This window comes from Amphiprion ocellaris, chromosome 4 (assembly GCF_022539595.1).
Source record: "Amphiprion ocellaris isolate individual 3 ecotype Okinawa chromosome 4, ASM2253959v1, whole genome shotgun sequence".
Lineage (NCBI taxonomy): Eukaryota > Metazoa > Chordata > Actinopteri > Pomacentridae > Amphiprion > Amphiprion ocellaris.
The window spans coordinates 6,007,440-6,150,474 of NC_072769.1; the positions used below are offsets into that span (position 1 = coordinate 6,007,440).

The 143,035-nt window shown below is 39.6% G+C and overlaps 5 protein-coding genes and 2 long non-coding RNA genes across 10 annotated transcripts; 3 read left to right on the top strand and 4 right to left on the bottom strand.

The window, feature by feature from the left end:
* The first annotated feature begins 1,479 nt into the window (after positions 1 to 1,479).
* Positions 1,480 to 4,409, top strand: LOC129348737 (uncharacterized). The gene is made up of 3 exons (XR_008601400.1): positions 1,480 to 1,773; positions 2,474 to 2,688; positions 2,790 to 4,409. It is a non-coding gene; the product is annotated as an uncharacterized LOC129348737 (long non-coding RNA).
* LOC118471121 (uncharacterized) lies at positions 4,174 to 7,379 on the bottom strand. Its single transcript, XR_008601398.1, has 4 exons — positions 7,019 to 7,379; positions 4,935 to 5,204; positions 4,360 to 4,656; positions 4,174 to 4,274 (listed from the first exon to the last, which is right to left on the bottom strand). It is a non-coding gene; the product is annotated as an uncharacterized LOC118471121 (long non-coding RNA).
* Positions 7,380 to 26,037: 18,658 nt separating this feature from the next.
* LOC111581960 (armadillo-like helical domain-containing protein 3) lies at positions 26,038 to 53,964 on the bottom strand. Of its 2 annotated transcripts, XM_023290387.3 has the most exons (26): positions 53,823 to 53,963; positions 52,445 to 52,554; positions 52,295 to 52,351; positions 51,597 to 51,743; positions 50,384 to 50,491; positions 50,172 to 50,264; positions 49,992 to 50,066; positions 49,799 to 49,885; positions 48,647 to 48,703; positions 48,472 to 48,515; positions 47,868 to 47,928; positions 47,727 to 47,773; positions 46,408 to 46,483; positions 45,716 to 45,809; positions 43,789 to 43,890; positions 43,505 to 43,563; positions 43,359 to 43,424; positions 42,536 to 42,605; positions 42,125 to 42,185; positions 41,939 to 42,027; positions 40,592 to 40,674; positions 40,121 to 40,247; positions 38,696 to 38,771; positions 35,140 to 35,218; positions 28,536 to 28,652; positions 26,038 to 27,233 (listed from the first exon to the last, which is right to left on the bottom strand). In XM_023290387.3, exons 2-26 carry the CDS (start codon positions 52,544 to 52,546, stop codon positions 27,141 to 27,143), a joined length of 2,070 nt encoding a protein of 689 aa, XP_023146155.2. In that variant the 5' UTR covers positions 52,547 to 52,554; positions 53,823 to 53,963; the 3' UTR covers positions 26,038 to 27,140. The 2 variants fall into 2 exon arrangements, with proteins under 2 accessions (XP_023146155.2, XP_054865753.1); XM_055009778.1 differs by lacking the exon at positions 42,125 to 42,185 and having other exon boundaries at positions 41,939 to 42,052; positions 53,823 to 53,964.
* A 7,125-nt stretch (positions 53,965 to 61,089) lies between these two features.
* ldb1b (LIM-domain binding 1b) lies at positions 61,090 to 77,002 on the bottom strand. Its single transcript, XM_023290384.3, has 11 exons — positions 76,887 to 77,002; positions 69,163 to 69,265; positions 68,105 to 68,149; positions 67,727 to 67,802; positions 67,533 to 67,635; positions 67,260 to 67,432; positions 66,669 to 66,791; positions 66,496 to 66,579; positions 64,636 to 64,759; positions 64,395 to 64,543; positions 61,090 to 63,262 (listed from the first exon to the last, which is right to left on the bottom strand). The coding sequence occupies exons 1-11, from the start codon at positions 76,918 to 76,920 to the stop codon at positions 63,032 to 63,034; spliced, it is 1,245 nt and encodes a 414-aa protein (XP_023146152.1). The 5' UTR covers positions 76,921 to 77,002; the 3' UTR covers positions 61,090 to 63,031.
* A 26,034-nt stretch (positions 77,003 to 103,036) lies between these two features.
* On the top strand, positions 103,037 to 115,985 carry LOC111581969 (peroxisome proliferator-activated receptor gamma coactivator 1-beta-like). 2 transcript variants are annotated; one of them, XM_023290400.3, is made up of 11 exons: positions 103,037 to 103,189; positions 106,230 to 106,334; positions 106,997 to 107,149; positions 108,019 to 109,654; positions 110,280 to 110,333; positions 110,986 to 111,766; positions 112,906 to 113,097; positions 113,207 to 113,270; positions 113,363 to 113,484; positions 113,577 to 113,728; positions 115,563 to 115,985. In XM_023290400.3, the coding sequence occupies exons 1-11, from the start codon at positions 103,094 to 103,096 to the stop codon at positions 115,661 to 115,663; spliced, it is 3,456 nt and encodes a 1,151-aa protein (XP_023146168.2). In that variant the 5' UTR covers positions 103,037 to 103,093; the 3' UTR covers positions 115,664 to 115,985. The 2 variants fall into 2 exon arrangements, with proteins under 2 accessions (XP_023146168.2, XP_023146169.2); XM_023290401.3 differs by having other exon boundaries at positions 113,210 to 113,270.
* A 4,038-nt stretch (positions 115,986 to 120,023) lies between these two features.
* Positions 120,024 to 130,686, top strand: ogal (O-GlcNAcase like). The gene is made up of 17 exons (XM_023290391.3): positions 120,024 to 120,335; positions 120,454 to 120,505; positions 121,783 to 121,880; positions 123,104 to 123,234; positions 123,520 to 123,691; positions 123,828 to 123,926; positions 124,728 to 124,867; positions 124,959 to 125,103; positions 126,379 to 126,477; positions 126,562 to 126,821; positions 126,897 to 127,071; positions 127,789 to 127,874; positions 129,278 to 129,370; positions 129,444 to 129,532; positions 129,613 to 129,733; positions 129,823 to 129,952; positions 130,325 to 130,686. Exons 1-17 carry the CDS (start codon positions 120,284 to 120,286, stop codon positions 130,459 to 130,461), a joined length of 2,079 nt encoding a protein of 692 aa, XP_023146159.2. The 5' UTR covers positions 120,024 to 120,283; the 3' UTR covers positions 130,462 to 130,686.
* A 43-nt stretch (positions 130,687 to 130,729) lies between these two features.
* On the bottom strand, positions 130,730 to 141,379 carry cant1b (calcium activated nucleotidase 1b). 2 transcript variants are annotated; one of them, XM_055009784.1, is made up of 5 exons: positions 141,233 to 141,379; positions 134,040 to 134,636; positions 133,817 to 133,957; positions 132,639 to 132,842; positions 130,730 to 131,797 (listed from the first exon to the last, which is right to left on the bottom strand). In XM_055009784.1, the coding sequence occupies exons 1-5, from the start codon at positions 141,327 to 141,329 to the stop codon at positions 131,427 to 131,429; spliced, it is 1,410 nt and encodes a 469-aa protein (XP_054865759.1). In that variant the 5' UTR covers positions 141,330 to 141,379; the 3' UTR covers positions 130,730 to 131,426. The 2 variants fall into 2 exon arrangements, with proteins under 2 accessions (XP_054865759.1, XP_023146161.1); XM_023290393.3 differs by lacking the exon at positions 141,233 to 141,379 and adding an exon at positions 137,507 to 137,651.
* Positions 141,380 to 143,035: the final 1,656 nt, after the last annotated feature.

A 143,035-nucleotide genomic window follows, 5' to 3' on the forward strand; every position in this document is an offset into this window, starting at 1 on the left:
CTTTCTCCGTCCAGCTCTCTCTGTATTCTTTGGTCCACCACCAAAGACAAAGTCTCGACCTCTTCATTCACCCACGGTACAGGTCTGGCTGTCACATTAAAATTATGAAGAACAGAGAGTTTCGTGAAGAGCAATGCACACCGTCGCTGTTTACAGTCATTTTTTAATGCAGGATTTTGTTTTCGTGCTGAAGTTGCTCTGTGTCGTCACTCCCTGTCCAATCAGTGGCCTGCACTATGTAAACGCCACATTATCGGCTCATCTCAGCTCGCTGGGAACCTCAGCCGAGAAGGTGCTGAAAATTAGTCCGTATGGAAACGCTCGCTAACAAAGATGAGACGAGCCGTACCGTGCCGAGTAGATGCTTGTGGAATCGCGGCTAAACAAAGACGAGCGGAGCCGTGCCGCGCCGAGTAGGTCCTAAAGGAAAAGCGCTCGACACTCCGAGCATCGCTGCAATTTGACAGGCTGGTAATCCACAAAGAACGTGATGTTCCAGAACTTCCCTCGGTATGCCAAACGCCCTGGTCCCTGTGTGTGCTCCTGTTGCACCCTGGTACCAGAAAACCGGCGGAGTACTTCCTCTAAATTTGCAGTCACTCTACGGTCAACATCTTGGTCGGAAAGTGCGGAAATAACTTCAACAACTTCAATAAATTCCTCTGCTTTACACGCTACATGCTCGCGGTCAGCAGGTCCTGCTTCCACATACTCTGCAAGGTCTAAAAGATCTCTCACCAACTCTCTAGAAAGTTCACAGCGACTCTCCCTCTACACAGCCACCATGTTTAGAAAGACTTCTACTTCCGGTTTCAAGGCAGACAAAAGCAGTGGATTAGACTAGATTCACGTTAGTCCCGCCCACGGACTTTGACGGGCGAGGTTGACAGATAAAATTAATTCATGATCCACTGCAACACAAGGACCATGAAATAATTAATTAAATCGTGAAATAATGAAATATGTTTTTTACTTAAAATAATTGTTATTTTAATAAATTAATGACATATTTAATAACACATTTATGTATTTAATTCCAATTTTAATTAATTAATGACATATTTAATTCCAATTTTAACTAATTAATGACATATTTAATTATTTAATGATATATTTATTTAATAACACATTTAAGTATTTAATTCCAATTTTAATTAATTAATGACATATTTAATTCCAATTTTAATTAATTAATGAAATATTTAATTCCAATTTTAATTAATTAATGACATATTTAATTAATTATTTAATGATGTATTTATTTATTTAATTTTGGCACTTTTAGTCCTCCATAGGTTCAATCAGCTGAAAAAGTTTGCAGAAATCTGTGTTTTCCTTCCTGATTCTACCTGAACAGAGGGAAGTGGAAGCAGTGGTTTTACTGCTGTAGAGCTTGTTGGTGGCGTTCAGGAAGCTCTGTGGAGGAGGGTGTTCAGCCTCAGTCTCACTTCCTGTCTGGTCGTCCATGATCTCCCACAGCGGTAACTCTCTGGCTTTCTGCTGGCTGCCAGAACTCAAAGAAAAGAACTCCACTTGTAGGTCAGGAGCTCTGAAATTTATTTTGGGATATTTTTTTTGTTGTCATCTGAAGAGCAGCTAGTTAAATGATGTCTGCTTGACTGACCGCTGACTGTAGCAGTCTTCCTCCAGCAGGTGGCGCAGTTGTACTGGAAACTGAACCAACCCTAACCAAACATCAGCTGTTCCTTCTGGAGCGTTAAAAGCAGCAACTCTACGTAAAGATGGACCAGCCCTCTGTGGTGTCACGAATAGGTTAGTTCTGAAAGTCACCCTGTGCTCTAAATCATTCTCTTTATTTTTTTTGAGTGGATGAAAACTTTAGTTGATGACTGATATGTTGCCTATTAATTAATTACTTTTAAATCACAATGACTTAATAGGTTAAATTTGTCTTGGAAATTGTCCAGCCAACTAGTAAACTCTGTTATATGCTTGGATTTTTGAGTTTTCTCTTCATTTTTTGGAATGTTCATTACAGGTTGTGTGTTTGAGCATATATTTTGTTGTCTGTAGATTCTGAGTCTTTTAGGTGATGGTAATTGTTGGAGCCATTTCAATCAGTAACCAGCAAGTGGCGCTGTGAATTAGTTACCTGTGTATTTAATGGCCACACTAATTGACACAGGTGTGGCGCAAAACAGGATGTAAATTGTTTTTGACCATGGCGTGGTGTGGCGTGGCATGAAAAACTGTTTATTGGAAAGACTTTGTTCTTTTTTACTTTTGATGAACTCCAGAAGGTAAATAAATTGATGAGTCCGTTCATAATTGTGAGTTTGGTCAGTGACTTTTTGAATATAGACTCTATTGGTGTTATTTTTGGACCACAACGGAGTAGCCACAAGCCACACGTTCTTAATGGAATCAAGTTTGCATCATCAGTAATCATAGGAACTTCAGTAAAAATCAACTGGACTTCTCGTGTGGTGTTTTTTTTTTTTTTTTTTTTTAGGTGTTTCCCCTTTAATTAGTGTTGACTAAACGACAGCTTCACGTCTCAACATAGAACAGACAAGACTCAGCAGTCCACCTGCATCTAAAGGATAAAGGACATTCCTTTGAGGACAGCAATGTCTACATTATGGACAGAGAGGACAGATGGTTTGAGAGGAGTGAAGGAAGCCCTCTATGTCAAACTGGAACAGTCATCTCTAAACAGAGGAGGGGGTTTGTGACACCACTTATCAAACACCTATAATGCTGTGATTAGATCTCTTTCCAGAAAGTTTCTCCATCGTTAACATCTTGAGTCTCTCCTGACTTGACAGATTCACATCCTTTGCTGTATAAAACTGGAAGCTCCACCACCATGATCGCTGTCATAGTCGGTGGATCGCCTGGTTTCACAACATCCATACCTGGAGACCGATGTCCTGGTTGTTAACGGGTCATTAGCCATGTGAGCTGGAGGAACTACAAACTCTGTAACTCACCATTAGTCAGTTGGAACTGAAGAAGAACCTTGGATGAAGGGGAAATGTCTTCAAGAACTGATAAGAGAAGTCCAGTTGATTGTTACTGAAGCTCCTACAATATATTTGTTGGTAAATCAGAAAGAATGAACCACAGTGAAACTAAAAGAATATGGAACATTAGTCTGATAAGGAGAAAATTAAAACCCTGTTTGGACTTAATCAGCTGTTAAACATCAGCTCATTTGATGCATCCATGCCATAATGCCACAATACTTTGCCTTAATATTTTAGAAAACCGAGCCTATTTTTGTAAGTTTATTGCACTTCGTCTCTGGTAGTTTCCAAACTTGATGCACTCATGAACTTCATCTCATATGAACTTTGAATTGTGTTTCCAATAATGAGGCAGAAGCTTCATCTTTGTTTTTTTCGTTATTTCTTCATGTAAGAAAACACTGCTTCATTTAAAGTGGGATATCTTCGGTGTCTCTATCAGGCAGCACCCTAGTGATTCTTCATGCTTCTAACCACCGTCACATGGTAGCCATCAGCATTTTGTCCTTCACCTTCTCCCTGAAGCAACACAGGAAGTGAGAAAAGACCTGAATCAGAATCAGCTGAATACAGCGTGTAGTTTAAGCTGCATTAGTTGAATTAAAACAACATCCAAGTTGTAGTACGTTAATTAAACTGGCTTGAAAACCTATTTTCCATCCTGACATCAGGATTTGAAACCTTACAAACTTGTCTGGTTGACTTCAAACAAATAAGAGACAGACTGAACTCTGAATAAAGATTCTAGTGTAAAATCTGACAGAGCTACAGCGTTCCAAACAAGGCTGGTTTAGTAGCTGTCTGGCCAACTTAGTAACTCCACCTTCATCATCACTAAATATCATCTTAATGTGGAAGAAAACTACCAACCTGATTCTGGCTGTCAGGAAAAGCATTTCCTTTAACATACTACACTACTGAGTTCTTCTCCGCTGAACCTGCAAAGACATAAAACTTCAGTTTAAACTGGAACATGGCAGTCAGTCAAACACATCTCTGATCTGAATACAGCAGCTGGTAGCACACAGACAGAAAACACAAGTTATAGAAAATAATATCCATATAATACAGAAAAATATAGAACACGATGTTTAAACCAACATCCAGAGGATGATGTCTGATGTTCTAAAGTCTACAGATGAATGCATTCAATGAACATATGTGGGATTCAATAAAAATTAGACCTGCCTCTTCTGTCTGTGGTTGGTGTGTTTTTCCTGAAACACTTCCAGATTGAAAAGGCAGCGAATGCAAGTGCAGCAGAGACTCCAATTATGATCCAAACTGTCAAACAAAACACTGAAGGTCAAGAAAAACTCAACAAACAACACGTTTCATTGTCAAAAATCAGAGTTAGAACTGATCTTACCATGACTATGGTTGTTCTCTGAGCTGCTGTTGGTGAAGTTCTCTCCACAGACCTTCGGAAGATGCACTGTAAAAGTCTCATTCTCTGCAGGGTTTCCAGCCACACATGCATATGAAGAGTTGAGGTCCTGTTTGGTCACAGTGAGAGCCAGAGATCCAGCAGAGCTGCTCTGGTTCACCACCTCCTCATCTTTGTACCACCACAGTGTGATCTCTGCAGCTTTGTCCACAGCACACAGCAGATAGCAGCTGTCAGAGCTCACACTCAGTGTTTGGACAGCAGGAGGCCCTACAGAGTCTGCAGAGAAAGGTTAGACTTTAGACAACAGATGTTTTGTACATAATTCTGCTCCACTCTGAGGAAAAGCCTTCAGGTAAATCTGAGGGTGTAGTTAACCCTCTACCACTAACTGTGGTGTTTTTAAAGAAGCCTCTTTGATGCTGAGTCTCCAGAACAAGGACTGCATCATGTGAACAAAGGCTGCTCCCTGTTGGGTTACAGCCCCAGAAACAACATTTACATGAACTAAATGATCCAACACAGTTTTCAGTGCTGGCAGTAGAACTGGAACTTACCGTAGACAGTCAGCTTGTACGTTACAGTCCCATCGCTGAAGGTGATACTCAGGTTCCCTGCATCAGTTTTCTCCAGATCATTTATAGTGAACCATCCAGTGGTGTTGGACCACAGATACTTGTTGTTTTTTTTTGAGTATGACTCACTGACATTATTCTGCACAAACATCACAGTTTCTTCATTGTGTTTAAGAGTTACAAAGCCTTTCCCACTATGGGGTGTTGTGATGTTCCCACCTACAGTACCATTCAGCTCCAATGATCCTGCCACTGTAAAACACAGAAGGACTCCAGTCAGCACAGACATGAATCCACCAACAGCTGCAGAGTTTAAAACCAGAATGACAATAAAGATGTGTTTTAAATGAAACAGATTCTTCAATGACCAGAGAGTTTGTGAGATAGTTTGGTTTGTTTATTCCCTGCTTTAGTTTGAAATCTTCTTTCCTTATGTGTCACTTTCCCTTTAGCTTGCCTTCTGTAGGTATGAGTCACCTGGATCTTATCTCCCCGATCACCTCTCAGTGTACAAGCAGATTTCCTCTCCACCATCACCATGGGCCTGTTTGTTCTCATTTTCATACCTCTTTGGGCCTCAGGTGTTTTTGTGTTACTATTTTATTTGATTCTGTTTTTGGATTTCTTTAGTCACCATTTGGGCTTTTAGCTTGTTTTCAGTGCTGCACTGCTCTTGAGTTGAAGGTCCTTCGATTTTACTTGAGTATTTCCATGTTCTCCACTCTATCCACTAGATTTATCTGACAGCATTTTAACACACTAACTGGTAGCATAACAGTTTTAAATACACCACATCGATTACAGCAGTGGTTTGGCTTCTTCCCAAAACAGTGTGCAGGTAGACTGACATTTCAGACGTCTGATTTCTCACATGGATTCATTTCAAACATTCAAATACAGACACTGAAACTGTAGTGGAATATAACTGTGAGAGAGTTTTTCTCCATGTTGAGAACAATGAAGGTCATGTAGGATAATCAAGTGTCTTTGTGCAGTTGCCTGAGGCTACTGACTGAAGAGTAAATAAACAGGATAACGGGCCACACATTAGGTCTTGTAAATGAAATATGTCTAAAAAAATGCAACCACACTAGTTTACACAGGAGTGTGCAACAACCCCACCCTTCTTTTTTTAGAAGTGAGTTAACGGGACACTTAGCTGCAGGAGGACATTGAACATTAAACTTCCTCAACATATTCTAACAGAAATATTTGGCACAGAACTACAGAAACAAATTAACTCTGCCTTTCTGCTCATGCTTTAACTTAATCTCTGTTCATTTTGTGTTTATTTGCTTTATTATCTGTCTTTATTTTTTGTTCCTTCATTATAATCCACTGATCTCTTGAATACAACCAGAACCACCCACTGGGTACAGAGTAATGAGGGTATTTTCATTTAAAAGATGTGGTTTAAACCATTCATAGTGTTTAGTAATTCAGTGGGTTTTATCTTAAAGATAAGCGATAAAATGTGATATTAACTGACAGCTGCTGAAATGTGAAATGAAATCAGACTGAGGTTTAGTAACAGAAGACAAACTACTACCAGGTTTAGATTCACTCTCACTCTGTGTCTTAGTTTTAAAGTTAAATTACTGCAGGACAACAAGAGAAAATGAACAGACTGTCTTTGACATGATATCAGATATAATCACACATGCTGGTGCACACTGATCTGCTGCTAATGAGCTCCTTCAGGATTCTAAAACTGGATCATCTGAACATTCACAAACCACCAGCTCATGTTTTAAAAGTATGGAAGCCCGTTTCCGCCACTTAAAAAAAAAAAGAAGTCACATGCTATCTCATAATTATGAGATCATAAGTCAGAATTATGAGATACAAAGTCATAATTATGACTTACTATCTCGTAATTATGACTTACTATCTCGTAATTTTGACTTTGTATCTCGCAATTATGACTTTGTATCTCATAATTATGACTTTCTATCTCATAATTATGAGATAGCATGTGACTTCTATTTTTTTTCAAGTGGCGGAAACTGGCTTCCATAAAAAAGGAACAAATATAAAAGTGCTCGGAAGAAAAAGTTATTACTCACGCCACGCGAACCAAAGCCAGAGTAGGAATCTAAACCAGTAGAGCATCATGTCAGCCATCTGTCTGCTCTCCTCTCTGTGGAACATGAATTATGGGATGGTATTTATAGAGACAGAGTCAGAGGGTGGGGCCTCCAGGTGTCTTTCCCCCTCCCTATTAGTTTTTTTTAATTTCACCGCTGCTAACTGTTTCATCATAGATTTACTCTCATGTGCACAGAAAACTATGAACAATGAAATTCTTACTTTGCTGATCCTTCTTAATCAAACATAGATAAGCAGACTTAGAGTGACAACAGCAGTGAACCAGTGATCATGACTCAGGGATTTTCCACTGTAGCTGCTCCTCTGTCCAGCCAAGATGCTGTGAAGATGGTCGCAGGCGTTGTTCAGGCATGACTGAACTGTGCTCTGTCTCAGCTACAGTCCCAGCAGTAGAACTGGTTCAACTGGTTAATAAAGAGAGGGGTTCATTAAAGAGAAATATTACTGTATGACTCAGGGAACTCTTGGGACTCTGTCTGCCTGATAAAGGCAAGTCAACCTAACCCACTGGGACTGAGCACTCCCTTGCAGAACTGGATCCTGGACTTTTTAACAGACAGGATCAGTACGTATGGGGAGGGAACAATAAGTCTGATACCATCTCACTGAGCACTGGTTCTCCACAGGGGTGTGTTCAAAGTCCCTTACTCTTCGCTCTGTTGACCCACGACTGTTGTGCAAAGTTTAGCACAAACCACATCATAAACTATGCGGATGACACAACGGTGCTGAATCTCATTCAAGGTGATGAAGAGGGTTTGGGGGTAGAGGTGAGGGTTTGGGGTGAGGGTTTGGGGTTGGGGTGAGGGCTTGGGGTTGGGGTGAGGGTTTGAGGTGAGGGGTTGGGCTTGGTGTGAGGGGTGAGGGTTTGGGGTGAGGGGTTAGGGTTGGAGTGAGGGTGAGGGGTTGGGGTTTGGGGTTGGGATGGGGGGTTGGGGTGGGGGGTTGGGGTTGGGGTGATGTTTTGGGGTGGGGGGTTGGGGTTTGGATGAGGGTTTGGGGTGAGGGGTTGGGTTGGGAGAGACTGCTGCCTCCCCCTGCAGGGGGAGCCAACAGTATGCACAGTCTCAGGGGCCACCTAGCTTCCTAAGACTGGAATATACTTTCCGCACGAACGAGCCGCACGGAAGTCAGCACGAGAGAACGTGTGTGCATTTATACTCTGTGCGGTGTCTGCTCCCAAACTGCAGGGGGCAGTGTATCTCAAACACACGTCTACCTGGTCTACTCTGGTACTAAACTAAAGAAGAAGTTTGCCATTGTTTACACCACTTACAACACGGCATTTTACTGAATAAAAACATTTTAGAAGTTAGTTTTAATTTCACACCATGAATTGTTCATAACCCAGTTACCACGGTGATCTCTGTGTGATGAATCGTATAAGTGCACGTATTTCTAGACTTAAGCTACGAGTAGGTCCTGGCCTTCTGCTGGCTCCGTCCGCATTGATTAGAAAAATGTGGAGGTGCGCGGAGCGGAAATTTTCTGCACGGAAAGGCTGCTCGAGGGGGCGTGGGTGTGAAAATGACGTAATTTTTCCGCACAGAGGCGCATGGACCTCGCGGATGCGGCAAGCATAACACAAGCTTTATAGTGTCCTTCCGTTAAAAAGGTCAAGAGATCATGGTCAGGGTGCCAAGAATTCTACTCTGCTGGGGGATGCCGGCTCAACAGAGTCATTTGCAAAAGTTGAAGGGGGAGGGGAATTTGTTCGGGGACAGGCCTAATGATCAGGACAGGGGGTTTGGGGTTAGGCAACAAGGGATCAGGATAGGGGGTGAGGGTAAGAGTGAAATATCAGGGCAGGGGGTTAGGGTTTTAAGGTCAGGGAGGTTAAGGTCAGAAATTAGAATCAGGGGGTGGGGGTAAGGGGTTAGGGTTAGGATCAAGAGGTCAGGAAGGTGAGCTAGGGTTAGAGGTCAAGGGGTCAGGGAAGGGGGTTAAGGTTACAATTGAAGGTCAGGGAAGGGGATAAGGGTTAAGGGTCACAGGTCAGGATAGGGGGTTTAGGGCTTAAGGTCTGAGGGTCAGAGTGGAAGGCCGGGGTTAGGGTTAGGGTCAAGGGCATTGAGGATCACCAAGGACCCCACTCACCCTGCCCATAGATTGTTTTCCTTCCTACCCTCAGGCAGGACGTACTGCAGCCTGAGATGTAAAACTGTCAGCTTCTGAAACAGTTTCTTTCCCATCACAATCCGTCTTTTAAACAGAGGACTGTAAATATCAGCATAGACACTCTACCGCCTTCACAAGTGCAATAACCTCTTATTTATTCTGTTTTGATTTATTTATCTTCATTCACCGCCCTACCACACCAGTATTTATTTATCAGTTATTTTTTAATTGTGTATGTTTTTTATTGTTGACCCTGCATCATCATTTCATTCTGTACTACATCTCTGATGTGATTTGTATAATGACAATAAAGAAATCTGAATCTGAAATCTAATGATTATGATTACAGTTTCATTTAGCAGACACTTTTATCCAAAGTGACAAGGTCGATGGGCAGGGCGGCACCAAAGACCTTACCTAAGTGTCAACTGTCCCCTAACCAGGAAAAATAATAACAATGATAAAAATAATAACTATCATATAAATAATGATAATAATAATATAAACCAAAATTTTAACCATCTATTTGCTGTGTCAAAGTTAGGGATGTTCATACTGAACTATGCAGAGTCAAAAGTCAGAAATCTCCTCTGGATCAAATATTGGAGTCTCCAGAAAAATATTGTCCAGAAAGTCTTCAGAGTTTGAAGTGAATCATGTTGATTGAGTCCAGAGGCTGTAAGAACAAACATGAGCAGAGATTTTTACTAACTACACAAAGCGTTAAGTTGTCTACTGGGTGATTGTATGAACTTTGTCTCAGCCAGCAGCAGCAACCTGCCAATATGGGATGAACTGAACCTGAAACCTTCAACAGGTTTTCTAAGGTATTAATGATTCTAGGTCTGCTTGTCAAACACCTCAGGACAGACATTTTGAGTTAACAAGCCCTGACAGACTCCACTTCAAATGAAAGAGGGAGAACAATGACAGCATTTTAACGGTCCTCAGGACGTAAACACTACATGTTGGAATCACTGGTCAAATCTGATGAAATAAAACATTTAAGAGGTTTTTTTCTCCTGACTACACCCTTGATTGTGTTTTATCTGCTCTCAGATGTACGTCACTTTAGATAAAAGCATCTGATAAATTAAACTAAAGAACTGTAGAATTGTTGAAGAAGTCAGTGACTTTGTCCCAAAATAAGGTTCAGAAAACATTTCACAGTGAATGCAGCACAGGTGGCTGAATGTTCTCGATGTTAGCTGTTTAAAAGCAGCTGTCTGGGGAAAAGATAAAAATCTAAATCGAGACTTCATATACACTTCCTATTCACATAAGCTTTTGTTATGTGATTAATGCCCCCTGGCAGCTCTGGGATTAGTCACATTTTCAACACACCCGCCACTGGAGTGATGATGGAAAGTTTGGGTCCTGGATCCTGAAGTTTGACGGGAGTGGATGTGGCACACAGAATTACCTTTCAGTAAAACCCCAGCAGCAGCTTCTGCCTTTATGTTGAACTATGTTGGAATAAGTTAGCAGGGCTAAAAGTTCAGGTTGGACACAGCAAGTTAACCGAATAGGATCCATCTTTAGCACATTATCACATTAAAGAAGAACCACTGAGTGGGCTCGGATTAGATGTCCCAATGCAGGTATGGATTTGGGCGTGTCTGTGTGCGATTACTGAGACCTGCAGCTTCCTCACACAAGCAGCAAAAGTCTGACAGATCTCCGTCACTTCTGTTTGAACAGTTAAATCCTATTTCAAGCAGTGCTGCTCTGTCTCCATTGTAGGGTCAAAAGAAGTTGCGCAACACACGATAGGATTTTTTTTTAACCCCCAGATGCCTAAGTAAACAGGGCGAGGCCGAGAACCTGAGGACTATATACTCTTTTGGCACTACTACCTGATTAACGGCACGTAACTCATCAGACTCAGGACTCCACTTTCTCATCAGAACCCCATTATCTAAAAAGAAAACAGGAGATATGCTGTCAGCAGCTAATGCAGAAGCAAAACACAGATTCTGAGCAGTTATCAACATGAAACGGTTCACATTCAGAGTTCTAAGTTGGTCATGGATGACTCAGACAAGTCCACAATTTCACCAAGTTTACAGGGAACAGATTTGGTTCAGAGAGACAGGTCCAGAACAACAGTGACCACGGGGTGAGGAAAAACGTAAATGGCCCCAACTTCTTTCTGCATACAGGTTGTTTATTCATACCAATACTACAGTTCACCAGTCAACTGGCATGATCCCGTATTTTTCGATGTTTGGACGGAAGCCACGGCTGGCGGTGGATTTGTTGTTGGGGGCCTAGAGTACAAAGGAGGATGATGTTGCAATGGGAGAGTGGGTACAGGAACATCAAAAGTCCCTGAGTTTGGCCTATGACATTGCAAAACAACTGTCAGAGGTGAGAAAAGCACAGATAGACCTGAAGAACCCAGGTCCATGTACTGGTCAAGGTTTGAGCAGGGTGGCTTGGTATATACTAGAAATCACTCTGTGAGAGGTCGTAATAAGATCCAGGATTTTTTTATGTTTTGATGTTGTGAACAAGCTCCACTGGTTCCCCTTTGATGAGGAGAGGAGCTGTTTTATGCTTACCACAAACTTCCAGTGGACATTTCCTTCATTGACAAATCCAATGACTCCATCGTAGTCATCAAATGTGACCTGACAAAATATGTAAGTGCAATAATTGTATTTTTTATGTAGTACACAGAAGCAAAAGAAAATTCCACATACACAGTAAACGTGATCTTTTTTCCTCTATGGGACCATATGTATTGACTAAAAACTACATTTCCAGTGTCACACCATGGCTGATAACACTAGGGCATGTGTACATCCACAATCAAAGAATTTAGTGTCCTATCTGAAGCCTACTGACACTCCCAACTACATTACTAAGTGTTAAAAATAAATGACTACAGTTATACTCACCTTTTTTAACAATTGCCTGGCCATCTGCTCTCTGGTGCCGTTTAAAATAACACCCATGATGTAGTGATCCATGTGGTACAGTCGGACAGCAGTGTCCTCAGAGATGAGTATGGCTCTAATGTAACATTCAATCACCTGATAGAAAAATTTTAGGGGGAACACAAACATACATACAAACATGTCAGGTAATATTACAGTTAAGTCATACCATGTCACTGTCACTGAACAAACATTTATAGAACATTTTACAACATTTTTTAGACTAATTTGTTTAAGTCATACTTCAGCCCTTGTGACCTGCTGGATAACTTGGACAATCTGGTACACAGACAGTTTTAAAAAGAAACTTGCCTCTCCAATGATGAGTTCATCAGGCCTTAAACTCTGAAATTCAATGTGCCGCAGGGTGAAATTTTGCTTCTCTTCTGCATGTCTGATAAGAACCACAACAACCTCTGCTGGTGTGCATGTCCAGAGGACATCAACCTACAAGAATATGAACAATAAACTCATGTCACATAATACAGCGTTGTAATCCTCTGGCTATACATTCTATTGTCCTCATACAGAAAACTGTCATTGAACAAAGCCACCTCATTTTGTATTCATTGATAATTCTTGCATTATTAAAATTTCAGTATTTTAACATGGACTCAATACCTATGTCCTGGGTCAAACAAACATTGGGTGTGAATAGATCTCACCCTAATGTTCATTAATGCTTCCCACAACAGCTCTGGTAAGTGACAAGTTAATTATGAATGATGCTTGAATGATAATGACTTAAAATTTTTTTTTTTTACATATTTTTTATGATAGTGATTTGCAAAAAAAAATGTAAAAATTGCCTCTGTGGCAGGCTTGGACTTTTTGCTTGTGACGTCATTGCTGCTATTCCCCTCATCAAGGTTTTGCAGAAGACTTTTGCCAGTCTTCAGTGTTGGCTTTGATTTTTTTTGACCTGGTACTGTAGTTGGAGCACTGTAAAATTTGGACCTGCCAGCTGGGGGCTTTGCTCCTTCTCTCTTTGCCCAACTCTCCTGATACTGAGTGATGTCTTTTGGGATGGTTTTAATAAGTAACTGCTCAGGGAATTTGTGGGCCATGATGTGTTCTCTGTATCTCCCCTGTAGAGAGCCATACATTTTTCTTACAAAGGTCTCTGGCCTCAGTCCTTTCTCCTTTTTTAGAATTGAATGTTTCACAATTCCAAACCATCTTTTCACATGGCAGTTTGTGTCCCTGGTTTTGCTTGGGCCAAAGTGTTCATCTTCCATGTCAGATGCGTACCTTTTTAAATTTCCCAACAGCAGACAACTCCAAAGAGGGAATATGCCCAGGTATTTTTCAAAAAGGACATCCACAGTAGCCGGACAGAAGTGTGGGTTTTCCTCACAATTTGGGGTCTCTTTTTCAAGTTCTGCCTGCACCTCCTCAAAGACCTGCTTGAATTCAGATGTGAATGGAGATCTACCAAGAATTGTGCGGGCATTTCTTCTGTCTTCACCATCTTCCTCCTGAACTAAAGGTGTGTCCTTTAGTTTTTCAGTGTCTTCCATGGTGAGGTTCTTTTCTTCTTTTATCAAGTCCTTCAGGGCCTTCAGATTATCAAGGACTTTATTTGTCTTGTGTTTTCCAGTCGACACAGTGCACAAGAGGCGGAAGATTTTGAGTGCTGTAGTCATTGAGGTACTGTTTTGCAGGCTGGCAAATGCAAATGTTGCAAAATTTTTCAAACCTTTGTCGGCAGTTTTTCTCCCAATTGACTGAGCAACTGCTTTGAGCACGTGTGCAGAGCATATGTGTAGCACTGTAAACATTCTGAGATCCCTCCATGTCTTCAGTTTAGAACAAATGTCAAAAGCCCTCTCCAGATAGCTGACAATGCTCTCCCTGTCGAACGACAGAAGAACACTTTGAACTAGTGCCCAGCTGTAATCTGTTTCAACTTGATGTACTCGTAGTTTTGTGTACTGCAACAGTGTTCGGAGGAACTGCATTAGCCAAAATGTGATTGGTGGTATGGAGTGTTCATTTGTCAGCATTTCACAGACTGGGAGTGGGGGTGCACTCTGACCACCTCCAGGAAGAGTAAGAGAGTAGTAAAGGAGTCTTTTGGTCTGACCAGGAACTTTGGAAGCAACACTACCTGTAGCATCTAAGTATAAGGTCAGTGGGGTCTTCTTTCTCAGGTGTTGCACAACTATGGTGGTATCATTTGATTATCCTGACCAAATATTGCTGTAGACAGTTCAGACCATATTTTTGAGGAATAGCCTGTATCTCTGCTTGCAGTGTTAGCACTCTTCATTGTTCTGGCCACTGCTTCCATTCCACCTGCCATTGCCCATAGGTCTTTCCTATGAGCTGTGCTTCCTTTTTTAACTCTTCCCATTGTTTTAAAATTGCACCTAACCCTGTGAAAGTAAAACAAGCAAAGCTGGAACTTTTCATCAAGATACAGTGAGTGGTCCAATATGTAAAGATGCAGTAAAACACATATGAATGTCATATCAAGAAATGTAACATACGGTAAAAGTACCAATACATTACTAAGAATTAAATTTTGTAAATCTAAAATATAATATTTAATGTTTTTCTTTGGCAATTTACATAATATTTCAACAATAGGCTAATGTTAGATTTATTTCTGGAATACATTTGTATTAAAAATTGTTTGGAGATTCGGTAACATTTCACTTTGGCAAGCACTGTCAAGATTTCAGACTCCAAAAGGTACACAAGCATAGCACAACTCCAGTAAAAACACAAAATATATAAAGATGAAACCGAACTGAAGGGGAAATTTCCAAGAAATCCAAATACAACCTTCTCCTTCATGGTGGTTATGCAGACTGAAGAGATGATCATCTCAGGTAGAGCTAAATTGAAAGTTCTTCCTGATTGGCTAGTGGCTTAGTCATTCTTTTGTATCCTTGTGTGATTGGTTTAAACAGTGTCCATGAGGCAGCAATGTGATCATCCACTAGCAACGATATGAAAATGAGCAGTAAATTAAAATTGCTTATGAAAAAAATGTTTCTATATCAAACCAAGAGTTGTAGTATGACTAGCAGCAGCCAATTGATGGCTCCAGTGATTTTGGTGACACTAAAGTGCATAAGAGTGAAGTTATTGAATTTTGTAACTAATAAAACAATAAGACAATAATAAAAATTCCTTAAAATTCAGATTTTTTTATTTAATATCAAACCAAGAGTTGTAGTATGACTAGCAGCAGCCAATTGATGGCTCCAGTGATTTTGGTGACACTACAGTGCATAATAGTGAAGTTATTGAATTTTATTACTAATAAAAATTCCTTAAAATTCATTTTTTAAAATTTAATGTCAAACCAAGTGTTGTAGTGTGATCAACAGGAGACAAATGATGGCTCCAGTGATTTTGGTGACACTACAGTACATAAGAGTAAAGTTATTGAATTTTATGACTAATAAAACAATAATATTTGAACTTTTGTGTGGACCAGGTGGTGCCTGTCAAAACAGTGAGGTGTTTTGCAAACAACAAACCATGGATTACTTCTGAGGTGAAGAAAGTCCTGCATATGAAGAAGAGGGTGTTTGGGAGCAAAAACGGTGAGGTGTTGAGAGATGTGCAGAAGGAGGTGAAGATCCTCAATAATGACCTGCAGCATTGGAGCACCTCAGGGTACGGTGCTGTCGCCCTTCCTCTTCACCCTCTATACTTCAGACTTTCGGTACAACTCAGATACATGCCACATGCAGAAGTTCTCTGATGACACTGCAATTGTGGCATGTATCGGGGGGGAGAAGAGGGTGAATATAGGCACCTGGTGAAAGACTTTGTGGGGTGGTGTCAGCGGAACAACCTTCAGCTGAACACCACTAAAACAAAGGAGGTGGTGCTGGACTTTCGCCGGGCATCACCCTCTCTGCAGCCCATCGGAATTAATGGATTTGCTGTTGAGATAGTTTCCACCTACAGGTACTTGGGGCTGCAGCTGGACAACAAACTGAGCTGGTCAGCAAACATGGACTCTGTGTACAAGAAGGGGCAGAGCAGAATGTACTTTCTTAGAAGGCTGTCGTCATTCAGGGTCTGTTCTAAGTTATTGTACATGTTCTATCAATCTATTGTGTCCAGTGTCCTCTTTTATGCTTTTGTGTGCTGGGGGGGCAGCGCTAAGAAGAAGGACATCCAGAGGCTGAACAGGCTAATACGTAAAGCTTGCTCTGTGGTTGGACTGAGTCTGGACCCTGTGGAGAAGGTGGTGGAGCAGAGGACACTCTCTAAAATCAGGGCCATCCTGTCCAATCAGAGCCACCCCCTGAACTCGGTCTTCTCCCTTCAGAGGAGCACCATGAGCTCCAGACTCCTGTCACTGAGGTGCTCCACTGAGAGACTGAAGAACTGTTTTGTCTCGCGTACCATCAGGCTGTATAATGCAGCCATTTCTGGAAGGAGCAGGAGAGGAGCGCTGGAGATGTCCTGAGCATTGTTTTGCTGTGTCATGATAACTTGCACATTTCAGTGTTGTATTAAATATTTATTTATTTATTGCATTTTTTAATGTGTACTCTATCATTTATCCTTGTTCTGTGTCTGTGTGGATGTGAGCAACAGACTGCTGTAATTTCCCTTGGGATTAATACAGTACCTTGACCTTGACCTTGATAAAATAATAAAAATTCCTTAAAATTCAGATTTTGTATTTAGTATCAAACCAAGAGTTGTAGTATGACCAGCAGGAGACAATTGATGGCTGCAGTAAATTTGGTGACACTACAGTGAATAAAAGTTAAGTAATTGAATATTTGTGTCTCTCTTCGCTGTTGCAGCGGTTTTGCTATTTGCAGACGGTCCCTGTTCACTCGCTGCACAGCCAGCTGCTCATAGACATCAATGTTATTTCTGCAGCTTGAAAGACAGCGACTTTTGATAAAACTGGCCTCATAACACATTGTCTACCTTACAACGATGGGAAAGAGGCATTGTTTATGTTATTGCAACGTATATCTCATGAGTTATTGATGGCGGAAGTCCGAATCTGTGAATATCTTGCCAACTTTACCTAACTAACTTGACCTAACTGGCATGAATCCGTGTTGGGCTGCGGACAGATGAGCAACAGAGGATGGGATGAAGTCTTGCTAAAGGTCCTCTCCGTGCGTCCTCGCTCTCCTCTTCCTCCAAACTCTCTCCTCCTCCTCCTCCTCCTCCTCCTCCTCCTCCTCCCCGCTCAGCAGCAGCGGTTTGTTCTGTGGCTTTAAGGGTCAGATGTAATGCTGCTGCTTGTAGTGCTGCTGCTGCTGCTAGTGCTGCTGCTGCTGCTTGTAGTGCTGCTGCTGCTGCTTGTAGTGCTGCTGCTGCTGCTGCTTGAAGTGCTGCTGCTGCTGCTTGTAGTGCTGCTGCTGCTGCTTGTAGTGCTGCTGCTGCTGCTTGTACTGCTTGTACTGCTTGTACTGCTGCTGCTGCTGCTGCTGGTGGTGGTTACTTTACTTTTTTGATTCGCCAAACATCCATAATGGCAAAAGAGTCTCCACTGTCAGCTGGAGCATCATCTGTTGGAGCTCAGGGAGGAAGAGCTGGAAGGAAACAGGAGAGAGAGCTGCAGATATCCGCTGATCTGCGCCACTGATGGATGATCTCTCCTTGGCCCCGGACTTTGAGGCTCTTTGATTGGAAGAACTAATACCTGCGGATCAATAGTCTGCCTGCTCCACGTCCTTGAGCTCCCTCACTCATATTTCAGAGACATCAAGCTCGTGATTAGAGCAACAAAAAAAATCATTTGAATTTTAAATCCATAAATAGGCACCATAAGCTGGATGGAGACGCAGGAGGCTCCCCCCAACTGGTTTATAGGATCAACTTCAAGCTTCCAGCAGCTTTGTTTCCGCATCAAAAATTTCTGTTTTTAAACCTGTTAGAAGGTTTTTATATTATCATTAATAGCTATGCTTAATAGCTATGGTATGAACTGTGTTACACTGTTACACATGATGTTTTTAGTACATAAGCTTACTGAAACCTGTACCTATTGTTTCAATGCATTTACCACCCCCACCGTATTTTACTGTATTTTTCCACACACACACAGACCACACCTCACATTCACACCCACTCGCATATCATTAACTTGTGAACCCAACTGTATAAATAAAGGACGGCAGGGACCACCTCTTTGTAGCTCACACGAGACGTGTTGTGTTGCACTGTGCGTGGGTTACCCTTGCTGCAAGTAAAAAGAAGCCACGTGTTGTTCATTACAGCGAGCGGTCCCTGGTTGGAGAGTCTTCCTCTCTAACAAAACCCTTCAACATGTGATACCTGAGAGCCTCTCTGGGACATCGTCAAGATTTAAAGGTTTCCGATGGAGATTTCATTCTTTTTTTGAGGACTTTTTAGGATCAGTGGCTTAAATCTGTTTCACTTACATCTGTTTGTGTTGGATGTTGTATTGTTTTGGACAGACTTTAATGTGTTACAGCATCACACTGCATTAATGTCACTGGTTTGCTGAATTGATTCATACACTGTATAAAAAATATAAATTAAAAAGAAATAAAAAAGAAAAAAAATTGAAAATGTGGCAGGAAGTGAGGCAGGAAAGTACTTTAAAAATGGTGGAATACTGTCATGTTCCAAAACCACAAATGTGGTGCAAATAACAGCAAATATTTACAAAAAAAAATTTGTAAAAAAAAAAAAAAAATCTGAAAAAAAAAATCTGAGAGCAAGGATGCCAGAAAAATAAACTAATGTTCAAAAACTATAGAAGAAAAAATAACAGTAAATATATACAAAATAATAATATATATTTTATTTTTACAAAACTCTGGCAGCAAATAATCAGTTGGTGGAATACTACAACGTTCAAAAATTGTAAAGCTGGAAAAAAATAACAGCAAATTATTTTGAGTGAACATATATATATATATATATATATATATATATATATATATATATATATATATATATATATATATATATATATATATATATATATATATATATATATATATATAAACAGTTTTGGTCGATTTTGTGTTTAAAGTCAACCTGTGACACAGTACTTTTTTCTTGTGATTATACTCAATGTGTTTTACTCAATAATATCTGTAATGTAACAAAACAGGAAAAATCTATAAAATAATCATTGACAATTATTTACAATTTTCTATAAAATGATGGCAAACATCTGTAAATGTATTTATTTATTTACTGCTCATTTACTGCTCATTTAAAAAATACCGATTTTTAATGCGGACATCAGTGTTTTAATTGTCGACATGTAGCCTATATTAATACTACTGTATTTTAACAAAATCAGAGAATTAGAATTTTACAGTATCGCAGTCAGGATGCCATATTGATCCCAGAGAGTCTCTGTCCTTGGATTCATTCTAAGAGCTTTTTTCTGGTGTAAATTAATCACAACTTCCTTTCTTCCTCATGTTCAAGAACCACAAGAGGAATTAATTTGGATACTGAAAGTATTCTCCATAAAGTTACAGCACGGTAAGGCTTTTCTTATGCAAAGCTACACTGTGCTTTAAGTAAAATAATATTACAGTCCAGTCCAGTTTATTGTCTATGTGGACACCCAGACACTTGTAGTAGTCCACAATATCCACCTGTGATCCTTGTATGGTGACCAGTTTTGGAGTCCTGTCTCCTGAAGTCCACCATCAACTCCTTCGTCTTCAAGATGTTGAGCTGCTGGTGGTTCAGTCCATGAACCTGTTCTTCTTCTTCTTCTTCTTATTCTTCTTCTTCTTCTTCTTCTTCTTATTATTATTATTATTATTATTATTATTATTATTATTATGTTTAAAATGTTCGTTCACATTTGCTAATTTACACCAACGTAGCTGAAAAACTAAAGCAATTCAGCGTATTTGATCTGATGGAGTTAGATTGTTTTCACTTTTATTGTTGATTACATCCCAAAAAACTGATGTCTGTGTATCAAAGTTGCATATCTAGACATTGTTTTAATATAATAATAATAATCCTGTTTTGTCTTGTAATAGATGTAGACACACTGATTAACCTTCTTCTTTTGTCTTTTACCCCCTTGACTGACTGCAGCTCAAGTATCAGTTTACTTACAACTCCGTTCAAACATGTAAAAGTATTTTTTGCTACACAATATGTAAGCTGTAAAACTGGAGTCATTTCATGACTGAAAATTGGACTAATTCAGTCATACATTCAAAACAGAATTCATTTCTGAAGAGAAATAATGACACAGAAAGTTCACTGGTTATTGATTATTTTCTATGAGCACCTACATCGTCCGTGTGCTCTGCTGCTGCCATGAGGCAAAATGCATTTTACATAATGAGTAAACAATCGGTCGAGTGTCCCATTTTCACCCCCAAACATCCTCTTCACATAGTTTAGAGCATCGGACCTGGTGCTTGAGACACACAGAATTAAAAGTACACTGAGCATTATTTCTTCTCTGTATTTTCAGTGACCTGTTTGAACAGACTGGACAAACTGGTCAGGAGGACCGGTTCTGTCCTGGACCGTTCCCTGGACTCCATAGAGGAGGTGGGTGAGAGGAGGATGTTGGCAAAGCTCACATCCATCATGGACAATCCCTCTCACCCACTGCATGACACTGTGGGGTCTTTAAGCAGCTCCCTCAGCAGCAGACTGAGACATCCACCCTGCAAGAAGGAACGCTATCGCAGGTCCTTCATTCCATCTGCTATAAGACTTTACAACATCAGCATCACTGGCTGATGTTAACATAAACTGGACTTACATCATCAGCATCATCTCGGACCATAATAAAATTTGCACAGCAATTTTTGCACCGCTGCATCTTACACTTGCAATAGTATTTTACAAGCCACTTTGTATTGTTATTGTCTACAGTGTAGTACAAATTGTTATTATTATTATTATTATTATTATTATTATTATTATTATTATTATTATTATTATTATTATTATTATTATTATTATACATGTTTGTTGCTGCTGTAACAAAGTAAATTTCCTCCGAATGGGAGCAATAATGAATTATCTTTTTTAAATTTGCTTTACACTGACTTGCTATTCCTGAATGTCCATATGTAATGAGCTTTGTGACATTTTTGAAATGTGATTTTATTTTTACTTAAAAGTTGATATTTTTCAGACTGCACTTCAATGCTCTAATGTAATGTCTCCTGTGTTCAGATATATATAGATATTTAGAGTCATGAACTAAAATGTACATACACTTGTAAAGACTGTGTTTATCATGGCAGTCTTGAGTTTCAAATGATTAACACAGCTCTTAATTTTCTATGATGGAATCACTGAAACACATGTATCTTCTTTCATCTCATATTTCCAGAAAGCCTGTAGTAAATTTATGAAAGTGTGTTTTTTGCGACAAAGATGCATGTATTTCAAACAATCCATCGTAGAAAATTAACAGAAAACTCAGGACTGCTATGACAAACATAAGTGACAAACTCAGATGCACCTATTTGTGTATTCAAAGCTGTTCTAATCACAGTTTTCTTTTGTCTATTTCAGTGTCTGTATTTGATTGTAGCAGTGGAGAGCGACAGGAAATATGGGGAACCAGTATAAATGAATGAGATGCAACACATTGTCTCCACTAGGGTTGTCACGATTTCAATTTTTTGAGCCACGATTATTGTGGAAGGAAATTTTGCGATTTTACGATTATTCACGATTATCGACATTATGAAAGAAAAAAAACAGTGTTTGTATTTAAATAAACTCTTTAATAATACTTAAACTTTTAAACATTTACTGTTCTTATAAAATAAAATAAAATAAATTGTTCCAACACGTCTTTGTAGTAAATAAAAGTGCAAATTGCATTACAAAACAGTCATTAACTTGAGGAACTTAAAGGCTTCTTTAGCTGCCATCATTAAAACAAAATAAAATTATAAGATTGGCATTAAAAACTGTGCTGTTTTCTCTATAATATTAATAATAATTAGGGATGTGCCGATCAGGTTTTTTGCTGCTGATCACCGATACCGATCATCCTTGAATGCCGATTACCGATATCAGTATCGGCTGCGACGGGCGGGGAACGGGAGCGCAGGAGGTAACCGGAGCTCCCGACCCGCCGGTTGTGAAAAATGTGACGAATATCTATTTATAATCGTGGTTATTGTAAAACCGGTTAACCTTGACAACCCGAGAGTCTCGGGTTGTCAAGGTTAACCGGTTTTACAATAATCGTGGTAAACCGGTAAAACCGGTAAAACCGGTTAACCTTGACAACCCGAGACTCTCGGGTTGTCAAGGTTAACCGGTTTTACAATAACCCGAGAGTCTCGGGTTGTCAAGGTTAACCGGTTTTACAATAACCACGATTATAAATAGATATTCGTCACATTTTTCACAACCACGATTATCCGTAGAAAAGCCTCGCGAGAGGTGCAATGCAAGAAGCGTGAGCTGCGCTGAGTGGAGAGTGGAGAGAGAGTGGCTCCTTGGCCTGTGCGCGCGCTCCTGTCTAATCGGCATCACTGCGCGCGCACACACACACAGACAGACACACACACACACACACACACACACACACACACACACACACACACACACACACACACACACACACACAGAGAGAGAGAGAGAGAGAGAGAATTATATGATCAGTTATGACAGATTCTTTACTAGAAGTGTCCCTAATATTGTGGCCGCTGTGCGCAATGAGGTTGCCAAGATGGGACTGTCCGCCGCACGCGCGGTAACTGTCGGTTCCGAAGTCAGCGGTCCGGCGGCCGGGCCACCCCGAGGACCCCCCGTGCCCCGAGTTTCCTCCCGGAGCCAAAACAACCGGCGGGTCGGGAGCTCCGGTTACCTCCTGCGCTCCCGTTCCCCGCCCGTCGCAGCCGGGCTGCTTTCCTGCGTCCGCAGGCGAGGGGAAGGCGGCGGGCCGCGGCGGGTGGGGAATGGGAGCGCAGGAGGGAACCGGATCTCCCGACCTGCCGGTTGTTTTGGCTCCGGAAGCCCGTGCCCTCCTCCGAAGATGCTGTCGGCCCGGTCCCCTCAGCAGGGAGTGTGGTCCGGGAAGCCCCGCTGCCCGCTGACAGTGGTAGTGGAGGAGACAGTAACCTCCAGGACAGGGAGGCTGTCTGTCTGCCTGGACCTCCTGTTAGACTCTAGAGTTTTCCTTGGGAAATGATCCGGGTGTTTTGATTAATTGTTGTAAAATTAGTGGTGAATTGTTTATATAAACGTTTTAGTAAAAATAAATAAGACTCCCATTTATCCTTTTTTCTGTAGTTATATCGTCTAAAATTGTGGAGGATATTTAAAGCTTAAAATGAAGTGTTTTTAGAATCTTTAAATGTATTCTTTTTATGTCTTTTTGTTGTGTTTGATTTACATAGTAAACACTACGTTATCAACCATACATTAAATTGCAACATTCCATAATACATAAAAGTCTCAAAGAGGCACTTCACGAGAACCAATAAATACATATTGAACATAAATAAGTAGTAATTATACATCATTTACAAGATTCCCAGACTGAATAGTTGCTGTAATGTGCCTGCCAGTTTTTGTAAGCATATTTTTGTCTAAATTAAGGCAGTATTTGCTCATTTTTTCCTACATCATATAAGCAGCAGCACTCATATATAAATAGAGCATTTAAATCCAATCCATGTGATCAGTATTGGTAATCGGCATTCAAGGATGATCGGTATCGGTGATCAGCAGCAAAAAACCTGATCGGCACATCCCTAATTATTATTAATATTATAGAGAAAACAGCACAGTTTTTAATGCCAATCTTATAATTTTATTTTGTTTTAATGATGGCAGCTAAAGAAGCCTTTAAGTTCCTCAAGTTAATGACTGTTTTGTAATGCAATTTGCACTTTTATTTACTACAAAGACGTGTTGGCACAATTTATTTTATTTTATAAGAACAGTAAATGTTTAAAAGTTTAAGTATTATTAAAGAGTTTATTTAAATACAAACACTGGGTTTTTTTCTTTCATAATGTCGATAATCGTGAATAATCGTAAAATCGCAATATTTCCTTCCACAATAATCGTGGCTCAAAAAATTGAAATCGTGACAACCCTCGTCTCCACCTGGGAAAACTTCTACTTTTCTACTTCTACTGATTTTTATTTTGTTTTATTTTATGGCTTGCAAGTATGAATCTCCCAAGCAGCAACTTCTGAGGCTAAAAAATTTAGCCAAAGCTGAAGTGCCACAAATTGCAGTTCCTAAAATGACCACTTGAGGCTGCCTCCAAAAGACAGACCCCATGTTAAAATGGACATGTTTACAGTAGAAATAAACATGTTTACAGCCTGGTAGATAAATGGTTTTGTTCTCTATAGCTAGTTTCCCTGTTAATGACAAGTATACAGGGGGTGATTTTTTTTTTTTTTTTAATCAACTGCAGTATCTATGAGGGACATAATGGAGGGTTTGTCCATTTATATACACTACCATACAATTTTGGACACACCTTTGCATTAAATGCTTTTAATTTATTTGTATTATTTTCTACATGTACATTCTACAGACAATGTACAAAATAATTAGATTAAAAACCATTTAATGAAAAGGTGTGTCCAAACTTTTGACTGGTAGTGGACAGTCCAGTCATTGTCTCAAATGGTAGTTCTACTTCCTTTAACTTTAAATAATAATAATAATAATAATAATAATAATGGCACATAGTCCTTTCTATTTGAACTTTCACTAAAAGGTATCAACATGTTCTTCAATGTTTTTCAATTTTAGGTGCAAGCGTAATGGAGCTTTTATGTTTTTGTAACAATTTTCCCTTTTTCCCGAAACTGCAGTTCACAAAGCAGTTTTACACAGCATCTTAGCATTTTTTAGTTCATTGTTTTGATTTCATGGCTCGTCCATCCCATCTGTAGGTGTGGATCTCTCAAGCAGCAACTTCTGAGGCTGAAAAATGAAGCCCAAGTGCAAAGAACTGCAATTCCTCCAATGACCACTTGAGGATGCCTCCAAAAAGAATTAATACTTATAGACCCCCATGTTAAAATGGCTAACTTCACAGCAGAAATTTACATGTTTACAGCCTGCTACAGACAACAATTTTGGTCTCTACATCTAATTTCCCTGTTTGTGACACCAATGTTGAAAGTGATTTTTTAAAATTTGTGTTGAGGAAATCTATGGGTGGCATCATGGAGGGTATATCCCTCTTCATATATAGTCCAAAGCGTTTCCTCAGTGCGAGCGCTACCTCTGTAAACGGTTTGGCTTTTAGAATTTAATGGCACAATAGTCCTTGCTATTTCAACTTCCATTCAAAAGAATTAACCTATTCTTTGAGATTTTTTTAGTTTTAGGTCCAAACATGAAGCAGAATTTAGTTTTTATGGCAACTTCACCTTCTTCATGAAACCTACAGCTCATGCAGCAGTTTTAAACAGCATCTTAGCGACTTCTAGTTCATCGCTTTGATTTCACGGTATGCAATTTTAGCAGAAGAGCTCTGATAAACACCACTGCATCTAACTGAATATTGGACTTAGCCATGAGGTGGAGAGACATATAGTTGTATATGAATGCTTACTGTGAGCTCATCTTTTACAGATGTCTTACCCAAACATGCTCCATCAAGGAGTCGAAATTTACTTTCTCTCAGTACATACTTGCTTGACAGGGAACATCGAGTAAAGAAATGATCTAAGGCAAACATATTATTAATGAAGACCATATTCATTGAATGTCAAGACATCAATTTTCAATTCTGCAGTGCATTAAGATAAGAAATCAAGCCTCATACTGACACTTAATGTATCAGACTCGCACTTGGTGTGCAGTGTCAGCAGAGGACAGACTGTGTGTTTGTGTGGAGGTTAAACTGATGAAGATGTTTGCTGAAAAGCTTTAAAAATGGTTTTAAGGTTGCAGAGTATACTTCCCTCAAGGCTGCATGAATAAATAGTCAGGAGAGGAAGCACTGTAAGAGTAGGAAACCAAGCTTTATTTAAAAAAGAAACATAAATATACCTACAGGAGTTAAAGATGAATGAAAGAAGACTCACTTCACTTCAAGAAATTGCATAATTCAGATTTGCTTTCAGTCCAAAAAATAACCAGTTCAAATGTTCTGAATGAGAAAAAGCAATGATGAGTTCAAAAGGTTGTATGCATGGATTGTTTTTTCACTAAACTGACTTTACATGTGCCAAAGACACACCAGCAATGATGACTTTTACATGACTCAACGTTTAACCACCACACAGTTTTCCTTCTAAAACTATCAGCTCACTTCAGTACATTCAGATTAGTTTGTTAAAATGACAGAGAAAGGATTTGTGCGACGTACAGTAGTGGCTGTTAGTACTGGCTCTCCAAAAACAACAATAAAAAGGTTTTCATCACTTCAAAGCTTCCTTGACTTGATTACTTAAACTGCTCTACCCCTTAGCAAACATGGAAATACAAAATACTTTTAGATTTGTTTTGAACATGTAGAGAAGTAATTTAACATTCACGCGACAAGCACTCAGCCGCAAAGAAAGAGTTAATGCTGTAATTCAAGAGGTTCACCAAACTCAGAGATGCTCAGCGTCACTGATACCATTGTTGTTAGGAAGGAGAAGCCTAAATCTTCTGCAATCATTAGTAGAGAGAAAAACCATATACTGTGATTAGTTGGACACCAGGAGGGTGAAATGGTTCACCTTGAATCAAAACTTTCATGTGTCAGTTAACAGTCCAGCCAATACTGCTGATTGCACACGAGGAATAGGTGCAATATGGGCACTTTCTTAAATTATCACACACACCAACGACCTCAAAGGATCAAAGTCTGGAGAGGTTTAAGGTATTTTTCCTTCATGTGCATCCAGCCTTTCAGTGCGTCTCTGTGGGAGAACCTTCCATCGTTCAGTTCACAGGAGACATGAAGAGTGGAGGGAATGAAGGGATCAAGATGATTTGTGGCAAGAACAATCGCGGATTGTACTGGTTGGTGTTTGAAAGTATGAGTACATGTCCACATGCACAAAATGAACTGTGTATGTCCATCTGAAGGGAGGCGGAGGCTGGTGTGGGTACGTCTCAGGAGATGGTGGAGAACTCTTTGAGCAGGACGTCCTGACTCAGCGTGTTCAGAGAGACATTCTTCCTCACATTCAGACTGATGGAGCGAACCTGGAGACACACAGATTTATTACTAGGCCGTGTGTTGATGTAAAAACATGCACTGAGAGATTAAATCCCATTCCCCATTCCTCACTGCACTGGGTTTACCGCATTAAAAACAGCGTCAAATCAATTTATGATTTGATGCTTCATTTAATTTATGTGTAGCTGAAGATGAATATAAAATCCTCTGACAGCAATTCTGCTGACTCTGCCACCTCTAAACAGAAACACATTTGCTAGAATTTGCAGGAGACTTGCAAGAAAATACAATTCCTTCCAGCAATTTTGTCAAGTTGAACTGTAAAACATTTTTCCTGCTAATTCGATTGACATGAGCTGTTCAGAGGCAGCTTACCAAAGCTGATCAACTGATTAAAGTAGATGGGAATATATTTGTATGTCAAACAGGTGACTAAAAAACATGACAAACAATTTGTGTGGATGTGCTGTAACATGTTGTTTTACATTTACAAGGAAACTAACCAAAATCGGCTGTTTTAACCTCTTGATGCTGCGTATCAGTTTGTTTTAGTAAAGATGTTACTATTAATTTTAAGCTCCTCAATGGCCTCTTTTACAGTTATGTTCCCAACCATTTAGTACCACATGCTCCAGTATGCACTTTAAGCATCTCTGTCTTTTGTCTGTTCCACGGGTTCGACTGAAAACTAAACTAGACAGGGTGTTTGTAGTCAGGACACCGAGACTCCAGAAAAATCTGCATGAGAAAATCAAGGCAGCAAAATAAGTAATTTCTTTTAAGTTGCTTTTACATACTTTTCTAAGTTTATTTGAGTCCTTTAAACAATTTTCCAATTAGCCCTATAACGTTTTTTTCACTCTATATGCCCTGTTATGTTTTCATTCACTGGTGAGGTGTGCAAGGACATAAAACTGGGTTTTAAGAAAATGATTTAAGTTAACAATTTATACTCTCCCTTTTCAGATTAAAGTTTTGGTTATACTCACTTTCAGGTGCTCACGAGAGGCTGTGGACACCGCAAATGCTTATTTGTTCTTCTTATTATACTACTTTCTGGTACACTTTGAGGATGACACATTCATGAACATTAGATCAGTCGCTATGTACTGCAGTGCATGTGCAGTTGTAGTGCAGTGGCTGCACGTCAGACAGTTAGAGGGTACGTATACGTCCACAAAGAGCCTCTCGTACACGGTCTGATGATGAAATTTACACTACTCGGACTCTAGACCCTCGATTACTAGCAAACATGCAAAGGCTAACACCCTAATAGGCTGACTGAATGTCCCCAACACTCACAACACTCTGCCCTCTCACTGGCTTACCAGCTCCTTGAAGAAAGCAGCCTCTTTGGGTTGTTCCGAGTATCTTTCAAACTGGTCCAGTCCATCCTGAAGTTTGAGGGTCAGTGTGTCATAGTTGGACCGTACCACCTCCAACACCTAAAAGGGGAACAAACAAAGGAAACAAAAGATTAACTGTCGCATAACTACTCAATACAAAGTGAACTCCATAATACAGAGTGGATATTGCATCAGTGAGCAGTCAAATGGTCACAGAGTCAAATATTAATTACCGTAGTGTTTAATAGTTCATTACAATGTCTTCATGAGGGATCATGCAGGATCGTGATACTGTGACATAGTTACTTCAAGCTGTGAACTGCTGATGAACTGTACCAAAGACGTGTTTTGTAATGTTATGAAAGAAGACATATGTGATCTGCAACTCAGTGTGTTTCTGTGCATTTTGTTTGCCATTTGCTTGTTTTGTCTCACAATTGTACACCATTAGTCAGGGCTCTGACAGCTGTGCCCAACCGCTGTTGAATTATTATGCTTTTAGAGCATTTGTTTTCTTGAAATGTCTAATAAAATTGAGGCAGTGCATCTATGTTCTAAACCTGTGATACTTTGACCTGCAGACTTTAAGAATAAGAACATTCATGCATTGAGAGGACTCATTCATTTAAGGTGAAGGTATGAATGCAATCAAGCTACATGTAAAAGAGTATGGTGAGCATTAGTGCATGTGCACTATGGCTAAATGTACACAGGACACAGCTGCCTGATGTAAAGTCCAGTTGAGATAAGAAGGTACCCTGAGATCAGAGGTAATTATGCAGAGATTCTCCACACTTCCACCCCTGCCAGTCCTCCTATCAGCTGTGAAACAGCCCCTCACCACATCACCATTTTCATTATTTTATTAATGCCCCTGAAACACTCCACAGAGCATGAAACATTCACAGCGAGACACACGAGCTGCACTTAGTCATGCTTCCCAGAGAAGCTCTATAAACATGCACACTCCTCTCAAACAAGTCTAGCCTTTATCCACAAAGACAAACAGATGTTGACTTGCATGTAGGTCTTATTGCATGTATGCGCACACACAACACATGCATAATTCTATTAGCTGCGGGAGTAAATCAACTGTACAGCTGAATCTACGTTTTTAAATTTATTAGCAGTTAAGAGCAGGAAAGCATTCTTCTTCCTTTTATTTTCTTCTAATAAATCCACAGCTCTGTTCGGGAAAAAAACTGGTGTGTTTATTTCAACCTCTGATGAAAAATTCATACCCATATCTCTCCCTCCCTCCCTCTCACAGCTCTCCACTTCTTTCCTCTGAAAATGTGGAGGCAGGTTTTAATAGTAACCTTATTATAAAACTGAAAAGATGAAATAGGAAATGGCAAGAATGTGGGAGCTATGACAAACTGTTTAAAGGTAAACCATTAAAATGAATGAAAAGTAAATGGTGAATCAAAGAAAAGCTTTTATCATATGATGTTTTATCAGAGGTGGAGATGATGAGTGTTCAGTTCACTGTTTTGCATCCGCGATTCAGCTGAGTAACTTTCTGCATCACTAAGTAGATATGATTGTGTGCTTGCCGCCGTCATTGTGTGGATTCAAAAGCAGCCTTGTGTACTGGTGTGTGTTAGTGCTGGTATTGCACTGCTGTACTGTACTTTGTATGACGGACACAGAGTACAGCAGTTCATTTCAATGCTGTGTGTTTCTGGAGGCCATCCATCTTCAGGTGTCCCTGCAGAGAGTGAAGAGGCTCCAGGCGAATGGAGTGCAGGTGACTGTTAGTGTGTGTGGAAGGACTACATGTCACAAGACAGGAATGGAAGTTTCTTTCACTTCGTTAAAAAACAAGTACATAGGAATAGAACCAAGCAGGAAAAAAAAAAGGGCCTAGTCTGGAGATGTCAGGGGTTCTTGCTTTCTTTATCTGTATTCTGCCTTTTGATACAGTTTTGAGTCCACAACTGTGGATCAGCTACTAAACGGCTGCTCTGGTTCATCAGTGAGACGCAAAAGGTTGTCTTTTTGCTGGTGGATTCAAGAAGAAAACTTCCACGGTTCTTATTGTCCATGACTATCGTATTTCAATTTCATTTTCACGTGCAATATAACTTTAGTACCTCAGAATCTTTGTCAGTATTACCTCTTACTTTTGACTAGTTTATATTTCTGTTTGTAGGAATGTAACATACTTATATCTTATTGTTTTTTGATAAGATATTGTATTTATTCTCTTGTTATGCAATTTATTTTGAGCAATATCTGACAGACATATTTCTTTTGGGATTAATAAAACTATTTTATCTTATCTACGCCACAAGACAAGTCTCGCCAATGTAATATCTTTTACCCAGATGTAAGGGTTCTTGGATGCCCCAGGTAAAGATTTTTTTTGTTATTTCATTAAGTTGTTTTTTTTTTAACTGTATTTACAATGCATGGAGTTTGGCAGATCGATGGATAAGCAAGGAACAGGAGAGAAGCACTGCAAAGGAAAAATTGGTTGCAATAAAGAAACACGATGTGAGCAATTAATGAAACTTTCAGCACGATTTTGGCTTCCCACAATTAAATGCACATGGTCAATACTGAAGTTTAAAATGTGTGGAGTGCAGTCACTCAGTCATTTTGTCTGATATTGTCCAGCCCGACTAATCATGCATCTTTACTTTTGTGCCTATTTGTTTTGCACTATTTTATCGAGACTGAGGGAAGCTGTGATTTGTTTAGCTGAGAATTTTTTCCTCTTATCACTCCACCAAAGAAGACGGCGGAGTTATGTGACGATCGGCATACGTTTGTCCTTCTGTCAATCTGTCTGTCTGTCTGTGTGCAACATTACTCAAAAACAGATTAACGGATTTGGATGAAATTTTCAGGGAAGGTCAGAAATGACATAAGGACCAAGTGATGAGATTTTGGCAATGATGCGGCTTACAGTCCGGATCCACGGATTTGTTAAAGATTTCTGTATCATTAGCGGCACGGCATCACTGTAACTATGACAACAAGTGAACACTATGTCAGCTGCCTGCTGACGATCACATGACTGCAATCCTACTAGAAATCTAACACTGCGGACTTATCCTTTGGAAATCATACAGTGACTGAGCAGCCTTGGAGTACTGGCACTCCAATTCGATTCCACTACCAACCGTAAACGAGGCCCCGCCCCCTGTAGTGATGTCATCACAGACTCACCCACTCATAAACGTAACAGGATGCTCTGAACTTTTCCTACACAACTGATCCCTCCTCTGTCCTCTCCTTGGTGGCTGACTGGACAGCTGATGGAGACTGATGCCTTGCCCAATGATGGAAATCTTCCTTCTTAGTTGCAATGCTACGAATAAAGAAAAGCGTAGCTTTTCTTGTTTACAATGTGACCAACATTTCTATAAAGCCTTAGCGTTTCAACTATACTGCATTTTGTCATTCATATCCATAAAAATGATTGCTGGTATGGGCTCCCTAATAATCACAACTGCATAGAAAAACCAATAAATATTTTCCCAAATCAAAATTACTATTGTCTGAAAGTAAGCTACTCACATTAGAGATCATGTTTTTGCTCTCAATTCAAGTCACTGAGTGCATTGAATATTTACTGAGGAGAGCCTCGCACACACAATGAGCTTACAGCATTCAAAACAATAACGGATGTTTATTAATCGCTTTCTATAATATTGTGCAGAGTATCCAACAGTGTTCAGTATAACCTCTGTGCAGAGAGAAGCGTCAGTTGGTGTCAGAAGGTTTGGACAGGACTTGGCCTCTTCAGTCTTTCACTGCAGCATGCTGTCAGTGTGAGCTTGTGCTGATGCTGCTCTGTGGTTTATTCACTCACAATGGTCAGTGTTTAACAACAGTATGTTTTAGACAGCGGGCACATTTGGGTTGTGATATGTTGTGGTATGGGGGTTTAAATCAATATCTCTACTACTAGGGTATCTTTCTGCAGCTGTATACTAAACATGTCAAAGTTTAACAAAAGTTCAATGCAATGAACAGTTCTGCATAGTTCGTCAGACAAAACGCATCGCACTAACCACAATAACTGATTTCATAAATGTTGGAGAAGTTACTACAATGCATAACAATCCACTACAGTCATGTTATTACCATATACAGTACACAGAGCAACAAAAGCGAGTACACTCCTGTGCAATCACTTGAGCGTCAAATGATTCAGAATTGCATCACCTCTGCACTATTTCTAAGATTACAAGTAGATAATTTTTTTTCACTACGAACAATCACAAACAAATGCGTCAAAAAAACTATTTTGAAATTTCATGCTCCAAAGTAGAAACTCAATGGAATAAAATGTAATAGACTTGTGGTTACTGAAATTAAATTTAGTCCACCAGTGACATGGCATGGATTCCGTTGCAAAATGACATGTTAACACCAGAACTTTGGCTCTCTAACTTGTCTCTATCTGCATGTCTAAATCATGGCATCACATAGAAAATAATTGCCAAGAGGAACTGAAGCATCTGACTGTGAGTACTCACGAAGATGGAAAAGGACAAAGAAAGATCTCACCAAAAATATGTGAAAATACCTACAGCAGAAATCAGGAAGTACAGAATGAAGTATAGTGCCATTAATTAGTGCTATAGTGGTCGTCCTCCTAGAGTGACAACACTGACAGTGTGGTAATTGCATAATCTAGCTCTAAAAAAAACGGATGGACAAGTGCTTCAAGGTGGCACCGGGGTTATCAATGGAAATCAGAGTTCCTGTGACAGCTCAGACAGTGTGAAGGACTGTGCATAACGTTAACCTCTATGGACGGTGTCCAAGAAAAACGAGCCCTTGGTTGCTCTTCAACACAAAACTGCTAGAGTAAACTTTGCTAAAGAACATTAAAAAAGCCTAAATAATACTAGAAGCACACTATTTAGAAAGAGATAATGTAGCTGAGGTCCAACATGTTTGCCGTGAGCCTGGCCTGGACTACCACAGTGAGTGCATAGTCCTGACAGTGAAGTACAGAGGAGGAGTGTGATATATGGAGCTGCATCAGAGCCAAAGGTGCTGGGGAGATGACATTTACAGATGGCACTACGAATTCCTGTGGATACACCAAAAAAATACGCTGACAAGATGACTTCCAGTCTCCATAAGCGTGGCAGAAAGGAATATTCCAGCATGATTATGATCAAAAGCACATTGCCAGAACAGAAACACAAAAACTATGATGTAGCCAAGTATGTCACCTGACTTGAACCCAATAGAATAGCATTGGCTTATTTTATATAAATATTTTACTACATATAAAGCAGCACAACTCCTTCAGGAAAGAGCAGCCGGAAAAAAGCTTTCTCTGAACAATGTCAGAATACATGCCAAAACAAATAGTGCAAGATTGCTGAGGAGAATTGATTCTGCAGTCAATAATAAAGGTGGACGTACAAAGGATTTGAAAAATTAGATTTTAATATCTAATGATATGCACTAACTTGCACTGAGTTCTTCCTGAGGGGCCTGTATTCTTAATTTAGTGAATCTAAACTGTTTGGCATTTACACGATACTGCACAGGGCTGTGCTCACTTCTGTTAGTTTGCTGAAAGCATTTCGAAGCAGTTTTCAGTACAGTTGCGCAACCTTGGCATTATCACTACATTTTCGGACAATTATCAGTTTATAGCAGCTTGAAGGACGCAGCTGGAAAGAATCAATTCTCAAAAAGTTAATTTATCTAATTACAAGGATGTTAATGCTGCATGTACAAAATGATATAAAAGCACTGGCAGTTCATTGACACCAAAGTTAACTTCTGCTGTTCTTCTCTGTTGTGAATAAATCTAGCAGATAAAAGCATAGAGGTATTTGGGGAGTATAATGACTAAATCCATCACTCTCTTACCAGCTTCTGAAAAACAGGGTTTTCCCATCCTCACAGATTTGACATAAATGATACAGTCGTAAATGGAGCTCATATCAGTTCAGCCTCCCATGAGTCCAGCCTCACTTTTTCCCTATAATGATGAAGAAATGACTCCGTTTCAAAAGTTGTCTGCTTTTTTTATGACTCAGTTCAGACTCTGTTTATGTGCTTTCACACCAGTTTGACTGTCATTAATTCTCCAAAAGAAGCTGCAGACAGCAGATAAACTGCAGAATTTACTGTAGTTTAAATATATACACAAATATCTAAAATGAGAGCAAGTCAAGCTTACCTTTTGGAGTAATGTCTCCCTCAAAAGTACAGTAAGAAGTTTAAGAGAAATGTATAAATGTTGCTGGCATTTCAGGGTCCCCAAAATGTGGGTAACTATATAGCTTATATTTTTTATGAACAGGGTCATCCCAGCAGCTATGAATTTTTGTGACAACGAACATCTGCGTAACTCATTTTTCCTACTTAGCTGTAACTACTTCTTGATGAATAGGCATTCTTTCAAAATAAAATAAAGCAAACCGCTTCTCCAACACTGCAGAGTTTTCCACTGTTTCCTAAAAAATTAAAACGATTTACTTTTGAAATGACAAAAGTGGTGTTTCAGTTCAGCCCAAATGGCCTCATGATGTTGCTGAAGTTTGCTTTTATTTACACGCAACTTTTAGTCGGAGTGCAAAAAGAGGTGAAGGGTGTTTACCTGCTCTTCTGACAGCTGGGAGATGTGGTTCACAGCAGCGTACGACTCAATCTTGGGGTTGAAGTGGTTGATAATGGCCCTGAAAGACAAAAACACAAGCACTTCTGAAATGACACAGAGGATATTTTTCTCAGATTCCAAGTGTACATTTCTAGTGTGCGTGCACCTGAGCAATACAGATGTGATGGTAACACATCTGACTCCAAAACTATCAGCAGTCAATTACTGTTGTAACAGTCTTGGTTTTCCGAAGACATGCTACAGGATTTTCGAACTTGGCTGCTGGGTGTTAGTCCCACTCAGCCATACAGTGGGTACGGAAAGTATTCAGACCCCTTTAAATTTTTCACTCTTTGTTTCATTGCAGCCATTTGCTAAAATCAAAAAAGTTCATTTTATTTCTCATTAATGTACACTCAGCGCCCTATCTTGACAGAAAAAAACAGAAATGTAGAAATTTTTGCAAATTTATTAAAAAAGAAAAAATGAAATATCACACAGTCAGAAGTATTCAGACCCTTTGCTCAGTATTGAGTAGAAGCACCCTTTTGAGCTAGTACAGCCATGAGTCTTCTTGGGAATGATGCAACAAGTTTTTCACACATGGATTTGGGGATCCTCTGCCATTCTTCCTTGCAGATCCTCTCCAGTTCTGTCAGGTTGGATGGTGAACGTTGGTGGACAGCCATTTTCAGATCTCTCCAGAGATGCTCAATTGGGTTTAGGTCAGGGCTCTGGCTGGACCAGTCAAGAATGGTCAGAGTTGTTCCGAAGCCACTCCTTTGTTATTTTAGCTGTGTGCTTAGGGTCATTGTCTTGTTGGAAGGTGAACCTTCGGCCCAGTCTGAGGTCCAGAGCACTCTGGAAGAGGTTTTCTTCCAGGATATCTCTGTACTTGACCGCATTCATCTTTCCTTCAATTGCAACCAGTCGTCCTGTCCCTGCAGCTGAAAAACACCCCCATAGCATGATGCTGCCACCACCATGTTTCACTGTTGGGATGGTATTGGGCAGGTGATGAGCAGTGCCTGGTTTTCTCCACACATACCGCTTAGAATTAATGCCAAAAAGTTCAATCTTGGTCTCATCAGACCAGAGAATCTTATTTCTCATAGTCTGGGAGTCCTTCATGTGTTTTTTGGCAAACTCTATGTGGGCTTTCATATGTCTTGCACTGAGGAGAGGCTTCCGTCGGGCCACTCTGCCATAAAGGCCCGACTGGTGGAGGGCTGCAGTGATAGTTGACTTTGTGGAACTTTCTCCCATCTCCCTGCTGCATCTCTGGAGCTCAGCCACGGTGATCTTTGGGTTCCTCTTTACCTCTCTCACCAAGGCTCTTCTCCCACGATTGCTCAGTTTGGCTGCACGGCCAGATCTAGGAAGAGTTCTGGTCGTCCCAAACTTCTTCCATTTAAGGATTATGGAGGCCACTGTGCTCTTAGGAACCTTGAGTGCTGCAGAAATTCTTTTGTAACCTTGGCCAGATCTGTGCCTTGCCACAATTCTGTCTCTGAGCTCCTTGGGCAGTTCCTTCGACCTCATGATTCTCATTTGCTCTGACATGCACTGTGAGCTGTAAGGTCTTATATAGACAGGTGTGTGCCTTTCCTAATCAAGTCCAATCAGTTTAATTAAACACAGCTGGACTCCAATGAAGAAGTAGAACCATCTCAAGGAGGATCAGAAGAAATGGACCGCAGGTGAGTTAAATATGAGTGTCACAGTAAAGGGTCTGAATACTTATGACCGTGTGATATTTCAGTTTTTCTTTTTTAATAAATTTGCAAAAATTTCTACATTTCTGTTTTTTTCTGTCAAGATAGGGTGCTGAGTGTACATTGATGAGAAATAAAATTAACTTTTTTGATTTTAGCAAATGGCTGCAATGAAACAAAGTGAAAAATTTAAAGGGGTCTGAATACTTTCCATACCCACTGTAAGTGCATCAGCAAGGTCCAGTATAAGCATGTTAGGTGACTTGGTTTTTATACGCTATATCAGGAGCATATAGAGGTACAAAAGAAAAACATATTCATTGTTCAAGCATTGTTCAACTTTAAGTTGTCATATTTTCCACAAGAAAATGGAGCTACGAAAAGTGGATAAATCTTAAACTAAATTTTTGGTTTTGTCTGTCTGGGGAAAACTAAACTTCAGTCATCCAATGTTAGTCATCCCTGGTATTACAGAGAAGAGAAGATATTTTGGGTCTCTAACTTTCACTAATATTGTCCTGTAACTATCAGACTATATTCTGGTAACTAAAATTATGATTTGATCGACACTGCAGTGCGGTACAAGACATTAATTATAAGCTGCAATCAAACAAATATGTCAAACCCATTCCACTGTCTAACAATAGATGCAGAAAAATATGTAAATGAGAGTTAGATGGCTTTATGAGAATGTGGTCTAAAATATCTTACTGTGCATTCAGCATGAAGAATTTGACTGATTGGAATGAAGGGTACTGGCCCAAGCCAAATAAAACACTGCCAGCCCGTAACTACCAGAAGACAGGAGATTGCATCCATCCTGCCACACAGTTTAATGTGTGCATCACATTGGGCTCATGTCTTGTGAAAACTTATAATTTGACGATATTCAAGGTGTAGAGGTTACAGAGAAAAGTTCTGGACAATACTAGTTACAGACATCCCGTTAACACCAAAACTCATCACTGGTCAATTCCATCTCAGTGCCTCGTTCATATTGTGTGAGCTCACAGGGGAGTTTCACATGTAAATTCAGAGGCAGTCTTTTCCAGCATTAGCATTAATTTTCTAGGAAATAAACTGCTTCATAGCTCAAATATAAGTTGATGTAATAAGCACAGCTGAGAGATTAAATGGCTTATTTTGTACTGGCTTAGAGTGCGTCATCTATCAAACAGATTATGGTGACAAAAATGCAGAGAATTCTCGGTAGTGTCAATTCTGCTGTGATTTACGTGTGGGGAGTCAGTCTATAGAGAGACAAACTGATGGGAGTAAAATGGAACTGGTCCCTTTATTATAGTTCATTACAACACAGCCTCTCTGGGTTCTTTATACTTCTCTGCCTTCATTCATTTATTCATCTATTCTTTCCATTATTGCGCTGTTCATATTCTTACTCCCCACCTTCCTTTCAACCCTGGTGGCTGAGTATTTATACAGCGTGGTGGGTGAATCCTCCTGTTAGAATTGTTGCCCTCAGGGGCTTCCATTCCAGGGTGACCCCTCAGAGGATCATCTCTTCACAGAAGATAGAGGGTTAAAGAGAGATTACAGGGGGAAATGATGGAGAAGAGCATGTGTGTTGGGTTAGAGTGAAGGACATAACAGCTTTAAATCTATCAAATAGAGGGACCCAGGGGATGTAAAAATAATTTTTAAAAAAAAAAAAAAAAAAAAAAAAGGTCATGACGGTGTTTTACAAATTACAGTTCCAAAGGCTTCATTCACTTTATTTCGACCTTTCTCCAACACGTTCTTGTTGCAATTCCCTTCAATCCACTCTTTTTTAATTCTAAAGATACAGCATTAGTGTGTTAAGAGTGTGTGCATGTTATTACCGAACATTGACAAGGGCATGTGTGACTTTACTGGCTGCCTCCTTCCACTGGCCTGTGTTGGTTGAGACTCTCAAAACTGGAGGGGAGAGAATGACAGAAACAGACAGAATTAGATGTACCTATAGAGGCACAGCAGCCAGTAATTATGTGCCTTGGCAAACAAGCTGACAATTATTTTATCCATTAATAATGTGGTGTGTTAAACTGCAGAAAATAGTGAAAAGCCACTGTTACTCAGGCCACAGCATGATAATTTACATGATTTCTGCCAAAAACAACGTAAAGAGAACAGTGACAGTGAATTAAAACATGAGGTTACAGGCTACACAACAAAACCAATAAGCTGAAAGTAACTACACAACTCTGCAGAGCAGAGGGCCATTGCAGATTTTGGATGATAAGTGTCTCTGGTTAGCAACCCCATTCACTGTACATATAGCTATTTGAAACGAAGTAATGGTGCATATATTGATTGTAACTGCTTCAAACAGCCGCTTTGTATGAGAATTTATGGAAACCACTTGAACTTTGCTCCAATTTGGTCCTAAGACCTCAATTCACTGCAATTTGAAAGAACACGTGACTAGACCAGTAAATTACAAAACCATTTACACAGATTTGACAGCACAGGGGCAGCATTCAACAAAATGCAACCAATTACAGAAATGCTGAAAATAGCACAGGAAACAACAGACACATTACCAGCAGGGGCACTAGAAACCAAAGGACATGGCTGGGACACACTTGGAGTCTTCTCCAATACCCACCATATCATATTACATTGTACCTATATCAGTATATATGTATATAGTAGTGTATCAAAAACAAATTCTGAAAAATGCCAGGTTTTGCAGTATACAAGCCAACATGCTTTTCTGGCAATTCAAACCAACAGTCTCCTGCACAGCTGCATCACATATGTCATGGTGTCGTGCACGAGTATAAACAAGCTCGAGTCACTGAGAGCGCACAGACAGATGACAGGTCATTCAGCATAACAGACTAACGAATTTATGAGCAAGATGGTCAGAATTTATGGCGCAATATTGTGACCAAGTAGTATGCCCCAGCTGTATACATACTGTTGCATGCAGTATGTACTTTGCACGGGAAGTTCCAAGACATATAAAAAGGACAAATAAAAAAGTAGGAGGAATGGAGCCATTTTGCTGCAATAATCTGTGGCAAATGAAGCAGTGGTTAAAAAAAAATCTAATGGCAAATTTACAACTTACCTTACTCACAGTTCAGACCACTGACTGATTGACTGTATTTGCAGCTTTTTTTAAAATGCTGCACCTGTCCTATCAATTCAGTAAATCATCTTCGTAACTTGCTTGTATTTTATTTATTCACGTGTTTTCTCAAGTTGCACTACATTGAGCTCTCAGGGTCACCATACTACAACAGTGTTTCCTAACATACCCATGCAGTAGAGGTTGTCGAAGACCTGGTGCATTCGTACGATTTCATAGTACAATTCATCGTAACTGTTGGATGTGGGCAGGAACGTGTCGCCGTATGTTATGAACATGTTGAACAGGTTCACTACCTGGAGAAGGAGACACACATTGGGATGAACTGACCAGTGTGACCCAACAGGAGAAAAACATATCAAAATAGGTATTCTGAAGGGAAATAAAACTTATACTTCATCCGTTTCTGCATACGTGGACTGTTTGGCTGTTTTAATCCCCTGAGACAAGCTAATAGAACAACTCTTGAGTGTGATTCCAAACACTCATACAGCTGGGCGACAAGCACCACTGCTGCTAGAGCATCTGTCTCTCCTGTTACCACAAGATCATACAGTATGTCTTTAGAACTAATTTCATTGTAGATTGTGTTCTGTCAAGCTCCCGTCTCAACATCTGTCACTATGTGTGTGTTTCTCACCAGTAAGGCCAGGTGAAAGATGTTGTGCTTGGCCAGCAGTGTGGTCTCATTTGACAGCAGGAACTTCAGCAGGTTGATGAGAGCTATGTAGAGAGAGACGTGTTTGTATTAATGAAATACTCTGGAGTGTTGATAATCGCCTACCAATAGAGGTATATGGCAGCAGTCTGCTTTCCTCAGTCTGCATCTTTATTAAGGCAGATAATGGAAACACAGGAGGGGGCGAACCTTTCAACACCAAATCATGCCTGTTCACAAGCTTTTACTGAGGAAAATAAAACCCATAAGATGAGCCAAAACGTGCACACACAAAGAAAGCTTTTAACAACTTCCACCACAACTTGGCGCAGCAAAATGTTGAAAGAAGATAAACACAATTGTTGCTTTAATTTGGGTAATTTTTTCTCTCCAGTCTTATTTCATGGTGTGCTATTATCACCACCAGGAGGAGAGGTTGGTGTTATTCAGGGAATTAAGCTGATTATTGGTCTGATTAGAGGAATCTGTATTCTAATGAGACACAGTGCAATGAGGCCATTAGAGGCTGAAATGTTACCCCGTACTGTGTTGACCAGGCTGAAAACAAGGCCACCAGGATGCATTGTGCTTTCTTTAGAGACTCATTAGCCAGTCTCAATGATGCAATACATTTCCAAAACAACGGGCCCAATGACTTCAGGAGGAAATTGGCTTTGTTTAGCAGTAACAAGTAATTTAGTTCTGAGGAGATGTCCACTAAATCTAAAATTCCATAGATGTAAATTATGACCATTTGTGTTAAATCTGACACTAAATTTGGAAAATCAAGTTCTAAGTACGTTCTGTTACTAAACTTCCAAAAAAATATTTATTTAATGTGGTGTATTTGCAAAGTCCTCATAGATCCATCAAAAACTGTTAAAAAACAGCATTATCCCTCAATTTCATACTTTTTAAGTAGGACATGTTTGAAAATGAAATTGCCAACTTAGTAGTAAAATAAAATAACATGATTATATGGAAGACACACAAAAAATAGGGAAATTTGCTACTAAAAAGCATTCATCACCAAGATCTGAGAGGCTGTACTTTGAGCTAAATGGTACTGTCAGCAAGGTAGCATGCAAAGTCAAGGATCAACGTGAAAAAATGCTATCAAACACAGAAGCTGCTGAGATGTAAATTACGGGAGATTTGCAAAGTTTGTTGCAGAACAGTAGGGAGCTTTTGTAGTAACTTGTACTGCGAGGTCCACAAATTACTCACATACATACTTTAAAAATTAAAAATCACTCGCCAGGGAAGTAATATTAACATCAACTCACACCAGGAATAAATAACACTATGGAGAAAGTGAGGTACCTTTACCTGACCAAAGCTCTCTCCAGGTGTAGTGTAATCTGATTCTGCATTTCTTCTGGTAACAGAGAAGTTTGTGGATGATCTGTACGCAACGCCTGCACAGGAAATCACCACATAAACCTGGTTAACACAGGTGAATAGAGGATGAGTCACAATAATGTGTGTGTAAGGTCTAAGTTAATGTGTTCTCACAAGTATAAATCCATGGGGAAATCCTTCATCATATGAGTGACAATAAACTCCACCATCAGATCTACACAAAGGGTTACAGAGGAGAGAAAAAAAATTATTAACCTTTAATTTCAAATATTAAATTGGTCGGAACAACACCTATAATGTGGACAGAGAAATGTAGCAAGAAGAATACAACAGTTTTCTAGTTAGTAAATGTTACTAAACTGTAAAAAAAAAGCAAATGAAGAATAACAGTGTAGATGCAAACAAAAAAAAAATCAATTCTGAATTTATTCACAAATGCTGACCATTGATTTTTGTGATTCTGTTACATAATAACTTTGTGTTGATAAATATGAATCAATGGAACATTACGGCTCAAACTTAATGTCAACCATCACATTTAACAGGTTTAAATATTCTTCATACCTAGAACAGCACACACAAGCGGCCGTGAAGGGATGTTCTTGTCCACTGCTTTTTTCCTGTGCCTCATAGGCTGGAAAAAAAATACAGAATTAAAATACTTATTTCTTAAAAACACACACACCGATAGACACACACACACACACACACATATATATATATATATATATATATATATATATGTGTGTGTGTGTGTATGTGTGTGTATGTGTGTGTGTGTGTACACACACATACTTGCAATAACATGCAGTAACACTAAAATATATATGTTGGCATTTACTGATATGTTGGGAAAATATTGTATACTTGTATTGCTGTCCCTATGACTACACCAACACAAATACATTTTCAGTTTAAAAACAAAAATAATCAAAGGAAGAGCAGCAATGGTGAAAGTAAGAGACTTTCTCTGATTTTCCCTGAAAACCAGAGAACTCCTTGACTGCACAACTCCTGCTAGCATAAACCCCAAGAGAAGTACTGCCTGTAATTTGTTATCCATGTTGAATTAAGTACTGGTAGTCAAGGTTGATGTCTTTGTTTTCTTTGGTAAAACAGTGTGATGAATCCACTAACAAAACTTACTGACAAAGACAAAGCAAATGAGTGTCTGCGTTTTTCCACAACTGTCCATTTCTGCCCATCCAGACTCCAACGCAAACGCAAAATAATATTCTTGGAAATGTCGTCTGCAGCATATTATAGGGGACACTTGGCATAAACGGAGCAGAAAGTGCTAGTGTAAATGTAGCCGAAACAGACTGAAATGTAGCCTCTTAATTAGCTCTTTTCCCCTGCTCACTATGACTCACAAATGTGAACTCACCATTCTGTGGAGATTGACTCTGAAGTTCATATTGTCATCATGAAGAAAGGCATCAGCATACTGGTCCTATCACACAGAAGGGGGTTAAAAACAGAGTTGGAAAATGCGGATGGATGTAAATGTTGCGACACTGTTGTGGCTCCTACCTCGGCTATGCAGGTGAGAATAATCAGGCACAGTCTGGCACTGTTGAGTCGGTGCTCATCTGTAACCATACAACTAACACTTAAAAAGGTAGAAAGACTGCAAAATGTTATAAAATGTGAAAGCAACACAATGACAGAAGAAATTTGCCACTGGTGTCTGGAACAAGTGTCTACTGTAGGAGCACTTCTGGACACAGATGGAGGATAAAATGAACAACAGAATGAAAAACTGTAGGAAGGCAGAGTGACAAAGAAAAGCAGAGGACATGAGGTTTTGTGTTTACCTTTAGTATCCTGCATTACAATGGAGGCATACTTGAGGAAGGTGATGAGAAGGTTGCTGGTCTGCAGGTTGGGATCCAGGGGAAGTTCTGGGTTGTTCATCACTAGACAAAAAATTTACAAATAACACTTTAAATAAACATAATTGCTGTGCTTACAGTGATAAAACTAGTATTGTGTGATTTCTACGAAAAAACAAGACAGAGGAGTCACAATTATTCAAACTCTGCATCCAATATTGAGTCAGATGGTCCTTAGATAGTGACTTCCCAAAGCCCTGAACTAAAGTTTACCATCTAGAAGCAGGAATAACAAGAGCTGTCTTTGTTTGGGCGGATGCAGGGCTCATTCAGGCAATAACAAAATGTGATGTTTTTGTCCCATTACTGTAGCTAATGTATATCGCTGTGTTGTCTAGACAAGCATCTTCACCCCTTTAAAAATTTCTGCTCTCTGAAACATTCAGCCTGTTTCATAGATAAATAATGAGCAGGTCATTTCTATCTCACTCACACAGTTAGAAACATATCACATGAGGGGCTGTACTCTGAAAGGAAATATATATTCCTAACATGTGATTTCAAGCACATATGTGGAACCATTTCTGGTCTGAGTATAGCACCTCATGACATGGCATAGTGCACGTTGCATGTGAAACATTCATCTGTATTTGAAGCTGGAGGTAAATATTTTATATAGAAATGGCTCTTAGGTTTGAAGATAAGGAGGACAAAGGTAGCCAGATAGAAACATGCACCTTTTAACAGTTACAGCATGTGTGCATGCTAAATGGGCTGCCTTGTTTGTGCTAGCAACAACATACGGCTTCCACAAAACTGAAAATGACAGCCATCCACTCACTTCCAAAGAGAGATTAGGAGGTATCTGGTATGGTGTCATCGTCTGATTACTTAGATTCAATGAACTCACATGAGAAGTGTTATTTGCTGTATATGAGTAACTTGCACTGCTGGTGTAGGTGCATTTGTGCATTTGTGCATCTGTAGGAGAATTTGGTCGGCATGTTTTTAAAAATGCATAAAACAGTTCAGATTAAATGGAAGCAACGAGGTGGAGACCCTTAAAGCCAAAAAGCATTGCTCCATTTTCAGCTCCTTCAGGTGCTTTGAGAAGATCAACATTTCCAGAATAGTACGAATCTGTGTCAACCTGAGGTAGTGTAAAATAAACGTAAACAAAAAACCTGCAACTTAAACTCACCTTCCCTGTGAACTTTGGTGTCATCAGAGGTGAGAAAACATAATAACTGATTATTGAATTAAGTACTTAAGGCTATAAGAGGCAGATTCTGTAGCACCACTACACGTTGCTTAAACTACTAGTGCCTAGAGTTAAATGCCATCTAGTGGTGAGGTTACACAACTGAATTCCTTTCCCAAACTTCTCCCTTTCTAAGCCACTTCAACAAAAAGCCACCATTTGGGTTGACTTTTCTGGGCTACTGTAGAAACAAACAACAGCTGGTTAAGTTCCTTGGAGGACTCATTCTACATTAAGGAAAACTCAGTGATCTGTAGACGTTACTATACATGTACACTGACGAAGACGTCACTGTGAATACTACATTCTATTTCTGTTGATAGAGCTCTGTAAATCCTACAGTACATATTGAACCTTTCAAAAAAGACTGTAAATAAATACTCAAGTCAATACATAACATTGATTTCTTAAAAAAAAAACACAAAGAAGGCAGAGTTTCATTGTTAAACCCAGTTTAACCCTGTTGGGATCTGAAATCTCATTTGATCGCTGTTTTCTCATTTCTGTCTTTATCAAAATGTTGTTTCAAACAGTGACATCAAAGCAGTAAGAGGTAGACTTTCTGTCACAAATCAATGAATAATGTCAAGGACACCGTGTATGTTTTCTATCTTTGACTTAATAAAACATGAAAAGTGCACGGCTTACTGTCGAGGGAGGGTGGCGTTGTGCCAAGTGGTGTTGTAGGTGTGGTTGGAGTGGGGGTGGTGGGTGTGACTGGGATGTCGATCTCAGGGTGGCTCTGGTGAATGATCACAAACACATACAAAAGTTATTAATGGTGTACACTGTCCTGTAGCGAAAAAAGTAACAATGTAGCTTAGGAAGTAGATACAACTCGAATGGTAATTCAAATAAGAGACGTTTTGTGAGAAAGAGATGGCCCTGAAGTCCTGAGTTATGGCTGCCATCATAACTTCATTGGACCCATCCTCATCTCATAAGAGTTAGTCATGATAACTCAAACACAGACTAGGAAATTCCTGATAAGGATTTCAAAAAGTGCAAACATAGTGGATTGTATTACTAGAGATTTTTAAAAGTGAAAAAAAAGTAGTAAAAGCAGCACTTACGTACAGGATCTAAAGGTAAACAATGCATGTAACAGTTAGAAAAGAGCGTTTTAACAATTTTCTTCAAGTTTTGTCAATCATTACTGGATGTCAAATCATATCAGTGACACCACGATGAGCAGAACATTATAAAGATTATAAAATGTTGTGTACACAAAACTTACGGAAAAAGTAAGGGAGAAATTACCTTCCACTACACCTATAACAAACTTTTCAAAAACATCCAAAAAATGCAAGCATATGCACATGAAGAGTTATGTTTCTTACTTGTGCTAATACAGTGATGAAGTTGCGGTTAAGGTGCACAGCCTCGTACAGTGCCAGCAGAATCGCCTCATTTGTCCTTGAAGTGACAGAGAAGATGGTTTAAGTACGCACACTAGCTTTTGAAATAAAATCTCCACACCTTCGCATAATGTTGAACTGAGACGCCAGGAAAAAGTGGAAGGGGAATGCGGTGATTCAAGTTTTTACCGCTGGCTTCATGTGTCAGCAGGTCACTTTTTTAATTTTCTGTCATTAACTACCACACAATGTGTGTACAAAGTAATGCATGAAATCTCTTTACATCATTTTTTTATGTTGATAAATGAGTTAATCTAACAATGTGAAACAAAAGTAAGAACTGCTTACAGATAGAAATAATTGGCTGCATTTTTTTATACTGTCAATTTTTTCAGTCATTTATTTTAAAAAAAAAGGACGACAGCAGCAACAATCAGTTCTTGAGTGCAAATGTTAGGAGAGTCTTTTTTCTGTGTCTACGTTGTAACTTTGAAAAGCGTGTATTTATTTTATGCTGCTGACTCAGAGCCATTGTGTGTAAATGTCATCCTCAACACAAGATGAAGTCATGTCTTCAGCCAATCAAAACCGTATTCTCAAAGTTAGTTTTGTTTTTTGAAAAAAATAAGTCGGAATTTACGGTAAAGCGGCTGAACTGAAGCCACTCTGAGTAGAAGTATACGACAGCCAGTTAGGAGTTTCCCCAAACAGCATGTAAAGGCCTCTGACAGCATGAAGAAAAAGATTCTTATGATCTTATGTGACAAAAATCCCATTTTTTGTATACAACTCTAACCATCAAATAACTGGTCAGAATTTAGTGAAAGATGAATGCAGCCAATTACATGCAAGTCCTTCAAGGAAACCTGATCCAGAGTGACACTGCAGAGACTTGAGCAGCACAGTTAAAGCCCAGATTTAAACCCCACTTTGGTATCAGGAGTTTTTGAGTGCAGATCGATGGGCAAAAATACTGATTTTATCCATCTAAATTTAAATCTCCAACACAATAAGTTGCAAAAACAGAAGGGGTATGGGGTCTTGATGAATTTACTGGATTAAATGCTAAAACAATGCTAGCAGATGTCTGAAATTTTACCAGGAAAATCACGTGTTACTGATTCAACAAAGTTCTGACAGATGAATTCAAAGATACTTAATACTTGATGAAATGTGCTGTGATAAGGCAGGTATTTTTTGAGCTATACTCCATAATCTCATACTGTTTTGGTATACTACCGCCACATATGTCCATTTAAAGTTTAAAAGGGAGCTGTAAGCTGAATTGACTTTGAACTTACTGCACAGAGAGCTTCTCATCAACATCTGCAATAAACATGCTTCCAACCTGTGAACAGGAGAAAAATCTATCAGCAAACTATAATCATGACGAAACAATTTCTACTACTGCAAAAAAATATGAAATCATCACAGGATCTTACCATACTAGTGAGGGTAGAAAAGAATCCACCCTGGTTCTCCTCCTCTTTGTCTTTGTATTGCCTTAAAGATACAACAATAAGCAGAGATAAAGGTGAGACGGACAGAAAGCAGGAGGCAATGAGAAAGTGGAGAGAACGACAAATACATTTAAGACAGGTAAAACACACACAGCAAAAGCAGACATGTTTTCACTCAAACACAGCACTTGTAACCTAACACACGTTTACCTAACATCGCTTCCCTCTTCCTGCAATTTATTATCTACGGAGCACTCCGTTTGTGCACAGAAACAATGGAGCATATAGAGCCATCATCAATCACTTTGATGTGTTCGTCTATGTACGTAGACAGACAAGACCTCCTTCACAAACAGCATTTTAATTTCAAACCTTGCCTCATCCAAAAAACATTACAGACCACCGAAAAAAAAAACTGTCAGATATAAATACCTGAAAGTATAAAGGGCCTCTTTGTTTAGGGGAATAGAAATAGAACATTTGCGGGAGACATCAAACTAAATTGATGATGCCAGCAGCCCCAGCACACCAAGCACTGCATCATTAAAAACACTTTTTTTGACACATGGAAATTTAAAGATCTCACCTGTTATATTCTGTCAGAGCTTGGTGGACAACCATACCCATTCCCTGGGAGAAAACAACATGCAGTGTTTCAAGAAAAACCTGTGATAATCTGTTTGATGTGAAGACCGCCTACATAAGACGGGCTACTCATTATTCTACAGCTAAGAAGATACAGCAAGCAACAACATACTTACATCGAGTGTTGGCTCATCATCCACAATGGAGAGTTTCACAATGTATGGATTCACAGACTAAAAACAGAAAGTCAGTGAAACAAGAGGACACACACATATCAAAGTTAATACTTCATTAGCAGCTAAAAGACAATTCCTTGCTTGTATCTGCATATCTCAGTATATACAGTCACTTCAGATCGCAACTGTTCAGGCGAAAGGGCCTCTTGCAGAAAAAATTCAGTAATACAACTAAAAATACACCATCCTTTTTGTTCATAAATGGAAAGTTATCCTGCAGGATAAACACAAGGACATTACATTTGTGTCAAGCAGTCCTGTTGATACACAAAATAACCCAAGCCAAAGTTTTTATGAACATCCATTGAAAAACAGAAATGTCCACATGTTGATTCAGCTGATGAAACCTCCCTGATGATGTTATCTTGGATGTGCTTTATTTTCCCCTTTTCTGGCAGCAATTTGACTCACTGAAGATTAGCAACATTACCTTTGTGGAAACAGTGTTATCAAAACAGGCAAATTCAGTTTTTAAGATGTGTCCTTATAGTGTACCTTTTGAGGAGCATTTCATCAAAAAAAAAAAAAAAACTCCCACACTGAGGAGCTTTGTTTCTATGACAACAATATCTTAGCAATAAATCACCATTCTAACCGTGGTCATAAGATTTGATAAGATATGATTGGTTGGGAGCGACAATTACAACATCAGGCCCATTCTGAAAAGTTCAGATTCTCAACTAGAAGATGCGGAGCACTCTGAAAATACGCTCTCCTCTTTGGAAACAACTGAAAAAAGAAGCTGACACAATGCTGTATGGACACTCAGCTTTACTCACACGTATTACTCCTTTGCCTTCGATGTGGTGTAACAGACGACACACCAGTACTGTAAGCTATTGTAACACGAATTTCAGGAACTGCTACTCCAGACGCAACAACAGCACATGTATCAGTTTCTGAGTCATGGCAAAAAAGAAAAACAGAGGAAAGGAGGGCTAAGGATTGTTTTTGGAAATTAATGTCTAATCAATGACTCTTAAGCAGGTTTTATACCAGAGTATATTTTTGAGTCCTTGCTCTTCAAAAGACTTCATAAGAAGAGAAACCAAAAGCAGTCACCAGTCAGCTTGTGTACAGTGTAATACACACCTCATATTTTCTATAGTTGACTAGAAGGGCCAGAAGCACCACAGCATCATAACCATGCTGCCCTCTGCTGGATACATCTGACAGAATCTGAGCAGTGGAGAAAGGAAGAGAAGGTTTTACCAAAATGGGTGGAGAGAGAGATTTAAAATACAACCAAAATTCCAGAGTTACACTCTCTAGGCTAAACACTTACCTGCAGAATAGCTTCAAAGATGCTGTTGATCATCACATATTCCAGTATAGTGTTTTGGCTAATATTGTCTGTGACCTGTAAATACATTTTTTCACATATGTGACACTGAGCTTTATTTTAACTACACAACAAGCATTCCTTTAAGCGTGCAACATTATATTTCCACATGCTCTGTCTCACCGTAACCAAACATAGCAACAGTTTGAGGCAAAGACTCTTAAGACTCTCTGAGCTGTCTCCACAAAGAAGGCCGTCCAGTCTCTCCATCAGATCCTGTAGGAGACATGGACACAAGAGACAGTGTGAATGAATTATAAACACGGCATCTTTTCCTTTCTCGCTTTAGTATGAAACTATCTCACTCAATTCTTCTCCTTTAGAGTCCCACACACCTTCATCCTTTGCTCAGCCTTGTCAAACCCCATGAGCATGTTGATGATGTCGAAGCCAGACGCTGACTTGTTCTTCTGGTGAACCCCTCGGAAAAGTGCACAGAGGGTCTGGGAAGAAAGACGGGGAGCACAGAGGTTGCTGGACAATAAGGAATACTTCCTGAATCCTACAAGCTAGCAGTAGTATGGTAGTAATGGTGGGCATGGGGATATTAAAATGTTATTGTTACTGTTGCTGCATGAAAGAGTAAAGCAGTTTGTTGTCTTTCCTTGTTATGTAATTCATCATCATACACTGTCCTCCTCTCACCTCCATGCACTTAACATGGTGTACTGTACAGCATAGAGACATTTACAGACATATGTCACAGTCTTGTCTCTGTAGTTTCCGTTGCACATCACCTCTTTTTCTTTTCTGTAATCTCACATTGGCTTTTCATAATTTGTCTCACACTTTTGTCACATATAAACAAAAGGATAAAACAGAAGAAGGGAAGTCAAGATGATCATCAACATACTTAAAATAATCTAATTTATATATTTTTACCTAACCTGTACTTGACCAAGAAGTCCCCTTAAAATTAAAATCTCTTTTTAAAAGGAGACCCGGTCAAGAAAGCGAACCATTATGAAGCTACAAGGTATTATAAAAGCAGGCATGACAAACAATTGACATGGGACTAAAGTACAGCACATAAAAGAACCCAGGCTTCAAGATATATACAGAAAAAAACAACTCAGGAATACCAATTGTACCTTTCAGCTATATATCTTTTGATCAGAGATTTGAACTCTCCCAATGAGACTCAATCATTAAAGCTGTAGTGCATTCTGAAGGTTAATCCAAGACCAGGGTGGAAAATAGGAGATGGCCATTCTACCAAGTTCACAGCAAATGTTGGGCAAATTGTATGGCAGTCATTTAGATAATTGAAAATTATAACAGCTCTTGGTAAGTGATAGGAAATGTTATAAGAAAGAAGGGACTTAATCCAGTACTGCGTTGTAAAAAAAAAAAAAAAGATACTACTGATGTTGTCTCTTTAGGCTTGATTAAGGCCAAGAAATCAGACAAAACACAGAATCAATAAAACAAAGAGCTAAGAGTAGAGGTTTTTAGAGCCTAAAACACTATACTATGCATGTGTGATGATCACATGTACGATGTAACATGCAGCTGAAAATCCAGATGATCATCCTAAGATGTAGTTACCTGCAATGCATTGACCACTTTGATCTGGTGCTCCTCTCCCAGAGCCTGAACGCAGTGATGGAACAAAGAGTTGATGTTGTCTTGGATGCGCTGGACCTCCTCCCCATCTACACTCTCCAACTTTGACTCCAAGTACTCGAGGTTTACCTGAAACAAACGAGGACGGACCAAAGTGGAATAACAGGACAGGAAAAGATCATTTTGAGCTGCAAAATGTAGAAGTATATCAATACGCATAAGACTAGAGTATGATTAAAAGACCAAAGTCATGAAAAGTTCACTTGACAATTTCATCATACCCTCCTGTTAAAAAGGTAGCAGCTTAACCAATTAGAAATGCTGTGAAGCAGAGCAGCTGCACAATCACTGCAAATTATACCACATGACAATTTCCAGGCTTCTATGCGGAGGGTTATCTGAGCAATGTTTGGACTATATCTGATTTATGCAAATCAGTACTTCCTCTTTATCTCCGCTAACTGTGTGACACCTACAACCACAAATAAATGCTGAATGGTTACGTATAAACTACTAATAAATACCATATATCTCTGGTTTATAGCAATTCCATGTTTTCATGCTGCCTTTACAAAGACAGTGTTATTCTTTAAGTCTACCTTTGCTGCAGTTTCTGTGACACCCCCAGAGTGCCATGACAGATTTCCTGTTATGCAGAGCACATGTTAACTTTACTGTACCTTCATAAGAAACAGTTCATCCCAGAAGCGAGGGTTGTTTTTGGCTGGGTCTTCTTTCTGTATCACAGCAGAAACAACGCTGTTAACACTTCAACATAAGTTTACTGGTCTAAACTTGCACCACTGACATTCTTTAAATGTGATACTCACTGCAAAAATCTCATCATACATCAGAACCACCTTCTCTTTCAAGGGTTTTTTAGAGGATGACGTTCTCCTCAGCAGCCCTGCCTTCTTCTCAACCTGAGACATGACTAAGTCTGGGGAGAAAAACACAGTGAGTGAGAAGTACGTATAGAAAGTAAAAACAAGAGGAAAAAAGTTCCAAGATTTCTTTCAATTTGGTAACGCTAATGAAATTCTGTATTGTTCAATGACATCCAAAGAAAACACCAAAACCAAGAAAAGTTGGGCTGCGGTGGTATGCAACTCAATTGTTCACTGCTCCAGAATGGTTTATGTGGCTAGATGAGCCACAGTGTTTAACTTTATCTTAGTGAAGGCATGTTTTAAATTGTTTTACATTATTTTATTATTTATTTATATCTATATATATCCTATAATTTTTGTATTTAATGCGTTTCGTTGGCAAGTTCTTTTATTTTCACCAAACCAGGCGCAGAGCCTTTGGAGGAAAGTGACAGTAAACACAAAGTATGCTTACACTCAATACATCAACTTACTGACAACTACAGTCTCTCTAGCTAATATTTCAGTCTAAAACCTACTGCCGTCAACATGTACACACTTGTCATACCAGTTCTTTTTTCTTCCCTTTTTTTTTTTTTTTTTTACAAAAAGAACAAACTCCCTTTACTGCATTACCAAACTATACAGCCAGTTGACCAAAACAGTTTGTTTTAATGACTACTTTACAAACTTACTCTGCTCAACCGTACATTAAAGCTCAAAACTAACATTAACAACTTCATACTTGGCTGACCAAGTGAAAAATGTAAAAGATATTGTAGTAATTTACACATCAGCAAGGGTTTAAGTTAGGTTAGCAGAGAAACCTATTACAAATAATGAATGTTTGAATAAACTTGGTAGTACGTCTGCATGTGAGCTGTTGTGCCAGGCTAGCTTTAAACAAAAAATCAACTGATAATTGTTTAAATTGATAGACTTTATCATGAGAGGTAGTCTAAATCCAACTGGGTGTAAACTGGAATGGGTTACAAGCTAGTTAGCTAATATTAGCTACCTCACCCATCGCTACCCAACCTGGTTCAAGAAGTAAACGACAAACAGCAACATTGTCATGTTAACCACCAAGCACTGTTGTCCAGTGGACACTCTAAGATCACTTAGTCTACTATCAGTCAGGTCACCAAAACGTTTATCCACCAAAATGTTCAAAAATGTTATTCGCAGCTAAAGCTAACGCTGCCTAGCTAACCTGTCAAACATGGATGCTGGCGTGAACGCTGAAGTAGCGTTAGCCATCTAGCTAATGTCTGTCTGCGATTATTGGCCGCATTACCGTTTTATATAGTTTAATTAAGTGAGTGTCATGTGTTCTTACCTCAATTAAAGTGTTAAAAGTCGAAAGTGTGGCTCATGAATCCTTGTGGTGACAACAGAATCTGCTAGCATACTGAGAGCCGCCTGCTGGCTGCTGCTCTGCAGGGTCTCAGCGCCCGACAGGTTCGGCATGCTTATTTCTCATAGACTGTATATATACAGTCTGTTATTTCCATGATGGTCACTGGGCTTAATTCGGTCTAATAGGACTGCAGCGATCAAAGATTTTTCCATCGATGAATCCGATGACTATTACCAATTAATTGATTTATCTGAACGATTAATTTTCATGCAAAAAAAGCAATTTGACTACTTTTTTAGGTCGATTTTATTTTAAGAAACAGAGTACCATTGTATAGTAACACATGTAAACAAATGTCTATATATTAAATTGTAAAACTGGCAACTTCAACATGATAAGTATCACCTTTGCTGTTTTTGTTTGTTTGTTTGTTTGTTAGCTCGTTTCTTTCATTCTTTCTTTCTTTCTTTCTTTCTTAAATGCAACATGGACACAGTGGATATTTTACAACCACAAGGCTGCTAAAGCAACATATTTTCCCTTATTGTGTAATCATTTCCTGGCTTTGGTAATAGTTTCAAATTCTATGAAAAGTTACAGAATTCGCAGTACACGACATTGTGGTTATAAAATCAAAGTTTTTTTGCAGCACAGAGCAGCAGCTTGGTGAACATTTAGCCTTAATGAGTCACATTTCAGTCAGCATTTTATGATAATTTAATAGTCTGACAGCAGAAACAGACAATGTGTAAATGAGAACAGCTTTATTGAGGACTGGGCTGTATTAAAGTACAGTATATCCGAGCAGAGCGAAGAGGAGAGAAGCAAACACACGTCAAAGCCTGTCCTCTCTCTCTTTAGGTGGTGTGATATAGAAACTTGCAAAGTTTAACTTTTTGTTCTGTGACAACTTGAAGTGCCGCCATACTTTTGGAGCCTTGGAAGTTTTTTACACTGATCTGAGTTGGACTCTGCTGACACTGCAGACGGCTAAAATTGCAGCCAGCTATTGACCTGAGCTAAAAACCATTTACATCATGATGCAACAAGAAGTAAAACTAAAGAAGCACAGTTGTTATAAGTGGGAGAAAAAAGCATGCGTTGGCATTTTATTATACGGACTGATCACAGCAACTCTAAGGTCTAACTGAAAGAAATTGGCATTTGTGGGACTGTGTTGTGCATGATGGTAATATTCACAATTAATTAATTCTTAATGCAGTGTTGAACTTCCCCTTATACAGATAATAAACTGAAAGAAAAGATCAGATTTCACACATGTACTCATGACAAATCATAAACTGGTGCCTATATGTCTGTCATAGCAATTTAAACTAAAATCAAAAAAGACAGTGGAACCAATGTGAACTTTAATGCAAAACCATGCATATGTTAGTCATTTAAAAATACAATCGTTACCAAAAAATAAATAAAAAAATCCACAGCACAGAAAGTAGGATTTTGCAACTAAATGTAAAGCAGACAGACAGTCTCAGGAGACATAGAGTAACATGCATGAATATCTGCTCATCTAAGGGAAGCACAATGACAGTAAATACATTAGCAGACTTTCAGTGTGCAGATTACTTTAAAAGGTGTCTAAGAAGATTCTATGTATGTTTACACTATGTTCCTCTCTCTGCTGAGATATAAGCCTTGAGTGATTAGGCAGTGTGTCTGTCATCAGTGGAAAGTCTCACCATTTGAGGATTTTTTTGTTTAGACTAGTCTAACACAGCTGTAGGCCTTAGAGGTCCAACAGAGCTGTGCACCTTGTACTCCCATTGACACTGGTGACTGAAGACTGGCTGATTCAATCTGATATGAAGGAGATGGTGTGTCCTTTTTTTGTAGCTGTTGCAGTGATTAGTTCCAAAAAGCAGCAGGGTAGAAGTGGGTTTACTAAATGTGCCCAGAATGAGAGCAGCTGCAAACATGGAAGATTTTTGTCTCTGTGATCTGTGGCCACTTGTAGCTAATATGAAGTACTTAGCCATGTTGGACGTTGAAGATAGCCAAGATATTTACCTCCTTACATATGTGCCAATAAATTTCCTTATTTCATTTTCAGTACATTAAAATATCAGAGCATAATTTTATCTCTGATTTTCATGTTTTTTGCTCTAATTACAGTGTATTAGTAGCTTTTTCAGGAGCAGTTTTATGTCATATTTATGTGGCTGCATCTTGAGCAACTGCATTTAGGAAATTAGACCAGACAGCCAGACAAAAAAATAATGAACTGCCTTCTATCTCTTACAGCTTGAGGATTCTTTTGGTCTACATTTGTGAATTAGAATAAGTGCCTAGCTGTACATTTTTTTATAAACAAGTTGCCCAGTGATTTTGGCTCCACTTCAAAGCAACAGTTGATGCTTCCGTGTTTTGACCTCATGAGCTTCTCGGTAAATTAACTTTCGCCATCAAGGGAGCAATATTTCTGGTAAAGACTGCACGGAGCACCTCGATTTCCAGAATAAATGAGACAAGCTCTGCTTTTACTGTGTCATTAGACAGAGAGGGAGATGAGGCAGGAGAGAGGAAGAAAATCAAAACATAATGAGAAAGTAGAGAAGAATAGCAGTTGAGGAGTGTGAGAGAAATTACCTCACACACAGAAAAAGCCTGAAGTTACACAATAGCTATCTTTTTAAACTTTTGCGTACACACTTATGACAGCTTAAAACTTACATTATATTTTGTAGTTTGAAAAAAGCAACTTATGATGCTACTGTACAGATATCAGTGTTTCAGCAGCTTGATAGTTCTGTTTTTGTACAATGTAATACATCAGCAGACAAAATGACCTTTGAAAGGCAGCCTTCCCCTGGATTTTATGCCGGTTTAACTCAGTCTTGTTTAGTTTATTATTAGTTTATTTAATAACAGCCACACAGCATACAAGCTTTAGTAAAACATTAGCTATATATCTCATTTACATCCGCAGACAGGAAGATGTTGAGAACAATTCAGTGCCTGTTAAGGAAAGAGCCAAGTTGAAACTCATCCTCTTTTTCTCTCTGTTTCTGGGTCTCATGTTTTTTGTCAAGCTGAGATCTGCTTCGACCCGCAGAGACTCTCGAGGTCTCAGCTGGTAGAAGCTTAACTAAGAGACCTTATAGCTCCGCAGGCACCATGTGAAACAGAGTGGAATAAAAACCAGAAGAAAAAGTGTGAGAGTTGGCAGGTGGGATGGATGTGCGAAGGAGGTGTGGAAGACAAGTGAGGCACCACAGAGTCACAGCGTCTGCTCCTGACCTAACTTTTGTAAATAGAAGAGGTGAACAAACCTATATCTAAAATACTCTTACTACTGTAGGTTTGCTTTTGTGCTTTTCTGGTTGTTATAAACACAAATCATTGACTATAATCTTCAAATGTTCTGTACTTACATTGCTCCTTTGTATCTTAGTGCTACTTACTGGGTTCTACATCTTGCCCATAAGGACACTTCATGCAGAAAGGACTGAACTGCCAATTAGTGGACAACCTCCTCTAAAACACGAAAAAGTGATTAAATGAATTTATTGTGATCATTTAATTCAGTGAAAGATAAAAATTCTAATTTACTGTTTTCGATAAACCCTTCAAGTTGCAAATATTATTTTGCTAGTTCACATAATAATGTTGGTAATTGCATCAACCTAATATTGTTTGTAATTTAAACTCAAATTTCTGTGTTGTTTAATTTAAAGTTAAATTCAAGTTATAGCAACTAAATAAAATTGACTTGGTAAATTAATTTTGTTCAACATGACTTCAGGATTTCAAGTTCCTTCCCTTATCTACTAAACATGCCTGGATAATTTGAGAGCCTGTACAGCCTGAACAAATGTGATACAAAGGACATTTCAAGGCAAGTGTATTGTGGAAGAAATTCCTCTAAAGCAGTGAATTTGGGAATGTTTTCAATTGTGATATTACCAACACTGGACTCCTGTAAAGAGATAAGACTGCACCTGCTAATTAATTTCTTAAAAGCTACTACACGGGCAAAAATACAAAAAAAAGTCAAGTAAACAGTGGAAAAATTGGAGCCAGTTCTTTTTTAAAGTGTATGTCATCTTAAAAATGCTTTCTCATAATTAGGCTAATTAAGTACACAAATATTCATTTTAAATGGTGTGGTAATCTAGTTAGAAGAATTTAATTCTCATGAGTAATCAACTCAAAGGCTTGTGTTAATCTTCCCAGTCATTAAAGAAGTGGTAATTAAGTATACATTTGATTGAAGTGGAAAGATAATTTCCCCCAATTCATTGTAGTTTGTTGGTTGGACATAGCTTCAGTAGAAGTTGTATTAACCCAAAAAAGATTGATGAAAACTGTGGGGAGGCAATTTTTTTTTTTTTTTTTTTTTTTTTTTTGTTGAGCCTAAACATTATTTTCTATGCCACTTGAATATATATTTTAACAACTTTCGTTAATTGGGGTTTCATTTCCTCAGGCATAATATACCTTTTTGTTCATCAAATTTTCAGAATAGACAGGAAAATACATAAATTTATGTCCAATAAGGTAACTCAGACTCGTTTTCTCTTTACGTACACAGGCTAATTATGATTACTGTTGCATCTACTCACCCCTAAAAGATCTGTTTTGAGCCAGGAAGAACCCTAAACCCTACATATAATTTAGTGGAGGTCCTCTAAAGATGTGACAGATCTGACCATAAAACACCCCAGTGACCAAATTTTTGGTTGAACTCTCAAGTCATTACATCGGGAAGTTCATCATAATCGAATTTTAAAAGCAGAAAACGAAGACCTGCAGAATACTAGGAGAATGTCAGAGTCAGTCCCACAAGTAAAGCCAACACTTCTGGTCGTTTGGCATCAGAAGCCTGCTAGTTCTCTGTTCTCACTGTCAGTTTCATTCTAGCTGTGTTAAAGAACTGATGTAAACATGGGTCGACGGGTGAAAGCAAGAAGTCACACAGTTGGACAGAATCTGAACAGGCTTTCGGACAAGATTTAAGGAGCACCTGAACATCCAGCAGCACATCTTGAAGTCTGTCTGACAGCTCAGCGTCACACTGACAGCTTAGAAGAGCCGCACAGCAGAGGAATGAGGAGGTTGTTTCAAAGGAAAAGAAGAAGAGTGATGTGCTGCTAATCATTCGGAAAAGAATGGAAAGACAAGTTCCTCTCTCATGCTGGTCATCTGTGACTGTATATACACATATGTAGAAACGTTATGAGGGGAAACCACACTGATTTTACATATTTAATTCAGGCATCAAGAGGAGTACTACCAAAGTCCTTATCGTATGTCTTGCTACCCAGCAGCCTTCTTGGTAATGCCTCTGGGCAGTTACTTATGACAAACAAGACCAGGTCCCTATCTAAGTGAATAGGAAAAGAGACATAACTGCAATTTCAGTGTTCACTGGGACATGAAAACTCTAGAAACATCGGTTAAATCTGATTAAAACTGCTAAAGAGTTTGTTGACTTTGGCACAAAATAAGGATTTAAATATGTATTCCCTCACAGACTATACTTCTACAAGGGATACACATGGTTTTATGCTAATGTCAGTGCAATAAAGCGATTGTCCAGATGTTCCCTGGTTTGACTGTTACCAAACATCGGACTGGTTTCTTGGGGGAAAGAACAGTTTATATGTGTCATGCAAATGCCATCTTTGGCGAGTTCTCCTATAGATTTCTATTCAGGGCTCTTTAAACAAGGTAATGGCGTCTCCAGTACTACTCAACTGTGAAAACAGTGGTTCAAGGAATGAGGAGGAATGATCACAGCAAACTAAACCTATTGCGACGCTCAAATTAACACTTGAAATGGTGAACTTACCCTTTTATGTCTACTGAGATGAACTAATAACCATTGGTGATATAATCAGGGTTAACCCGGCCCTTGCTTGGGGGGCAGAGGAGTCTGATAAAACTGAATTATGACATATGTAGGACAGTGTTTTCGGACAATGACTCCTACCAGCAGCTCAAAGATTTTCTTTTTCAATCTAAACGGGACACCTATTTAAATAATCATGTGTGTAATTAGATTTAAAAGGTAAAGAAAACATTTGTGCATGTACAAATATTTTTTAAAGTCTCTCTTTGGGCATTGAATAAACCTCTAAAAATGGATCTCTTTGTATCAAAGTTGCATATTTAGAAACTTTTTTTTCCACAAACATTGTCTATTCCTGCCTTACAATGGCTTAGATGTAACATTACACCATTCTCCAGACTGTGTAGATCTATGAGGTTTCTGCCTTTTTCTCCTCACTCAGTGCAGCTAGAGCACTGGATCAGCTCAAAACCTCTGCTATACCACTGTAAAACTACTCTGTGGTACACAGTTGGAATATTGGAGTAATTCTGTGGGCTGCACAGTAGCTCAGTGGTTAGCCCTGTCGCTTCACAGCTGGAAGGCCTGGGGTCTTTCTGTGTGGAGTTTGCATGTTCTCCCTGTGTATGTGTGGGTTTCCACCAGTTTCTTCAGCTTCCTCCCACAGTCCCAAAGCACACTGAGGTTAATTGGTGATTCTAAATTGTCTGTAGGTGTGAATATGAGCGTGCTTGTTTGACTCGCTGTGTAGACCTGTGATAGACCGGTGACCCGTCCAGGTGTCTCCTGCCTTCACCTAAATCAGCTGAGATAGACTCCAGCTCCCACGTGACCCTAATGAGGATTAAGCGGTGTACAGATGATGGACGGATGGAGTAATTCTGTTATACTTTTTTGACACAGAAGCTGGTTGTGAAGAAGAATAATGATACAGAAAGTCCCACCCTGCAAGATGATACGATTGGTTCCTTAGATATGTCTTAATCAGTGCGTTTGAAAGCGTCATCAGTAAATTACTGTTTCAGGGAGAGAAATGCTCAGCTATACTGACTCCTTTTTTTTTACTAATGACATGTATTCCAGTATGTAAAAAACATGTGGACATGTTAAACTCAAAAACTTGAGGGTCACTAGAGGCCTTTAACGCCAAGAGTACGAACATTTACTCTATTTAAAGTCAGTTATAATGCCTTCAAATAGTTATACATTTATGTTTTCAGAAAGGATATTCATTATTTTCCTTCCGTTCACACTGAACCCGAACAGTGTCTCATTCTCCAGCTTACTCTTGCAAGGAAATCTCCTGTTACTGCTACCAGTAATGCGTCAGAAAATTACATTTCACGGTTCAAATGTTCAAAGTAACCAAAACCCAGAAACATCATTCTTCAAGTGAGCTGTAATATTCACAAAATGACCAGCTAGACAGAATCCTTTAAAGTGAAAATGTATCATTTTATTGGTACCATACATTAATTATCAAGGGCAGAAACTAACCAAATCAAAAAATATATATCAAACAATGATTTTTCTACAGGGTTTGGAGAAGGTACAAGTCACCATTCAAACTCAATCGTAACTGCTGCTGGAATCAACTGAAACAAAATGGAAATGTACAAATACAATAACAGAAACTCGGCTGTTTTTAAGTAGACTTTACATAGTCAGCGTTGCTACGAAATACACAAACTGAACATAATGTTAAGCTGGTTTAAAAAGATGTGTGTATGATTGACGGTTATGAATGTGACCATACAAATAAAGACAATGTGGACAGAACACAAATATTCTTTTAAAAAAGATTTGTTTTTGGCCAGTGACAACACATGAAAAAGTCACTGGAAAACTAAATGTCGGTGAACATATTTACTCGACATGAAGCTGAAAGACGTAAAACTGTGATGAATGTTAAAATCATCTCCTGTATGAATGAAATAGACGAGTGAAAACTCCAAAATAAATTAAAAACACAAACTGAAAAAGTAAAATCATCTCTCCATGGTGCCATTGTACCCCCAGGGGTTTTTGTAATTTAATTTACACAAGTTTTAAAAAAGAGGAAGGAGGAAAGAGAGCAGGTAGGAAGGTAGAGGGGACAGGTTCATGGGTGTTTTTTCTCCTTTTTCCTATTTTTGTTTCTTTACATTAGATCGGGATGGCTTTAGGTAAATCTAAGTAAGAATACATTTTATTACAGTCAGACAGAACTTTGCTACTACCTTAAATATACAAGCACAAATACACAAAAATTCAAATCTCCAAAAAAGGAACAGAAAGACAAAATAAAAACATCCACGCTAAATTATTTCTCTTTTATAAACATAAAAGATAAAAACAATATATTTTAGAGGGGGGAGGGATAAAAGTCCTGTGTTGCTCCTTGGTCTGTAGCTTTTCAGTATTGGTAGAAAATAAAAAAGTAACAATTGAAATGAAGGCGTTTAATACAAATTAAAAAACATTCTAGGGAAATATATACTGTATAAAAACTCTTAAAATGTGTAACTGTGTATATGTGCATGTGTGTGTTGTAAATGCTCTCTGTTTGAAAGACTGCATTCAGTCTAATCAGAGATGGCTCGGGCACTAGGGGACTCAAAATCCTTCAATCATTGTGTTTATTTGCGTGTGTGTTTGTGTGTGATGTTTCCCTAGTGCCACATTTCAGCTCTCCTACTAGTGTGTTAATTTCAATGGTTTTGTGGACTGATTCTAAATTCTGGTCCGTCTGCTTCAGCAAAGCCACAATTTAGCTCACGCTGCCTCTTTTCTCTCCTCACACACTCGCGCACACACATATACTCTATTAACAAACATCACGGGCGACTTGCGCATTGACAGAGCGGACCAGGATCCAGAGAGCCACATTTAGAGGATGGGTGGACGAGTCGTCCCTAAGCAACTCGCCACCATCTTGAAGCCCCGCTGCCACCATTCCCTCCACCCCACCCGTTCCTACATGTGAACTTCAGTGTGGATAGTTTAGTGTGCACAGTTCTCCCACAGGGGTTAAATCCCTGCTTCTGCTCGGCCACATCTACCCAGCCGACAGCTAAACAGAAAATTTGCAAGAGCAGATGGGACTTTTTGTGCATGAAATGAGGAAAAAGGGAGACAGTGGTGGGACACAGCGCCTAAATGTTGGGAAGTCACAGCAGTAATTTAAAAAAAAAAAAAAACTTCCTCTGGCTCAGTGAAACAGTCCGAGAAGGACAGACCGAGCTCCCTCAGGCTACCTGTGAGTGAATCTGAGCACTACAGTGGTGTTTGGTTCGGAGAGCAGATGATGGACTGTTGCAGTCATGGCTACTGGGGTGGGGTGGGGGCTGAGGAGTGACAGAGAGGGGTTTGTGTTGAGGTTGCGGGGCTCTGGGCTCTACTGTGATGCCTGTGAGGTGGGGTTGTCGCTCTTGCTCTCCTGGCTGGAGGGAGCCTTGTTGTTCCAGGGCGAGTTGGAGCCCAGTGCTGGAGAGTTGTTGAAGCTGTCCTCATCGTCGATGCCGTTGGCTGCGTCGAACTGCGTGTTCTCCAGCCGTGTGATCAGACGCTCGTCCTCGTCGCCGAACTCCCCTCCCATCAGTGTGGGCTCTCCCACCACCATCACATCCTGCAGAGCCACAGAACAGCAGCAACCTTTAGAGCAGATCGCTTCCTTAGACCACGTGTATTTAGTTTGTTTTTACCAAGCATTGCACTCAATACTGATGAGATGTTTTACCATCGTTTCCTTCATTGCCGCTTTTAGTTAAATTCGTCATAAGCCATTTAAAAAGCACCTTTGTCTTTTTTAATGTCAGTTTTGCAAGCAGACGGACCAACCAACTGTTCATAATTAAAATTAATTTATCCCTCAATCCCTTTCCCTACCTTGATTACAGTTAAATAATCTCCATTAACCGACTTTTAAAAACTGGCTGCACCAGCGACTATTAATACGCACAGCATCAGTTATCAACTTTAGTTTTTTTGCTTTAACATTGTTTTGTTTCACTGTGTCCTGCTTTGCTTGCTTTTGTGGTGTGAACTTCTCTCAGTGAATCAATGCAGCAGTCAGGGCTTTAAGCAAATTAACTCTCTGTTTTTGCTCCTTCCTTTCCAAAAATGTGGCTGTGAATTGGAAGGGTTCATGAAACTAAGAAATTAATTGCCAGAAAAGGAAGGTAGGTAAGTGAGCTATAGGCGACAAGCAAAACAGATAATGGCTGTGTTGCATATTTTGACCTGTTTTACAAAAACAAGAACATCAGATGTAATTGTTGTCGAATCTGAATCCTCACACTAACTTGAAAAGTCTAAATTGGGGGAAAATGCATTGTATACTTACCCAGAAATTGTAGTCTGCTAATTGCTTTTAGGTCCAAGCACAACATTCAATGCCATAAAGAATATCCAATAGGCCTACCTTCCAAACTTTTCAGTGTTCATTGCTCTAAAAACGATATATGCTGCATAACAGGCCTTCTGTTATCAAATGATTGCAACGATGCTTAAAAGACAAAAATACAAAATATTCCTTATTGCTGAATTCACATATATTCAGGCATATTCTTGTCACACGACAGGACATTTATCACAGATATTTTATCCACAGAAAATTTATTTAATTTTATTTTCAAATTAAAAACTGTTCCCACATAATGATGCAGAACTTTAAACCTTGAGCACTTTATCTATGAGCCAGTTGCCAGTTGAAGGTGTAGCAGCAGAGTACTGACACTAGATGGCGCTGACGTACTCACCGGAACTTGGCTGGACAGAGGGAAGCCACTTCCAGGGCTCTTCTTTTTGTTGTTGTTGTTATTATTAGTTCCACCTCCTCCGCTGATGGTGCTGCCACCTGACATCTTGCGCTTCCGCCGCTTGTTGGGGGCCTGTCTTGAGGGCTCAGCTGCACAGAACAGATAAAGACAGTGAGTTACACATACGGTTGGAGTGTGTTTATGTTGCTGTGTCTATATCTGTGCAAGCTGTTCAACCTACCGGGTGGTGCCACCATCCTCTGCCATTTCTGGAAGAGGCAGGTCTTGAGGCAGTCTCTGGGGCTGAGGCTGTATGTCTTGTGTCTGGACATCAGCTCCTGCATGGGCTCCAGAATCACACACAGCTGGAGGAAGAAATAGAGAAATGCAACATGTATTCAAGATCAATAAAGATGCTCAAGCTAATTGACAAGCAGTACTATCTGCCAGTTATCAGCAAAAATAGCATCTCTGGTTAAATTTGAATCTCTCATGTTTAAGCAATGTGATTATAGTACATGAAGCTAACAGGGCTGTCACTGATCAGCCAGAGTACAGGGGCTTAATTGCACCAACATATTCATCTGTAGAAGTTTATGTTCCAGTTAATCTCCCTATTAACTTGAGGTGAAGCAGCTGACATTGCTTGAATTGTGCAGGACCTCAGATGAAGACAGACAGGCATTACTTTTGAACTGCTAGTATTTAACTGGGCTTGTGTTATGGCTGTACCAGAAAGTTTAAAACATAATTGTCCTGCTGGGTAACTGAACCAGCCGGTTGTTACAGTAGGTTTCACACAGCGATGCAAAACTGGCTCACTGTGACCAATCAGTCATTAAGGCAGAGGATGAAGACCAGTTCATATTTTTGGGAGAAAAGGTACAATAACTGTTGAATGAAATTACCATTAACAGGACACAGCTGCAAGATAATGACAAATACAATATCACTTTTGAAGTCTTACATGTGCCAAATTGAATAAGTCCACCCGACTGGCAGTTCCATCTAATCCTATGTATGCTGGTTGAGCATGAGATACAAGCAATATGGGGACCTACAAATCAAAAAGCTGCTCCACATAACCACTCGTGGTCAAAAGTGTACTGATAAAGTTGCAAAAGAAGTCCATATTTGGGTGAACCTGGACCACAATCTATGCACACGTTTTTTAAAGCAGATCAGCTCACACACATTTCAAAACTCTCAAAAGGTACAATATTGAGGTGTGCTAAACATTTGACAGCAGAAATGCTCTGAACACAGCTTCTACTCACAACTTAACTACATCTATTAACACATAACTAAATAGAGGCTTAAGAGGGCATCTGTTGTGGCGGATGACAAATAATTAGATCTTTAAATGCTAAATAGAAAACAACTTAAAAATTCAAAGTCAGGCACAGCTATACATCGACAACCTTCATGGTATAAAGTACATTTTTTCCTACTAAATTCAGATTTTTCTGCCATGAAGACAAAAGCTCTGTTTCCAGATGATTGTTACGCAAATCTGAACTGAATGTTTAAAAAATTGAACATGTGAATTTAGCTTTTTTTCATGGAGTGAATAAACTAAGCTGCATAGCGTTGTTCGAAGGTGATGGTACAGGCTACGTATAGCTGTAATATACAAAGCAGAAGGGCTGAAAACAAAATTTGTTTTTTGCCAACTGCTAAAAAAACTTAAGAGAAGAAGCAAACAAACTATAAGAGAAGTCTGTGTGATCTATATCCAATCTGAAATGTAGACAAGTCTTCAGAAATAGTTTTCAATAAGGCAAGCTGTAATTGTACTGTCATGTTAGCTGGAACTGGCTATGTTGCACAAAAGAAGCAACAGCTAATCAGTTATGTGAGATAAACGTTCGCTACTTCAGAACTTCAGGAAAATGTGTTTTCCTCCCCCACTATGTGTTTTAACTCTTTTTCTAAAAAATAAAATACCACCTCAAGCGAGCATACAAACCGTTTTGCAAAACTGGGTACGTTTCTCACCTTTTATCATTTCCATTTACTTTTCCTACTGTGACACTTCAAAATGCACATATAAATATGGAAAAATCACAGACAAAAGAAAAACATTCCATGCTTCACTTACTCGGAGGTAGTTAAGGGTGGAGTTTGAGAGGCCACATCTTGTTATGTTTTTGGACAGCTGGTCCAGCATCTGTGGGTCCTGGGCCTGTGACATTCATAGAACACAGGTTAATAAACTAACAATTACACACAGCATGCACCATGTGGATTCTTACTCCCTCTGTATCCACTCACATGCATGGCCAGTATACTGCGGGGGATGAGTTCACGATGTTGTCTGATGCTGAAGTGCCACGTCTTTATCCTCATCATGTCATCAAACATGAACTCCAGGTACAAGCGGCCTTCTACACACACCTACAGAAGTTCAGAGAACAGAGGTCAGCATACAAAAACTGAAGGATAACATTTCTGCAGAGTTGGGTACATGTTGCACAGGCAAAAGTTATGGATTAGTTACAAGATTCCGTACAAGGAAGGATATTGGGAAAAACTGACACTTTTCTTAGCCCAGTGACTTCAAAAATGCTATCTGTCTAAATAGGTGTATATAGAGACACATCTATACTGTGTGAGAATGCATATAAGCAGAGAGATGAGGATGAGTGTATGTATTTATTTTATTTTTTTCCTTTGTAAGTTGTGACTCCCTGACCTTGCTGTTTGTGTTATGTATGTTTAACCATGTTTGCAGTTTAAAAAAAAAAGAAAAAGAAAGGAAAAAAATAATTCCTTACATTGTATAAACTTTTTAAATCTTACTGCACACAGCTTGCTTCAAATGTTCTACTTTGTTGTGGTTGTTCAACCCCGACACATACACACCTGTGTGAACATGGGCTTTCCATTCTGAGTGACCATGGTGCACTGATCACAGTCGAGGGACACAAAGTTATTGTGGAAGGACTCCTTAGGATGTTTCAGCACATAGTAGAGTTCAGTGGCACCGCCCTCAAATATACTCCGGAAGTACCTTGGAATTAACGTCCGTCCAATTGCTGAAAAGAAAACATGCGAGGCATTAAGACAGGAAGACGTTAGAAGTGGTGGTATGTGAATGAACACATTACTAATTAGTCTAGTGACTATTTTTCTAACTGTAACGTTTGGGTCCATCCTCCAGACAAAAAGTAATGGTCAACATGGCATCGTCTTCAAAGAACTCTGTAGTAAATGCATCCCACCACAGGTTGTCACACTCCTATATGGTTGAGAGAGGAAAATAGTCAGTTACCAGCCATATTTCTGGATTCTTTTCGTGTCTGTGTACATGGCTGTATGTGCATACAAACCTCTGTCCAGTTCTGTAGCCGTTTGTTGAGCTCAAATATTCTGTAGTCTGTCTGGTTGCCATATGGTGTGTGCCGCCTGGACGACCACAGAAATATACAAAGAAAATAAAAGGAAAAAGGAGGGCAGTGGTCAAGAAAAGCTGGCTTTCAGTAATATCAAAGACATAAGTAAACATCAAATAAAACACCCTGGGCACAGTAAGGTTAACACTTTTGTGGCTTCTGTACTTTTAGAGCTATTTAACAACCTGGTTTAGTCATTCCACAGACTAAATGCAAAATCTCTATTTAACTGAGATAAGAACAATTTCTCACGGCCTTATCTATACTGCTGTTTTCACACAAGCTAGAAGATAATGGGAAATAATGCAGTCTTACCCTATTCCTGGCTCCAGGTATGTGGGAGGGTACATTGGAGTGGGACTGGAGAAACAAGAGACAGAGAGATTATTACATTCAGCTGTGGTGATAATACGCCTTCCCTCCAGGAGCTAGTCAGTCTTTACAACCCTGGGACACGAGCCAAACAAGGCACAAATTGGATGATACAAGCAGACAGTAAATAACAACACCTCTCAGATACATAAACACTTTCACCAACTGCAGCTGATTCACTTATTGCAGAAAGACAAGTGGTGAAGCAGAGAACACATTTCTGCAGAGTATAACCTCTAACCTTACTGAGATGCACAAGGCAAATCAATTTTAGCAATAAACATTAGCCTCATAGATTAGGGCAACAGTTTTCAATTTAGTCACTCTGGCTCCGCAAGTATTTCCTGAGAAATCGAATTGTGTTAATAGTGGCAGAATACGCTTACACTGAACCACATTATGAGGGCAACTGGATCAAATTTTCACCAAATGACAGATTGACAGCTGCCCTTCATGCATCCAGTGATGTTCCCAGAAAAAAAAGCTTTACCTGCATGTGTGGTAATATTGTATACTGTAAGCTACACTTTCTGATTCTGACAAGTGGCATTAGATGAAAGTGAAGCATGCTGGTGCAGAATCACTCAAGAAAGCACAGGTCAGTTGGCTACGCAAACATAACACTACTATGACTGTACTTGAATATTACCCCAGGTGTCTAAACTGCATAGCAGTTCTGAAAACCAATATTAACCAAATTATTCAGTTTAAACTGATAAATTTGAAAAAAGAAATGGGTAGTACAGCTTCTAAAACCTAACGTGCGCCTGTACATCTTGATTATTTGTTCAAGAACTACCAGTCACATGCTTTGCAATTCAAATTACTAGCATAATATTACTGGTCAACCTGCCCGCTGACTTATCAGTGGATGTTTCAGACTAACATATTCTTGCAGAAACTAATCTCATGATATTTAGGTTAGTTTTCCAAGGGTATATAAACAATGCAGGTATAAAAGTACAAACACCTGTAGAATGTCCCATCAAGAAAAAACTTACCCCACGTCTCTGTCCAGCATGGTGCCGGGGTGGAAAGGGGGAAAAGTGCTACCGTTAGGGGGCTCCTTGGGGGAGTACAGCTTGAATGACTTGGAGGAACAGCCTGGAAGAAAATTGAGAACAAATATTAGACAGAAAATAAACACAATGTTTGCCTTTTTTTAAAAACAGGCTTAAATGATGTGTACAAGTGCTTTCAGATTACACCAGAAGAAAATACAGACTGATATGAGAGGTAAACTGTAATACAAAATAACAAAACGTGAAATTTGTATAATTTTGAATCAAATGCAATATGAATCCAAAAAAATGATTACTGACACAGAAAGCATGTCAACACATCCTAAAAAGCAGCTAAAGCAGGATTGTAATTTTTTTTTCAAAATATAGGTTCTAAGTGCAAGAACTGAAACAATGGTGCTTGACATGAGCAGTACGGTCAGGTCTGAGCTGGCTGCACTCATGTATGGGCATGAAGATGGTGTAAGACAACATGTAGAGGAAGGAACTGCCTGCTAAACTTAAACAGAAACTGTTGCCCTCCCTCTACTCTATATAAAATAACTATCAAATATCAAACACCAACAAACCAGTATAGATTGCAGAGACAGACACAAAAACAAATTGACAACTCTCTTTCACACACAGCTCCAGTCACTGTCCTACTCTAAATGCCCAGCTCTCCTATAAAGGCCATCCAGGCGTGCTGGCCTCCCGGTCACGACCCCTGCTGTCACCATGGTGAAGCCCCTCCTCCTTAATGTGTCTCTGTCTTGTCTCTGCATATTAAACATATCTGTGACACTGTCTGCATATGAGGGAAAGACATAAATCTACAAACACAGACAGGCTTGTAATAAAGCAATGGTTTTAGGAAGATGAATTTGTGGTTTGAGAACACTGCAGCAGGCCTGACCAATTAATGAAAAATATCATCGAAGTCACAATAAGGCCAAGAGCAATAACCCAACAGTGCAATATTCAAATTACAGGACCTGCAAGTTTTTTTGATAAAATCTAAGATGTGTCTCAAAATATCAATCTAGAAGTCGCACTGTGGTGCTACGAAGATGCCCAGGCCTACAAATGTTGTTTTCAAAACATGCTTGTTTGGTGCAGACTGTGGCAAACATCACATCATAATTTTTACCAGTGGAAAATTAAAAAACAAAAAAAAAAAAGCATTCACACTAAAATCATTACTCATATAATAGGGTCAAAATACACACAATCTGGTTGTTTTTGCAGAGCATTCAGCCCTTAAATCTACAGTAAACATTAAAACAATTACAAATTACTTCTATATTGCTGTCAATAACACAGCATACAGATGTCAACAGAGACACTGTTATAGGATGGGCCACAGTGATGCACATCAGGTTGTTCTTCTTAAAGTCACTCATATACGATCATAGCGATCTAAAAATCAATCTTCTATTCAATAACAGCAGCTTATCTTTATTTAATTGGTTCCTACTGTGTGTATAAAAGTATTGACACAGCCTACAACTGCTCCTACAGATCTAAAGATAAATATATAATAATAAAATACCACCAAAGTTTTCCATGAGGAGGAGCACACACATATGACTTTCATCTTCTCAATGGGAAAAAAAGCTATAAAGCATCCATCCATTTGAAACCCTGCCTTCACTTTGAGCATAAACAAGTTGTTTACTGTTTGAGCCAACAACACTATGCTATGGGCTGGATGCACCACCAGACCATTGATAAATAAATAAATAATCGATGGTGATGTATCCATTAGTTGTTGAGAGCTCCATTAGCTTCTCTCCTCTCCTGTTAGCGGTTAATGACAGGCAGTCACAATCACATCAGCTGAACTCCACTTCCTCCATTGGGAATCATGTTCCTCTCTCTTACAGGCAGACACCGCTCACAATATACATATACACACATTAAACATGCACATATCCCCTTGGCTTCAGTAATGGACAGTCAACCTTAAGAGTAAATCTTCTCCTAAAGTGACCTGGATTCCCCAAAACACTGTTGTTTGATTTAAGTTTATTATCAGACAACAAAAAACATCCAGCATTACACAGTCTCCTCTAAACAAGAATAACCTGTCGTAGTTGTGGATTTCTGCCACTCCAGACTGCCACCATGATTGCTAGTAGGGGAAAGTATCCAGCGAGAATATAAGCGATAGCTTGGTTACACTGTGGCAAGGGATAGATAGCCTTCAACCCGAACAAACTGGTGTTTTTAAGCCACGCTTAAATGTCCTTTCGACATCTGTGTTCATTTCTTTAACGGTAAAAGCACACTGACGTGGAGTTGTCTGGTTACAAAGGCAATTAGAAAGGCAGCAAGCGCTTAAGGCTAGCTGTTAGCCGTTAGCTAGGCTAAAATCACAGATGATTTCGGGACGCGAGTCCTCTTTAAAACAAAACGCCAAACAGTGATCATTTCAAACATGCGGAGTGTTGATTTAAACACGAACTATACACGATAAACAGTCTCGACATATTCAACCACCGAGACTATGTACAACACTGCCTCGTAGGCCTGTAGGGCAAGCTAGCGTTAGCTAGCCCGCAAACAGTTGGTAACCAGCTAGCTGGTTTTAGCCTTCGTGCTAACGCCTGAGCGTTAAATCCCCTTTCAGCGAGAAAGCATCGAAAAAGGACGAGAAATCACAGCTGCGGCTGTTCGTAAAGCACATTTAATCGCCACAGCGACTAGACATTACAGTCTAAGTGTGTGTTTGGGAAAAGCCACCCTTTACCTGCAAAGAAGTCCAATCAGAAAATTGATGTTTACAGATCCGTGATGATAGACCGTGTGTACGCTCCGTGCGTAAAAACGGATAGGCCCGCTGGACGGCGGTTGGCTGGACGCAACGTACCCACACAATACGTCCCTTTGAATAGGATCAATAAAAAATCTCCTCAAACCGCGAGACTGAGACGGAATATGGCCTAAATTGCGGAAGTCGGTCGGTTATGTTTTGTCCCGCATGAGGCCTTGTCAGTGGGCTGAAGCCTGCTGTGGGTTTACATACGGACCCCGATGAGCCCTTTGTTCACGGGAGGACATGAACAATAGCTGTAGGCCCTCCTCCTCCTCCTCCTCCTCCTCCTCCTCCTCCTCTCCCTCTGCAATGCATTTGCTCCTCTCTCCTCTGCCCAGCACCGTCAGCCGCCCTCTCCCCCCTCTCTCATCCTCCTCCTCCCCCCACTAATGCACAACTGCATATAAAGGTTGTCTGGTAAGCATTTTTCCCTTCCTCCCTCCTGCATCCTCCATCCCCTTCCTTGCAACTGACACAAATGAGAATTAGCCTGATGCAGCCAAGTGGAAATGTGTGTGGAAACAAAGATCATGCTGACTGCAAAGTGGTTTTCATGTTCACCTAATTAGTGCACATCAGCTTGCTGTAAACAACTGAACTGAGACGGTGACAGCCAAGACCCCGGTCACATGCAGTGAGCCCAAACAGCGGTGATGATGATGGTGGTGAAACAGCCGATGCAGGAAAGTGTAGATTAAGAGCTTATAAACTTTCACAAAAAAATAACAGACCAGGTCACCTACAGTTAATTGTGTCTTTGACTTTGCTCACTAAACTCTCTCTAAGATGGACCAGTAAATCCACTAACATTTGGGAGTCTCTCGCTCTTCCTCTTCTCCGAGTCTACACACACACACAAATACACAGGAAGCGCTAAGCCAAGAGGAGAATCCCACAGGCCTCTAAATCTGCTTAAATCGCCTCAAATTATAATCAGATATTTAGATCACAGCCAGCGAGATCTCACCCATATGGCCAAAGTTGGGATATAAAAAGAACAAGCGGTATTAGGTGGGCAGTTTGTCTTTTATTTATGCAAGTCTATGTTATGTTATATCTAATTTGACTTCCAGAATATATTTGATCCCTAAAGGACAGAAATGACTGACAGATGATCCCATATTGTGGTGAAACAATCGTTTCCCTTCGACCACTGAAGGACTTTTCCCCCCCTGCTGAACACTTTAGGACGCTCCAGGCACCAGCGTGAATGTGGCGCTGATTTATACACAACTCGTGCACAGTGGGAGTGAAAACACAATGTTTTATAAATGATTTATTCAGAAATTAAGCTGCTGTTGTGAGTCGCTCTCTGGAAGCAGCAGGCTTTCACAGAGGTTGTTGCACAACTAAACAGTGGCGCTGACAGGCAACGCTGCATTATTATGACATTCAGCATCACTGTTTGGTTTAAGTGACCCTTTGCTAAATGGTGTATACTTTTGTATACAGAAATCTTATTAGTATTTTAAACATGGATATAAAATCCACAGTGACTGCAGAGAATCATGACCTTGAACAACTTTTCATAATGTTTTTTATAGATGTGGACGTGTTGGATAAAGTTGAATTAGGATTTTGCTCAAGGTGCATTTCGAGCATTAATTCCAGAAGTTGTCGCAGCTGAAGAATTTTAATGTTTTAATCTCAAAAAAAAATTATCTTAGTTATTCAGAAATAGCAGAGCTACACACTGTCTTTGATATGGACGACAGCTTGTGAATAACTGGTTACTTTTGAAAAAATGTTAATTTACAAACATTATGAAGCACAAATAAACAAGTTTAAACCATATAATTTGATGAATTTTTGTTATTTTTCCACTGTTATCTAAGTATATATATATATATATATATATATATATATATATATGTGTGTGTGTGTGTGTGTGTGTGTGTGTGTGTGTGTGTGTGTGTGTATTAGGGCCGGGCGTTAACGCGTTAATTTCGCTTACTTGACTACTGCGAAAATAACGCGTTAAAATTACTAACGCAATTAATTGCACCCTTCTCAGTTCCCTCATTTCTGGCACACTGGTAACTCTGATGAACACTCCAGCCCAGTAGGTGGCGGTAATGAACCTAAAGTCTGTTTGTAGCCATGAAGAAGAAGCACAGGAAGCACTGAGTGAAGTCAGGCACTGGTGAACAGTGAAGGACTAGATTGAGCTTGTTGGGCAGAAGGTTTTCTTTTAAAAATTTTCCCGATGGCAGCTTGGATAAAAGCCTGGTTGTGTGCAAATTGTACAACAAAGAGTTTTCTGATCACTGCGTCACTTCAAGCCGATGGTATCACCTCAATGTAAAACATGTTGCTGTTAGCACCAGAGCTAACGTTAGCTACGAGTCATGCTAACGGTGTAGCCATCCCATAATAGACCACTTTTCTAGACAGTGCTTGAGTTTACAGAAAGTCTTAAAATGTTGAATAAAATCGCTATAATTGCACTTAGATTTGCAGTAATCTGTGAATGTAGCAGACATGAAAAATGCAGATAAATAGAAATGAAACATTTTTGTGGTTTAAGTTTTTACTCCGTCGAGGCTCTGCCTCCTTGGAGGAGGAATAACCTAAACAACAAAAATATCTCTTTTAATAACTTAATTATAAACTTTTTGTTATAAAAAAATGACATAAATAAAAACTGATATTCCTATAAAAAAGAACCATCAAAATTACACCATTTATCAGACCCAGAAAAGATGAAAACAGAATGAATCTCTGGATTTTCAACTTTCTGAAGCTCCTTGAACTACTTATGCTGATTTTATGTGCTATACAGTGGAAAAAACAACTAAATTCAGGCTTTAAGTCATTAAAATCACTTTTCTGTATGTCCCATTTTCCTTTTTTTAAATACATTTTAAATTATAAACACGTACATGTCTATTCAATGATTCAACTGTCAACCACAATATATTTGAATAGAAAAACTTCACTTATTGTGTCAAATATTGCTATTTGACAAAACTGCAATTAATTGCGATTAATTAATTACAACGCCTGTAATTAATTAGATAAAATTTTTTCAGCGCATCCCACCACTAATATATATATATATATATATATATATATATATATATATATATATATATATATATATATATATATATATATATATATATATATATACATATATATATATCCGTATCAAAAATCCCGTATTGATGGGGCTCTAATATAAGATGCAGTGAATCCAACATGTAATGTCACATATGAGGATGCAGGTTTTGAGGATATTCTTCATCACATGAGTGCACAAATTACAGTTTTTGTTGCTTACATGTTAATTATATATGCTTGTTTTAAAGAAATGACCAAAAAACAAAGAAAATGTTACAATGAAATATTTTTATATACATAATTCTAACTTTTTTAAAGGAACAGATCAATAATGGAAATATATTATCAAAATCAAGAAAACAACAATAATGATTAACTTATTAATTAGAGTAGAGTTTTATCTGTATTGAAGATAATACCAACAAAGTTACCAACGTATTTTGTAATGAAACCTTACTCTATTTTTTAATAATATTTTGACATTCTCAGAGAGTGAAGCCTGGTGTAAAGATATTTAATTGCATATTTATTTTTTTCCTTCTTTGCCCACTTTGCTTTTTTTCCCTCTGCCTTTCAATTTATTTATCTGAAAAAGGACAATGTGCATTATTCAACATTCAAATAAATGCAAATGCACTCGAGTTATCCAAAATGCTCATTTTCGTCAGCAGTCCTTTTCCCTGATGCTGTTAGGGAGACAAAATATCACATTCTTGTGAGATATTTTGAGATATTCTCTGTCTGGATCTGTAAACTCTGAGCATAACTCTTCTATTTGCCAAATGAAGACAGCAGCTCGAACGTCTTGGCAGACTCTCATGTATGAAATCTGGAGTATGGTGAAGTGCAATGTCTCCCAGAGCCAGACATGTAGAGAGGATAAGCTGCTCTGAGGCCTGTCTCTCACCCAACCAGCAACAAAGATGCTCAGGCTGAGTTTATGTACATTGGTTTGACCATGGTAAGCCTGTGACACGAGCACTTCACAGCTCACGAGGCTCCTGTCAGTCCTTTGGCAGCATCTTTGTGTGTCTAGTACCAGGGGGAGGTGTAGTCACCAGTAGCTTAGAGTGTCTGTTGCGGGTGACTTATGTGGATTTGCCTATCTCACATTCACTGGCCCCTGTCACCATGGCAACACGAGCAGTCAATGCTGACACAACCGGAGAGAGGCTAAGAAACATCCATGGAAATGGACACACAAGGGTTAATCCTGTGTGTGTGTGTTTGTGTGTGTGTCTCCAAAGCTCACCCATTGAAATGGTACATGATGGGGTTAATCCCCCGTGAGTGTGTGTGTGTGTGTGTGTGTGTGTGTGTGTGGTGGGGTGACGGAGAGGAGGTGGGGGTGGGAGGTGTGTCAGGATAAGGCTTGAAGGGCTTACACACACCGTCTCTTTTGCTTTCAGGCATAGGGCAGGCCTTATCTTCCACCAGCACCCCAACCAGCCACGCACACAGACACACACACACACACGCTGCTGCCTAACCTTCACTTCCCTAGTTAGCCTCGTTTTCCAACCTGCAGTTACACATTCACACCTAAAGCCACAAATCCATGTATAATAAGTGATCATGCAGTGCCTGACGAAGCTCCTAATGTGCACAGTGTGGTGTTTTTTTGCTAAGCTCACACCTAAACCCACAAGTGCAACCTGTTTAAGTCAACAAAAGAGGAGGAACTTCTACAGGATTTATCCAGACATTAACAGGAACCGGTGATACATTAAAAGAATAGCAGTTCTTATTTAAAGGTTTTGCTTTTTGCTTGACCTCAAGAGATTTTTGCTGCTGAATCAGCTATGAGACAAAAAAAGGGAAAAGGTCAACAAGAGACACTTACCTCCTTCAGATTCTAGCTGTTCTGACATCGCCATTTTGTCACCTACAAATGCACTTTCACAGCTATATACACTGATCTGACTCAAAAAAACTGGGTCTCTGTTTTCATGCCTCTCCCCCTTCTCTGATATCTCCCATGTCCAGACTGTCAGGCTCAGGGGCACGAGGAGGGGGAAGAAGGATGCCTACAGTGTGTGTCTGTGTGCGCGTGTATGTGCATGGCAGTGGGTGTGTATGTGTGCGTGCAAATGTGTGTAGTGTGCCACTTCCACTTACTAGTCAACAGGAAACTGAACGGCACATGCATCTGCCAGAGTTGTGATAACAACCGTCCCCGTCGCCCTCCCTGCAGCCCGGCCTTCAACACTGATCTGAGGACAGTCTGGTGCTGCTTTGACTGCAGGAAAAGCTCCAACGGAATTGATCCCAGCTCAAAGATGAGTGCTAACTTCATAATGAGTGACATCAGTTATGTGTTTTTTCCCCCGAACAGGAAAACAAACATAACTACTCCCTTTCTCACACAGGAGATTGCATTCACTGTATTTATTTCCCCCAAGTGTAAATGAAACTATTCCATGGCTTTTTACCACTTCATAGTATCAAATTAATATTTTAAATACATCAGTGGCACAGATTGTCCTGTTTCCTCACATGGCAGCCACTGCATGTCTCCAGGGCTCTTTTCTCTGGTCACTGCCTGCCAGATTTTACACATTTGGCAGCTCGGCCTTCTTTACGCTATTACTGGATCAGATGGGGAGGTACAGAGATCTCGCTGTCTGATTCAGCTCTGATAAAAGATCCAAAAGACAAGCTGACATTTTTTTGGAGGAGTGAGTTCTAATAGAGTAAAGCTACTGACCAACTTCAACTCAAAAGTGGACCGTGAGTCAGAGGAAGCATTCATTAAACTGCAGCACAGTTATACTTATTCACTGATTTATGTTGTACATACAGATCACTTAAATATAACTGAAATATGATGCACTGTCAGCCTCCAACAATATACGTAGCAATTAAAATGATTTTCACCTCAGCCAACAACAACATAAAACTGCGACTTACACATTAATTAATGGCACCATGAGAGGAGGTAACTTTGTCTGTCAGACATTTTTGCCACAATGTTTATACTGTGGTATTGCAATTCACAATTCAATTCAATATACTTTATTCGGCATAAATATTAAAGTTTTTTATATTGTATGTTTATTTTTAATTATTTTCTTTCTCTGATTCTCTGTTATTGCTCTTTTCAGGGATGCACTGTCTTTACTAATGTTTTATTGACTTCTTTTAATATTTTATCTAATGTTTACTGTATTCTAATGTTTTGTAAATCACCTCATAACTCCAGCTCTTTGAAATGTGCTGAAGGAGTTTTATTATTATTCCTCCTTTTAATTTATTTATTTATTGTTATTACTATTATAGTAAGAACATAATATAATGATAATAATTAATAACGTAAATATTATAAGGATATTTTTAGAGTATTATTATTATTGTAATCAAAATGATAAAAAAACACAATTTATTAAGAGGAATAAGAATTAAATAAAAGGATAAAAAGAACAAGAAAATGTCAAAAAGAAGAAAAAAGTAAATGTGTTTTGTGTTATCTGTCTGCCATAAGTATAATATGTCAAGATAATTGCCATGTCAGTGATCTTTTAATTACGTGTCATTCAGTTCATGACATGTAGTCGCATAGTACACGGCTACCTGTGCTGCATGTCCATCAATTAATGTATTTCTGCATTTCAGTCAGCAGACAGAGTGTGTTTTTATGTTCAACTCTTGGGTTAATAGTGCCTGAAAGCTTAGTCTTTTTGGGGGGATTTAAGATATAACCAAAATGTGTGGGTTTTTTTTATGCCAGTAATCAGTTCGATAGAGCCTAAGTTTGTCTTGCATGCATTTTTGGGTCTTTTTGTTTGGATGTTTAATATGGATCTGTAACATGCTGCATGCAGCTATCAGTTTTAGACTGACTGGACATCAGATTTCACTTCTACAGAACGGTTGATTTTTGTAATTGGTATGTCTGTTTTGTCAGTGTTCCACTAGTTACACAAAATACTCTGCATGTTATGTGTGTCAGGGCATTCACTGCCATCCAGAATCACCTGTCACACTGTGGGTGGTTTCCTGAGATCTGGGTTACTTTTGAAAGATTATAATTTTAGATGTCATTGACATAGTAGATTATCTTGTCTCTGGCTGTTTTAGGCCATTATTATCATTGCTGAAAACCAATGAGTGGACTGTTTATATTCCATAAGATAAGATAAAGTTCTTTATTTCTCCCCACGCCAGGGGAAATTTACATTGTTACAGCAGCTTATGTAACAGTAGACGTAGTGATAAGAATAAAATAATAATAGAACAATAGTAATAATATTTACAATATATACAAGGGTGAGAGATGAGGATAAAGTGGCTTAACAGAAAAAATAAAAATAAAGTTTAAAAGTGCAAAGATGTGCAGTGCAAGAATGTCAGTGCAAATTTTATGGTTTGGTGTGGTAATGATATGAGTCCAGTTTATGTTAACATCAGCCAGTGATGCTGATTTTGTAAAGTCTTATAGCAGATGGAATGAAGGACCTGCGATAGCGTTCCTTCTTGCAGGGTGGATGTCTCAGTCTGCTGCTGAAGGAGCTGCTTAAAGACCCCACAGTGTCATGCAGTGGGTGAGAGGGATTGTCCATGATGGATGTGAGCTTTGACAACATCCTCCTCTCACCCACCTCCTCTATGGAGTCCAGGGAACAGTCCAGGACAGAACCAGCCTCCTGACCAGTCTGTTCAGTCTCTTTCTGTCCCTTTCAGTGCTCCCCAGCAGACCACTGCATAGAAAATAGCAGACGCTACCACAGAGTCGTAGAATGTCCTGAGCAGAGTCCTGCACACTCCAAAGGACCTCAGTCTCCTCAGCAGGTGGAGACGACTTTGGTCCTTCTTGTACAGAACCTCTGTATTGTGTGACCAGTCCAGTTTATTATTGAGGTGAACACCCAGGTATTTGTATGTGTCCACCATGTCAATGTCCAAACCCTGGATGTTCACCGGTTCAGTCTGGGGTGTCCTCCTCCTGCTGAAGTCCACGATCATCTCCTTCGTCTTACTGGCGTTGAGCTGCAGATGGTTTCGCTCACACCAGTCAACAAAGTCAGAGATGACCATCCTGTACTCCCGCTCGTCCCCTTCAGATACACACCTGACAATGGCTGTATCATCGGAGAACTTCTGGAGGTGACAGCTCCCAGAGTTGTAGTGGAAGTCCGATGTGTACAGGGTGAAGAGAAAGGGGGAGAGCACTGTCCCCTGTGGGGCCCCCATGCTGCTGACTACCACATCAGACACACAGTCCTGAAGCCTCACGTACTGTGGTCTGTTGGTGAGGTAGTCGATGGTCCAAGCAGCCAGGTGACAGTCTACTCCCGCTCCTTCAAGCTTCACCCTAAGCAGAGAAGGCTGGATGGTGTTGAAAGCACTGGAGAAGTCAAAGAACATGACCCTCACAGTGCTGCTGGGTTTCTCCAGATGAGTCAGTGATCTGTGCAGCAGGTAGACCACTGCATCATCCACTCCAATGTTCGGTTGGTAGGCGAACTGCAGTGGATCCAGATACTGGCTCACCTGGGGACGGAGGTTCTTGAGGATAATGACCCCTCATTGAGGTGTTTATGCGTATGTTTAGATAAAAACAATAAGTGGGCAGCAACGCATGTTTCCTGGATATCATAAAATACAACATAACAATAATAATAATAATTTTAAAAGTAATGATGAGTAAATGAATAAATAAATGGGCAAATGCACAAAAGAGGACCCAAACACATTATGGTAGTAACTTAAGAGAAATTTGGAACTAAATAAATAACTTTTTTGGCAGAATTTGCCAGACTGATGACCTCATCTAAATTTTAACAGATTTGCTCTATATACCACTATAGACACTAAACAGTCTGTCGTTAATACACTCCATGTTATCAGAGCTCATCTTTTACCTAAATTTAAACTGAAAGTCTGAAAATGCCAGAAATATGAAAACCTACATTCACTGATTATGTTGTTAGAAAATCTGTTTTGGCTGATAATTTTCTATTTTTGTATATCTTATTTTTTTTACTGCCTAAACTTCTAAGACTTGAAATGAGATCAACTGTGATGTAAGCCATTTCAATAAAGAATTTTTGATTCTGACGCTGATTTATAATTATCATGATATTACATTAACAAAAAGATTAAGATAAACTCATTACAAGGCATGTTTGGGTTGTATTGCATGACAATGTCCACAGGTAATCTTAATCTGCTAGCTTTCTTTATCACAGCAAGCATAGCTCTTCTAGCTTCTTTTACTTGTTTTATAGTTTTGCTTTAATTAAATTTTATATAAAGGAACATTGCAGTTTAAAGTTATGTTTAAAAGTCTTGTGTGTAGGATTTAGTGCCATCTAGCAGTAAGGTTGCAGATTAAAATCAACTGCAAACCTTCTAAAGTTTTGGGACTGTATTGATTCCGCACAAAACCTGTTGCAGTCACAAGCTGTGTTTGTGTTATGTTGGTTTTACCGTAAGGACCCTTTAAGCAACCTTTCAATCAATCAGCATTCAACGCAAGTATCATCGAGTTGTCAGGCACTGTTGTCTTGTTAAAGGATTATACACAAGTGCATCACGATACCCTCTGTGTTAGTTAAATTCCAGTAGTCATTAACTCTGCATACATGGAGAGCTCAGGAAACGATACCGATGTGGAAACACAAATCCAACTTCACCTCTCGCTTCCACTAGGAGTGGAAGAAAGGCGACCACAAAAAATACAAAAGCTCTTCTCTAAAACCAGTGTTTGTTTTGTCTGTTCTGGGCTACAGTAGAACATAGACTGCATATAAAAGATGGATGTCGCCTCTGGGTCTGAAATGTGAAGCCAATGCAGATGTGACATAAATCTGCAAGCTGCATAATGGCCAGCAGGAGGGAACTCCATTTTTTTGAACAGAAGTCTATCAGAAAATTACCCTACTTCTCACTTTATTTATTACCTCAGTAAACACTTTCCTCACAAGTTTTTTGGTCTCTGTTGCTTGTTTCAGATCTTCGTCAACACAGCATGATGTTAATTTTGTAAATTATGGTTCCATTTCGAGTAAAATAAACAATGAAACATGATGTTTTTGAGAATGTGGCTACCTCGTAATTTACAAATCATTATCTATACGTAGCTGTACATTGCTTTGGATAAAAGTGCTTGTGAAATGAAATTGTAATTGTAATTATCATATGGGTCTGCTACTCAGACCCATATGATAATTGTGGCTTTAAAACAGGATTCTACAAACCAATAGTCAGTGTCCTGATTACCACATCTATCTTTTACATACAGTCTATACTGTAGAAACACAGCAGTCATATACATATATCTGTAGATATAAAGGGGTCATTCTTAGCTAATAAAAACACAGCTGGTATTATTTTCAGGTAATTGTACACTAATAAACGCATAATTATGAATATTTTATTATACCACTACAAATAGATTGCTCTAAATCACACACAAACTGGGCCTTTAATTATTCAAAGTTGGAGATGACAGGACATTTTTTAAAAGTAAGTAAATAGCTTATTTTCCTTTGAGTTTATTTACTACAGTAGCCAAAAAGCAGCAATTTCCATGAGTTTTTAATCAATAACAATTTTTTAAACTTCACATGTGTATATTAATATTGTGATTGTATTGATATATTTATACACGTTATGATATATAATTATGACTGTATCCCTTATTATATAATCAAAACAGTTAAAATGTAGCGCAACATTCCCAGAGGCCTATTGTGATGCATTACACCTACATTTAAATACACTTTAAGTGCATTTTTACTGCCTTAATCAGACGACTGGACTTTTGACATTGCTGGATCATCATTTTCCAGCACTGCTTAACTGTCAGGCAGGACATTTGTCACTGAGCCAGCTCGTACACCAGAGCAAATTGAAGCACTGCAACTTTACATGACAGCAGTAATCAAAGCTGTTTCACAAATTCTGCATCTCAAGTAGAACTGTATGCAAATAATGCTGGTTTTCTTCTGCACATATCCGTCACCCTCCATCTGCTTTACAGTCATTATATGCATCATCACAGACTCTAAACTGACCTACAATCTGAGGTTGTCCTTTGATAGCAGCGCCCTCTTGTGGCCATGCCGGGTCGGTGTGTTTGTTTTCATCCTGCCCTACAGTGTTCTCTCACTCACTGGGTGAATTCCCCACTCAGGATTTTCTCTGGCAGGCGAACACAGACACACTGCAACAAGGGAAGTTCAGCGGCAAGTGCGTCACATGTTGTAACAGGCCAATGGGTGAAGGGATTAAATTAGAAAAAGGCTCCTCTCTGAGCCATTTTGACATTAATATGCATCTACATGATCAGTGTTTTATAATAAGTGTTTAAATAAAATAGTGTTGCAAATTAATGATCAGGACTGTTATACATCATCTCCAGCATCACAGTCTCACACACACACACACACACACACACACACACACACACACACACACACACACACACACACATACACACACAGGTATTTTGCAGATAGCTCAGATTTAAGAGAGAGTGTGTGTGTAGTGTGTGTGTGTGTGTGTGTGTGTGTGTGTGTGTGTGTGTGTGTGTGTGTGTGTGTGTGTGTGTGTGTGTGTGTGTGTGGCTGGTGTCAGCTGACAGCTGTGTGAGCGGAGATGACAGTGCCCTGATGCTGCGTTCTCTGTTCTCTGGGAGCCATTTTGTCTGTCTCTGATCTCAGAGTCAGGTCTGCCCCCCCCCCCCCCCCCCACACCACCACCACCACCACCACCACCACCACTCACCCACCCTCCACCACCACCACTGCCGCCGCCTCCCCCCTTACCTCCCCCTCAGCCAATCACGTCACCGCTCAGCCTTGCAGAAAACATAGAAACACAGTCTGATCTCTCTCTCTCTCTCTCTCGTTCACTCTCTGTCTCACCCACTCTGCCTCCCCCTTCCCACTCCTCCCCTACACTGCTCATCTCCCACTTCTCTTGGCTCTTCTTCTTCTGCTCTCTGCCTCTCTCCATCATCTCTCCTGCTTTCTCTTCCTTCCTCCTTCCTCCTCTTCTGCTTCTTCTTCTTCTTCTTCCTGCCTTAATCCACATCTTTCCTCTCAGTGTCTGCCTCACCCTCCTCACCCGCCTCCTCCCTCCTCTTCAGGCTCCTCTCCTGTTGTGCAACCCGTTTTTAAACAGTTCAGCCTTTGTGCGTTTTTGTCTGTTGCCATTTCAGCCAGGGCTGCAGTCTTTACTCATTTTCCTCCAATCAGGGACACCATGTGACTCTCTGCATGAGAGGGCACAGTCCCTTCCCCCTTCTCTCCTCCCTCTCTTTCTCCCCTCTCCCTCCCTCCTCGCCTCCCTCATCTAGCCAGTCAGCCATCCAGGCAACATACGCTAGCAATCAGGGGAAGTCAAAGAGAAAGAGGGAGTGAAGGGGAGGAGAGGAGGGGGGAGGATGAAGAGCAGAGCGAGATGGTGTGCAGAGGGCAGATCGGGGGGCTGGGGGGAGATATGATAGAGGTGAGGAGACAGTGGGTGAGGAAACGGAGGGGAGGTTATAATGTATGGTCTGGAGGGGTCAACACAGAACTGGCTGCAAAAGCACAAAACATATGTAGCCTCATAAAGCTGACTGTACTGTAACTTCTTTTTGTGAAGTCATTCCCATACACCCACGGTTTATGTCATCCACATGTCGGGGCACATGGTGTGTGTGTGTGTGTGTGTGTGTGTGTGTGTGTGTGTGTGTGTGTGTGTGTGTGTGTGTGTGTGTGTGTGTGTGTGTGTGTGTGTGTGTGTGTGTGTGTGTGTGTGTGTGTGTGTGTGTGTGTGTGTGTGTGTGTGTGTGTGTGTGTGTGTGTGTGTGTGTGTGTGTGTGTGTGTGTGTGTGTGTGGGTGTGTGTGTGCGTGCGTCCACACAAACACACACTCATGTACAAACTCGGAGCCCACACAAGAAGGGGGAGGATCCTTCTGTGTTGAACACGACTGTGGAATGTAAACAACAGAGAACAAGAAGAGAACGACTTTTTAGATGGATTCTATAGCTTTGTATCTTAGTTCATCTTCTATCATAGTCAACCTGCACAGCCTCACTGACTTATTTTAAATGCATTAAAACAGTAGAAGGGGAGGCAGTAAGAGCGCAAATTAACCAGCATCACTCTAGGGTCAAGCTGTGGGTTCATCCGAAGTTGACATGAATGAATGGAAGTGATTGTTCCAAATTTGGAGGCAGTGTTTACATTGGTTTTCAGTTACCTCATGTTGTATATAGACGTGCATATGTGCGTAAGTAGAGGTGAAGTTTCATTAATAGCATGCGTTCCTTAAGGGCCCCCCAGACTTGCATGAAAAACAGAAGTTTAAATCTCACTTGTGGTGTGTTGAAGGTTCTAGTTTTGCTCAATCTGTGTGACATCAAGGAAGCCAGTGGTTGAAATCTAAAGATGTTCAAATAAGACGAGGAAAGCAGCTCTATATCGATAACGTTTTTCTTTAAACCGCAAAGAAATCTGTTGGAAAAAACAAGACGAAGAAGAATACAAAAAGCAGAGAAACTATGGCAGCAAAGAAAGGGGAACACCAGAGGGAACAACATGAGAGCAAAAGTGGAGCGCTCAAGAGTGCAGTCATACGTCTTTTCGGAAATTTCCATGACCACGTTGATTAAGTATGCAATCTGACCGCAAGATAGCTAAGGCCCGGTTCTAAACAAACGCTCCCGCCTCTGCTGCACAGGCTTGTTTAACGGCTGAGGTGGCAGCGTTTGCCTTTGTAGGACGGAGCACTGCAGAGATTGAAAACACTCGCACACACAGATACACATTAAAAAGTGTGTGTGCAGTTACACTGAACACAGATGAACCACGTTTCCCCAGTGCCATTGTGAGCTCCAGACGAATTGTTATCTGATGTGTCTGGAGAGCCGCCGATGCCTGGTTTGATCGCAGCACCAACATCTTGCGGCTTTCTAGACCCTTCATCCTCAATCACGCATCATCTGTTCCTCTGTCCGCGCAGGCGAGCCAGGATGAGCTGGCATTGTCTCTCCATTTGCCCCTCCTAAACTTTTCCGCCTTTAAAAAAATCTGTCAGCTAAAGAGTTTCCAAACCGCAAAACATGGAACCAGTTAGTGTTCCATCTTTTTAATGATCCAAGTGGAGGCTGGCACCAGAGAAATATGATCCAGGATGAGTGGTGGGCTAAATTTCTCTATCCACATCTCCGGCTGTTTGAGGGTTGACCACTGTGGCCGCTGTGGCCTGGTAGGCAGGAGAGAGAAGAGGAGGCCACGTCAGGGTTATGCAGCACCCTTCATGCACTCACACAACTCTATCACACTTTCTTCCTCCTCTCCTGCTGCTGAATATTACACAACAGTGGATTCAGAGTACATCTATCATGATTATGAATACATTTCCAGCTATAGGATTATATTTCATGTCCTACACATCCTATCAGGGGTGCTACATAAATCGCTGTAACACTTAATAATACATTGCCTGAGGCTCCGCAGCACAGGGTTTATTTCTAGCCCTTTATTCCTCTTGTTCTTTCCACCTCCATCTGATTAAAGCCAATAAAATGTGAAGAATTATCTGTTTGCTGTCGGGCGCTTCAACATCTAAAAACCACAACCGTTTGAGAAGCGTGGGGAGTTCCTCAGAAGTCACACACCTCTCAATGTGGTGGTCTATAATATGACGGATATTACTCCCTCCAGGTCGTTCTCTGTGGCTCAGCTCCCAGAAGCCCTGTGGCTGTTCCTCAACTTTAACCAATTTTATTAAAAACGGCGACAAGCAACAGTCAGACTGTGGAGTTGTTATCGTGGCATGAAATGAAATTAGGCTACATGGGTTTGATACTTCGTTCCCCTCTAAAGACAAAGAGTGGAAGTAGATGTGGTAGAAAACGGCAGCAAATGGACAAATGGGTGTGCACTCACTGACCTCCTTCCCTCCTTCCACAAGAGAAATTATAGGTCAAAAGAAGACTCTAACAAGGCCATTATGTATCTGTTTGGGCATCAAGTCATGCTTGAAAAACAAGAGTTGCATCTTTGGGATGCCAAATCTTGTGCACCACTTATAGTCACACAAATGTAGCAATGCTGCATTTCCAGTGGTATCAGGTAAAAGAAACTGTTCCTGCACCTTGAATGACTGCATCTGATTCATCAGCCTTTTCATGTGTCACTAAACGATATACTCCTGAGTGAGTGGTGAAACATAAAACCTTCATTAATAACTCTTGTGTGGGAAGAGCCGTGGGATCAATCATGCAAGCCTTTGATCCGTGCCAATGATCTTTGCCCTTTAAATGTCATGTTTCATCCTTCTTTTTTGATGTTCTTGACAGGGCAACCAGCTTTTCTGCAGGACTGTCTACTGTGGATAAGTGAGTGCAACATCTGCGCCGCCCTTAAAAGAAGTCTGTTGTTAACCCGAGCTGTCAGTCAGAAACCATCAGCATCTGCAGCAGCAGAAGCAACAAGAACAACAACTGGTGGAGGAAGCGAGAAGTTGCATCAGTGGTGCCATAGCAACAACTTCATGCCCAGATGTGTACACTGCCAGCAACAATCTGTGTTCAATCTTCAAACTAAACAGCAAACAGTAAAAAGCTGAGGATAAAAGTGAGACTGAAGCCAGACTACATGTTGATCCCTTTATTCTAGTATTTTCTCTGCTCTCCATCCTGTCTGTCATCACAGAGGGCAACCTCCCATGAGCCTTTGCAAACAGAGCTCCAGGGCCCCAGGGCACCTCTTACCCCCATCCCTCTGCCCCACTCACGCCATGGCAGTGGCTGCAACCAAAACACAACAACAACAACAACAACAACAACAATGACTAGTAAAAGTCAGCGGCTGGCAGCAACAACAACAGCAGCAGCAGAAGAGGCAGCAGCAGCGGCAGCCAGGTTGTCGTTAACAGCAACCATCACCACGGCAGCTACTTACCGGGACACGCGCAGCCGCCCACGGACATCTTCTCACATGTCTGGAGTGAATCCGATCAGAATGATGGTGGTTGGTGTCTCTGTTATCCCCGCTCTCCCTTCCTCTCTCCTCTTTCTCACCAGTCACTGCTGCCGCCACTGAGGCTGCTCACATGAGCGTCTGTTATCCCCACGGTTCACACACACACACACACACACACACACACACACACACAGAAACACACACACAGAAACACACACACCAGGGAGGGAGGGAGGACGAGTGACGAAGAGGGAGGAAAAAAGAGAAAGAGGGTAAAGAAGAGGTTAAAAAAAAGAGTAGACACACACACACACACACACACACACAAAGGGATCAGATTCTCTCAGTTGTAGCTGCTGTACACTGTGAATCACACTGTGTGTCAGAGTGAGTGTGTGTGTTGGAGTGAGGAAGAAATTCTGCTCTGCCCTCACCCTCATCAGCCCTGCAAATTACAGCTCAGGTGGGAGGAGAGAGGGAGAAAGAGAGGAAGAGAAAGGGAGGGAACAAGAGGCTGAGTGCTCGAGAGAGAGAGTGTGTATATGTGTGTGTGTGTGTGTGTGTGTGTGTGAGTGTGTTAGACGGAGGGAGGGTGAGGGAGGGAGAGTAGACTGTCAAAGTGACCTGAGAGGCAGATTTGAGAGAATAACAACCATGTGATGTGGGTCCTTTTTTTCCCCTTTAAATATGTAGAGGCTGTTTTTTTTCCTGTTGCTGCTGCTACAATCACACACACACACTGACACACACACACAAACACTCGAGCAGACACACACGTGCAAAAGTGCAAGCATGAAGCTTTAAATGATCTACACACAATCTTGGCTGTACTACACCGTTGCATGCGTGCTGCAGCCGTCTGAGTGGCTTGTTACCATCCAGTGAAGGTCTGCTACATGGCAGTGAGGGTAGAGGGGGGAGGGAATGAGGTGGGGGGGCAATTGACGTGCCTCCTCACCCTCTCCCTCACCCGTTCACTCTCTTGCTCCGTTAGTCTTCCTGTCTGCAGTATGTCACACAGTGTTGCTCTCTCGCTTCACTCATCTTCCTGTCTACTGGGCCATTTATCTCCCTCTGCCCTCCCACCTCCTCCCCCTCTCCCTCTCTCTTTCTTCCTTATTACTCTTTCTTCCGTTCTACCTTTCCCTCCCACTGTGTCCATCTCGCTCTGATCTTTCCTCCATCACTATGTCATTTGTCCTTCCCTGTAAGATGCTGGAGTGGGTGACACCTAAAGGATGCACCTGGTGTCATTCAGTAGTTTTGAAATTGCAAACAAATCCCATTAAAAGGTGCCAAGACTGACAATGAATTGATCTTATTAACAAGTATTGTGGTGTTATTCCTCTGTGCCAAGGAGCTCCATTCTTGTCCAAAAACTATTGAAACACATCACTGAGCCTTACAGTTGCACTGGGAGACACGATCAATCCTGCACTGTCCTGCTGCTGTAAATAATCAATAAAAGGTGTATTATAATCCACAGCTGAAAATAGTCAATGGTGAATTTTATTCTGCTTTTGTTGAAAGCACAGAGAGAGTCCAGGAGTTTTACAAAATTATTTAGTCTTTTTTAAAAGTTAAAGTATATATTAGTGACCCACTTTTAGAGATCTAAACAAGTGGGTTTTGTGGCTGAGCAACACAGACAGGGTTGGATATGGTCTTTTCATGGTATTTTAAAAAATCTTTTAAGCTTTGAACATGGCTGTAGAAACAGCAAAGAAATCACAGTATGAATCTGAGGCATCATAACACCATTTAAGAAATGGCTCAGTATTCTGAAGAATTCTTTACTGAAAGTTAGTATCTAGTTCGCTTATCTTAAGAGGCCCCAATATGTTATTGCACCTGGGTAGGAAGTAGTTACAGCCTGTAAATGTCATTTTTAATCTGTTTTGTGTGTAAATTAGATCAACAGGATGTAATTTCTTAATTAGTTGCATGCAGGTGGTTTTTATTACTTTTGGACAGAGCTAGCGTACTAGTTTACCCTAAGCTAAGCTAAGCTGACTGTCTGCTTCATATTTACTGAACTAAGTGTATTTTTCAAACTGTCAAACTATCCTGCTGTTCAAAATTACATAGATTTTTCAGACTTTCCCCATAATTATTGCTATTTTGTGTGAAAATATCTGACTCACTTGTAGATGTTGTTATGCTTTGTTTCTACATAGTTTTTGTTGGTGTCCATAATTCTGTATGGACACCAAGTTTATTCAGAATATGCTCCTTGGAGTTAAATGCAAGATATGATGAGATGGAATATGCACACAGAGCACGACTGCAACAAAACAGGACCAGTGATGCATGGTAGGAAATATGTTGGAGGTTGTTCTGCCAAGTGTGGAGCCAGTTTTGTAAAATGTTTAGTTACAAGACATAAGCCACTACAGTGTGTGTACACTCTGTACTTCACACAGCCAGCAGTTGTTAAACTGGTTAGACATGTTTGTTTTTTACAGTTTCACTGTTAACATAGTCAAGCAAATAAGTAACTTGGTAGCCTGTTGACTAATTCGGCACACAGTGCATACAGTTTAATTTATGTTGTGCCAATTCACAATATGTGGCAACTGTGGGGAGAAGAAACTCTCCTTTGCCTTGAAGAACCTACGGCAGAACCAGGATCAGAGAGTCATCTGCCTCTACTGGTTTGGGTGAGGGGAAAAAGGGAGAGAGAACAGGATAGCAGATAAAAAACAGACAAACCAGAAAACATAGTCAAGCAAATGAATAAACTGCTAGCCGGGTGACTAATTAGTCTTTCCAGCTTTCTGGTACACAAGGTGGTTCTTCCAAAATTCAGTGCAAAATTTTGAATTTTTTAACGTACTTGAGGCAATTTTAATTCAGCTCAGTTATTTTTATGTATTGCAAACTCACAACATGTGTCATCTCGTACTTGGCAAAGGTAGGAAGAAAAAACTCCCTTTTTTAGGGAAAAACCTCCAGCAAAACCAGGCTTAGGGAGGACAGCCGTCTGTCTCGACTGGTTCAGGCTAAAATAAAGGGGAGATAACAAGATAGAGCAGATAGAAAACAGACAAAGTGGAAAATTCCAGACCAGAAAAACACAGAAAGGGGAGCTTTGCAAACTTATCGATAATCACAGAGGTTCTCATATAAATTAACAGATTCTGGTTGATTCGTACACATACATTGTGAAAACGAGGAACTGACATACTATTTTCTACTTCACTGTGGGGACTCCATTAAAAACATGCACAGTAGATCAGTATATATATACAGCCAGTCAAAAGCTTGGACACACCTTCTCATTTAATGGTTTTTCTTTATTTTCATGACTATTTACATTGTAGATTCTCACTGAAGGCATCGAAACTATGAATGAGCACATATGGAATTATGTAGTAAACAAAAAAGTGTGAAATAAGTCAAAACATGTTTTGTATTTTAGATTCTTCAAAATAGTCACCGTTTGCTTTGATTATTGCTTTGCACACTCTTGACATTCTCTGGATGAGCTTCCTGAGGTAGTCACCTGAAATGGTTTTCCAACAGTCTTGAAGGAGTTCCCAGAGATGCTGATCACTTGTTGGTCCTTTTGCCTTCACTCTGCAGTCCATCTCATCCCAAACATCTGGATTGGGTTTAGGTCAGGTGACTGTGGAGGCCAGGTCATCTGACACAGCACTCCATTAGCCTGGAGGTGTGTTTGGGGTCATTGCCCTGTTGAAAAATAAATGATGGTCCAACTAAATGCAAACCTGATGGGATGTCATGTTGCTGCAGGGTGCTGTGGTAGTCATGCTGGTTCAGTGTGCCTTCAGTTTTTAATGAATCCCCAACAGTGTCACCAGCAAAACACTCCCATACCATCACACCGCCTCCTCCATGCTTCACAGTGGGAACCATGCATGTAGAGATCATCTGTTCACCTTTTCTGCGTCGCACAAAGACACAGTGGGTGGAACCAAAGATCTCAAATTTGGACTCACTAGACCAATGCCCAGATGTCCACTGGTCTACTGTCCATTCCTTGTGTTTCTTGGCCCAAACAAATCTCTTCTGCTTGTTGCTTTTCCTTAGTAGTGGTTTCTTAGCAGATATTGGACCATAAAGGCCCGATTGGTTCAGTCTCCTCTGAACAGTTGATGTAGAGATGTGTCTGCTACTAGAACTCTGTGGCATTTATCTGGGCTCTAATCTGAGTTGCTGTTAACTTGCAATTTCTGAGGCTGGTGACTTGGATGAACTTACCTTCAGCAGCAGAGGAGACTCTTGGTCATTCCTTTCCTGGGGAGGTCCTCATGTGAGTCAGTTTCATCGTAGCACTTGATGGTTTTTGCGACTGTACTTGGGGATACATTCAAAGTTTTTGCAATTTTCCAGACTGACTGACACTCAGTTTTTCAAGTAATGATGGACTGTCGTTTCTCTTTACTTAGCTGATTGCTTCTTGCCATAATATGGATTCTAACAGTTGTCAAACAGGGCTGTCAACTGTGTAACAACCTGACTTCTGCACAACACAACTGATGGTCCCAAACCCATTAAGAAGGCAAGAAATTCTACAAAATAACCTTGACAAGGCACACCTGTGAAGTGAAAAACATTTCAGGAGACTACCTCATGAAGCTCACTGAGAGAAGGCCAAGGGTTTGCAAAGCTGTCATCAAAGCCAAGAGAGGCTACTTTGAGGAATCTAAAATATAAAAAAATATAAAAATATAATAATAATAATAATAATAATAATAATAATAATAATAATAATAATAATAATAATAATAATAATAATAATAATAATAATAATAATAATAATAATAATATAAAAAATATTTAGAGTTATTTCACAGTTGTTTTCTACACAATTCCATATATCTTGCTTCATCGTTTTGATGTATTTAGTATGTATCTACAATGTAGAAAGTAGTAAAAATTAAGAAAAAACTTTGAATGAAAAGGTGTGTCCAAACTTTTTACTGGTAGTGTACTCATTCAGCACATGCACCCTGCTGCTGAGTATGTGTACTACTGTCCTTGGACATATATTTGCACCCGGAGGAGCCTCTCTTGGACCCTGGTGTATTCATAGACATAATATACCACTGACCTTATGCAAAGATGTAGTGAAGCAATCACAGAAGAGAAAATCTCTCATATATCATAAGGGGTCAGAAGTCAAAAAAGTTGGGAGCCACTTCTTTAACCATCACATATACCAACTCTTAAGCTTTACAAAAGTTGTGACCCCTACTGAGTTCACAGCTCCCACTAAAACAGTGTACACCTCCAGGCTAAATACATTACACCTATCAGACAGAAAGGCACGTCTATACACATATACAAGCAGCCTGTGCTGTTTCCCTCCAAAATGACATGACAGAGTTTTGTCTCATCAGGTTCTCCCTTTACATGCTAACAGGAACACAAGTCTGCATAGATCACCTCCCACACATATTTCTGCTTCCTTTTTTTAAGACACTTGCTCTTTTGTCCCCCTCCCTCCTTCTCTCTCTTCCTCACCCTCTGTCTCATTAGGCAGTATCTCATTTTGAGGAGGAGAGTGTTAAGCCAATCAGAGAGGGGAAGAAAGAGCAGTGGAAGGAGGGAGACGAGGGAGAGGCGAGGGAGACGGCGAGGTTGCAGGAGGAAGAGGGCAGAGATGGAGTGAGTGAGAGGTGGAGGGAGACGAAGGAAAAGAGAGGGCGATGGATGGAGGGAGGGAGGGAGGGAGGGAGGAACAGAGGGAGGGAGGGAGGAAGAATAAATAGCTCTGGCGCACTCGTCCCCCATTACCCCGGGAGGGCACTGTCGCCATGGCAATGTGGCAGAAAAAGGATAGCACAAGCATGATGAGATTCTACACACACACACTTTTATAAATGAAAACTGTGATTCACACATCTATCGGCCCACATTAACGGTATCACGGAGCCAATTCTGACAAGTTCATACTTTCAGATGGATGCGTGCACAAAGCAAACTGTCTTACACCTCGCCATAATTATTTATATACAAGCGCACACACACACACACACACACACACACACACACACACACACACACACACACACACACACACACACACACACACACACACACACACACACACACACACACACACACACACACACACACACACACACACACACACACACCTTAGCAGCTTGCCAGTTAGCAGATAGTCAAAGCCCACATAACGCAGACAAATAACAGAGACAAAGAAGGCAGTGAAGGGAGATTAAAGTATAAAAGGCAGACAGTAAACACAAAACAAGAAGGTGAAGAAAAGGCGTTGGAGAAGAAAATAACAAAGCAGAACAGGAGAGCAATTTTTGGATCTAATCAAGTATCACAGTTGCCTGCTGTGTTGCCCTACAATAGGCTTTGTTGGATTATGATGAACGTTTCTCCCAAATCTTTCAACTGTTCTTTCTTCTGCTTTCCTTGAGTCTTGCAAGTATTTATCTATAAGACACCTTTCAAAAGCATGCATTAATTGATTACTTTGGCAACAATCTGTAAATACAACACTGACGAATCGTCGCCTTTTAAAGCTGTTACAGCAAATGTGTTGCCAGTGTATGCATCAAGAAGACACAGAGCACCACTAGCTTTCATTTGAAACAGTTTACTGTCCACCTGATGAATGTTAGTGCAATATTCACTCTCGTTTTTTTCTCTTGTGTGGTCTTGCATAACTCTTGAGGGACATATTTGACTCTAAATCTCATAAATGTTCTGATTACATCTGTTGCTAACATTATTATTTGGTGCGCGACAGGTAGCGTTCAGGTGGAGGAATGTCATCACTTTAGCAACACCTACAGAGCAAGACTGCGTAAATTGTTAATTGATGGTATGTTATAGTTTATTACAGTGTTTGTTTTTCAAAAGACAAGAGCCACATTAGTTAATCTCAGTAATAAATGAGTTCTCTATGAAATATAGGTGTAGTAAAAGTTGTATGACAATTAAGTTAACAGACGTCCATAATGTGTGATTCTCTCATGTATTTCCATTTTCAAAATGCATTATTATGAGTTGTTGTCATGTCCATGTTTTTGTTTGTTGGCAATCTTAAACAGGAATGGAACTATCATATTTGGAACAATTTAAGATAAAAACTAAATTTCAGTTTCATTTTAGTTCAATATTTTCATTGAAAAGCGAAAAGTTATCAAAAATTCTAAATATTAATAACAGAAAGCATCTGTTTTTTCACAACAGATACACAATTAAGTAGAAGCAAATGTCCCTTTTTTCTATTATACGTATACTATAAATAGCAGAAACATTTCCTTTTTTTGTTAGTTTGTTTTTTACTGTGGAGACACTGTTAATTTATATTTTATTAATATGTAATTTATTTTTGCTAATAATGGGGAAAAGTCAAGGTAATGAACTGCAGGTAATTTTTCTGTTATTGTAGTGATTTATATCTTAGGGCAACCTTTGCATAATTTGACAAACAGATCAGATAAATGGTTTCCAATCTGGAAGATTTTTGTTGTCCTTTGCTGACCTTTGGCCTGTTGGTGAAGCCCAAGTGACCCCCGACCTGACCAGAGTGGACATTACATTGTGCAGATACCAAAACAAAATGCACCATCCCTGTCATAAAGCATGGTGGTGGCAGCATCATGATCTGGCCATGCCTCTTGGCAGCAGGTCCTTGAGGGGAAAATCTGAAAACAACCTGATGCAATCTAAAAGGGAAATGTGACTTGGGACAAGATTTAGTTTTCAAGCAAGACAATAACTCAAAGCACAGAGTCAAAGCTCAACTAAATACTAACTTAACGGATGTGAATTCTTATGCAATCACTTATTTGAAGTTGCATATTTTAAATTAATTGACACTACTATGGTAAAAAAAAAAAAAGCCAAATTAAATGTGGAAAAGCAATAAAAGGGGAAAAATGCCAAAGGGGGATGAATACTTTCTAAGGGCACTTTAAATTCTTTGCTGAGCTTCTATTATATCTCTGTAACCTCTGTGACCTTAACCAACAATACGATGTGCTTTGGCTCCTGGCAGCTTTAACAGTATCAGTTTGTCCAAAGCAGCAGAGACAATGTTCAGTTCCCAGGTCATTAATGTTGAAGTGTTTTGACAACACACCAATGATGCCTGTTACAAACAAGCCTTTTACAGCACTTTAATTATGCAAGATCCAGCAAATTAACAACTGTGGAAGCACCGCTGAAAACCTTTCCTCCGCACAGTCAAACAAATCACCTAAAGTCAGTAGACTGAGGTTAAAAATGGCTTTAGCACCACACTCCCGCTTTTGTTGCAGCACAGTTATCTGGAAAAGTTGTTTGGAAGGCAAATGTGGTTAATTAGCTTAAGAAATCTTGTGTGCATCCAGCCTGAGGGCAAAGCAGGGAATGAAAGAGCCAGGCCTGATGTAAGGCAGAATCTGCATCCTGTTTCTCTCAGCTACATTATTGATGTAGGTTTCTGTTACCATGCAGTGTGTGTTTGTGTGCATCCGTGCACGACAGCATGTACACCTGTAAGTCACTACCTCTTGCTGGATAGTCTCTAACCTCTGCTGTTCTCTACAAAGGGAGGAATTATAGGGTGGTCTCCTCCAGCTTGTCACTTTCTCTCCTCCCATTCCCACCTCTCCGCCTGCTCTCTTGTTCTTCCTTCGCCTCCTCCTGTATTCATGTAAGTCTCCTTCCTCCACCTCCTCCTCCTCTTTCTCCCTCTCTCCCAGGCCTTCATTTCTCACAAACAGATGTTCTCTGAACCACGTGGGAGGGCATTCCTCCCCTCTGCTATGAAAGCAAAAGAAAGAGAAGACTTACTTGGAGTAAAGAAAAAAAATCAAACGAGGACGAAGGCAACACAACTCCCTCACTCAGCAGTCTCAAAGTAATGCCTGTGTGTCCTGCTTTTCCCCAGCGGAGAAGGTGTCAAGTTAAAGATCAGAGTGCTTTTGCCTTTTTATAACACACTGCTCCCAGCGTTACACAATATTTGAAAGGTCACTGAAGTGCACACACGCGCGCAAGAAAATATTGCATGACTGAGCAGCCAAGATGACTGGAAGTCATAAAGAAAAACACTCACAAGCACACACTGACAAAGCCAGGAAAGTGTGATTGAGACCGAGAGAGGAAAGCATATACCCGACTCCCTGGACCTCATGGGTTCTTTAAAAATTCAAACGTGCCAAAAGAGCACTGTGGGAGTCCTGCTGCAGGTCAAGAGTGAGGAAGGCATGAGACGCACGGGAGAGAGAGTGAGGAGACATGAAAGAAAAGCAGGAGAGAGGATTTTCTCTTGTTTTCCCACCACCCTTCAAAGAATGAGAGTAAAGTCTGGCACTCTGCAGAGCTTGAAAGGAGTGGAGTGAGCAAATTTTATGTTTCCTGTGAAAAAACAGTGGAACAAAGAGGCTATGGATGGGAGAGTGGGTTAAATTGGTGTTTGTGCGTGTGGGGCCGTGTACTGACAGGATGGCTGGGCGCTGGATGCTGCAGTAAGGTGACCCACTTACACAGAACTCCCCCTCCTGAACACACACTTACACATGGCTCCTCACCCGCTGCAGACTGGAGGATGCTTTGGCCCCATTTCAGGCCGTAATGCGTTTCAAGAGTTGTGGAAGATGAGACGGGAGGTGGTTTGTGTGTGGCGGCGCTGAAAAAGGATGAAGCAGCAGAAGCCACAAGACTACAGGAGACAATAAAGAGGAAGATGTGATGCACGGTAGGCAAGATGTGGCCACCATATATATGGAAATCAGTCCTAAACAAACAGAGAACATGTAGCACCTTGTTATAACGTCTGTCTGTGAACACATTTCCTCCCTACTAAACGAGTGCACCATTGACTTGACCGTGACATTCAGCAGAAAGGTCAGCTCCTTGCTGGCATGCGCAAGATAACAGGCCAGACACATCCATAGTCCACCACAGGAAAAAAAACAAAGCAAGATAATACAAGATAACAGAAATAGAATTGTGATCAACCTGCACTCATTACGCATCCATTTCATTCACTGTCTGAATATCTGATTGGCGTTAGGTGGCCGGCATGAAGCAATCAGCTCACGGGGAATTAACTCATTCATAACTTTAGAAGGCTAATGGAAGAGGAGAGAGAGGAGAACTTTATGGGAGGTGAGCAATGTTACCATCTAGTGGAGAAAAGAAACAACAGCAGGCATGTCTATATTAGACAAAAATGTGATAAAAAAGCATGAAAGGTGCTAACTGAAAGCTTATTTGCACAGTCAGTATCTTAACATCATGCATGTAGAGGATTAAATAAAAATTTAAATCATGACGCTATTTGGATTTTTCATCTAGAAGGAGAAAATATCTATATCTATGCAATGTGTGCATTGTGTGCTGCTCTTTTTATTCAGACTGTTTTTCTATTTGCTGCTGTTACGCCGTAAATTTCCCCGCTGTGGGATCAATAAAGGTGTAATCTATCTATCTATTAGTGATAAGGATTTCTGCATGGATGATCTGATTTGTGCACAAGATCTGTCACATAAACTCTAACTTTCTCTTCTGGCCTTTTCAAAAACTTACAGTATAGTTTCAGATACAAGACAGTAATAACTCACATTTTCTTTTTTTTCCCCAAGTGTTGGACAGTCACACCTTCAGTTTTAGCTTGTTGTTCAACAATGTTGGTTAAGGTCAGTTTTTAAAAATTACTTGTAGATTAAACAATTGCTGTCCAGTAAAAGATAGCTCATTACATTATAGCATTACCTATAACTTGTTTAAAAAAAACAAAGAAGAACCCCATTTCCAGTGTAATTCCTTGCATCCTTGCACAAGGTGGTTATATTGCCCAGAGGGAGTTTTTCTTACAACTGCTTTTGAATTTATTGACTCTCCCTCTTGGCATACCATTTTCTACAGACCATAATTTGCAAATATGCAAGCCAATAACAGGAATGACAGATGCATTATCCCTTCTTCATCTTTTGGTTATCAGTTATGTTTGCTGGTGTGTAAATGGAGCTGAAGCCTTTGTATAGCATCTCCAAAGCTTTATTCTCTTTCAAATGTTTCTCCTCCATTGATATTTAAAAATAGTAGTTTAAAAAAAAAAAAAAAAACTCAAGACATGAATGTTTTCTATAGCTTTTGGCTTTTTGGATGGCCCTAATATTTCATATTTCACTTTTTTTTCCTTCTTCTTCTTTTTAAGAAATTGATCTTCCAGGTTGCTATCCTGTTTGCCTGATTTTGTATTTTATTTAATTCTGTTTTGTTTTGCTTTACAATTCGATTTGACTAGTTTTATCCACTCATGTTCTCATGTTGTCTGAATGATAACATGTAAAGCGCTTCTGTCAACTCACATTATTTTAAATATGCTTTATAAATACATTTGATTCAATTTGATTTGATTTGATTTGATTTACAAGTTAACAGAATTAGAAGGGTTGGGCTGAGTTCCTACAACATGTTCCTTTTTTTTTTTTTTTTTTTTTACAATTTAATTGCGATGAAAAGAAGTTGAATTATCTAAGGCACATTAAAGTAAATAGAAACTAAGAGAAGCAGAGAGGTGCCAAACGACAGCAAACAGGGCAGAGACACACATAACAGTATCACTCACAGCTGCTCTATGAAAAAAGTAACTAACAAGTTACTTTGTAACACGTTATATGAGGTCCTCTGTGACTCTGCTGGGGCTTTGACAGAAAGACTGTATAACAGAATATCTGTGTTGTGTTACAAACAGAAATGCTCTGAGTGACATTATGGAAAATGTAAGATGCTGGTTTTTTAAGCTTCCTTCATTAAAAATGAGAATTTCTCTTTTGCTCATTTTGTTATTACAGAGCAAAGTTAATACAACACAATGGCTACATGCTGTGTCTCTTCCAACTACGTACCCTCTGCAGCAACAACGACATGCGATGACATAGATAACCAGAAAATTTCAAATAGAACAAACACCTCCAATCAGAGCCTGAAAGGTCTTCATTCAAGCATTTAAAGCCTATCATCCATCCATTATCTATACTCTGCTTAATCCTCATTCGGGTCTTGTGTGTGTGTGTGTGTGTGTGTGGGGGGGGGGGGGGGGGGGGGGGGGTACAAACCGGCGACAGGGATAACCACTGAGACACTGTGCAGCCCTCATTTAAAGTCTCATTGAAATACAGAATCACTTTTACAAGAACATCCTGGTCAAGACAGGAAGTAGCACAATATAAAAGGCTGCAGACACACATACACCTAACTATTTAAGTTACATTTACATAAAGATTTAAAATACAATAATGTTTCAAATCCCAAAAATATATGTCACAATTCATCAGTGTCTATGAACAAACAGGGAAATGGGAGTCAATCAAAATGACCAGTTGTCAGAACTCCAGCAGACCAGAGGGAAGAAGTATCACATACAGGTGAAGTTATTTAAATGATTGTTTTATATTTCAATTCACACAACTAGAGGTTTTAAAGGCTGCTTACCTGGTTGAAATGCACGTTTAGACATAACAAACATGATGCCAGTCCGAACAAGAAAACCCTCCAACTCCTGCAACATGAATTTACTGGTTAGTGAAACAACTTTGGCACCAATGCACAATTAGAAACATGGTGGTATAATGACTACTACAGTGGGAGATGAGAGGAAAACACGTGGCTGCTGCACTGAATATGTAAATGTAATCAACCACAGCTGAAAACACCCAATTGGACAGTTGTGTTTATTACTCAGGCATTTAATAACAATTCGTCATACAGCTGAAGCAAAAACGTTTCTGATTGCCATCACTCCAGAGGCCGAGTCACGCTGGGTCTCGACAAAAGAGGAACTTGTGTGAACATGAGCAACAAATGCATTCAAATATATTCACTCAAATGCAGTTATCTACAGTACAAAAGCTTTCTGAGGCGTGAACGTATTTAAATTTATGTGAACACAGGGCCGGAATAACTGCACCTCAGTAGGTGCCATTTCAAGTGAAATGAGTTGTTGTTCAGCCGAATCATGTCAAGGTGGGGGCAGCTGTACACAAGATAATAAGCAAATCAACACATCAATACTACACCGTCTGAACATGCAGATAATCTCTATTTATCCTGGTGAAAGGGCAGGAACCAGGAGGCAGATATATTCAATAATGACACCACTTTAAGGTATGATTATATTAATGCAGCTTATTATTATTATTATTATTATTGTGTCTATGGTGCTGGCGATGTTCAACACTTACACTGATATTTTCATGACACTCTCAGCAATTATAATAGAAGAGATAATGAAGCACTCCAAGATAATTCCCACTTACACCATTAGCGCTCTCTCCATCAAAGCCTCGCACCATAAAGGGAAAAAAAAAACGATACAAGCAAATCGTTAATTTTATAATGTGAGGCAGCCTGAAACACCATCTGACTGTTTTTGCTTTAATAATGCTGAAATGTTACTTTCTAAATTGCTGCAGTTAATTTCTATGAGGGGTTAACTGAGTATCAGCCTGTTTGTAATTATTGATATCATTATTTTTTAAACTGATTTACTATAAAATAAGTTTGGAATCTGATGCAGCTACCTCTCTCTGTTAGTTACCAATGAATGCATTATGAATTAAAGCCTCCAAACACCGACAGATAAACGTTGCAAAGTTGTCTTTTTTTATGGAAAATTTAACTAAACAAAGAAATTGCAGTGAAGTTTGTGTCATTCTAAATTTTGACAACAAGCCTTTCATTTTTACTGCAAATGTTGAATCTGTCATGGAAATATTCCGGAATATCAAGCCCTTATAGAAAAGCATTCACCTACTTTTAAGTTTTACCTTTTAGTTACTTTTCAATAATGAAATATTTCTTTTAGGGTTTTTTGGAAAATAATTGACAAAAAAGGCTCTTTCATGTCAAAGTGAAAACAGATTTCTGGTTGGTTCTAGAATTAAATGGAGATCATCAGAGTGCAGTGAATGTGTCTCAAGTGAATGTAGTATAAAGTCACCTGTATCTGGGGAATCAGAATCAGAAATATAATAGTCAGTCAGTAACCATGGATATTCCTACACTAAGAGGACAGAAGAACACTCCTATCAAGGGAAGAAGGAGGATTATAGCACCCATGTAGATCTGCATTGAGCAGGTCGTCCTCAAGAACTGAGTAACTGTGCAAGAAAGACACTAGTGACAGAGGCCACCAAGACAACTATGACTCCACTGATGGAGAATCTCAATTAATGGCACAATGAGAAACCTGGAGAGAACCCACGCATGCACAGGGAGAACATACAAACTCCTTGCAGAAAGATCCCAGGAAGGCCGAGACACAAATCGGGGATCTTCTAGCTGCAAGGCGAAAGTGCTAAGCACCAAGCCAGTGTGCAGCCCGAAAAATAAAATTAATAAAGCCTTGAAATATTTCACTTTGCATGCAATATGTGTAGAATATATAAAAATGTCCCTTTCTTGTGTAAGTGGTGGAAAATATGAAACTTTTTGAGCTGCACAGGAAGGTTTTGTTGACTGAATTTGTGTCGTTTGGACGCTAGGTGTCGCTTTAGAGAAACATAAAAACAGCAGGAGACATTTAATGAGTCTAGAATATATTAAAATTTCATTTTTGTGGAATAAGTGATGAATATTATTAAGCTTTTTTCAGGATGTTTTAATTTTTTTAGAGGTGAAGTAAGTTTAGTTGACTGAACTTATGTCGCTGTTTGGCCACTAGGAGTCGCTTTAGAGCAACAGAACCACAGCATGAAACAGTAAAAACCTTAAATTTAAAGTTCTAACAAGAAATTCTGATTTATATGACTGAATCCATGCTAATAAAATGATATGAAGCAGTGTAGCAAAGTATATGTAGCAACAACAAAAAAATCTGTTTCTTAAATTAGTCTGTGAATTTATCAATCATATTATCAATTCAAAACAGCGTCTTTGTGATAATAAATCGAGTGTCTTCGTAGCAAAATATAATAAAATCAGCTATTTTCCGGGTTAAAACCAGTTCGTGATCAATGAGAACCACGTGGGCCGCAGAGCTGACTGCGGATCAGATTTCTCACCGTCTCCTCTGTTTCCCGTTACATGATCTGCAGTTCCGGGTCTGATCTCAGATCGGTGCTCTTTCCCGCGCCTCCGGCCGGTGGCCACGTGTCTCCGTCCGGCCTGCCAGCGGTCCATGTGGAGGAGCAAGATGGCGGCGCGGTGGAGGGGCGAGGACGGGGCGTTAAACGCCGGCGGCAGCGCCTTCCTGACCGGCAACACTCCCGCCGAGGTACCGGTTTCCTCACTTTAGTTAACGGGGCATGCGATGAGGCACGCGGGGCCGGTTTTCGGTGATTTAATCGGGCGCGTTTCGCCGGCACGCGAGGCCACATGCGCGCAATGGCGACACGTGGCTGATCGAGGCTCATAGTAGAAGTAGAGAGCCGATCAGAGGTGATCAGAGCTGATCGATCAGCTGCTTTGTCCGGGCATTAACAGCCTCGTGGACAGCGTGTTGTGATTTATTTCGGTGTGACTGGACATTTACAGTTGATCGGTTTATTTCTGCTGTGGTACAAGATGTTCAGACGAGGCTGCACCCCGATCTGATCTCACTGCTCTTCCTCACCGTGGACCGTCCACGTTTCATTCTGGGAAGCCTCGTTTTAACAGATTTCCCCGCAGGCACAGGGTTGAACTGCCCTCCTGACTCATAAACGTCTCGTCAGAGTCCCGCGGGTCCTGGCAGCTGTCCGATTGTCCAGATGTTGACCTGCTGCTTCATTTTAAACTATATGATCAACTTCAGCAGCTTTAATCTGAGGTTTCAATCTGCAGCTATTTTGGTCTAAAATCCCTGTACAGTGGACCTGTTGCTCTTTATATGTAAATATGTAAGACTTTAATTGTAGTTAATTCACATTAACCATAATTAAATTCAGTTTTAGAGATATTTGTTGCATGATCCATTTAATCTACATTCCACAGCATTTATAGCAAAAACTGGTTTCTAATATTCCTCCCCAAACCCATCTTCATAATAAACTTGTGTTGTCAAAAATGGGAATTTTTCAGTATCTCTCGCTTCTGATCATTTTAAAGTATTTCAATTATGGCGGAACAGTTTGTGGAGTGTGTCGAGTTGAAGTTTTTCCTGACAGATAATGATATTAGATGTATTTTTTACAATCTCATGTTCACTGTGTGGTAGATAGAAAACATTTGATAGAGCGTGACATGAGACGCCACATGAGGACAGCGTGAAACTGTAAATCTATTGACAGGACAGTTTAACATGTTCTGCATGCTATGTAGATACATAGCATTAATACATCCATACTAGCTTTACTAAAACTCTAAGATTACAATATTGGGTTTCTGCACAAAGCTAATGAGAAAAGTAGTTCTAGAAAATACACAATATCGCACTGCTTTTCTATTTACTTGCACTTTATTGCTTCCTCAAAGTATGATAGTAGACGACCTCAGAAAGTTTTCATGAGTGTAAAGATGCACCTTATTGGCGCGTTTTACAATTGGTAAATTAACCATGTAACAACCAGGTTTTTCCTACATAGAGGAATTGTTGGCGTTGCCCAAAGGTGGTTTTAACCAGCGTGAAAAAGGGAATCACCTGCACCAGAATGATCCGTTTTGGAGAATAAAAATATCAGTAGAGTTTTCAATTGGGGCTTCATTTCCTGAATGGACATTTTTGTTTATGGAATTATCAAAAATGTCATTTAAATCTATAGATTTCTAATTTTAAATAACAAAAAGTAACAGACTCATTGCCTTTAATGTGCAAGAAATCATCATGCTTAGTGTTATGTGTATTCTCACTACAAAGGCCTGTTTTGAAGCACATTTTATACCCTGTCTATTGTTGAAATTTTCAACATTCTTTATATGGTGTTACATATGAGTTTGAAATGTTAGTGAAAAGTCTAAAATGGACATGATGTGACAATGAAATGAGTACAAAAAGAACTAGACTCATTGAACCAGTTTTTTCTCTGCTAAATTGTTAATCAGAGACTCGGAGCTCCATTATTTTCACACAATTTCTAGATTTTAGATGATCTCAGTGTTTGTTTGGTTTTGCATCTATTTGTGTTTATTTTTCATCTTTTTTATTGTTTTTCTGTCTTTCTATGGTTGTTTTGTGTCTCTTCCTGCTGGTTTTGGTCAGTTTTAATCTCTTTCTGGTCATTTTGTGCGTATTTGTAGTTGTTTGTCTTTTCTGTTGGTTTTTAATCCGTTTGTGTTCATTTTGTGTCTATTTTGAACTCTTTCCGGTCATTTTGTGTGCATTTTTTGTAGTTATGTTATGTCTATATTTGGTTCTGATTTTCCGTGGTCATTTTGTGTGATTTTCTGGTCTTTTTGTGTGTCTTTGTAGTTGTTTATATCTGTTTTATGATCTTTTGTTACTCTCAGTATTTGTTTTCAGTCATTTTGTGCATCTTTCCTGTTGTTTTGTTTCTGTTTGTATCTGTTTGTGTTCATTTTGCATCAATTTTAATTGCTTTCTTGACATTTTGTGTTTGTTTCTCAGCTCTTTTTTTTATTATTGTTTTGTGTCCCTTTTGCAGCCATTTTGCATCTTTGTTTGTCTAAAAGGTGCTTGTGTCTCAGTTGGCATGGGGTTTTTGAGCTCTTTCTGGTCCTTTTGGTACCGTATTTGGTTCTGTCTTTCTGTGGTCATTTTGTGTCATTTTCTGGTCTTTTTGTATGTCTTTGTAGATGTTTATGTCTCTTTTTTGGCTGTTTTGTAGCTCTCAATATTTGTTTTGAGTAAGACATTAAATCAATGTAAAAGTTTCACAATGCACTGTTAGTTTTTAGTTATTTGCATATTTATGTTTACAGAGGTCTCCAGTTGTTCAGTAATTGGAACCAGTTTTAATAGTCAGTCCATTTTCAGATATTTTTAAAGACCAAAAGTTGAATGGACTGATCAAGAAAGTTGTTAGTTAATGGTTAGTTGCAGCACCACGCCTTTGTATTATTTTATGAGTTGATTTACTGTCATTCTAACGTCCAGCGAGGTGTCTCTCTGTCAGTCGGTTTAATTAGCTTGTTGCTTTATAGCTACAAATCCAACATGAGCTCTGCTTTGCATTTGAAGCGTTTCCAAAGCAGGCAGTTCTTCCTGTTTTTCCTGAGAAAGTTAATATTGAGCTTATTGTGTGCTCAGCGTCTGGTCGCACCCAGAGGAAGGAGGGCGATGAAAGGAAAGCAGGAGGCAGAAGTAGGCCTGATCAGAGTGCATGCAAATCCACGTAGCATGAGATAAACAGTTCACTAATGTTTCTCTGTGTCTGCAGTTGGTCCTGTGTGGAGGTGATGTGGAAGGTGTGGACATGGACACTCAGTCCTGCGTGGATCACTCCATCCTGGCCATTTTTGAAGACTCCACTGTTGCGTCAGAGGTCAGAGTTACAGAAGATTAGTCTAAATGGTTGTCTGAACCATCCCCTAACCTGTCTGTGTTGCTGTAGTCACACAGTTAAAGCTACTTCATGCTCTCTGCGTACATTTTTGTATCCATATGGGTAGCCTTGACTTAAATTTTTCTCATCCATTTGGAACATCCATGCCTATAGCTCACCTATTGTGCAAATGTCTGAAAACAATGTTTGGTATGAGATGAAAATATAGGAAGAGATTTTCCATCATCTTTACCTTTCTAATCCATCATGTAAAGGATGTAATCAAAGTAGTCGCTGCAGGACTTTGGATGAGCTTTGATTTGTACTTGGTTTCCATTGACGGAGCCCAGACGCAGTAACACGTCCTGATTTCTCCAGATATCTCAGGAATAATCGCATCTGGTGCTGCAGCCCAGTCTATAAGCAGCTGCTGTTTCCTTGTGTGGTTTTCTGTATTCGATGAGAGGAAATGCAACTGGCCTCATAGACCGACGCGGCTCTGTTGTGGTGTGAACAGAGCTGCATCTGCACACAACCGCAGAAAGCATGAACTGGCCATTAGTCACTTCCATCAGGGTCCAAAGTGAACACATAGCAAAGAAAACCCACTGGTAGAGTTTGACCGTGTATCACTAAATTTGTTTTTGGTTTGCCTGTTTCAGGGTAAGATCGGAGCAGAGGAAAGTGAGACTCTGCTGTCGGCTCTGACTGAGATGCTGGACAGTGTGGAGGACGACGACCAGACTCTGTCTCCCTTCGACACGCTGCCGGATACGAAGCTTCTCAACCACACTGAGTTCAGGGACACTTCAGTGGTGGGTACCAAGAATACTTTAAGTTTAAGAACAATTACCCAGAATTCAGTTCCTCACGAACACACGGCTTGTGTCAGCTGGCGATCAGACAATTGAAGAGACAACTCTTGTTGTTAATCTGCTCATTACTAGTTGACTTTTTTACATCACATATACATAGTCTAAAATGAACACCAACTAAGCACCAGTTGCAGGTAGATTTGCTGTTTCCTGAGTAAATTCTTAGAAAGCTATCTGCCACCCTTTTGGATAAATACTTGCACCGAAATGGTCATGTAGTACTAAACTCTGCTGAGAGTCTCTACAGCACTTTGGTGTCATTTGCAGACACATTGCTTTTGTCCACTGCTGTTTATGTTGGTGTTGATTAGCATGATGAACGAAGCAGCCGAAAGGTTTACAGAATCTTTCATCTTTACTTCATGTTTGAACCTGAAGCGCTTTCAATCGCAAATATTGTTGATCAATGTACTGAAACTAGTCTTTATGTAACACAGTAAGGCAGTTTATTAGTTTGCCATCAGAAAAACTGCTTGGATGGTGCATGTTCTAATCTACAGGCCGTCATGTACCGGTAAATTTCAGACACTGCACAGATACATCGCACACAACTTATTTTGTTACGACTACATTGTAAAATGAAGCAAAATGCAAGTTGACAGCAGCTGTACTGTAAGACCGACTATATTTAAAGTGAGTGATGCAAGAGAAATGTCTGCATTGTCTACTGGCAATCACAAATAGTGGTTTTATAATGATACAAACGCTGATGACTGATCAACCCCACTCACATTATTCACCTTTTCAGCTGCCAAAAGATAAAACTCAGAAGATGTAAATGTTCTTTTTTCTTTCTCTCTTCTCTTTAGGAGCTTTCTCTTGCGCACAGACTCAGACCAAGACTCAAACCAAATGTGACATTAATGATTAAGAGTGATGGAGAAAAGGACCAGGAGAGCAAAGAAGAAAAACACAATATGTCGCAGATGTTTAAAAAACCAAGCCAGATGTTGTTTCAACCAAAATCTAAAAAGGCCGAGGCCGAAGTGGAGGTTTTCACCTCTACTTCTCTTGTCAGCCTGGTGAGGATCATGCACCCCTACTGTCTGAAGCTGCATGTGGAGGAAGAAGGGGATAAAGTGGGTCAAAATCACACCATATTCTCCCAGGAAGAGGTGTGGAAGTATGAAAGACCTACTGAAGAGAGCGATGAGGAGATAAATGTTGTGTCTGATGATGAGGCACCTGCGAAACAGACAAAGGAGGAAGACGAAGTAGATGGGAAAAGAGATAGCGGCCTGAAGAGCGTGTTGCTGAATAGAAAGTCGCCGAGAGCTACAGCGTCCAGAGAGAAGAAAAGAGTGAGCTTTGGCTCTGTTCAAGTGGTTTCGTTTGATGACTCAGTGGAAGAGGAGCTGAATGAGAAAAGTCTAACAAGTGAACACACAAGTGAAACTGAACCACTGAACAACACAAAAGCACTTCAAAGTCCAGCAGATTCAGCCCTTGAACCCCGAACATCCTCAGAAATGAGTTGTGATGAAACTGTGGTTCGAACACCTAAAGGTGAGACGAAGGCCAAATCGCTGAGCCTTCAGCAGTACAGGCAGCTGAGGCAGAAGAGGCTGCCTCTGGTGGAGCAACAGGGGAACTACACCACCAAGTGGCCATCTGTGTCTGAGCCGCCCAAGGAGCTGACCCCTATCCTCTGTTTACAGGGGCAGAAACATCCCAGCTGTAGATCAAAGACAACACGCCATTATCCAGAAATCCATAAACCTGATTACAAGACTTCATCCCCTTGCTTCCCTCCAAACCCCTCTGAGGCCAAACCATCCACTCGCACCGGATTAAAGCGTCCAAGGACCGAATCAGAAGTCATCTCACCTGCTAGGCCGCTGCCAGACGTCACAGCAAACCCGAATATCATCGTCCGCGAAAGCAAGAAAAGTCCAGTGAAGAGGCCGACACTGTTTAGTAGCGATCCACCAAATCCTGTCCTGCTGCCTCTGCCAGTTCTTCAGATGGCTTCACCATCCACTGCCTGCCGTAAAGTGGAGCTCAGCAGCAGAGACTCCAGCCTGCAAGAAATCCAAAATGAATCCTCAGCTGCATCCCTCTCAGAACCAAAACGCCAAATGTCATTACTAAACACAGATATAGTCTCGCTGATTCAAGAAATTAAGGCCAAGTTTACTGAGACACCTCCAGATGTTTCCTCTGCATCTCCAGCAGAAACTCAGTCTGCTCCAGAGTGCAAAAAACCGCAGCCTCAAAAATGCAGCGCAACGAAAGAGACCGACCTGCCACCAAAGATTATTCCGTCATCAAGTCCAGATTCAGTGAAACCAACAGAGTGTCCGTCCAGTCAGCCACTTTCTCCTGCAGATGCTCCTACGCCGTTACAGAAGGAGCTACCAGATGTTCCCCACAGTGTTCGTCCTCCTGTGGAACCGGCATCTCCTACAACCTCCTGTAAAGGGCAGAGTGCAACAGTCGACTCAGGTAAACTGTGGAGAGATGACGGTTGACTTAATCTGATTTACAGGAATAGTGTGACATCATGAGAAATAGCCAGGAGATGGTTTACTTTTGGTGAAGCTACTGCCAGGAAAGAACAGAAACAGCTAGTTCATGTTTAAAAGTGATAAGCAGAATCTGGTTACTACAAAGAATTTATTTTGGACAAATTTTCAAATGGGAAAAATAGAATAACATGATTTTCATTTTAAAAAATACGAGTTAAACTTAGATTTGGTTGTTTTTTCCTGAGAAAACCACAAATCAACATGATGGAACCAACAAAGGTGAAAATCTGACAATTCGTCCTGTTATTCCATTTTCTGGCTCTAATAAATGGTGTCATTTTGGCATTTTTTAAAAAAGATAACATGTCTTTCAACTTATCAGCATGTTTCGGGCTTTAGAGGGGAGAGACACTGATCTCCTCATGGAACTGAACAAAGCAGATTGTCCAAAATCTTCACCGATTCCTAAAATAATGATCTAAAACTGCTTTTGTTTTAGTGATATATTGCGTTAAAGATGATGATATATATAAGTAAGAGGAAACTGAAAGATGGCAGATTCCAAAGCAACCGTTTTAAGTCTGTTTGTTCTTCTCCATCAGGAATCGAAGCTCCTGATCTGACCAGCCTGCTGGAACAATTTGAGGAAACACAAGGTGAGCAGTCAGGCTACTGATGATACTGTATTAAGTCTTTGTCCACAACAGCATTTTTCACAAGCTGAAAACACCAGGTGCTGTTGTGTACAATATCAATGAGAAATCTAAAAGCTTTAGGTGCAATTAAAAGGAATATCTGCAGATGTAATGTTTTTGCAAGTACTGAACAGATGGTGAACTTGGTAGATTTACAGCAAATGCACCGTATTTCCAAGCATTATTTGCCATATTAATATTTTGACAGTACAGGGATGTCATCTGGTAGACATGGACACTGAGAGGTCAGCCCTCCGTTTTTGTTAAGCACCTGCTTATCTAGAATGTTGTGGTTTGTCAGTGTCACATTTGTGGCATCCCTCCGCTGTAATCTTTCAACTAAATAAAAAGTTACAGTGAAGAGTGCAGCATCGTACCCACAGTTAAACAGTTTTAACGTCTTGGCAACCAGGAATAAAGTATGTGCCATGCTAAAGACGCTCAACACCTCCTCACACTGCTGCTGTATTGTTCATTGTGCAAAACGCAGCATTCCCTCTGCAAACAATAAAAAAATAAACTGGCCTCAGAGAGAGACGCTTTGGCGTACGCTCTCCTAACAGTTGTTCACATGCAGTCTAATGTAGCCTCTTTCTATTTTTATTTCCTCTAGCTAAAGAGGAGATCATTTGTGAGACCAAACCTGGATGCTTCGATCTCCACAGAACTGAGCCTGTCGTCTCAGATAAGACTTCCAGACTACAACCATCCGTGGAACCAGCTGATTCTTTGAGCGCTTCAGAAACAGCCGTAACACAAAACACCCTCAGGAATCTGCCAGATATCCAAACGTTAGACATCCCCGAACCCCTCTGCCCTGAAATCATCCTGAGCTCTCAGCAAGAGCAGCCTGCAAGATGGAAAAGCCCTCCATCCAAGGCCATTCAGATAATCGACCCTCGCCCTCTGCCGCCCAGGAGGACTCACACAGAACCGCCTGCCGCCCAAACCTCTCCTCACATGTACTCACATATTTCCTCTGATCACGACTATTGCGTGCCGATGGATCATTCTAATGCAAGTGCTTCTCAGCGGAGCAAAGTTAAGAATGTTTCTACAACCACTACTGAACAGCAGGTGGTCATTCAGGACTCAAATGCTGCTGTTGAACGCAGAAAGCAAATCTCAGTGAAGTCAGAGCAAACCAGGAACAGATCAGAGGAAAAGCCATCTACAGAAGCAGCTCTGCAGTTTTCAGAAAAAGACGGTGGTTTCAGCGAAAACACAAAACCTCAGTGCACCCTCCCTACACCTCCACCCAGCCCTCCGGTCAGAGGGAGGGACAGGAGGAGATACCGGAGAAGATCTCCACGGTCTGACTCCAGCTCCAGCTCCTGCTCCTCACCATCATCGTCCTCCTCCAGCTCTGCATCTCGCTCTCCAAAAAGGCGAAGGTACCGACCCTCTGTTATTTAACCGTTTAACACCCAAGGCTCATACAGGCCGCCTGGATATTTTTATTTGGGCTGTAAAAGAGTCAGAAATCAGACTATGAGTGAGTGCTTTTACCCTTTTTTTTCAGAACAACCTGAGTTTTCAATATCTGGCAATATCTGACATAAACTATGTAGTTTAAAGTGGGAAAAAACAAAAAACTGACTTTTTTTCAGGATTTTACTAAATTAGGAACTGGAGTTGAACATGAACAAAATATTAGACAACAAAAATGCAAAATGTGAACTATAATAAATATTTACAAAAAATGTAATTTTAGAATACTTGTAAAATGGGAGTGGTGCTGCTCCCGTGGGATTTTGTGATGGACGTCTTTGCACGTGGTTCCTTTGACATGCCACAATACCCCGTAAAGTGCATCTTCTCTTCTTTCAGGAACCGTTTGAATTTTCTCTGTAGCGCAAATTTTATTTTTTTTTAAAATTTAATTTAGCCTTTATTTAACCAGGTCGGTCCTGTTGAGATACAATGACCTCTTTTTCAAGGGAAGCCCGGCCAAGACAGCAGCCAGAGAAACATTAAAAGTGCAACAATTAAAAACAGACAACACTAACTCACTCAACAAAATAAATAAAATGCGTGCTAGATTAAAGCACAGGATTAAGAATTTACATTAAAACAAGTGTGAAAAGTAGCTGCTGCAAGATCCTTCATACGGTTTTTAAAAATTCCAATAGTGATGAGATCCTTCAGATTAAGTGTCTTCTGCAGTGAGTTCCAGGCAGCAGGTGCAGAATACTTAAAACAGTGTTTCCCTAATTCAGAAAGCACCTTTGGTACGTTTAACAAGTATAAATCATTGGAGCGTAAGCAGTAATTGTTGTGGATTCTGGAAATGCAGTCACACAAATAACGTGGAAGTAGACCTAGGATTGCTTTATAAATAAAAGTGTACCAGTGGATAAGACGGCACGCCATCAAAGAGGGCCATTCAAATGGTTGAGGAGTTACGGTAATTTAAAGAGCGCTCGTAAAATGGGAGCGGCGCCGCTCCTGTGGGATTTAAAGGGTGAAGTTTAGTTTCTGTACAGTTATATTTTCTGCATCATTTTTATCGTGTTTTTTTTCCATCTCACAGGCTTCATCACAAGCGGTCAGAGAGCAGCTCGTGCTCCTCGTCTCCATCTTACTCCGTCTCCCGCTCCCCTCCTCGGCGCTACAGGTTGTCTTATTCCAGGTCCAGATACAGCAGGTCAAGATCCAGATCCTGGTCCCAGTCCAGGTCTCCTTCACCGCAGATGTGTTGCAGGCGCTGGAGAGATGTTTGCAGGTCAGTCAATGTTGTTGATGGGGCATGATGTAAGCAAAGTCAAAGTAGATGTTTTTTAGTTGGTGGTCAAGAGTTTAATCTGTAATCATCTTTCTCACGTTCGCTGCAGCAGCAGAGAGTCCAGGAGTCTCAGGAGGGAACATGAGATCAGGATTCAGAAACTTAAAGCCATAGTGAGTAAAAGATAACAGCATGTCATGTGTTGTGATGTGCTTGTGGTTTTCAGGAGGCAGCAGTTCTGTAATATTTAACCCCTTTCACACAGGATGAGCGGAGAGTCGTGTACGTCGGCCGAATCCGTAGATCCATGACGCACGATGAGCTGAGAGAACGTTTCTCTCAGTTCGGAGAGGTGGAATGTGTGTCGCTTCACTTTAGAGATCGAGGGTAAGAATCAACACCTGTATTTAATATAGCTTTTACATTTATCAGTTAGTGTGTTTATCAGCATTTAAATCTGCCATCTTTGGTTCTTCCAGCGACCACTATGGCTTCGTTACGTTCTACACCATGGAAGATGCATTTGCTGCCATCGATAACGGCGGCAAACTACGGAAGCCGGATGAGCTGCCATTTGACATCTGCTTCGGTGGAAGGAGGCAGTTCTGTAATTCAGACTACGCTGATCTGGGTGAGACTTTAACAACAACAAAGTCACATCTCTGGACTGATGGACAGCGTTCTTCACATGTCCCAGAAGTCCAATTTTTCAGACCTTGAAAACTCATGAAAATTTACAAAAAGAGAAATTGTCGTTTATTCTTTTGGATCTCTGCACCAGAAATTATTCTCGGGACGTAGATGAAGTTAAATTGGCTGTGTGACAGTGGACAGGCTGAAAACGCTCTGACCACCCTCCAACTTTGTGGGTGTTTGAATGCAACCAATCTAAAGTCAGGTTGGTGGGAACAGTGTGGGCTGCAGAATGAAGAACATAAAAGTTGGACAAGTTTATCACGAACTGGAAGTCAACAGAGCCTTTAAATTTTATTAACTGCGGGCTGTTTTACTTTTAAATGTGCTCATAATTGAACACTTGTCAGTTTTTCTGACTTATGCTGTCATTTAAACAACAGTGATAATGTTGAAGAATGGAGCTTTGTCGAGTGACTTCACATAGAAGTGAGCATGATCGGTAAAGTAAAGGCAATGAATCTGTGTTATCGTATTGGACAGAGAAAAGTAATGTTAGAAGTGAATGCAGCTCCTCTAACTAGGTGAAGATGACGGATGAGGAGGCAGCTAACGCAGCCCAACAGCCCAAATAGCTGCCTCCCATCTCATTTTCCAGTTTGTACATCCTTAATTCCTTCCCTCGACTCCAGTCCTCACTTGTTAGTTCCTCCCGCCAGAGGTCCGAGCGGAGCAGGTGATGAAGAGACACGAGGAGACTCGAGGCAACATGTATCTGACAAAATGACCCATCTTTCCTCAGGGCTGCTGTTTTAAAGCGACATTGTTAAATATGGCATGTGGTGTAGCTGCATCATCTGTCTATTGTTTCATAGTCTACCGCTGTACTTTATGATCTCTGTCAGATGAGCAGAACAGTGGTCAGGATGGGGATGATATATACTTTCATATTTTATTAGACATTCATGTGCAGTATAGTAGGAAAGAGTTGTGGCACATAAAAGAGTGGCTACTAAACAAATAAATCGAGATTGCTATGATTGAGTGATACGCTAGCTTCACAGACTCAGTTCCAGTCAAAAAAAAACATTTCAGCCTATTTGACCTAGCCTCATGTTATGTTTGTTGAGCTTTTTGTAATTTGCTAATTGGAGAGAATACAAATTACCACCCTCATCTGCCATTTTTACTCGGTACTCTACTGAAATCGAATCCAATAATGACACTGTATAATATGCTATCTACTTTCATTGAACCTCTAGATTTCAGTTTTTTGTTGACGTCATAAAGGCAACAATCCTGCATTGTTTTTTTATTATTGTCTCATTTTAATGTACCACCACTTGCATGGAAAATGAGAGTTCAGTAGGTGGTCCATCAGTACACGCTGCTAAAAAAAGATTTGCATTTGCAGCCTAATTGGATCTCAGTGTGTCCTTGGTACTTTGGTCCTTGGGTGCATTTACACCTGCAGAGAGCTGTCCTCTTCTGTTCGGATCGCTCAACACACATGCAAATGCCAGGTGTGAACAGGGTCACTGACAAGTAATTTATGCAATCAGCACTAGAGAAAATATAAGTTAAATAAAATGATTTTGAGTTGCAGAGTCTCTGTTGGTTATGATTCTCACCTTCATATACAACTTCATGCAGGCTCAGGTTTGAAGTGAACCCATTTTTAAAAATTTTCAGTACAATTTGTTGGCTGTAATGGTGTTGACGTGAACTGACATGACTCTCTACCTCTGACACTGTGTAATCAGATTATTTCATCCATTTGGTAACTCATTAAACATCACAGTAAATCTGTAAATGTCCCTTTTCCTCCTCAGACGCTAACAGAGATGCAGAAGCGTCTCCTTCTAAGAGCCGCTTTGAGGACCTTGACTTTGATTCGCTGCTTAAACAAGCCCAGAGAGGATTAAAGAGGTAGCAGAGCCTCTGCAGGACCAGAACACCAAGCTGGACGCGTTGGAGAGGAAGAGCTGACCTCAGAGCAACATGCTCGTTCTCATGTAGCAGAACGTTTTTATGTTTTTTCATGTTTTCACTTTAATATACTGGAAATGCATGTAGTTTTGATGTGTACAGTTTATATGTACAGCTATGTAGCACTCTTACATGCATGCAGTTTTAGATGTACAAAGCAAATTTGTATAAATATGTAGCACTCTGAATTTGAAAACACAAGATTTTTGTTGCATTCCCTAGCACTGATAACATTTTTTGTATTAAAATAAAGACTGTTTATTGGAGTTATTTTCACATATTGCATTTATTTCCTCATGTATGTAATTTGTAGAAAGGCTGAAAACAATCACACTAACAGCGACGTTAAATATAGGGATACCAGTTGGCAACAACATGCCCTGCAATTGAATTTTTTTTTTTTAATTTTTAATAGTTCAAACTGTGTTTAGCAAGTCGATCTGGAAACTTAAAGCTGCAAGTTTGACCAAGAAGACAACCTCAGTCTCACCTGGTGTGTTCTGATTCAAACTACCCTGTATCTTACTGCTCTTGGTAGCTTTCAGTGGCATAATTTTTTTAGTTTCTGTTCGTATTTGCTTGATTCAGATGCCCATTCCTATCAGCAACTTAATGAGCACTCACCTCATTGTTCACTTGGAAATTTAAAGACTACCCTAAGAAATATCAAAGATTTTATATAAAATATGGATTTTGCTTTAAAAACAACTGTCTCAGGTAAGTGTTTCAAATTTTACCATCTTCTGGCAGATGTAATAAATTGTCAAACAGCGGTGTAACATAAGTGGATATTTTGTGCCTCCACTGACTCATTGTCACGGCTTTCCACCAACCTAATGAGAAATAGTTGCACATTTGTCTCTGCATTAGGGATGTTAAAATGTCAGCAAGGGAACTTCTAATTATGGGCCACTTGATGATGTATTTCTACTAATTGTATGGTTTGGAGTGTTTGAAACACCTTAAAACTGCAGTGTTGTGATGACAGTCTTCTATTTCTGGGGTTTCATTAGTAATGAATCAAATGAACCAATTGTCAACTTGCAAGATGGAACTTTTTGCATCAGTTTTCTTCCTCTGTTTCTGGTTTTAATATGTATGGCTGCGTTACTAGAAATATTACAGCTTGCCATTTTGTAGCGTAGAGTAGTTTGACGGAGCAGGGTCGTAAGTGAGCTGGTGTGCTGAGAGTGGCAGGGATTTCATAGATCTGCATTCTAGAGAAAGCAACTGTAAGGTTTTAGCCATTTTAGAATGAAAGGAATTATTTTTGTAGAAAAAAAATCCTGAATGTGTCTCTGTTCAAGGGCTGCACAGTGGTGTAGTGGTGGATGCTTTTGCTTCGCAGCTTGAAGATCCCAGGTTTGTGTCCCGGCCTCATCTTTCTGCATGGAATTTGCGTGTTCTCCATGTGCATGTATGGGTTTTCTCCAGGTACTCCGGCTTCCTCCCACAGTCCAAAAGTATGCTGAGGTTAATTAATTATTCTAAATTGCCTGTAGGTTTGAATGTCAGTGTGATTGTATCCACTGCCTTCACCTTAAATCAGCTGGGATAGACTCCAATTTATATTTAGCTCCGATTTGGTCGCCTCCAAAACCTTTTAGGGAAAAACAGTCAATAATTTTGACAATAACCTTCATCAAACCAAACTCTATTCATAAAAGCTCCAATTTAAATCCAGAAAGAAAACATTTATGAATTAATCCAGATTTTTATCCCCATTATCCATCAATTTCTGTCTCGTGGGTTGTTATGTGACGTTCAGTTGGAGGTTTTTTTTGTTGTTTTTGAGGGAATGAATAGTTGATTGTCTGTATATGTAGCCCTGCAACAGACTGCCCACCTGTCCAGGGTGTCCACTGCCTTCACCTTAAATCAGCTGGGATAGACTCCAGCAATATATGGTTGGATGGATGGATGGTTTTAGTCAACAACCTGACAGGCACTTACACTTTGCAGAATGACACATTCATGAAGGTTCTCACTCATCTAAGAGATAAAATACAACACAATATGTTGCTGTCAATTGCTTTTGGCATCAGTGGTTCACCTAAGACAAATGTTTTTGTTTTTTTCCTGGAGGTGGGGGTCTTGATTTTCTTGTCCAACTTGCTGAACTGGAATGTGGTCGACTCTGGTGTGTCAGGTCTGACTTTGAGCAGGTAAATGTAACACAGCAACACACACTGGCGTAGATGTAGTTTAAACGCTGTGAGCAGATTTCTGGATGTCCTCCCCAGGACATTCTGAGCATCCAACACTTCATTTCATGTATTCTGGAGATTTTTTTTATGCAACAGTTTAAGTCTCCGTTTATGTAAAAGAGAAAACAAAATTTGTGCACAGTGAGTAAATGTGACACGGTTCACCAAAATAAAAGTCCTTTGCTCCTTTCTTGTTTTTTTTAAAGAAGACAAATGCAAATGCACTCCTTTAAAGTTCTGAATAACTGACACATGATGCTTGATTCAGATTAAAATCAAAACTGGTTTACATGGTAGAATCTGATTTATAATCTGATCATCTCTACTATTAGTGGCAAAAAATATTGTACGAATGACACACTGATTTGGATCAATGAAAACCTGACATTTAAATAGAAAATGTCCAAGCTGGTGACTTAATTGTGCCAAAAAACATCTTTATTTTACAGGAATAAATCATACTACAGACTGCCTTGTAAAAATACTTACACAGGCAGCCAACATGGGTGCTGTTGTATTATGCTGACAGTTTATTTTTTTTACATCAGTGGTGACTAATAAGCCATTTAAGCTGTTTATCATTGTGCATCAGTATTTATTACTGGTAATAATTATTATACTCACCACTGTGAGCTGTATGCTAAGGTTGGGTCCTCTGTACAAGGTAGGACAGACACTCGGTTTTATTTATTTAAAAGGCTCTTACTGTTTTTTTTACCCCCTTTACTGAATTTTAATATGAGCCTTTAATATACACACAGGTACCTGCTGTTTTTATTTACTGTGCTCCTGCACCCTCGAATACCACACAAAATAAAATACAAAGCACTTGTTTAAGTTGATTCATTGGTTGTTTTAATTGTTTTTTGTTTGTTTTATTGTTGCTGTTATTCAGGTTTCTTATTTGTGTGGCTCCATTTTTGATATTTTATTATTATTAGTCATAGTTTAAATATAGGTTGAATAAATGGATGCAAATGAATGTTGAAAAGTAATAGGAGGAGAGGCGAATACTTTTTATAGGCATTGTGTAATACTCCATTACTTTGAGATGTATGCTGAGGTTGGTTATTACTGTCTTTTAATGGGGGCCCTTCACATACAAGGTAAAATGAGCAGATTATGCTGCAGGAGCAGGTTGTTTTTACTCACTGTGCATCTGCAAAGTGGAATAACCTGCAAAACAATATAAAGCTTGCCTCGTTTTCATCCTTTGGGCAATTCAGGTTAACAATTTCATCTAATTTTACTTCCAGCTGCTTTTGTTTTAGTTAATTTGTTTGTTTTATTTAAATCTTAAATGCTCCATTTAATTTTCATTTTAATATTTTTATTGTTGCTATTATCCTAGTTTTTTTAAAAATAGATTTTTCTGCCTACACCCCAGAAAACGTGGAGAAAAAAATATATTTTCACGGCGAAACTTCTGATGTCCACATTTTCAACATTTTTAGGAAATTTCTGAAAATTTTTTGGTGGAAAAAAGAAATGTTAAAAATGTTTCTTAAGAACATTCACATAAAAATCAACCAATATCCAGCGAAATTCGCTGGATTTTCTCAAAAACAACAAAAAAACCTCCAACTGAATGTTGCATAACAACCCATGAGACAGAAATTGATCCTGATTGTAAAATCTGCTGGATATTGGGGCTAAAAATCTGGATTAATTCATAAATGTTTCCTCAAAGTACTGGAGTATTACACAATGCCTATAAAAAGTATTCACCTCCCCTCCTGTTGATTTTTTTGTCAATGTTCTTAAAGAAAATATTAGAAGTTTTACTGATACATGTTTATATATATATATTTATATTTTTGGAAGATTTTTACTAATTTTTTAAAAACGTATTTACAAGAATTTTCTTGCCAAATTTGGGGGATTTTTTTAAAATAATTTTTTTTAAGGGAATTTCCTTCCTGATGGTTTTTACAAATTTTCAGAAATTTGGGGAATTTTTTGGCCGAATTTTTGGATTTTTTTTTTTCAGACAAGGAAGCAACATTTTTTGGTGCCCGTAAATGAGGACAAGAGAGTTAAGCCTGGGGGGACACTGTCCCTTTAAGACGTCCACCCGGAAGTGAGGACACGTTCAGTCAGCATGAATCTGAGGTGAATTTCAGTCATCTCCAGTCATTCCTCCTCCTTAACTGGACTGTTTCCAGCTTTTAGACTTTAGATCAGGTTTGCATGATTATGCGCAGTGCTGCTTTAAACACGTCCGTTCTGCGCAGGTGCGAGAGGACGGAGCAATAAAAGTGAAACAAGCTGCAGGTTGAAGTTCAGAGACATCACAGAGTAGAGCTGCTGTCTGAAGCAACACAGGAGAAGAGAGAGAACAAACTTTACTGCAAAACATGTCGAACCCAAAGACCGGAGCTGGACGCTTCATCTGCGGGGTGGTGGAAGGTGAGCAGACCTGGACCGAGCAAGTTAAAAGTTCCAGCTGCTGGCATTAAAATGCATCCAGGATATCTGTCATGTGTGGATCATATTTGCAGTTTAACGCGACCTTTGCTTGATGCAGGTTTTTATGGGCGACCGTGGACTATGGAGCAAAGAACCGAGCTGTTTAAAAGGTAGGAAACCTCCAAGAGTGAGGAAGTGGAGGATCTGAACTGGAAATGCACTGCAAAAAATGACATGTTCCTTACTGATTGTGCAGTGTGGCCACTTTATGTTGGCTCCAGGATGAAAAGCAGCAGCAGTGAACTAATAATATTACCCAAGCAAGAATTTCTTTAATCTATTTATTATGATCAGACAATTGGTTTAAATGTAATCATTTCAAATTGCGAGATGTTCATTTTTATTCCGACTATTCAAGTTGAGAAATTCTAATTCAACTTATGAGACTCAAATTATTGTTTTTATTGCAATTATTCAAGCTGAGCAATGCAAATTCAAACTTCAGGTTCCATTTGCAGTGTCACAAATTTCTGCTACTGCAAGTTTCTAGACAGTTTATGCTCAGTTTAACTTCCATGTTTCAAAGCCTGATGCCGATTATGGTTGATCAAGCAGATGCTGCTGATATCGTGTCAACAGAATTTTTACGGGGAAAAAAAGGTAATTTCAAGAAAATTTGTTGTTCTTTCTGTAGGAAAATATTTGCAGCAATATGACGTATACTTAAATAAGATCTAAGGATCAATGAGCATTGCTTTTTTTTCCAGTTTGGTACCCATTATTAATAATCAAGAGGACTGGTAACCAAAATTTGGAACTGATATTCATTGATTGTGAAAAAACACAAATGTTGGGAGACAAAATGTAGAGCAACTCCAACACAGAATTTTTCTGAAAGGCCCTAATTTATTCGTTTTGCGTGAATTTAATTTAAAGCTTCCTTCCGAGAGCCATCATCGCCCTGAACTCTCACATCTCATGTCTCACACCCAGCCAACAATATCATGTGAAATGTGCAATATACACCACTACCTCATTCACTTTGCTATTTATATTCAAACTGTTATTTATATGTATATTTGTAAATAGACTGTTCTGCACTATTTTTTAAGATTTCTTGCACTGAAAAGGAAAGCTTTCCAATTTCATTATACACTGTATAATGACAATAAAGCATATTCTATTCTATTCTTTGAAGGAATTTTTTTATGCCTCAGTGTTGATTGGCTACTCCTTGTGGGCTTTAACCAATCAGACAGTGACATTGCTCCAGACTACAGAGTGATGGCTACAGATAAAGAGGCAGCAAATGAATTTTGAAACTGAATAATTTTGTTGGGAATAATGATACAGGCAACTGGAAAAATGGCCAGGAATAATAATCGATCAACCCCTATGCTCAGTGATCGTTAGTGTAACTGTTTGTTTGTGGTGTTGTCCTTCACAGGGAGCAGAAGTGGGGTTTGAACACGTACCTGTACGCCCCCAAAGACGACTACAAACACAGGATGTACTGGAGAGACCCGTACGTTGCTGAAGAGGCAGGTGAGAGTCACATGTTCACACTTTGAAGTCACAAATTCTTGTGTTTCTTGGACCAGTCTAACTTGTAACTTTGTCAGCCTTTCTAGAAATACTTGCAACAGTCCCTTAACATTAAAGGTCGTCATGAAAACAACCCATGCACAAATACATATATGAGAAATACTGAGAAATGTAACATTTCAAATGAGATCCTCCTGCAGATTGTCAACCCTAAATTCATGAAGTAGCTTTGTGCAGCTGCAGCTATTTAGCCGTTCCATCCTTGGCAGCAGCATGAAGTAGAAGCAGAGTTGAAAAAGCAGCACAGTGTGAATTTATTAAACAAAGAATAAATGAGGTGTTGTGGGGGCTTCTGCAGGACCTCCAGTCTGAGATAGTGGAGCTTTTCAAAGCCGGTGCTACACATCAGCAACAGGACTGATGTGCCACTTCTACCCTCCTGGTTCACCTGCAGCCCAATAAAAAGAAACTCTAAAACCTAAACTACACATTAATGGAAGAAGCTGAGAAAACTCGGGCCCTCAACAGATTGACTCATGCATGATTTGAGTTGGTCATTTTATGCAAGAACACCAAGGGGTTGCCTAATTATTTTAGATTACTTATCATTCAAAAGTTCCTTTAAGAAAAACTACATTTAAAATATCCTTCATACTTTGTCATGCCAGAGAGATTCTCAGTGCACGAAACATGTTGCTTTCAATCTGCATGGGATCCAACATCCAGTTAAATGAAACTACCGATGTCCTACAACTGAAGCGCTGTTTAAATTTTGGAGCACATGTTGACACTTGGATCCTTATTCACAGCTGAGTACAGCTGCGATCACAAACTCAATCAAAAAGCATTTGCATTTTTAAACTGTGGTTATCAACTTTTCTTGTCTGCTATGTGAGTCGTTATCTCCTTAGAGACGCTGTTTAATGACTTGGTTGGTTGCCTGGATGTTATCAATACTGTCACAGACTGAAGTGCAGCGGCGATGATGATTTGAAGTTTAACCTGCAGAAACTCTCCTGTCTCTGATGGACTTTGGATCTTCTGGCATTGTTGTAGTTCTCATAAATTTTACACAGCATTAAAACTGTGAGAACACAGCAGCTGATATAAATATCCTACAACCATCAGAAGTGATCTCTGACTGAAACTGTCAACTTGTGCATCATTTACCTCCACAATAAATAACACTTCTTCTTTGTCGCTGTCTCTTTTTTTCTTCCCAGAACAACTGATCGCCCTCATATCAGCAGCTAAACAGCACAACGTCGACTTCGTCTATGCGATCTCTCCTGGCCTGGACATTACTTTCTCCAACCCCAAAGAAGTCGCTGCTCTGAAGAGGAAACTGGATCAGGTGGGTGGAGATCATTTAGTCATTAGTTGTATTCGGCTTTATTCGGCTTTATTCGGCTCTCAGGGTTTGTTTTTGACGCTTAATACGGAACCTACAGCCGTGAAATAGAAACGTCTGATTCAACGTAAGTAGATCAGCTGATGCTACTGATGCTGCTGCAGATAATAAGTTTAATTCCTGTTGGACTAAACCCTTTGAGGATTGTCACAGTGAGTCGTTTTAAATGCAATGCTGTCATGAATCTCACCTTGCTGCGTTGCAATCTTTGTCCCTGTTCCTCCTCAGGTGAAGGAGTTCGGCTGCAGCTCCTTCTCTTTGCTGTTTGACGACATTGAGAGGGAGATGTGTGCGGCTGATAAGCAGGCGTTCAGCTCCTTCGCCCACGCTCAGGTGGCCATCACTAATGATGTGTACCAGCACCTGGGGAAACCCGAGACCTTCCTCTTCTGTCCCACAGGTCAGACAGTGAAGCTGATACCGAATCCAGCATGAATAAATATGATCTGCAGTCCACCTGAGCAAAAAATGGAGAGTTACAGGCCTCTGAAATCTAGAAAAAGTATTTTTTTTTCTTCTGCTTTCCTTAATTCCAGATTACTGCTCTTCCCAGTGTACTCTCACCGTCTCCCTGTCCCCATATCTGAACGCTGTGGGAGAGAACCTCCTGCCTGGCATCGACATTCTGTGGACGGGTAAATTCAACCTGTTTCTCTTCAATTTTCCAGAAGTTATTGTTGATGCAGTTCTCTTATACGGTTTTATGCCTCTGCGCCAACAACAGCTGTTTCTGGAGACATATTTTAGTGTTGTCCACTGGTCTGTCCCACTCTTGTGAACGCAATATCTCAGAAGAACCTTCAATTTTGACATAAACGTTAATTAACTAGTTAGATTTTGGTTGTCAGATGTTACTGTGGGCTCAAAAAGTAAGTTTTTGGCCAAAGGTCAAGAATCCATGTGCTAATTATGTCAGTTCACACAAATGTGTAATAAATGATTAGTGAGGACATTTTATACACAAAATGTTAAAGGTCAGCTTTACTGTGACATTACAATGTTCTGCAAAAACACTATTTTGGTCATTATTCAACTCTGTAACTAGGGAACAGGAGGGGAAATTGTTACTATATTTCATATTTGGTCGCGTACTGAATTGGTGACGCTGATCTTGGGTGTCCTCTTTAAAACTGGGGTTACTGTATTGATGTTCTGTGCTGCCAGGTTAAAGCTGAATCAGAATCACAAAGCCTTTATTGTCATTGTAAGCTCTGCATACAACAAAATTAGGAAATTGTGTGAGAAGCATCCACGTTTTCAGAATTTGTAGCAACATCCACATTTGAAACTTTGTCTACTGATGTGTTCCATCAGAATTTGACAGTTTTTTATTTCTGCAAAATGATTTCACACACTTGAAAGTCTTCACGTCACAGATGTGGATGTAAACTGCAACTTGTCAGGCATTCATTTTATTTTCCATTTGTATTATTTAGGTCCAAAAGTGGTCTCCCACAAAATCTCCGTTGAATCCATAGAGGAGGTGTCTGCAGTCCTGAAAAGGCCACCAGTCATCTGGGACAATATTCACGCCAACGATTACGATCCCCAAAGGCTTTTACTTGGACCCTACAAGGTAAGTTTTTATTGCATTGTAACAGTGTTAGATTGTATCCAGACCTCTGGGATGTGCATCCTGAAATACAAAATAATTCCTTTTCGAACAGGATCGACCCACTGAGCTGATTCCCAAACTGAGAGGAGTTCTCACAAATCCCAACTGTGAGTTTCACCCGAACTTTGTGGCCATTCACACTTTGGCAACGTGGTGTAAAGCTCCTGCTGATGGAGGACAGAGAGATGTGGAAATGGGTGAGTGACCTTTTTTAAACCAAGGAATAATTGAACACCAAAAAAAACTCACTGGCAATGACACTGATTTTAACTGTGTTATCATGCAGCATTTACACAACCAAGAAAACTGTGACTGAGTAAAGAAAGAACCTGAAAGATGATTTTCAGTACTTCAGTCCAACAGTAGTAACCTGGAAAAACAACAGTGGATCCCTGAAATGTTGGAGAAACAAGTTTAAATCTGTGGTCGCTTTGGGCATTGAACTGTGGTCTTAAGACCTTTTCAGATATGGGTTCATTGCTGCTTCATTAAGCTGTAAAAGTGTCTCTTATTCAGGTCAGTTTTGCGTTAATTTTCTCACAGCTTCATTCAGACAAACTCACAACAGTGTCAGAGAGGACAGTGAATCAAGTTGTGTATAATACATATTAATGCACAAATAAACAAAAGGGTAACTGAATAAATAGCAGCTGATCAAGCTGTTCAAATAACTAACAGTAAAGTTTATTTCTAATTTCTTGAACACTGAAAAATGCAAATTTTACTTTGGAGATGCTCATACAGATGCTTCAGATATTTACTAAACTCAGAGGAAATAATCTAAACAGCTGGAAACAAACTTAATTTACTGTTAATGTTTGGTCAGGAGAAAAAGCTCACTACTTTTATTATTGGTGAGTCCCGTTTATCTGAGTCATCACAGTGAATGCTTATTTTTATGGATATTTCAGTTTGTAATAGATGTGAAATTGTAAAGTGAATGAGAACCTTGTCTTTAGTGCTTTTGTGATGTTTCTGGGACAAGATTGGTACTCAGATAGTGAAATAGCCTAAATCCCTTCATACAACTCCAAGACTGTCACTTTTTCATGATTATGTGTTAATGTGACAGCGCACAGTTCAGGCTTGTGCCGTGCTGAAAGTAATACAGTTGCTATCGCAGCTTTTATGGAAACGTGAGCAGACATAAAGCCATCAGATTAACAGAAAGGAGAGCATGTCTGAAAGCGGCTTTATATTGTTTTGTCGTCGACGATGGGAAAACATTTTAGGGTCTGACCGATTGATGATTCACCTTTCTGATGGATCATTTTAAACATCTCACGTGTCTCTTTCAGAGGTGTCAGACACAGCAAACACAACACAACAATCAATCAGTGAAATGCAGGCTGACTTGTGCTGCTGTTTATCTTTGGAGACATTGGGATTTCCTTCTGTTGGTTTACTTCCAAATACAAGGTTGTACTCAGAGACCCGTAAACAGTCTCACTGTGTCTGACCTCCAACACCAGGTGATGAGGAGCAGGACCCCTGTTACAGCCCCCAGAAAGCCCTGATGCTGGCCCTCACTGACTGGCTGCAGGAGTTCATGAGCACCGATCAGCCAGGAGGTAGAGTCTCAAAAAAGACACTTAATGACATAAAAAGGCAGAACTGGTACAACATTAAGAAGAAGCATGGCTCTCTGCTTCCAGGCCCTCGACCCCCAGTTCGCCTCAAGAAGGAGCCGTCAGATGAGGAGCCCATGCAGACAGACGTGGCTGAGAGCTCCTATGTCCCCAGTCCTGACGAGAACCCGCTGTACACCGCCGAGCCTCTGACGCTGGACGACCTGAGGCTGCTGTCAGAACTCTTCTACCTGCCCTACGAACACGGCGCCACAGCCAGAACCATGCTGCAAGAGCTGGACTGGCTCAAAAACCACGGCCAGGCTGCCACGGCAGAGACAGAGCAGGTAAGGTTCGTGTAATGCAGGTGATTCTGTACACACTGTCCTCATTCAGAGGCCTCAGTTTTGGGTGTCTTTCAGTCAGCAGAGTGGCGTTCAAGAGCGCAGAAGTTTGACAGCATGTGCGAGGCGGTGGTGCAGATGTTCAACCGGCTGTCAAACGCCCCGAACCGCAGCATCCTGTACGATCTGTACAACTACATCTGCGACATCAAGAGCGGAGTTGATATGGCTCGATTCTACGTGAAGACACTCGGTGAGAAAACTCAGCTTTTCCTGTGAAGATCAATCAACAAGAGATTAAATGCTGTGACAAAAAGATGAATTATCACAGTAATCTAAAAGACAGATGCCAGTAACACTTTTCAAACACTAAACCCACTGTTTAAAGCTACATCTGTTTCTACTTTATTATTATTATTATTATTATTATTATTATTATTATTATTATTATTATTATTATTATTATTATTATTATTATTATTATTATTATTATTATTATTATTATTATTAATAAGCATGGCTTCAACGATTAATCAATTAGTTTTCACTAATTTGAATACTCAACAAGTATTTTGATAATTAACATTTTTAGGAAACAAAAGCAAAATTCTTTAATTCCAGCCTTTTAAATCTGGAATCCTCTGTAATATTAAATTAAATATCTTTGAGTTGTAGACAAAACAAGATATCTCAGGACAAACTCACTCATTTTTCACCATTTTCTATTCTAACTAATCTATTAATCAAAAACGTTAGAAGATTGCAGCCTTCATAATAAAATCTGAACTTGTATCTCAACCACAGTGAACAATCCCTGTACATTATAACGTGGATTATCACACAGAAACTGCAGAGTCTACAATTTGAATTACTGGTAGATATTAGCAGTCTGATAATTATACTTTTGCTAAATACATAAGTTAAAGTAAAGCATTACCTACTGTAGCTTTAAATATGTTTTTGGCTGCAGGAGGCCAGGGCCAACCCTCGGCCCAGGTGATGCAGGATGAACCTGAACCCTGGCGCTTCAGAGGAGCACTCTCTGGAGAGTTCCAGGTAACACAACTGGTGCAGTGATGACCGTCATTCATATTTAGACGATTAATAGTTTATTGTTTTCATCATAGACTGTATTTATGCAGATGTGTTTGAAGTGTTGATATGACAGAAAATGGAAACAATAATAAGTGGTCTCATGATCCCAGACAGTAAAACAGAAAATACTATAGATAGATAGATAGGTAGGTAGGTAGATAGATAGATAGATAGATAGATAGATAGATAGATAGATAGATAGATAGATAGATAGATAGATAGATAGATAGATAGATAGATAGATAGATAGATAATATAGCAATTTACAGCACTGCTTATTAACTGGTCTTCTAACAAAGTGAACCCCTCAGTCAATCAGACTTTATGAAAACATTTGGTGCTAGTTTTCTGAGGTGAAATCACCATAGACGGCTTGGTTTTATACATATGATACTCTTCTCTAGGGCAGCCAGCTGACTAGGAGAAGTGTATCAAAAAGATGTGCAAACGAGGCTTTCTCTACTTTTACTAAACGTTTCTGCCCCAGCATGAAGATGGCCTGGGTCCACTCATTAGTCATTAATGGAATCTAATTATTTCAATACAGAAGCCTCACCCAAAATACACAGACTAGAAGACAAAGGAATATCTTGCTGATATTTTTTTGTCCGTCCAGATACCCGCAGTAGTCCAAGTTGTCAACCAAACCCGGTCTATGCAGCCCGGATGGGGTCCAGTACGTTCTGTTTTTGATTCGTAAATTGGATCAGACTTGTTCGCAGTTCACTTAACAATTTTTACCCACTCCTAAGAATTCCTACCCATTCAGTCTCTGTAATGACACCTTTATACTGGGTTTCCATGACAATTCAAGTCACCATTTTTTATATAGCATATTTAGAACAACTGCCATTGTGTTAATGTGTTTTCCAGTAAAAGATTGCCATTGCTGTTCCAAAATAGCCTAACACATTCTAATATTTAGGTTAAGATGCTATAGTGTCATTTACGGAGGGATTTTATGAATAATTTACATATTCGAGATTAAAATGCTCCAAAAATTATGTGATATTACTACACTAAGTGTCATTGATGATGGAGCTTAATGTAACTAATGTAATAAAATAGCTTCAGTCCTTAAGTATATTTAACTATAGTGCTGAACCTAACTAATTTAGGAGTTAAGGCTTCGAGAATAATAATTAATAATAATGGAGATTAACCCGACTAATTTTGAAGTGAAATTGTGGCCTGACAAAAGCACACACATGCAAGCCCATGGATTCCCTGGATCCCCCAAGTAGCAAGCTTTGTTTCTATGTTTTCTATAATTTAACTCTAACTGAAGCTAATAATCCTCCCTGAAACATTGTAATAGCTAAAGTAAATTTTTGATTTAAGCGAATGTTTTTTTCTTCTTTTAGAGAATGCTGCCAGGACATGGAAACAGGGACCTGTTCAGACAACCTCTCATGACAGCAGTTTACTGCATACGACCCTACTGCCCTGAAGACAAGGTGAGGATGGCAGATATTCAGATGTTAGTTAAAATGCTGACGTGATGTTACATAATTATGTTTCTTATCCTAGGCGGAGGTGCAGAAGATTTTGAGGGAGATGCAGAAAGGAGGAGATGCCACATCCTCCCCGGGTGCACAGCCTCCACTCATCAGCGACAGGTAGGAAACCTTGTCCTGTCCAGAATATTTGTGTTTTTGTTATTATTTTTCATCTTAACACTCGCTGTGACCCATTTCAGCCTGTCAACCGGTGAACTCTCCCCTTCCCCTGAGTGTGCTCTTGTGGTGGAGGATGACTTTGGGATGTGTGGTTACGCTCTGGCCCTCACCGACGTCAAACCTGCCGCAGCTAAAATCCAGGTGATCAAATGAAAAACCTCATTTATTTCCACAATAGATTCCCATAAACTGCAAAAAACACTTAACTGTGTTTTATCTCCTGCCTGTAGAGGGCAGTAAGTGAGTCGGTGTTGAAGGAATTCCCCTCCCTGGTTGTTGTACAAGTGCTGCCTCGGGTCACTGATCCGTCTCCAGCCAAACATATGATTCGTCGGCTGTTGTCGTCCATCAGGAGCAGCGGTAGGTCGAGGCGTCCCGCTATGAACTTGACAATTCATGATGCTGCTCATGGAATTTAGCAAACTTTGATCACAAAAAAGATTCACCACAAGAGGGAGGTGTTCAGTTCTACATCTGCAAACCTGTTATTTGAATCATAGAGCCACCTGAAAGTTAAATCTTGTTTTTTTTTTTTTTTTTTTTTTTTTTTTTTAAAGAGAATTAGGATAGTTTTAACATACCGTATAAACATATCAGGATCTGAACTGTGTGCAGCTTCTGTTTTAATATGTGGATGTTCCTTGGCTTGGTTTTTGGTGTTCTCATCCTTCTCGTCATTCAAGTTTTATCCAACAAACTGAACTCTAAACACCGTCTTGGTTCTCCTCTCAGGGTCCAAAGGAGTGTTTTGCGAGCTGCGGCACAGCGATCGGAGGATGATCAACTTTTACTCTAAACTTGGCTCCTTCAAACAGATAGAAATGGACGGTCTACCTCAGGACGTCCTCGTCATGGCAGCAAGCCTGTAAACACGGTCGCTCACAAGGTTTTCCTCAGGTTTAAAGTGTTTAGAGATGAAACTCTTGTGTGTGTAATCACTAACTTTGCAGCATGTTAAGCTGATCCTTGTTACTCTACAAGGCATTGGAATTTGTCATGAAAAGACACAAAAATGTATAGTGATTATTTTTTAGATGAACTGTTGTTTCAGGCAGCACAATGAAAGACTTAATAAAATACAGGATGTGACTTTAGATTTTGTGTGTCTGTAGTAGTGCAGTCAAACCTGACAAGACATTTAAAGCAGATAAGAAAGTTTATTCTGTTTTACAGGATACAAAAGGAATATATTAAGGGTTAATCTTTAAATAAAACAGCTGGTCTTTCATTTGTTCTCTGCCTTGAGAAGCTTCTGTAATTCAGTTTATCAACAAATGTAAACTGAACCAGAAAAAAATTATCGCCTGTAGTTTGCTGAGCGGTCGATAAATGCCACATGAAGATGAGAGAAAGGTCAGTGTTTCCAAACAGGTAAATTAAAACGTAATGCAATGAGTAAGCGTAGTATTTCAAGTAATGTACGAACATTCATTCCTATTTTTTATGCTCTTTTACCTTGTTCCCCTGAGTGTCTGACCAGCAGAGTTTGGAGTCCTTGCAGAAAAGGAAATTCACTTTTTCCTGGTGTTTGACAGACTGACGACTCCTAGTTTACAAACCTTTTTCACCAGAATGCTCCAGAATATCAACAATATCAATTTAAATCTCAGCTGTTTAACTCTAGGTTTAAAGAAAATGAAGCTCTAGCAGTGCTGATATGAAGCAGTTACAACTTCAAAACATTAAAAATCTTATCTGCTGCAGGCTGACTGGTGACAACTTGATGTCATCAATCTACAGGTCTGTAGTTTATGACACTTAATTGTCTTGTGCTTCTCAGAGTAAAACCAGAAGGGAATGTAATATTCTCTCAATCTGCTAACTGCTGCTGCTTTCAAATAAACTCCAGCCCTTCATACTTCACATCTCCTATCTCTGTCTCGGGCATCAGCACTTGGCCGTCTAGTGTAAATGCTATGATGTAGGTGGCGATCCGGCCGGCGTCCTCCTCTGATTTTAAGGCCAGGATGATCTGATCGTCCGTGTCGGGAACAAATTTAAACGAGGAGAAACCGTGAGTTGGGTTGAGCGGCCCAACGTGCCGTACGGTTATGTGGCTGAAGTCGGCAGGGCAGGACAGGAGGAGGTTGGTGGCTCGACGCTCGTCTGCAGTCTCATCGTAGTGCTCGTGACTGGCACGGCGAGGGAGGAAGAACCAGCGCTGGAGACGCTCGCTCCAAGCCGCTGATTCATGGATAAGGTAGCCTACAGCACAAGAACAGTTGTAGATGGGAGAGGGAATGGGAATAAATATGAGTGAAAATTCATGGGTGTCATTTCCACTTTGTAAAATTAAAATCATTCATTAAAATATGGAAAACAACATTGTCCAACTGTCAAGATATGGATGACAGAAATCATAAAAATGTTTATTTGCTCATTTGTGTTTGTGAGCTCTGCACTCAGACAGGAACACATCGAGGTTTTTCTGCTGAGCCTCATGTTTGAGGCTAAATGCAAACTGTCCTGCACTCTTCTCAATGCAGGACAGGGAGAGACACATTCACATCTGGTCACAAACTGATGCACCTCCTTTGTTTAGAGCAGAGTTTGATTGTGAGAAGGGATAGGGCTGACCTGTCATTCAGGAAATAGTATTGGTTTATATACTTGTAGGACAAAATAATACAAGAAGTAGAGCAGAATAGATGCAGCTTTGCTGAACTGAGTGTACAAACAGTAATGTGTTTGATAAAATGCTGTTTAATTTCAACATTGTGGACTGTTGGCACACAAAAAACCACACTAGCTCCTGAGAGCTGTGATGAATTTGATGCGACTGCATTAGAGGGAGAAATGCAAATATTATTCAGCAACATAGCAATGATATGCCATCTTCTTCAAGTTTTAGATACATTTAAATAGACAATTTATTCTAGATTTCTCCAAATTTGATGATAGAATTGAACATTAATGAGAAATAAAACAGTAAATTCAGGTGTTTTTTTGTTGGTAAAATGCAAATACAATAGTGGCATCCAATGAACGTTAAATGGGATGGAGTTCGTACTCCCTCCGTGTGAAAAAATAAGATCTGTGTCAGCACCTGGTGGTTGGATCCCTGCTGCGCCCCGTAGGGCGTTGTAGTGTGGCACCCAGTTTTCATGCTCCACGTCACCGTTGTAGCCAACAACTTTCACCCACTCTGGGTTGTTGTTGACGACTTCCCCAGAGGTGGTGGTCCACTCTTTCCCCAAACCGCCGACAAACAGCTGCTCATCCTTCACTGCCAGCCACTCTGCCTTGAATCCTGCACAAAACAAACCAAGACAGAAATGAGAAAAGACACACAATTGCACTTTAAAATGTTCCGCAAAGTTCCTGAGTCTTTGTCGTGTTTTTGTTTGCCAGCTTCAGAAAGGATGCGCTGGCCGTTTTAAAACCACTTTAATAATCACAGATGCTAATTTTGTTCTTTTTCAGTGAATAAAAACATTGTGCCGTTAAAAGAAAGTATTTGGTTCAGATGTAAATTATTTTTGACCCTCTGATCCTCAAGCAGTTTCTGGGCATTTCTTAAGCCTGTGACATTTTTTACTGCAATATGAAGTCCTTCTCCTCTGAAAACAGCACAGTCATTGCTAAAGGTAAAGAGATAACTTTGTGTAGAATAACAAAGTTTATATCGCAAAATTTGAGAAAACCTGGAATCATTTCTCTAATTGCCCACACTATTTTCCAATACTGGATAAATAATGGTGATTTCATGTACTTTAGATATTTTCCGACTTACATTTTCAATTAGTTTCAATCACTACCTGTTCAATTCAAATCAAGCCTAATAAGCCCATAAATTTTTGTCTCATGTCAGTCACTAATGGCTTCATAGTTGCGCAGAGGAACACAGACTTTTTGTACTTTACAGAATCCGGTTAGTGAAAATGATATGTTTGTGACAAACCTGTAAATACATAAACACATGAAATACAGTGATTTTGACTAAAAATCAAGGTTTTAAGTTTAGGTTTTATTAATTTTGCACTTGGAACAGCACATCAGATCACAGATGAACAGATCAAGAACTGTTGGAAATCTAAAAATGTGATTATTCTTTCCGTTTTACAGTTTATAAGCTGTGCAACTTAGGCAATTAATAAAAAAAAATAGCATGTCTTTCAAACCCACCAGGGGGTTTTTGGGTTTCAGAGGGTTGTTGTACATGTTCTGGCCACCTGCTAAAAAAGCAGTAAATCTGAAACTTGAAGAGGTACAGAGAAGACTGACCTTTGGAGACGGAGCCATCACCATCAGGCAGTATAACCCAGGGGACGGCCTGGCTTCCCTCGATCCTGTACACCACACCTGTACGGTCGTCCACACTGTACAGGTGACCGTTGAAGGCCACCAGCTCGGACAGCTCCATACCTGCAACCGAGATGATCAGACACTAAATGAACCCACATATTCCCATCTCAGTGACACATATCAATATGATAAGTGTTTATACCTCGTCCTTTCTCTGCCAGATGACTCTCCAGGGTGACTGTCTCAGCGTCCCATTCCACCTCCAGTCTGTCAGCGCTATCTGAAACAGTCAGGTATCCTCTTTTCATGTAGCTGAACCACGTCTGATCCTTGGCACTCCTCGACGCTGTGTCCAGGTCTGCAATGACACCTATGCGGTAGCGGACACCATGCAGTGTCTTCTCAGGTGGACTTAGCGGGTATGTGTCATTGTAAGGTTTTTTCCATTTGTGGCGGAGAGCGAGGCTTTGTGCAGTTTGTCTGTTAGCTTTCCTGAGGGTGTCATCCTCGCCCTCACTGTGCATTTGAAAACTGTGAACCCTGTTGCGGTAGTAACCTTTGGTTGGAGTGTCCCTGTCCCCGACTGTCCGGTGCAGATATAACATGAGCACCAAAGCGAGCAGCGTCGCCACGGTAATCGCCCGCCATTTTGGGTGGAAGCGCGAGTCAGAGGTGGCACCTTGAGTCATGGATGCCAAGGCCAGGGGGAGGCCTCGCACGGCAATACCAAAGGAGGTCATGGAAATATCGTCTTCATCTTTTTTGTCAGATGTGGGCTGGATGAGATCACTCCTATGGCCTGGGGACGAGCACAAGGACAAATATCAGCAGAGAAGCAAATACAATATGCATTCAAACCTCATGGAACTGTCTGTTTAGTGCCCATTATGATATATATGTGTATATAATGGACTGCAGCAATGTTTTTGAAATCTGAAACACAAATCAGCATTACAAGCTGCTTTGTATGATCAAATTCGACAAACATCGTTAGAAAATTTGAAAAGAAATCCTGAAAACAATAGCTTGAGAAAATGAAACATGGGGAGAAAGATAACAAGTTGAGGAAAAAAGGCTCATGTATCAATCGTTCTTTGTTTGCAACAGAGCTTTGTTGTGCTGTTCAGGCAGAATACTGAGTAGGTAGCCAGAAAGTCCCACTTCCTCAGGACATGCAAGTGACCACAATGTTGCCGTGTTTATGTTTTTGTAGTTCATTCAGCAGGGACAATAATAGAAAATATTGTTATATACAGGTGAGCTTTGCAACAGATACAACATAAGCAGTTATACACATATTTCCATCCATCTTTGGTTTGGCTCATCAGGATAAAACAACAGGACAAACAAATGTGACTAGGTACATGTGTATATCAAATTATACTGTGTACACACTGCTTTTGTCGATTCACATTCCATTTCACTTCTGCGGTGAGAACTTTGGGATCTGATTGTGTTTTCAATTCTGCTGGTAAGGTGCCGCATAAATGCAGGGCTTTTACTGTACATTAGCTACCATTTGTTGCTCTTCTGATCGTGACTTTTTCATTTTTTTAATGAACTGACAGAAAATATTCTACATTAAATTCACAAGGTGATTTGTGGTCTTTAAGGCTGCTGTGTCTCCCTCTTGTGGGACTGAGAGTAATTACACAACCACTATAGCCTACGATGTATGACTGCAATCCTTCCTCTTAGTTTCCTATTTATCTGGAGCATCAGAATCTGGTCTTAGATCCTTTGCAGTTTTTTCTGCGACTGGTCCCATCACATCCCTTGATACTGTAGCCTACTATGGCTCTGTCGCTAAGATTGCTCCCCACTTCAACTATGGCAAAACAAACATTGCTGGGTGACACAGAACGCATTGCTACTTATGCACCAGTCCACAAACACCAGATTTAAATATCCAGTAGACCGCTTTTACTTGAAGCTGACAGACTTAATCAGCATGTCTAACTTGTTTGGCAAGTCTCTGAATGTAACTGGTGCTCATTTATATTTCAAGGTCCCACACTCAAGCTGAACATTGTGTTTATGAACAACAGTCTCATGAAACCGTTGTTGATATCAAATTATTTGCTTCTTCTCAGCTCTGATTACATGTGTAAGGGGAAGAGAACCCTTAAGTTTCAGTGATTTTCCTGCTTGTGTTTGCACAGATTACAGGTTTCCAGTCATGTCTTGAAGAAGAGACAATACCCACCTTCTAACATCAAGACAATTAACAGTCTTTGTGAAATAAACCACTAACCTTAAGTGGGAAAAGCAGCAGACACTTTTAAAGAGATATTTGAGCATTTCAGGTCATTTTGAGTTGGGGTAAGTTCAGTGATATACAGATATTACGTTCATCATCCACAAGCTACAATGAGGAGTGTGTCAGGATCTGAGTGGTTTAAAAACTACAGAATGTCCTGTGGGAAACCATGCTCCCCTGTGGATTCAGCAAAAAGCTCAGAGCTCATTAGCTAAAATGAAATATGCACAGTCAACATAAACAAAAAGCAAGGACATTCTGCAAAGTTCCTGGTAGCAATATTTGGAAATTATTTTCAGAAGTTTGTCTGATGTGCAAATAGTGAGTAAATGCAATAAAATTATGTAAAGGTGGAAACCAGGAAAACAAGCTTAATAACTTTAATGTCCCAGCAATTTAAAACTATAGCTGAGGTGACAATACACAGAAATGAACACTCTGAACTGACATTGATGTGATAGTAAATGAACAGAAGATTCTAGTAGTTACTGTGCACCACTTTTTACTTTCATTTGAGGTAAAAACAGGATATTTTGAACTTTGCAGACAATGTGTCTGGAAGGACATTCAATCAAGCATCCTACCAGCTGAAATACGAGATGTGCTTGTTTAGCGATAACAATCGAGTCAATGTGACCTCTGATGTTTCCGCTGTCAAGGACAACCAACAGGTATAGTAAAAACTAAAAATATTTTTAAGAAGTGTCATTACATTTGAGCTCCAAAGCCCCTCTGTACTGACTCACATATGAACTAGCTACCAGTTTAAATCACTGTACAGTGAAAGCGGACAAGTATGATCATTTTGAACATATATTTAAAGTACATCTTGAAATCTTATCTTGGCTATAACACAAAAGATTTAGATCTTTTTGACACAGAGGATCTCAATCTAGAGGAGTGGAGAGCAATCCAACTGTAAATAATACATTAACAGTAGAGATGGAGCAATTTTTAGGTTGGTCTGCATTGTCAGAGCACTTATGTCACTGCATATATAATTCATCGCCAACTGGCAACTCTAAATAAAAGTCAAAACAGGATCAACAGACACTCTGTCTCTGTTAAAGAACAATAGCAGCCAAAAACAATCACTACCTCAAAGACGACGCTGTAAAAACACCAGTTTAAATGCAAACCACCTCACAGAAATATTCCCCAAGAGGGTATTTAGCTTCACTGAGGTGCAATACATAATCATGCATCACATATTTTCCCCTGGTGCCTCTTCAGCAGCTCTCTAAACAAGTTCACACTTTTCCACAAACATGCTCTTTAAACCACACACACGCGAAACGCTTGGCCATGAAATAAAGCCCTTATTGTCGCTGCTGAATGCATGGCCCATATTTCCCATCCCAGCACAGACCCAAACACAGCCTCGCTGTATGAAGAATTCAATTATTCACCCTTCCTTCGCCTCTTCTCCCCTGAACACGCTGCAACCATCATGTTGTTCTCCTTCGCACGCATCTCATAATAAACTCCACGTTCCTCCGGCCCTCGTTCCCAAATGAATATCTGATCTCACCAAGTCTCCTCCTTTCCTCTGCACTGCACTGTCTCAAGTTTCTGCCCCTTCCTGTAGAGCCACCAAAGAGTCTGAGTTTTAATAATGAATTAAGGAGAAAGAGTAAGGCTCGGTCAGCAATTACTGATTAGATGGCTCAATTAACCCTTTAAAACTGGCCCTGCTGCACTTTCAGAGAGGGTTCAATATTTTGTTATGTAAGGGTACACCATCGGCAGCATCGGCTTCAGATGTTTGTGTGTAATTTTCTCTGCAAATGTCCGCAACCAACAGAAAATTAATAATTTCCTGTTCTCACTTATTAGCTTTTTTTTCAGCTTTCAGCCACCTCATTTCAACCAGTTTCCGTGGAGACACCTCAGTTGTCATGACAATGCTCAAAAAGGGGAAGTGGACCCTGTTTTCAAAGCCCAGAATAATCATATTCAGACAACATAAATTATAACAATTTACTTTATGCTCTGGTTATCAATCATCAACTTTTCGGTACCTTACCTAACTGCTTGAAGATGTGATTTATCAGAAGTATACAGCTCTGACAGAGATGTGACTTTAATGTAAGTTCCTATGTGTCCACTAGGGCTAAAACTAATGGAAATTTTCACTGTTTAATAACCTGTGGATTGTTTTCTCAACTAACTGATCAGTTTTTTGGTCTATAACATGTCAGAAAACGGGAAATCAATGTTTCCAGATGCTAAAATAACATCCTCAAATGTCTTGTTTTGTCCACGACCCTAAAGATATTTGGTTTATTGTCATAGAGGAACAAAGAAACCAGAAACTATTCAGTTGTCAGAAGCTGAAATCATAGAATTTGGATGTTTTTTTTCCCTTAAAGATTACTCCAGCTGACTGCTTGACTATCAAAATAGTTCTACAGTTAATAGTTGAAAACTAATTGATTAGTCGTTCGGTCTGTGAAATGTCTGAAAACAATCAAAAATCATTAATCAATCAGTTTTCCAAAAGCCTTGTTTGATTCACAATAGGGCTGCCACAAACGACGCGTCGACTAATCGCCTGAGCACGATACGTCATCAAAAGCAGAAGTGAGCGCGCAATGCAACAGAAATCACCGTCCGAGTGGAGCGCGGAACACGCATGGACATCCGCGCTGTATCGTGCATATATAGTATATGCATATATTATATACGGACAATACAGCGTGGACATCCGCGTTTACGATACAGCGCGGACATCCGCGCCGCATCGTGCATATACTATATATGCACGATACAGCGCGGATGTCCATGCGTGTTCTGCGCTCCACTCGGACGGTGATTTCTGTTGCATTGCGCGCTCACTTCTGCTTTTGATGACGTATCGTGCTCAGGCGATTCGTCGACGCGTCGTTTGTGGCAGCCCTAATTCACAATCCAAAATATTTTCAGTTTGTTGTCACAGAAGAGTAAAGAAACAAGAAAATATTTTAAAAAATAACAAGCTGGAATCAGAGATTTTTTTCTCAAAAAATTATTCAAACTGACTGTTCCATAGTCAAACCAGTTGGCAATCAATTCCATCGACAATGATTATCAACAAATGTCAATCAGTCTTTCCCAAAGCCCAAGATGGTGCCGTCAAATGTTTGGATTTGTCCACAACCCAAAGATATTCAGTTTATGGTCACAGTGGAGTAAAGAAACCAGAAAATATTTAATTTTAATATGATGCAATCTAACTTTCATTATTAAAAAGATGACCTTTTTGGATAAAAAGATTCCTCAAGCCGAATAATTTAATTATCAAAACTTGATCGGTTAATAATTAATAGCTTGATTTATTAGTTTATGAAAAAGTCAAGTGTTTTCCGAAGCCCAAGGTAATGTCCTTAAATGTCTTGTTTTTTCCACAACCCAAAGATATTGAGTTTCAGAGAAGTGAAGAAACAAGAAAACATTCAATTTTAAGAGGGTGGAATCAGAGAATTTGGACTTTCTTGTCTTTAAAAAGCTCACTCAGGCCGATTAATTATCAAAATAGTTGGTGATTAATACGTGACAACTAATCGATTAATCATTTCACTGTTTGGTCAGTAAAATGTCAGAAGATTGTCCTCAGATCTTACGTCTTGTTCATATCCTGAAAGATATTTAGTTTAGTGTCATACAGGACTTTTGTTCATAGAAAAATCACTCAAGTTAAATAACTGATCATCAAAACAGTTCAATCAACTAATCAATAATCTGATAGCTTGTTTGGTCCATAAAATGTCAGAAAATGATGGGGAAAAAAAAAAATCAATCAGTGTTTCACAAAGCCCAAGATGACATCCTCAAATGTCTTGTTTTGTTCAAAATCCACAGATATTTACTGTAAAAGCAGAATAAAGAAACCAGGACATTTTTGGATTTAAGAAGCTAGAATCATGGAATTGTTACTTTTCTATTTTATTTTGTCAAAGATTACACAAGCCAATTAATACATGATGAAAAAATTATTTGAGAACTAATTGAACTAATTTGCTGGCGCCTCTTGGCCAGGTCATGTTTGCAAATGAGAACTGGTTCTCAAACACTTTTATCTGGTAAAATAAAGGTTAAATAAATAGACAAAACAAAACTGATAAGTTGTTTGGTCTACAAAATGTCAGAGAATTATGAAGTATGTCAAACAGTGTTTCCCAAACTCCAAGATGATGTCAAATGTCTTGCTTTGTCCATAACCCCAAAAAAATTTAGTTTACTGTCATAGAAGAAGGAAACCAGAAAATACACAAATGTAAGAAGCTGGATAAAGAGAATTGTGGCTTTTTTCTTGATATGATTACGGTTGACTCATTAATAGTTAACAGTGTGGTCTATAAAATGTAAGAAAATTAGAAAATATGTCAGTCAATGTTTCTGCAAGTCCAAAATGACATCATCAAATTCAGTTTACGGTCACGATGGAGTGAATAAATTCAACCAGAAAATATTCAGATTTAACAAGCTGCAATCAGAGAATAAGGACTTTGGCTCAGAAAAACGTACTCATGTCGACTATTCGATTAAGAAAACAGTTTACTGATTGATAGTTGACAACAGACCGATTATTCAGTTAGTTTTTTGGGTCTAAACAATGCTGAATATGATGAAATATGGCATTCAGTGTTTCCCAAAGCCCAACATGACGTCCTCAAATGTCTTATGTTCACAACAACAACAACAACAAAAAAAGAAAATATTCAATTTTAAGAAGCTGGAGTTGGACTCTTTTTCTTTTCAAGATTACACAAGCAGATTTATTAATGATGAAATACTTGATTAATTTAATATGTGACGCCTAACCTATTAATCCAGTAACTGTTGCAGCTCTAACATCTACATAGACATTTTTTCCATATTTCATGTGGATGGTTTAACAGGGGAAACACCCATAAATGAGCAGCACATGAATGTACACGTGAATGTACATGTTTTAGTCTGGACTTCAGTCTCAATTATGAAACACAAAGTCAAAGAAATCCCAACAAAGTCAGCTTGAACAAACCTTGAGTCATGTTTGTGTAACAGACTAGCAGTTGAGTAAAGAGTTAACCTCAGGATTTACCAATAACAGTCTCGGGACGTTTTTTAATCACCGTGCTGCGAGTTGACGGTACAGACAGAACAAACCGTACTTTTTGCTCCTCGGCAGGGTTTTTGCATCTTTATCTGGTGTAAGTTCATGTCCTCCTGCTGTGTCCGAGTCAACGCGGCCACGAAGGCAACCAACATGACGAGCAGAAACAACACCTGGCGACACTTTGTAAACTTTAACAGGCTGCCAGACACGAAATTAAACTTATTCCCCAGACCGTGACATGTTATGGGACGTAACGTTTGAGCACAACAGCGAGCAGAAACACGAGAGTCAGAAACACACCGGCCGGCTCCATTTAAAAACGTTAGCCACGTAGCTAATATCTGCTAGCATCTGTAGACTCAACAGTGACGTTTAGCCGGCTAATGCTAACAGCGACACATTTATTATCTGTATTTATTAGCCGTGTTCGGAGTTTATCTGGTGTTCATCAAGCTCAGGACTCACCTGGTGTGGAGGGTCTCGCAGTCTGCCCGGTTGGACATATTTGATGGACTATTCGGTTGGAAGTTTGTAGGTGATTAGCTCCTCCTCCTACACAGAGACCAGCAGCTGAGCCGGGAGTCCCAGCAGCGGACCGCGGGCTGGACATCCAGAATACCACACAACTAATTTATTTATTTATTTATTTTTTTTATGAAAGGCAAGTCCAAAGAATGAGATTATCATCATTTCAGAGGGCTCTGGGTTACAATAAATTATTTAATTAATAAATACATCTTGACCATCATTAATGATCTTTATTTAATTCTTTAATATCCCCTTATTTTGTATCATTTTATTTTATTTTAGAAAACGTGCATTTGAAGTAAATAGATGTAAATCCATCCGAGTTACTGATTTACATTTTAGAAACTTAGAATAACATTGTACAAATTTTCCTGTCCATTTTAAATATGACGATTAAAATCCTTAAATATTATTTCTGATATGAACTAATTTAAATATTAAAATTAATTATTTGTATATATATATATATATATATATATATATATGTATGTATGTATGTATGTATGTATGTATGTATGTATGTATGTATGTATGTATGTATGTATGTATGTATGTATGTATGTATGTATATATATATATATATATATATATATATATATATATATATATATATATATATATATATATATATATATGTATATATATATATATATATATATATATATATATATATATATATATATATATATATATATATATATATATATATATATATATATATATATATATATATATAGTTTTCACCATAATATTTAAATTAGTCAGGTCAATTTATATTTTCTATGATACTGCAGAGCCTGAGCCATAAAGTTTAAATTTGTCAGTTTTCTAATAAACATTATAGAGGCTTAACCTTAATATTTAATTTAGATGGGTAAGTTTACATTTTATATAATATTACTGAGTCTTAACTTTAATATTTCATTAATTGAGGCAAACTTAAAATAATAATACTAGTCAGAAAATGTACAATTAATACAATAGGTCTTAACCTTAATATTTAGTCAGGTAAATTCATATTTTATATAATATTGTAGGTTCTTAAACCTTAATATTTAAACTAGTCATCTGAATTAAAAAATACTAATAACCTATTTCAATATTGGAAAACACTTTGTAGATAATGGTGAAAAAAATAACAGTGACTTGATTAATAAAAACATACTGTACTGATAAAAGAAAAGGCATTAGCAGGTAATTAAATCTATTCAAATACAGCATAATTCCCTCATAAGTACATGGGTGTACACAACTGAGTGTACATAGCTGCAGGTATCAACAAAACACCATATGATAGCACATTCTACTGGATTTGTATCAGTTTATGGTC

Bases quoted from the DNA above. Each gene is read 5' to 3' on its own strand.
- LOC111581960 (XM_023290387.3), bottom strand. From the start codon at position 52,546: ATGTCTCAGGTTGAGAAGAAGGCAGGGCTGCTGAGGAGAACGTCATCC. The intron at 52,352-52,444 runs GTGAGTATCACA...GCTGTGATACAG, and splicing joins TGTATGATGAGATTTTTGCA to AAAGAAGACCCAGCCAAAAA. The intron at 35,219-38,695 runs GTAATAACATGC...TTTGTCTTTCAG, and splicing joins CATGCCCTTGTCAATGTTCG to GGCCATTATCAACCACTTCA.
- ldb1b (XM_023290384.3), bottom strand. From the start codon at position 76,920: ATGGCGATGTCAGAACAGCTAGAATCTGAAGGAG. The intron at 68,150-69,162 runs GTAAGTTTTTTC...TTGTTTCTCCAG, and splicing joins ATGCTGGACAGAGACGTGGG to TCCCACTCCAATGTACCCTC. The intron at 67,636-67,726 runs GTTTGTATGCAC...TCAACCATATAG, and splicing joins GGCTACAGAACTGGACAGAG to GAGTGTGACAACCTGTGGTG.
- LOC111581969 (XM_023290400.3), top strand. From the start codon at position 103,094: ATGTGGAGGAGCAAGATGGCGGCGCGGTGGAGGGGCGAGGACGGGGCG. The intron at 113,485-113,576 runs GTAAGAATCAAC...TGGTTCTTCCAG, and splicing joins CTTCACTTTAGAGATCGAGG to CGACCACTATGGCTTCGTTA. The intron at 113,729-115,562 runs GTGAGACTTTAA...TTTCCTCCTCAG, and splicing joins TTCAGACTACGCTGATCTGG to ACGCTAACAGAGATGCAGAA.
- ogal (XM_023290391.3), top strand. From the start codon at position 120,284: ATGTCGAACCCAAAGACCGGAGCTGGACGCTTCATCTGCGGGGTGGTG. The intron at 121,881-123,103 runs GTGAGAGTCACA...TTTTCTTCCCAG, and splicing joins GTACGTTGCTGAAGAGGCAG to AACAACTGATCGCCCTCATA. The intron at 127,072-127,788 runs GTGAGAAAACTC...TTTTGGCTGCAG, and splicing joins ATTCTACGTGAAGACACTCG to GAGGCCAGGGCCAACCCTCG.
- cant1b (XM_055009784.1), bottom strand. From the start codon at position 141,329: ATGTTGGTTGCCTTCGTGGCCGCGTTGACTCGGACACAGCAGGAGGAC. The intron at 134,637-141,232 runs GTACGGTTTGTT...GCTCGTCCCCAG, and splicing joins ACCCTGCCGAGGAGCAAAAA to GCCATAGGAGTGATCTCATC. The intron at 132,843-133,816 runs GTCAGTCTTCTC...TGTTTTGTGCAG, and splicing joins TGATGGCTCCGTCTCCAAAG to GATTCAAGGCAGAGTGGCTG.